At 38.7% G+C, this 113,206-nt stretch overlaps 1 protein-coding gene across 1 annotated transcript; it reads right to left on the bottom strand.

The window, feature by feature from the left end:
• Positions 1-6,138: 6,138 nt before the first annotated feature.
• efna5a (ephrin-A5a) lies at positions 6,139-56,103 on the bottom strand. Its single transcript, XM_067423836.1, has 5 exons — positions 55,301-56,103; positions 15,801-16,093; positions 9,164-9,229; positions 8,939-9,013; positions 6,139-8,837 (listed from the first exon to the last, which is right to left on the bottom strand). The coding sequence occupies exons 1-5, from the start codon at positions 55,423-55,425 to the stop codon at positions 8,713-8,715; spliced, it is 684 nt and encodes a 227-aa protein (XP_067279937.1). The 5' UTR covers positions 55,426-56,103; the 3' UTR covers positions 6,139-8,712.
• Between the last annotated feature and the right edge of the window lie 57,103 nt (positions 56,104-113,206).

Genomic DNA, 113,206 nt, shown 5'->3' with positions numbered 1-113,206 from the left:
CCCTAGGCCGAAGGTCGATGATCGACTTTGTGGTTGTCTCATCTGACCTCCGGCCGTATGTCTTGGACACTTGGGTGAAGAGAGGGGCAGAGCTGTCAACCGATCACTACCTGGTGGTGAGTTGGATCTGAAGCTGGACAGATTCGGCAGACCCAAACGTACTGTGAGGGTCTGTTGGGAACGTTTGGCTGAACACCCTGTCAGAAAGAACTTCAACTCCCACCTCCGGCAGAACTTCGACCAGTTCCCGAGGGAGTCTGGAGATATTGAATCCGAATGGACCATGTTCTTAACCTCCATTGTCGAGGCGGCCGCTCAGAGCTGTGGCCGTAAGGTCTCCAGTGCCTGTCGGGGTGGCAATCCCCGAACCCGGTGGTGGACACCGGAAGTAAGGAATGCCGTCAAGCTGAAGAAGAAGTCCTATCAGGCATGGCTGGCTTGTGGGGTTCCTGAGGCAGCTGACAGGTACCGGCAGGACAAGTGGACAGCAGCCCGGGTAGTTGTGGAGGCAAAAACTCGGGCCTGGGAGGAGTTTGGTGAGGCCATGGAGAAAGACTATCGGTTGGCCTCGAAGAGATTCTGGCAAACCGTTTGATGCCTCAGGAGGGGGAAGCAGTGCCCTACCAACACTGTCTACAGTGGAGATGGGCAGCTGCTGACCTCAACTGGGGATATTGTTGGACGGTGGAAGGAATACTTCGAGGATCTCCTCAATCCCACCGACACATCTTCCTTTGAGGAAGCAGTGGCTGAGGGCTTGGGGGGGGGGGGGGACTCGTCCATCACCCGGGCTGAAGTCATTGAGGTAGTTAATAAGCTCCTCGGTGGCAAGGCGCCGGGGGTGGATGAGATTAGCCCTGAGTATCTTAAGTCTCTGGATGTTGTGGGGCTGTCTTGGCTGACGCGGCTCTGCAGCATCGTGTGGCAGTTAGGGAGAGTGCCTATGGACTGGCAGACCTTTGTTCCTCGAGGCGCCCTGTGGGGGGGGTGCTCTGGGAGTATGGGGTCCGAGGCCCCTTGCTTAGGGCTGTACAGTCCCTTTACGACAAGAGCAGGAGCTTGGTTCGCATTGCCGGCAGTAAGTCAAATTTGTTCCTGGTGCATGACGGTCTCCGGCAGGGATGCCCTTTGTCACCGGTTCTGTTCATAATTTTTATGGACAGAATTTCTAGATGCAGCCAAGGGCCGGAGAGTGTCCGGTTTGGGGACCACGCGATTTCGTCACTGCTCTTTGCAGATGATGTTGTCATGTTGGCAACTTCAGACCAGGACCTTCAGCATGCACTGGGACGGTTTGCAGCTGAGTGTGAAGCGGCTGGGATGAGAATCAGCACCTCCAAGTCCGAGGCCATGGTTCTCAGTCGGAAAAGGGTAGCATGCTCACTTCAGGTTGGTGGAGAGTTCTTGCCTCAAGTGGAGGAGTTTAAGTATCTTGGGGTCTTGTTCACGAGTAAGGGAAGGATGGAACGGGAGATTGACAGACGGATCGGTGCAGCATCTGCAGTAATGTGGGCGATGTACTGATCTGTTGTGGTGAAGAAGGAGCTGAGCCGTAAGGCGAAGCTCTCGATTTACCGGTCAATCTACGTTCCAACTCTCACCCATGGTCATGAACTGTGGGTCATGAGCGAAAGGACAAGATCCCGGTATATATATATATATATATATATATATATATATATATATATATATATATATATATATATATATATATATATATATATATATTGTACATTTCTTTGTATATTTATTAATGTATTTATTTATTTTTAATATTCTCAGCTTTGACATTCCATACGTTCCCTTCCAGGTCAGTAAATTACTAAACAGGCAGCTTTTTTGTATGTGAAAGTACCTAGTTTGTAGCTATTTTTGACGCGTTTTCGAGCAAAACATGGCAACCTTTTGCAAACCTTGAACTTGGGAAAGGCGCTATCAATTACATGAAACATGTTTTGCGTTTTCGTGCGTCTCCTAAAATGTACTTGCCTCCGCAACTGAAGAGTCAGATTCCAACAAGTTGACATTTCAATCCCATCCCATTCGTAGGCTTGATACTTTAATCGCTGATTGTGAGGGAAGGGGCTGATCTGTATTTTGAGGCAACACAAAAATGCCTGCAACACTCCCTACGAATGATCTGGTTTCAGACAGATTTTCAAGGTACAATATAATGTAGCCTTTATTTTCTGATTTTAAATGAGAATTACAGATAACCAAGAACATGTTTATTGACTTAAATTCTTAATTCTTTTTAGAAATACAGTCATTTTCTTTTCTTAAAAGTGCATTTAAAGGGATAGTTCACCCAAAAAGAAAATGTCATTATATACTCACCCAGAAGTTGTTGTTGTTCCAAACCTGTATGAGTTTTTCTTTTAAAGAATGTTGGTAAAGAGTTGACAGTATTGACTTCTGTATACAGAACGTCAACTGTACCTTCAGCATTCTTTAACATATCGTCGTTTGTGTTCAGCAGAAGAAGAAAACTCATACAGGTTTGGAACAGCATTTGCTAGACTCAACTGCTTTATCAGACACCATTTTTGTCCACATCCAGAAACCAAACATTGGGTCCAGACGTGCCTCGTTGCCTTCCCATCTCTTTGTGCTACCTGCAAATAATTTCCCCAGTTTGCAGCCCTTTTTCCCCCCATGCAGGCTGTTTGTCTGTTCGTCAAGGAGGCTTGACTTCACATTAATACACGTTGGAAGTGTACAGTCACTTACAAGACCTTATTTTATGTTTGATCACTGGCCTTGGAAATATCACATTGCCCCAGGCTTTCCCTGTATGAAAGGAGAAATGAATCCTCTCAGCTGTAGTGTGCGGTTATTTTTAGATCGCTAAATGGAGTTGCAGATACTCCATATAAAGCGAGATACTGTTTCATTTTAGAATTAATTAGGAATTTGGTAACTAAAATTAGTTTTTTTTTTTGCCATAAATATCAGCAGACTGCATACCCAGCTTAGAATTTTTCACATGTTGATCTCTTTCCTCAGAGGATAATGCTTCATATGGCCTAAAGAACATGGGTCAAGTGTGCAAATACATGTTTTAGGATCTTAACTAGCTTTAATACATTATCCAGCCTCATTTCTCTTAGAGAATTTCAGTTAGTTGAGCAGAGTTCAGAGGTAAATTTCTCTTCTTTACAGTTCCTTAGCAACCAAGAACTTATTTGCATTTAATTGTAAAAGGATGAAAAACACTTACTTTTTGTCTTATAGCAATCGTTCACTTAAAAGGCCAATAAGGTCAATGCATTTTAAGATACTTTTTTTTTTTGCTTTATCACACACAATAACTATAGTTTTTTTTTAAATAAAACTTTGTATATATATACAGTAGATCGAACAAAAATCTATTTTATGTCTCATTAAAGGCACAATATGTATCCAAAAACCACTAGTTAAATGTTAAATATTTGGTTAACGTAACCATCCCAAATGTTTCCAAGACTGTTTAAATCCAGAGAAATAAGCAATTTTAACCAGAACACAGAGCGGGTCCATGCGTCGCCTATTAATGACATCATACATGCGTTACCCTCGATTTTGGTTTTATTTTGTAGAAACCATGGAAACAACAAAGACGCTTTAATATAAATTATCATGGGAACTATATCATGGGAACTTGAGCTGCGTTAACGCTTTGGGGACGCCTTTGCGTGATTGCGTCGTGAAGCACGTATGTCATCAGTCCAATAGGAAGACGGAACGTCATAGGCGGGTAACGTCACAGACCCAGAAACTATAAAGCACACCGGCAAACACATGCCGTTAGCTTCTGTTGTCTTCAACAAACGCTCTGTGTGGTGCTTTGAGGCTGAGACCTTCAGTAAGCACCAGGGTGCCAGCCTGGGATCTCTGTGGTCCTTCAGGGTCTTTCCGAGGCTCCCTTTGAGCCGCTCAAGGAAGTTTCAGAGAAGTTTCTTATTCTAAAGACTAGAATAAGAATCTTTCTAGATTCTTTCTTCACGCTTTTTCTCCCTAAGAGAAGGGAATAATCGAGTAGGGAATAGGGAACAAGACGCTGCGTCACCTTACCATACTCCCCGCAAGCTCCTTGTTTCATCCTTTTCAGAAATTAACGGCATGTGTTTGCCGGTGTGCTTTATAGTTTCCGGGTCCGTGACGTCACCCGCCGATGATGATCCATTTTCCTATTGGACTGATGACATACGTACTTCACGACGCAATCACGCAGGGGCGTTCCCAAAGCGGTGACGCAGCGTCTCGTTCCCTATTCAGGGAACTAAGGTTACAGACGTAACCGAGACGTTTTAAAACATGTTTTTTATATTTTTGAACACATTCATCAACAAAAAACCTAATTCTTGTTATATAGCTCAACACAGTTAGTCTTATTATTAAATCTTGTTTTCATGATTTACCTCGAGTACCATGTTTTACCATGCCTAATATCAATCTATCTTACTGCAGTGTGCAACAAGTGTCTCATAGTAGCCACCGGGCAAATGCACAGAGAAGCATTATAACAACTTTTAACACACTCACATAATCTGTCTAATATGATAAAACAGCGCTGCGTGCACATGACCAAAAAAAACAGAAGCAGTCATCTGCGGCATAATAAAAGCTCTGTGAATTTCAGGCGTCATAAAGCTACGCCTTTGTTTTGAATAAGCGACCTCTAGTGGTGAAAAATGACATATGGTGGCTTTTTTTTGTTCACTTTGAGATTCTTCAGAATGAAAAGTGCGTTATAAATAAAATCTGTTAAAATATTATTTTAAAGGTTTAGTTCACCCAAAAATGAAAATTCTGTAAATAATTACTTACCCTCATGTCGTTCGACACCCGTAAGACCTCCGTCCATCTTCGGAACACAAATGAAGATTTTTTTGTTAAAATCTGATCTCTGAGAAAGGCTTTCATTGACACCAATGTCATTTCCTCTCTCAAGAACCAGAAAAGGCACTAAAGATGTCATTACAAAGTCCATCTCACTACAGTGGCAGCGAGAATAGTTTTTGTGCGCAAAAAATAACGACTTATATAGTGATGGGCCGATTTCAAAACAAAGCTTCGAACCGTTATGAATCAGTGTATTGAATCAGTGGTTCGGATCGCCAGTGTCATGTGATTTCAGCAGTTTGACACGTGATCCGAGACATGAATCGATACACTGATTCATAACGGTTCAAAGCTTTGTTTTGAAATCGGCCCATCACTATATAAGACGTTATTTATTTTTGCGCACAAAAACTATTCTCATCGCGTCATAAAATAATTGTAGAACCACTGTAGTGAGATGGACTTTGTAACGACGTCTTTAGTGTCTTTTATGGGTCTAGAGAGAGGAAATGACATTGGTGTCAATGAAGGCCTTTCTGAGCCACATAAATATATTAATTTTTGTTCCAAAGATAAACAAAGGTATTGCAGGTGTCGAACGACATGTAAAACAAGTAATTAATGGAAAAATATTAATTTTGGGGTGAGCTAACCCTTTAAGGTAAAAGCCTAGAAATTGCTGAAAAGCATCATGTGAGTGTGGAATAGATTATAGTTGTCCTTTTTAACCACATTCTGTCTGTATTTTTCTAAAGGTCAGGGGGCAGAAATAAAACAAGGCTCTAAGATATTTAGAGGCAAATCAGCAAGAACACTAGACACCATGTCACCAAGGAATCCCCCTGAAGCCTATTCTTATTTAAACTGGCCAATGCCCAAGAGTGTGCACTCGCTCATTAATATTCATTGACACCTGAGTGTAATAATAATGATGGGTAAATGTTACCATTTCTATCCCTCACTCATAGAACAATCAGTTATCCGAAATCCCTGCCTTCGTATAATTAAGGATTTGAAAGGAAACGGAAGGAAAGGAAAAGAAAAGGTTTAAGGCTTAGCTAAATCATAAAACACTGGGATAGAACAAAGTGCTGGAATTTGCTCCCGAACAATGTTTGCACACTGTCAGTTCATTGGAAACCCTAAAACTCTGTGGAATAAATACAATCGGACACATTGGGCAATATTAATAATAATACCCTAAAATACAAAATATAAAAAAAGAGGAAGAAAAAAAAAAAGAGAAGAGGAAGAAAAAAAAAGAGAAGAGGAAGACGATTCTTACAACAATGACAAATTTATTTAATCATTTATTTGAGCTGCTCCAGCGTGTATTTACAAACAATGGCATTTGGAGATATAAAAACGTGTCATATCATAATGCAAGTCAGCACTGTACCGTCAAGAGACGTCACAGCAAATGTCTAATATTCAGGCAACACAGCCAAGAAGCCAAGAGAAACGGTGGTTTAGATATCACGGTCTTCACAGCTGTATGAAGAAGCAGGTGTGGAAAGAATTAGGAAATAATGTCTAACACTGAAGAAATATTTTCTGGGATAAAAACGATGAGAGAATACGGGAACATAATTGCCTTGTGGTGAATGAGATATACCTCAAATTCTCAATATAAAAAGAACAAACAGGACTTTAGCATATGGACAAAAACAGACACTGCAGTCGTTTTATAAAAATAATGTTTCCTGAATTAAACAGACTAAAAATGTCCTTCTAGGTTTGTTCCCATGACAATAAATGACAGCATTTCCTCTCAATCTGCATACTTTAAAATGTTCCACAGGGGATTATAAAAAAAAAATGTAAATGAGTTTTTAAGCATATGATTTAGTACAGTGGTGCTTTTGAGGATGGACCAGCACACATTCCTAGTTGTCTACATGAATGATGATCTGTTGCTCAAAATGAAAACAAACGTTTAAATTAAATAAAACTGATTGTGTGTTTGATATTATGCTTTTTTACTGGATTATTTCTAAATGTCTCATTTCATTTATCACATCACATGCCTATATGATATGATGTACGGATACATAGCATCCATAGGACCCATGTGCTCCTGTGTTACCAATGTAAAAGAACCATAGAAGCTAGCCTACTGAAAAACAGTACATTTCCTATAAAAAGCAAATGCTACCTTTATGCGGCTTCCCAACTGTCGATACATAGATGTGAATGAAAAACATGGAAACTATTTGAGCAAGGAGAACAGGGACTGGGGCAAATATTTACCCTGTTTTTTGTGTCTGTAAAGGCCATTACTATTGATCCCAGCAGGAGATCTCATCTTTCTCCATCTCTGGCCAAGTTCGCGAGAGTAACGCTAGCCTGCGGCTGAACTGGACACCGCGCTCCTCCCGTGCTGCTGTCGATTTTTTAATTCCAGAAATAACCCACATGAGGCCTCGCAGTATGTGGTCTGCGTGCCAGGCACTTTGGACAACATCAAAGAGCCTATTAAATCACGTTAGGGTGTCAGCTGCCACTGGGGTGGAAGCGACGCTCCGCTACTGTTTCAGTAGATTCCCAGATGAGCTTTTAGTGCGTAAAGCTCCCTATTGAAAAAGTAAATAAATATAAAAAAAGCATGGCTGAAATGCACTTTGATAAAAGAAAAGTCCACGTGAGGAGTCGTTAGGAGGATATAAGAAAATGACTGAATTACTTTCCCTTTACCCTTCGTAAAAAATCAGTTTTTACATAATTCAATAGGCAAAGGTATGAGCTCGTATTGTTGACCGAATTAAAATGTCAATGCTGTTCATTTTGGTTACTCTAGGGTTAAAAAGACAGGAAGCATTTACAAAACTAACGCAAAACATTTCCCCCTCCCGCCCATCCATAAGGAGTGCCGTGACCCCTGACGGACATGATATGGAGATGTGCTGCTGTTGAGATGTCCCCCGATAAATCCATTTCAGGGATCGACTTGCTAAAATATTAAACCGTAATCAGAAGTTACTGTAATGCGGTTGTTATTCACATAAATCAAGGTAAGTTGACTGAAGCTAGGCATTTTGTGTTCTCCTGAATTCTGGCTGATGACTAGCACGACAAAGTGTCAAGAGCACTAAGACTGAACAATAAATAAGAAAAGGATGATTCACCAAACAAATTAGTATATTCACTCAAACGATTGATCAGTGAGGCTCCGTACTCCTAACAAAACATCGATTTTGGCAGCTACACTTGCGCATTTTACTTCAAGAACACCACATCTGTGTTTCAGTCCCATGTACACCTGTACACAATGTACAAAATGAGTGCTTATCTTTTCCTTTTATCTACGAAAACTTTTCAAAAATCTCACCGTTCACCTGAGTCAACTCTGGTTTAGATATTAAAAAGCTCCATGCGCTCTCTTTTATAAGGGATGCTATCAGGCAACAATTTGCCATGATATCTAAGAGTCAGCAGTTGAGTCCATAGTGATGACGTTTACCCACAATGCAAGTGGAGAGATCCCTCGGATAGTCCTCTTGATCTGTTATAAGACTTCTTTTTTTTCTGGACGGCAACACTGAAAGAGGTCTTTGTGAAAAGGTCTTTTTTTCCCCCTCTGCCCCAATTACAGGGCCCTCTCCAACGTTACATAGGGCACCAAGAGGACACAGACCTATTTTTGTATATGTGTCATAGTTTAGTGGGTTTTATCCGTGTACAAGAGAGGTTTTTTTTTCATGGGATGGAGATTTTTTGTTCATTGAAATCCATCCAGTTATATCGCCAAAAGTTGAGAAGTACAAATCGCGTCTTCCTGCGCGAGGAACTACTTTTCAGTTGAGAGAAAGATCTCAAATGTTCCTTCAAAGTGCTCGGTCACGAGTCCTCCTGTATACCTCAGGTTTGTCACTGTGCACATACAGGATGCTATAAGTAGGACAGTGAAACCAAAAGAACCAACGCTGAGGCCAACAAGGGCCCTACAGTCTGAATGTGCCCGCCGCCATTGACATCACTCCGGGATGGTTCGGCAGATTCATGACTCGTTCCATCTAAATGGAGAAAAGAACGTAGTATTAAAAGAGGTTTATGATCACATTTGACAGTACTGATAGTTTTGAATATGGAAATGCCTTTGACACACAGTACGAACCATTATTATTTTCTATAGAGTTAATGCTTCCATCACTGATCCTGTCGACGCGGTCGTGACTTTTCTCGCAGTTGTCTGTGGGAGAAACACAAAACAGGGTGTTGTCAGGGTCATGACATCATCTTTGACTCGCTGAACTATTCCAGCAGTAATATACGATGTAAGTGCAACCACATTTTGTCAGAAGCCACGCCAGGATCTGGCTGAGGGGCTTGTAAAACTTACTCGAAGGTCTGACGAAAACTTTCAGCTTCAAGCAGCTCCGTCTCCCATTTTCACTGACTGTAGATGCTGTGGAAACATTTGAGATGGTCAATATTAGGCTCCATCGATCCATGCTGCACATTGTTTAATACATCAAGTCATTTTTTTAGCTTTAGATGCATTACCGGGTTCAACAATAAGGATTTTTTTCTACTGGCCTTGTTTTTTACACGCACTGCCAAAATTTTCATTTCAATTCTACATTTACATTTAGTCATTTAGCTAATGCTTTTTTCCAAAGCGACTAACAAATTAGGTACAACAAGTCATTTATCAGAAGAGACAATAATGTTCACAGTGCACAATGCTTCAAGTTCGAGCAGCCCACACAAGATAGACCAGAGTTTATATATATATATATATATATATATATATATATATATATATATATATATACAACATTTAAATATAAATTTTATATTTATTATATATATATATATATATATATATATATATATATATATATATATATATATATATATATATATATATATATATAATTTATATTTAAATGTTGTGTATTTTTATACTAAAATACAAAAATATACATTATTTATTAAAAATTATATATCTATATTATAATATTATAATATACCTATATTTTCATTAAAATAGCAAAATACAACTTTTCTTTTTGTTGAAAAACACAAAACAGTTTTGATTCGATTGATTACTCCTAAAACAAATGAATAAATCAAGACAAAACCTGAAAAATATAGCCAAAAGATTTCTTATTTTGACAAGCTTTCTAAACAGCTCCACTGGCTCAAGGCCACTAGGATCATTTGTTTCAGGTTTAGTCTATCAGTACATCCTCAGATGTTACCTGACTTAGCAGTTTGCGGCTTTCTACATGCAAAAGCCTCATTTGAATGCTTCCACCGGCCTCACAGGGACGCACAATCAGCATTCATTTGGGTTCTTACTGATAGATGCAGACGGCGCTACATTTGCTATGCTGTTCCCCTTGTCATCTCAACCATAAGCCATGTTTTTCAATTTGTCCTCTCCATAAAGAGGCTTATTAGCGCTTTAAGAAGAACAGGTAGACGGCCTCTCTCTCCACTGTCCTCTCTTTGTGCAGTACATAATGCAATCTGGCGTAGTCAGGGAGCGATGCAAATGAGGACCGGTGGGGTGAGGGGGAAAGAAGGTTTGGTATTTTTTCCCACAGATCACTCTGGACGTAAAGGTGACTAAGTAATGAGCAATGCGATGCACTTCAATAAATCCCCTCCTTCAAAGCCTCAATGTAATATGTGCGGACAGCACACACACACAAAAGGCAATTTCCTTATAGCAAACACAATATGTTCTTGATAATTAAATTGGTGAGGCTCGCTTTCACTGACATGGACATGTGCTCCACGGTGAATTGAGTTTTCTTATAGTGGAAAAAAAAACCTGGCCATGGATGTCTTGTTTTCCTGGTTGAATGCCTAAAATTTGGATTACTTGACAATTTACACAGCACATAAGGTCCATTAATGGCAGGATAAATATTTATTGGACACCATTATTTTGAACAGACATCACTATCAACAGGTTTAATTATTATTATTATTATTATTATTTTTACGGGACAGAGCATTTGTGGTAAACTTTTTCCGAGCTCCTTTTCCTAACCTCTGCTGGCTGTGACCTTTCCACAAGCCTCTTAGATGTTGATTGGTCACTACATACATCAACACCTGCTACTTAAAGCTGTACTGGCGGCTAGTAACATCAACAGCTGCAAATGACAAATCACAGGCCGAAAGAAACACCTGCCACTAAAAGCTCTGTAATCAGCTGTGATGATACAAATGACTTCTGTTCAGCCCATAGACCTTATCGCCAGTGACTCTGAACTGCTGAACCTTACATCGTCTCCTCCAGTCATCCTTCATGAAGCCACAGTACTGGATAATTGAGGGAAAATATGGGCAATGAGTATATAAGAGTATAGCTATGATAAAGTAAAACGGGAAATGTAGTTTAAAAATGCATGTGCTGAGATCTCAGTAATTTAAACAGAATATTGAAATGTGTTGTTACTTTATACTTGTGACATACACGAGTCATTAAACTGAAAATGTTATGGGAAATTATAAAAGTTAAGAGACATATTGACCTTGACAGTCATTATTTAAGTCCCTGTGAAAGCGAACTGTATTTTAATGTATTTTTGTTAATAAATTAAAAGATTAACAAAAAAAAAACAGTATGGACCATTGAACTATAGATCTGTTTAACACTTTAAACCCCCATGAAAGTGTCAAGAAGAAGCTATAACAGGATCTGTTGACTGTAGAGGCAAGAAAAAGAAACAAGAGAAAGACATGTCGGAAGAAAAGAATTATAACTCTTTTCCCCATTAGCTGACTGGCTCATCTCTGAGCTTGCAGACATTCCCATAATGCACCACGGCTCTTCTAGCCTTGACCCCCATGATTCCCTGCTGTGTGGGGTCTCCAGCTGCACTTAATCTGCTGTCTCTCTTCTCATCCCCACACCCTCATGACTGCAGGGAGAGGTTGGGTTAAATCAATGTGCTTATATGCTGTCTACACTGACATACTGGGGGCTTATAAACCCTTAATCATGTCCCCACAAGCATATTTCCTTTGAAATGGCTGAAATTGCTTTTGTCTCATTCCTCAAGTCTAGTCTAGTTTGGAGCGGGATCCCAGTGTTGATTGGAAACACCACTTTTGCGGTACAACCTTAAACTCAATGTCAGCTACTACCGCAATAAATAATGGCTGAGTGTGAGCGTGCAAACCAAGTATTGTCAGACGGTATTGTCAGAGTCCAGAATTAACTTTTTGCCCAGAGACGTTACTAGGATGCCATCCCGGGGTGGGCATTTGGATATGTGGGGCGGGAGACTGCGGATGAAAGATGTGTTGCTCTACAGGGATTCATGACTGATGACAACCAGAGCGAAACCGCAGAAAAACATTCAAAACGTTCTAGTTCAGAGGTATCGCCACACACAAAAGAAATCTGTATTTCTCCCTTTTTTAACAAAGAAAAGAATGCATGTGAACAAACAGTGAGTTTAATTTTGGCTAATTTTAAATGTATTCTAAGGGTCAGTTCACACAGAACACGTTTTGTTGTTAAAAACACAAGATGCAGGTCAGAAGAATGGGGAAAAAAGGGCAAGGTCTAGAGATGCAGTTTTTTTTAAGTTAAACTCAAGTTAACTTTACTGTCGTATTTTTAGAATGCGTCATACGTGAGACTCTACAAAAGACGCACAATGGTCAAAGACGTTCATCTAGCTCGTGTTTCAATTGAAAAACAGTATATATCAAAGGACACTACTAATAAAATATAGGATAACTGCAAAAAGAATAATAATATCTGAATATAATTAGACAGCTTTTCCTGCAGCAGCATCATATGCGAGGTCAGACTGTTATAGAAACGTGAAGACGACCCATCTTGACATTAAAGTATGAAATATTTCACGTTACCACATGAAATTCTGTAGAAAAAAAGACATCCTAGATACATTTCTGTCAATCAACTATGCAAGTTAAATATTTTTTTAAGTCATAACAAATGCTTTCTTTAGTAAACGGTTTGTACATGGTCAGAATGTTACAGTTCGACTTCAACAGAGTATTAAGATTAAGTTCCTTATATCAGTTACTGGCAAAGAAACTTCCTATTTACTCATCAAAGCAAATTTTTACTTGCAAATTGCAGTTGACAAGTGTTAATTTTGGACCAGAAGCACTGTGTTTGTGACTGCATGAATGCCGAGTGCCAACAAGAAAACAATTCTCTGATTTCAGGGCTCTCCCCAAATTTCTTTCAACATAAACTGTGGCAATAATCAACAGTCTCGGCCGTATTAGGATGATTTCATGGGTGGCATCTATGACAAACTCTCATTCTGACAGTCATCAGAAATCCCTCGCTGTCAGCATGTGGTGTGTAACTGACCTCTCATTGGCAGACATTAAGACTAGACTACTACACCAACTCTGCTTATTCAAAGACACTCTACACTGTCACGGCCCGAGCTGCTCATCCACGTCTCCTTTCCCACACGGCCGACACCAGATCCCTGTGTAGTTATCCACCCGAGCTGCAGACGACCAGGGGCAATAAACCTCCCAGACACCACTATTCCAGCTATGGGTTGGGAGATCAGATGTGATGTAACCGAGAAGTCTGATAAATGAGGGAAAGATGGATTGATGCTCCGTCTTTGAGATAAGACACACCTATCTCTTTTCTTGTGCATTCTTGAGTGCTATGAGAGCGCTTTGTTATGCGGGGAATAATTTTGGCTCAGGTAGCGACTACACCACTTACAAGTAAACTGCAAAGTACAGAATTCTTATCGAGGCTACAAATCAGATCTTACTTTAAGCACAAAGTGGGAATGTTTCTGGTTTACCTTACAGCATTATGAAGATGGAGGGACTAGACTACAAATAGCAGTCGTGGTCTTTTGAAGTGGGCTCATATCAGACAGCCTGCACTGCCGTTGGCCCCACTCGCGCAGGAGGGAGAGGCCAACTAAAAACCTTTCCTTGAAATTGGATTTCTATCCTCTGAGATTAAGATCAGACTTCCACATCGGCCATATTGGAAAAACATGCTGCCTTGAGCCGTTCAGGATTGTGAGTTCAACTGCAGTCATCAGAGCATGTTCACATTTGACCTGCAGGGCCGGGCCCTCTGATCCCCCCTGATCGCTTCCTGAGCGGGCCGGGTGTGCTGACTGACAGCACAGAGACCGCGCTTGTCACCCTCTGCTCTCCTGGAGCGACCCCTCACTCAGAATGATTAGCCACCACACCAGCTAACAAAGACATTCTGTCTAACCAAATCATGACAGGCAGACATCAAACTAATGAAGAGAATGATTTATGAAAACTTCTTTAAAATATTAAATAGACAAAAAAAAAAAAAAAAGTTTTTTGCTTCTTGCCATATTCTGTATTTAAAAAAACAAACATACACAGGATGTACTAAATAGTAAAAGCTGCAAAAATAAAACTATATAGTTTTATTTTTGCAGCTTTTACTATTACTTTGTGACAAATGTGTCATTGTAAAGTCATTTGTCAAGTTTGTGTTGTTTACTGTTATATCTTTGCATTGCTTACAGTGAAATTTGATATACTGTAATATATATATATATATATATATATATATATATATAAATTAATGTAAGTTTGTCTGCATGTTGCTATAAAACATTGTGTTTTTGTATATATATATATATATATATATACACACACAAAAACACTGTTTTATAGCAACATGCAGACAAACTTACATTTATTTATATTTTTACAGTATTTACAGTACAATGCAAAGATATAACAGCAAACAATACAAACTTGACAAATGACTTTACAATGACACATTTGTCACAAAAATGATTTGCATTTCTTTTTATTTAATTTACAATTTAAAATTATGTTTTTTATTAAGCAAACAAACCGCTCAAATAGGTTTTTATAGAACAACTCAGTTAAAAAATACTTCTGTTTCATATTTGTACTTTAATTTGTTTCTGATATAATTAAGATTACTGAAAGCCACTGTCTACTTGAAATTACACTGAGAAACCCGAAACCTGAAGCCCGTACCAGATGAATCATAACACTGAGTCACACAGGAGTGAGACGTGTGCTATGAAGTCTTGTTTTCCAAGCTGCATTTACAGTAAAAATCCTGACAGCTCCATCACTTCCGTTGATATGTTTCTCATTCTATTATTCTTATTCACAGGCCTTCAGGGGGAAAAGTCAATTTTACTATGTTGCAACGTCTCCGATAGACACCCACATTCATGCAAAACATCCATATCTCCTGCTGGGATCTAACCCCTAAATGCTATGTACCGTGCATTCCTATCTGCCTTTTCTCGCAGTCTACATGTACTTATCTCCAGCTTCTACCACTTCCCCCTCCCCATTCTCCTATTCCTTCCTTTCACATCTCATAAAAACATGTCCATCGTTTTATGCGCCCATGAGATCTGTCAGATCATCAGGTCGGATTCCGCCAAATCAAACGCTCCACATCTCCTGCGTGCGCCTGCATAAATGAACCCATCGCGGCCCTGAGCAGTCCGAGCAATCGGACCACTCCTGTGCCTTATTTTGTCTTCCCACTCCCGCCCTGTAGGGATCTGACTCCAGTTGTAAAAACATGGGTTTAGATGCTTGTTTTTAAGAGCCCTCTCACGAGCAAACGAAAGCTGAGACTAGGAGTTTGTAACAAAGACTCTTTAGAGGAAGACCAAGATGTTTTTCCCTGAGGTTCATGTTTTCCTTGTAGTCTGTTTGCCAAGACTCCTGAAAAACAAAGTCATACTTGGCAATGACTTCCTTTCCTTAATGCTCGTAATCAGATATCTGTCTTAAAAATATACTATTAAATCTAAGACTTGGTTGAGTTGCGTTATCCTCCACTAGGACGCTAATACAACATCCTTTTCAAAGCAATGCAGCGTTTTTTCCACTGAAAACCAACCTTACAAATCTGTTTAACATGCACAGTGTTGGGTTTTGGATACAAAGACCATAAAACATCATTGGGATACAAATCACTGCTGCACAAAAATCAACATGGTACTCACAGATATAGTAATATTCTCTGCCTGGCCGAAATTCGAAACCCAACGAGAAGGGTGTGAAGAGCTGAAACTTCTCAGAGAACTTCAGAGGCCCGTTGGGCGAGTGAGGCCGGTTGCACTCCCAGCGCTTGAAACCTTTCGCCATGTGGTCGCAAGAACTGTAGCCGTCGTAGTTGACCATGTAGAGGACGTAGCGCTCCGTCCTCTCCTCAGGGACCGAGTCCATGTAGTGGGGACAGTATACGTCCAAATAATCGTTAATGCATACGTCGATGTGGTAGTCTCCTCGGTAGAACCTGTAAAATAGAGAGAGGCCACAGTGAGTATATATGATATGAAATATTAGCAACGCAGTTATTCTCATTCGCATGTTTTACGAGCCATCGAGCCCTTACTTCACAGAAAGGCCACTTCTGGAGGAAGCCACTTATTTGAGGGCAATTACCGCAAATGTGAAAGCACGTAAATCATCCAATCTGAGTCTGCTAGGGCTCACTGAGAATCACAAGGAAAAATCATAATCCTGCCGTTGACGTGGATGCTTTAAATACGCCTGAAAGAATGAGTTTTCCATGGGCGAGAGATGACAGCTTGAAATATGGCACTCTGAGGAATGTTTTGGAAGAAAAAATGTGCATCTCTCGTGCCAAAACAGCCAACTATTCCAGATTTACATCTTGTTTATTATAAATCGAGACGACCTCGAGAGGATCTAACCAAATATGAATGTCAACGGAATGTGCACAAATTCATTTTGACAAGGAAGCAATTCCAAAACATGGGTTCCCATAGGCTGCATATAAGACTTTAGCGGATATGGATACGCTCAGGTCAGATTCATTTAGAGTCACTGCAAAAAATATTATTTTTCCACCAAGGCTGAGTAAGGTAATGCAGGCGAACTTGACTGTGGTCCGGTGACTCGACTTAAACATGAAGGATGCTCAGGATTTGGTGGGAATTTTCAGGGTGTAAGCCGGTGGACACCCAGCAGGAACCCTGGGGAGAGCCAGAAGAGTTTCCAGGCTAATGCGAGGTTAGTGTTGCGATCCTGATGTGGACAGAAGCACAGCTGGGCACGCTGACACAAAGATTTCCACTCATTACGGACAATAAAAGACTATTGAGAGCAGATGGAGCTCGGGACCTATCAGATTATCATTATGTGGATTTCAAACGCACTGCTGGAATTCTGAGTTTCCCTGTAGGTTTGGCTGGCTTGGCGGTGGTTTGTGTGTGTGTGTGTATGCATGTTTAGCAGTGAGTGTGTGTAGGGATGTGTTTCGATGCTACTCGAAGTCTGCAAGCACTTTAAGGCTATTTTGAACAACTATTGTTTACTACTTTTGGGAGCTACATCATTTAAATGGAAAGAAGTTTAAGCTGTGAAAAGCATACTTCCTGAGAGATCAGGCAGTCCAATGTTTCCAACTCAAAATCTGGCATTTGAAAGTGTGTAACATTTAAACAGGTCTTTTTATTTCCTCATTGGGCACTGGCAAAAACAAAGCTATTTCCTGATTAAATTTATTGGCTTTTCTTGTGTTTCCTGTCATCTTATAAAGTGGAATGATTCAGTCTAGCACTGACAAAAATCAATGTACACCTACAGATTTCCAAAACCAGAACATGGGATCATGGAAGATAAAACAAGGAACACACTTTTCAATAAGGTTCAATTTTTTAACATTATGTTAAAGCATAAGTTATCACGAACAAGCATTTATAAATGTTGGTTAATATTAATTTTATATATACCATTACCAATATATTTCTACCATTTCAGGTTATATATCGCGATTTAAACGTGTGGGGTCGGTAAGATAAAAAAATAAAATATATATAAAAAAGTATTTTATGCTTGCCAAGGCTGCATTTATTTTAATATTGTGAAATATTACAATTTAAAATAAATATTTTCATTTTAATATATATTTTTGTATTCCTTTGATGGCAAAGACGACTCATGGGCATTCATTCTGATTTCAGAAATCATAAGCTTGTTTGGTGCTCTAAAACATTTCTTATTATCAACATTAAAAACAACAAAGTTCAAAAGATCAGCATTAATTTAAATATAACAGATTTTTGCGTAACATTACGAAAGTATTTACATCAATTTAATGCATCCTTTCTAAATAAAAGTATTCATTTCTCTTTTCTTTTTTTAAAGAAAACTCTCAGTGACAAAATGTTTGAACAGCTGTGTAATTTTACATTAAAGTATGAATAAACATGAACTGACAATAAACAATAGTATATTTATAAAATAATATTAAACCAAATGATTGTTTGTTGTAAAGTTATTTGCTTATTGCTTGTTTATTGTGAAGTATTACCTTTTTTCATTCAATGTCTCAAACTAAGCTTTAAATTAGTGTTAAAACAGTAGCTGCGTGGTGTAAACAACTTTGGATAAAAGCATCCGCCAAATAAATAAATATACTGAAGCAAATGACGTTTCACCTGTCTATCATGGGAAATATCTTCGCTAGAGGATACTAAAAGACTATTTTTCCCTGGGTCACAAAGTTCGAAGACCAGACAACGACATATTAGCTCTCTGGATAACAACACCTAAAGGCATTAGAGTGCTTTTCTATGTCCTGTGTCTGAAAAATCAATGAGTGAGAGGACTGAGTCACATTGTGTAATTTTATAATATTCTTATGCAGACTCTAAATCAGATGCCACCTCAGCCATTCATTTTCAATGTGTATCAGATGAGCTCCAGTGGGTTATAAAGAGATTTGACCCCATTAAACCCAATAACAGACAAACAGCTCATCAATGTTGAGATTTCTTTCATGTGTTTGAAGAGCGATGGGCCAGCTGGTCAATAAACCACACAATGCTGTGCCAATTCATCATTAGGATTAAAAAAGAAGCTCATTAGCTGTATCTATCAGGGCTACTAACAGAAACATGGCACATTGCTGCATCAGAACAAGTCTTACAACAAAAACCTCCCATAATGATAATCCCCCTATTCAGTCAATTCTCTCCATCGCTCTTTCTCTACGTGTTCAAACAGAGGGTGATGGGTGATGACCGGGGCAGACCCGAGTCTAAAGAAAGGCAGGGCACCGAGAGGCAGTGGGCTCCAGGAGTTCATGATTAAACTTGGTTCATCTCAAGGTCAGGCTCCTCAGACTTAACAATGGAATGAAAAATGAAGGAGGCTCTTCACTTAAGAATTTCCAACGGAAGCCAATTAAATCAAAAGAATTCTGAGACGTTGAAGAAACGGGCAAAAATATCAAGCTAAGGCAAGCCTCAGAAAAAAAACAGCATGATAGTTCACCAGAATGATGTTCTGACATTCCAAACCTATATGGCTTTCTTTCTTCTATGCAACACAAAAGAAGATATTTTGAAACCTTTCAATAAAAGCCAGTGGGGTCCAGTGTTGTTTAGGACCTCATTCTATGGACAAAGCAATAAATATCTTGCTTGTGTACAGAAGATAGAAATTCATGCAGGTTTGGATTGGAACGACATGAGAGAAAGGCATTTTTGGGTGAACTATACCTGACACCTTCCTGTAGAGGGCGCTCTTAGGGCAATGACTGACGTGACTCCCAGGGGTGTCGGTCAGCTAAGCCTCGAGCCCTCCAGGCCTTTCACAATGGCACAGATGGAGGATCTCCTCCTCAGGTTACAGCTCTCGGGCCAGCCGTGGAGCAGTTGTCCCATCATTCAGTGGGGAGGCAACGGTACATCTCCCAACGCCTCAGATATCACTCATTCACCCCTTCCAAAAGAATGTCTGCCCAGAAGCATTAACATCACAGACAAACAATGGCCTGCCAGGACTTCAAGCTGTGCTGGCTTGGCAAACGCCTCAAAAGACGGATGAAGGTGAAGGAGGGGAGAAAAAGGCATATAAAAGCCGCCTTTCTGCAAGTTTCCCATGGAAAACACACTGTGTGAGATTTTCTTGAAGAGACAAGATATATGGCTCGCTACATTAAAAACATATTGGTGTTTGTGGGAGGCATGTCTATATTTCAGAAACATTGGCAAAGGATGTACAGCAGTGGATTAGAGAAAAAAGGCTTTGGTTAAGGTAGATATTTGAGGACAGTTGTGTGGATAGAAGCAAGCAAACATGAGTGAGTGAGAATGGGACTATCGGTCTTAGGTGAGATTGTTGCTTGTCTAACATGTATGCTGTTTGGAAAATATTCCCAGTGCTACAGGATTATCTTCCTGCTCTCGTGTCTTCGTGATTAGTGGAGTGCAGTACGGTAAATGTCACTCATCAAGCAACAGGACTATCATGTGGTTTACCCTATGGTGATAGACACACAAACACAAATGTATACAAAGGCTGACCTTCATACCTGACATTCACAAGCTCTTGATTCAATTTGATTCTGATTTTGATTCATTTCATTTTCAGGATACTTCAGAAATAATGGTCATTCGATCATGAAAAAGTGTTTCAGACTGCTTAAAAAGGTAGCTTTTCTTTTTAAACGACTCAATAAAAGAATCGGCTCATTAGAGTCATTTGTTTTTGCGAATCAGGCCACACTGGTAGGCCTTTGGAGAAGAATGTTTGAACTGTTTGTCCATATAATGAAGGTCAATGGGGTCCAAAACAAAACTAACTGCACGGACTTTCATGGTATGGACAAAAACAGAGTTTGTTCTTAAAACATTTTTTTTCTTCTGTTCTGCAAAAGTAAAAAGACATACAGATTTGGAATGACATGAGAATGTCTAAATAATCCTATAATTTTGATGTTTGGGTGAACTATCTCTTTATGAATCAGTATCACAATTGAGAAAATCAATATTTTTACCCAAACCTAGAACAGTCTGCATTAGGTTTGGCAAAAGGTTGTAAATGGGATACCCTGTGTCCTTGTGAACTTCACGGACGAGTGCAAGTAAACATACTTCTTATAAATAACATACTTGTTTAGATTGAAAACCTCATTATCTTAAGTGGATCCTCTTTACTGCTGCAACAGAATATTGAGTAGATGCTTTACAGATCTCAAATAACTAGATTGACATGAGTGCTTGGCACCATATATACTCTAGTGGCCCTAATGCAACATTGAGACCACATGAGGTCAGAACTAGGGTCAGAGATCATGGTTCGGCCATTATTAATGAAGGCCTCCATATTCAAGAGACCGAATATAATGACAGTACTGACCCTGGGGTCATTAATCTAGTGGGTGTGTATAACATGAAATTTAAGCAAACAGACAAATGTGAAGAAGAACAAATTATTTGTTGAGAAAAACAAACAAGCAACAGCTCCGCAGCACAAGCGCGCGAGAGAAAAGGGTAAGAGTCAGACTATGGACATCTAAGCAAACGTGAACCTGCCTCCCACAGCAGGCTGGAGATCTGACCTCTCCCAGAGGGGCCACTGCACGCCTCCAACTGCCTGGGTCGTTTTACAGTGCCTTGGGCAATGCCGCTCTGTACCCAATCAAGGCAACGTTGAATCAATTAAAAGTAGAGGAGCAGCAGTTAGCAAGCCTTGAAATCTGGCTTCAATCAGCAACCCTTGCTAATTGTCCACAATGCTCTCCCACTGATTTACGGGTGACTTAAAATAGTCTAGAGCACAACACGTTTTGTTTATGTCCTATTAAAGTCGTGTGTGGGAGTATTACCAGGGTGTTTTTCAAGCAAGTAAGACTTTAATGTATCATCAGGGTGGCATAGCGCTACGAGACCATAAGGCATGAGAGAAAAGAGTGGGCGACGAAGGTATGGTGACTGTCTAGCCTAAAAAGATAACTAATCGCTCGTAAAGAAACCCTGTATAATTTGGCTGGTTTTGTGATTCACCACGATTTTATATATATATATATATATATATATATATATATATATATATATATATATATATATATATATATATATATATATATATATATGCATACACACACACACACACACACACACACACACACACACACACACACACACACACACACACACACACACACACACACACACACACACACACACACACACAGCATTTATTTTCAATTGAACATTAAAGTAGAACACTTAAACATACTTTAGTAGCATAATGTAACATTACTAAAAATATTATTGACTGCACACATCTTAACAGCTTATAAAATATTACATTATATACAATATCATTTTTTTTAAATGTTCTTTTTTAAAATTGTTTTATAGAAAATATTTGTAATATTATGTTTTTCCAAATTTAAAGCAGGTTAACCAAAGAAACTATGTAAGCAGCCTGGTGAAGACAGAGCACATCAACATCCCATGTGGGGACCACCAGCATCTAAAACATAACATACAATGAACAACTATGCTGTTTTTATATTAGGATTGGAGGGGGAGAGAGAGAGAGTGAGGGTGGCCTAGAGGTTGGCATAGAAGCTCTTTTACCTTCAACAAACGCATCAGCGCCAGAAAAAACAGCACATGTAACGTAATGTAACATCTAAACATAGAGTCCCTTCAGAGTGCCAGGCATGCCGTGCTCAGGCCCCCCACACCTGGTGCTCTCAATCTCCCCCATCCAGCCCAGTTCATCAGAACCCTCAGCGGCCCTGTCAGAGCCTCGTCCATCAGACAGCCAGCCAACACACCCTGCAGGGCCGAGAGCCAACAAACAGCTACATACACTAAAAACTGTTAGTATAGCTGGAAAGCATGTAGCCATAATTTAGGAGAATGTTTTAAAAATCTTACACGACTTCAATAGAGAATGTGAATTTGAAATCCAATCCACCTAAAATCCATTTAAAGTACTGCTTTTAAAAGCTTTGTATATTCCAGGTCATCCCTAATGAAAAAGTACCATGGTATTACTATCTGATATCATCAGTGTGTCAGAATGTGGCCACAGAAATGGAAGTCTGCAAAAAAAAAAAAAAATAGGTTGCTGAATATGTATTAACTGGGGGTTGGGGGGAACTGTATGCCTGTACCGTATATGTCACATCAATGGTATTGACTAGATATGGTCTCAGCTTTGGACGAGAAACACCTCCAGACCTCATTTGAATTCGCCTCATACTGGTCTGGAAGGATTAGCTCACTGATGCACCACATATTGTGTTATATGGACAGCATAGCCAAATAGCATTCTGGGAAGGAACCCTTCTGGAAAGTTCATTTTCCCTCTACTGAGGCAGTGTGGGTATAGGGCAGCCCCAGCCCATATAATTACCAAGATTGATAATCTCCGTGTGATGACAGGTGATTAAAGTAGACTACAACACCTCTCCAGATCGGGGTATTCCTGCCTCAGTCCCGGTCAAAGATGAAGGGACAGAACCGGGACACAGATGTTTCTTATCTCCACGATCGAGCTAATAAACAGTGAGTTGAGTATATAACGCTCCGTGGCAAGACGTTTTTATGTATGACTGAGATATGTTTTTAGTGGAGGGAGAGCTTTCCTCTCATTCCGGGTGCTTCCTCTGCTATCTGCATTCAAGAGCCGAGGGCTCCAAGTTCAACAAGTCCTTGTGAGGAAAATATTTATTATGGGCTGTGGTTGTGTGATTGACATCATAACATAACATCCTGGATTATGGAGGGGAATATGATGGAATATGGAATGTTGCGGTACTCTTTGAAGTTATGGATTAAAGGCTGCCATGCAACTGTAAACGATCCATGGTGGAGATATTTTTGTTGAATGAATGATTTGGCGAAGGTGATATTGTCATGCTGAATTCACCGAATGTCTGTAGTTTGATTAGCCTTCTGAATTTTGAGGTCAAGTTAAATCAAAGTCAGGGTATGCCACATTCAATTTGACACGAATGGGAATATGGAGAGACAATGCAATACAATACAATATAATAATATTTTCGAAATGAAACCACTAATAGTGGGTAGAAAAAAAAATAAACAATACAATAATGTCTAATGTTTTACATATAATAATGTCTCTATATTTTAGGAATAGGATGATCATTAATGGGTCCTTTGCTTTAAGAAGTTAGTTTTGGGCTAACATTTTTTTTTATGTAAATGAAGACAAATGACTATAGCTCACAGCCTCGTTTGCATCCCTATCAAATTACATATGGCATCCATCCTGACTAACGCCCTCTGTCAATATCATAATCCATATTTGTATCTTCAGGGTCCTGTCTGGGCCTGCTAAAGTAATTAGCATCCCTGAACAGTGCCATATTTAATCTGTGGTCTCATGGTATGTGGTAGTTACCTTGCTATTGTTAGACAGCTAAGGCCTCCACTGTTGTCGCTTTAACAGATTGATAGAGTGGCCTTGGCCCTCAGACAGCATAAGAGAACCACAGAAAGGGGGCGGGAGGGCAGGTGGCAAGGCTAACACTTAGTGCGGTGTATTAATACACAACCTCTGTGAATGACAGGCATGTTCATCCCCACATGGAAATGGACAGATGACTATTACGGCTCTTTCCTGTAAGCAAGGCACCATTAACACAGTGTAATAAAGACATATTCTGCTACAATGAATAAAACAGATTCCGCAATCGCTCTATAATTAACGAAAAATGTTTTTTTTTAGCAAGCACGATCATATGCGGTGCAGGAGCTGTTTATAACGCGTTTCCCAGAAAAGCATGGGCATCACTTTTTGTGTTGGTTCAATGTCAGCTTGAGTTATTTAGTGATGTATGAGAAGATAGCAGCTTGGAAACCGCAGCATCCAGAGCACTGTTGGGAGCAGAAAACGGTGCGAACAGGCATCAGTCAACAAACATTACTGAGTTTTTTTAGTGCGCACTTAACACACATACGGCGGTTCTCAACAGGCTGGTCGCCAAGCGTCTATCAACACAGGAACTCAACACACAGATCCTTGTTTAGTTGTAGAATGACTTGGAGAGTAATTCCATTGGTGTGCTATGTTGGTTTTTAGGTTTTAAGCAAGCGCACTAAGGACTTTTGAACAACATTTGATGAATACGCATGGCCCTCAGCTGGTCTAATGGAAACATCCCTGTTTGTTCCGCAGGCTTCAGGTTTCTACTAAATCAAGGGTGAATATTCCTTTCAACAGGTATAGAAAGGAGTCTGTTGGGCTATTTCTGCAGACCTTGAGTTTACTAGACAAAGGCTCTCCCAGTTTATTTACCCTTCATAGGAATTACTTTCAGCCCCAGAAGGAGAAGAGATCACTCACAGTCAGCATATTGAAGGGAGGGTGTAGTTTACAGATAGGTGGTAAGTGGGATTTACCTGTGTGTGTTTGACTTGGAGCATGGCACGCACAAAGGCAAGTATGGGTTGCATTCTGAGTGAGTGTGAATGGGTAAAGGGGCTTATTTGAGAAACAGGTCTTGGCAAGCCGCCCTGTGCAGTATTGATGGACTCAGTGAAAGATCTTAAGCAGTGCTGTCACAGGCAGACCAATGATGTGGCTTTTTTCCTGCAGCAGGTAAAACAGAGCTAATCCTCTTTTCTCTCCAAACTAATTGAAAGCAGGTCACCATTAACAAGAGATTTGACACTATACTACACCTTCAGATGAAGGAAAGACATCAGGATTAATAAAAATAAAAAAGAAAGGTCAAAGAGGGACATGAAGCATGGGAAAATGAAGGGGATTCTACGGAACAGGTGGCATTTTGATCCCTCATCTATATTTAACACTTTAACGATGAATATCTGTTAATATAGATGAGTTTCTAAACACATGAAGATAAAAATCTATCCATCTATCTATCTATCTATCTATCTATCTATCTATCTATCTATCTATCTATCTATCTATCTATCTATCTATCTATCTATCTATCTATCTATCTATCTATCTATCTATCTATCTATCTATCTATCTATCTATCTATCTATCTATCTATCTATCTATCTATCTATCGAGCTTACACACCCACACGGAGGAAAGCACACAAAGACACACTCGTGAAGTTTCTCCTGCATTGAGCGCAAACTCCCAGCATTCCTCTGTGCCTGCTGGCTCTTGTCCCTCTACACTTGTCACACTGAAATTCACCCACTCGAATGTTTTAAAGTCTTCTGAAGAGTCTCTTGCAGGCCTGTTAGCACGGGGGAAGTGTCAGGTGACAAATCCAGGCTTAAGGACTCACTGGGGGCCTCCTGGCCCTCTCCACTTCACTCTGTCGTCCACACAATGGCTAATTGGAGAGATCTACGGGGTTCAAAGATCCAGGGTTTAATCAGTATTTAGCACCATCTGGCTGCACAAACTCCTCCTCCTCCTCCTCCATATCCCTGAATTTAAGACTTCCTGCTCAGGTTTTGGACCTTCAGGCCTTTCAAAATAAAGCTTGGCAACAAGACGAAGACACAGTTGTAAAACCTGCATGTTTTATTTATTCCTGAAGTGCATTTGGGGGAAAATTTTCTCTTAAGTCTCAAGTTTTAAATGCCAAACAGATGTAAGGCACATTACCGGACATGAAAATTTCTATTTTATTTTCAAGCTACAGTAAATTCCCATGCTGAAGGATCCAGTTACCCATGCCAATGACCAGACCCCATATTGCAAGCCTCTGACTCGCTTTCTCTTTATGTCTTTCTGAAGATGCCATTGCTTTTGAAGCAGTGGCAGTGCCTAATGAGCATCGGTGTGGTGTGCTGTGCTGTGCTGTGTGGTGTCATACATGTGGGTTGCCCAGGCTTTTCTTTTGTCAGTAACTCATTTAACACCATTTTGACCAAACATGTCAACCGAGAGACATACTGAGGACTAATGCTGCATGTTTAGCCATTTTCCTCAACAAATCCAAATGTAAACAGATTGAATGAAAAGAGATTTAGTGAATTCCAGTTCTGTGAAGGGTTTGGAAATGTCAACATATGTTCAAAATGACAGCAGCCTCAAAAGAAACACTGTAGCATGCATAGAAAGTGCTTATACTCTGTAGTGAACTCTTTCTTATGAGTCTATACTTGTCACTCAACTGGTACAGACAAATGCCTCTTTTCTATAGACATTTAAAGGCTTAAAACATAGTTTGCACTGTAAAGTCAAACCAAAAACAACATACCACCAGTAAAATGGATGAGTTCACCATGTGACGCTCCAAGCCACATTAAAATACGAGAGAATGGCGTAGACTCCTATCTTTAAAGGAAATCCCTGTGCATGTTGTTAGGCATTGTTTAGAGTAAACATAATCATCTTCATTTCACAGCACTATCATCTTCCTCATCTAAGAGGATTTGAAATACGAGATGGGGAAGTCTGCTCAGGCACCTCTAGACTGCCAATGTTTTTCACTGCCTCACAAATGAGTGTCAGGCAGCTTTCCAAACACAAACACATTCCCCAGCACATCCCTGCCTTCATTCACGCCTAATAAGCCGTGTTCCACACATACGCTCGTAAGTTAACAGGAATCGATGCCATGAAAAAGTCTTAACCGAGTCTGAGTTGTCAGACCCGGCCAGAGGGATGAGTTCAACTAATGTGAGCTGAGAGTTTATAGAGATAAAAGGCAGGCATTTATCAATGGCCTACACTGCGGCCTCATGGGACCAGACTCCAGACGGAGAGGAGGAAGCCTCTTTTTGCTTGCGGGCGTGGCAGAACAATACAGCACTGTTCCAGGTGTGAATGTTTCCTAAACCAACTGATCTGATGCCACGTTGCTGCGGGCAAAAAAACAGAAAACAAGGAAGCAAAGTGTGCCAAAGATGTTGGTGCTGAAATTTTGAAGGTGATATTTCAGTGTGATTCAGCGTTCACGCTTGTGACATGTACAGCTCTGAATTTCCCGTAATTTTAACTCTAGGAGTGACTTCGAACAAATGATCGAAGATGAATCAAGGTATGCGAGGGTGCGAAAGGTCAAAAGAATGAATAAGCACAATAGCGTTCATTTATCTGAATGAATCATGCACATGCAGTTTCGCTGTGGCACACTGTGAAAATCAAATGCTGTAGAGGCCTGAAAGGAACAAAAATGAAAATCACTTACCCAACCTCATGTAGTTACAAACCTGTATTTTTTTTTTTTACTGGAATACCACAGTAGATGTTAGGCATAATGCCCTATGGCTAATTGTGCAATGTTTGCTTGTTTGAACCAAACACAAACAAGTTTTAAAAGCTATGATGGTTTAGTAAATACTGACAAAGTGGGCATGAAATGGAAATTCATCTATTTTCAAAATGCTTCTAAATCTTTCATCACAGTCATTTTTTATCAAAATGTCATAACTCAATCTTCTGGTGAAACAATATTTGCTAGATTCCTCCGATCATTAAGTCAACCTAAACCCCACAATGTTGTAACCTGTACAAAAGCATATAAAAGAAGAACGTATTAATGATCGGCACTTCCTGAGGAGTGTAACGCCTTTTTTACGTCCACATTGGCAGGTTAACTTTTTCTGTGTAGTAGCTATATACTGTATCGTTGTTGTTGTTGTTGTTTTCATTTCATGACAGCAAGCTTTAAGGCGCAATACCGCCACCTACTGTATTGGAGTGTCAACCAGATAGTTACTGGAGCTGGATTTATAACAATATTATCATATAGTATGTAGAATGAACATGATATCAATAGTTGATATCTCAGTTATCAATACAGGTATACTGCAAAACTTGAAAAAAAAATACTTCATATGCACCACATTAGGAGCTTAACAGCTCAGTTTCATTACATTACATTACTTGGAGATCTTTTAAATAACATCTCTTGTATTCCATGGAAGAAAAACATTTAGAACAACATTAAAACTATAATAATTGAAACGATATCAACTGTGTAATTTTGGAAACAGCGCCCCCAAACACCCACTCCTCCATAAGAGGACTTCAAGTTGTCCAAGCCAGATGGACACAAACAGATATGGTCAATGACACATCAAAAGGAGACACTTATCTGCGCTTTAGCTAGGCTTTAACTAGCACGCCCTCGTTAGCAGATCTGCAAATGCGTAGGAGCATCCACAACATTGTGAGGACTGACCCCCACGTTTATCTTTGGAATGTGGGAATTTAATCTGCGGCCCAGGAGAGGACCCTCCGCGTTGACAGTTTGTCTCTTCAGAGGGACACCTCGGGCTGGTGGGAATGCAGGAGGCACCAATGAGCCCTGATTATGGTTCTGCTCAAAGTCTCGTCTCTCCACACCTCCTACCCTGACCTAAGCGGACAAGAACTCCTCATGGCCCCTCCATGGGCCTGAGGGAGGGCAGCTGGCCCAACAGTTGCTCTAATGCTGGTCCTTAGAGATCTATCGTCCAGTTCAGCAGTTTAATTCAAGTAAAAGTTACATGACATTCAAAAAATAAAAAATTAATCGGAGGGAAAAAAAGACCAATAAAAGTGCACAGAGGGTAAAATAACAGAGCAGATGAATCCACAAGCCGCGAAATAGCAAATAAGCTCCAATTTCTACAAGACACAAACCCAAATAAAATAACGATGTGCTTTCAAAGGGAGAGGACTGAATTTTTATAAGGAATTCCACAGAGCTATAAAAATGTATTGAATGAATCAATTCCGCATGAAACAAACAAGCACAAACAGTAAACAACTTCAGAGAGCAGCGTTAAAATGGGCACCTTTTATAACGCCACGCCAGACCTTTGGTTTCTGACAGATGGAGCATCAATCCTGAAGGACGGTGCATGCACTTCTTTCTTCAAACTCTATAATCCTGGAACAAAACCACTGACTATTGACATCAGGCACAGGCCCTCTTTCAGGAATATCTGTTTGGGACTTATCCCTTGAGAGGTGAGGACTGACAGACAGAGACTGTATGCCATGTACCCATGATTCTTATTCACACTCGCCCTCAGTCTGTCTAAAAATCATGTCCAGAGGGGAGTTCAGTGGACCTATTTGATGAATGAGTCCTGAAAGACTTGTTTTTTTTCTTTCTCCCACACACTCCCACATTTAACCTCCCACTGTTTCTTCTCTCTCTCTTCCTCTCTCACCGGTACCTCGCTAATGACCGCACCGCTTGCCGGCGCACGGTGGCTACCCATCAATAACTCCCACATCACGCAGGTTCAGAGAGGGAGCCAGATGAGCCTCCGGCAGGCGCACATCTGCTTCCCGCTTCTCTGCGGCCGGTTGGTGTCCCGACGCACGGCATTCTTTCAGAGAGAGCGTGGCATAGCTAATGCATGTTGTTGGGCTTGGGCTTGTTAGCGTGCGGCCATGGGCTGCTTATTTATTACAGGGCTTCCACATGTTTTTACGGAATGGAGCTAACACGGCGCAGATGTTTTCAAACGGCAAACGTGTTTTAGTGCTGCTTTGCTAAACAGGAAATTTTGACCTGTGAGGGATAAAATGGGCTAATCCATTATGAGTGACAGAGCATAAATGGAGGCTTTTTTTACCACAAAAAATGGTATTCTTAAGCCAGTTATTTTTTGCCATTGTCCAGTAAAAATGTACTTCAGACAAACTTACTTCAGCATCAGCATAGTTGTGTAAGGCATTAAGACTTGTTATTGTCACGATTATGCTTTTTGTTTGTTTGTATTTCAGTCACATGTTTCCTTTGTTCTAGGTTCCTGACAGTCATTTGTCACCATGGACATTCATTTCCGATCACACCTGTGTGTAATGAGTTCATCTCTGTGTCTATTTAAGTTCCTCTTTAGTTCTTAGTCATTGTCCGGTATTGTTTGTGTATCAAACACTGTAACGCTGCGTTTGCTTTCTTGCCTTATCATATTTTCTTTCTTTAACTGAACTGTCATTGTAAACTACCTTCGTAATCTTTGGACTAAATATGTAAATTAAGTTTGTCTAACCCAATTGGTAAAATGTTGTTTCTTGTTTTAAAAATAAACAATGTTACATTTATACTTAAAAACACAATATGTCAATGGAGTAGAAAAATAAACGTAATTTGAGATTTTCCTTTAGTAAATTTGTTTTACTAAAGATTTTCTTTTTTTTTTAAATGTTAAACATTGATTTACATTTAGCGTTAACCTATGTTAACATACTGTATATTTATGGAGAAATATGTAGAAAATAACATTTAACAAGATTCACAAATGCTGTAAAAAAATATGTTTGCCGTTAATGTAACTATTGCACTAATGTGAAATTGTAAACAGTTTGTTTTTGTTTTTTGCAGTGTGACATGACACATAAAACATACACAAGTGTTTTATCCTTGTGCTTCTATGGTGAATATTATTTACAAAGCAATTATATGACAAAAGAGTATATTAGCCATGAAGGAATGTTTTCTCTAACCTGAGCAGGAAATTCCACAAGTCACCCGAAACGAGGAAACATAGAGACAAAGAGAGAAACAAAAAAGCAAATAGTTAGTTTATCAGGTCATGCTTTTGCATTATATATACAATTACATTTCTAGCACAGGGAAATGCAGCTGATAAAAAGCTCTGTTGTTTCACCGAAATAATACAGCAAGCTCATTTATTCTATTGATATACGAATGTGGGCATCTGTATATCAGTCAGTTGCTTGACACCAAAATACCTAACAAAACACTGACCCAAATATTAACAACACTGCTGTGTACACTCTTGTTACATCAACGGCCCATTACAGTCAGAGCACCATTGAGAATGGCGTTAAATTGTAGGGAACCGGGAATTCACGCAGGAACGAACTTCTCGCTCAACCTCAATGCGTGGGTGAAAATCCCTTTCCTGTCTTGCACAAAGGATCGCTCTGTGACCTTATGGCACTTCATCCAGAGTGGATAGTTATGACTCTGTGTCCATTACTTAAATGGAGAGCACTTGAGCAGTATTGATCAGGGCCTCTTTTCACTCATCACACTATCCTGACATTGCACAGTTCTATGTAATAATCCGCTTGGTCAAAGGCTAATAAATCAGAATCATAAATGTTCTTTCTATGACAGGGATAACTAACCTGTCCGCAGACAATGGATGATGAACTTTTAGAGCCTCCCCTGAATTGTCTCTGCACACTTGAGGGTTAAATGTTAGCATGATGTCACAGCTGAGGGATGCCTCTGATGACCGGAGTACTGGAGCGGAGTGCTCACTTCGCTCCAAGACAAAATAGCCTTTTTTAAATTGTAATATAATAAAATGTTACAATGATAATATTTATTAATATTTAATTTAATTACAAATATTACTTTTATAATATATATATATAGTATATAATATTAATTTTATATATATATATATATATAATAAAATTAATATTATATACTATATATATATTATAAAAGTAATATTTGTAATTAAATTAAATATTAATAAATATTATATATATATAGTATATAATATTAATTTTATTGGTTTAAATATACAGTCAAACCAAAAACCTTCAACATTTTCTCACATTATCCCAGTTTATTCACTATAGTTTAGAAAATGGTAATAAAATATGACAAGAACTCAGAGTTAAACTGTGTCAGAACAAATTCATCTTGATAATGTCAGATTATTTTTGATAGAAAGGTATGTACACAATTAGATAATACCAATTTAGTTCAACCAGTTACCAAGCAATGCTAATGCTGTGTAAAACGTCTCATTAGAGAAATGCACTTAAGCAAAACATGTTCTGGTCAAAGTGTATGAATAATATTTTTTTTTTAGCAGTTTTACTAGTAGTCCACTGTATGAAGAATGTTTGGTTATAATATATCACAGTTTACTTTATTTTGCGGTCCTCACTTACAAAAATTAACTATAGTGTCCTGCACCAACTAGTAAAAAATGATATCTGGTGTCTGACTAATTTTTGGCTTGACTGTATATTTGCAAATATATATATAAATTTATAAATTTATAAATTTATATATATATATTACATAATGACAAAAATGTAATATTACAACATAGACATTTTATAGTATGTAATGTTTAAATTAATTTAAAGTAATATATATATATATATATATATATATATATATATATATATATATATATATATTATAAATTTTATATTTCTATGAAATATAATACATTATATTACAAATAGTATTATGTATTACAATTACTTTAAATTAATTTAAACATTACATACTATAAAATGTCTATGTTGTAATATTACATTTTTGTCATTATGTAATATATATGTCATTATAACAAATAATATATTAATATATATATAATAAAATGTATATGTATATATAAAATTGTGATGGATATTATAGTAATAATAATTGTAATCACATTTAAGCCAGAAATATCCAACTCCCGTTCCTTGCTTCTTTTCCAATCTGTACCGCTCACATATTTTGCTAATGACCAAAGCATTGTTTTCAGTGATTCACATAGCCTCAGAACAGTTTTCCATGATAAGCCCTTCAAATATGTAGACTAAGGTGGTGGAGGAGAGAATAACATGGTCATGTGTGTATGGTGAGGACGTGTTATAAGTTACAGTGCTGTTGGACAAGTAGCTCCAAGGCAGTTTTACATTGTAAGAGAGATCTACAACACTAATAAATCACACACTGCTGAATCTGCACCCACACTGACGTGCCTGAGCGAGGAAATCAAAACTTTTATAAAACTCAACGGTTTCACTGGTAAAAAAAAAACTCCCTCTCTTTTTTTCTCCCCATTGTGTAGAAGATCCTCTGTCCTTATTTGCCCTCATTCTGCCCAGATTTCTAAATGAAAAGTCTCACAGTCGAAATTCTCTTGCAATTTTCAAGGTTTTTAAAGCTTGTCTCTGTGATATACAACGTTATTTGTGCGTATTGCACGGATCTAAGATAACAAGCAGGCATCTGATCCAGGTGCTTTGCAGTAAAGGGAGGGGGAAGGATAAGAAAGGGGTCGTATTCTCCACCATTATGAGCAGATGACCGTACACAGCGCTTTCATCAAAAACATATGGGGCATCACAGAGGATATTGAGCTTTTTTCTCATCTAGACAACAATAGTTAAGCTACACAATGCATTTAAATCGTCTTTATGGGATTATTATGGATGTCTGAGTTGCAAAATGAGTGTGGGAGCACAGACACACACTCCGACACAAACAAAACACAAAGCCACAGTACTGATCCTATCGAGGCACGGCTCCCGCAGGCCTTTGCTGGAACTTAAATGACACCACATGACTCAAGAGAGCCAGAGAGCATCCTGGTTTATCCAGTTTTTCTGTGCATCAGCCGAGGAGGGTAGTGCAAACGGCGGTAGGCTCCGCCCCTTACCTAAGGCAATTCTGGCAAAGGCCTCAGCCATCTGATCCCGATGCCAACTCAGAGGGCTTTCAGAAGCAAATATAGCACGTAAATAAGATAAAGAGACATAAATGGACAGGAATGCCGATAATGACGGCGATACTATGGCTCTCCCAAAGTTCTCACACTGCGGACAATGGCGCAAAATAAAACTAAAAAGAGTCCTGGAATTTCTTGAAGAAACAAGCGATGTGCTGTACATACTAATTATCTACCCACAAGGCTGGCATGAGAACAACTGTCTGTTCAATAGGATCAAGGGAAGAATAAGTAGTCTGAACCACAACCATGTACCTGATCCTTTCTTTCTTTCTTTTTTTTATTGGGAGCAAAGGCTCAGTCTTTCTTCCCTCGACAGAATCACAAGCGGTAAGACGGTGTGTCTGACATTCACACCGTGAGCGCTGGAGGACGGTACTCTCAATTGTCATGTTATGATGAGTGACATTTGAGACCCGGTAGATTTCAATAGAAAAAAGGTCAAAGTGTCAGGCAGCCTGATTTCCTGTGACATCACTTCTCAAGCGATAATGAGAGCTGGACAGCTCGGCATGAAACTGCACCAGGTTCAGTTCAAAACTACTGAACTACTGATCCTTAAGGGATCTCTCTGATGCATAAAGACAGTGCTTGTGTTGCCAGCAAGGCACATGATTGTGATAACCCACATGTTTTACTTCAACACAAAACCATCCAGGTGTTTTGGATTATGTAGTATGGCTGTCATTTTCAGGGTTTCAGTACCCACAGGTGTACAAGACGATTTAAAAACAGGTGAATTCGCTTTTGGGGGATTATAATTTAGTTAAAGGGATAGTTCAACCAAAAATTAAAATTAGCCCATGATTAACTCACCCTCAAGTCATCCTAGGTGTATACGACATTCTTCTGTCAGACAAATATAATCAGAGTTATATTAAAAAAGTCCTGGCTAATCCAAGCTTTATAATAGCAGGGATGGTTGTTCTGTTTTTGAAGTCCATAAAAATGCATCTGTCCGTCAAATAACGTGCTCCACGCGGCTCTGGGGGGTTAATAAAGGCCTTCTGAAACAAATTGTTGCTTTTGTGTAAGAAAAATATCCATATTTAAAACTTTTTTTATTAAACTTCTGGACGATCGCCTTCCGTGGAAAAGTGTTGAAAGTGCCCACTCGAAGTTCAAGATGCATACACATGTCTGACGAGTGCAACTGGTCGTGTAAACCTTTGAACTGCAGAGGCACTTTCAACACTTTTTCCATAAACAGAATACGGAAGGCGATCGGCCGGAACTTTAATTAAAAAGTTTTAAATATGGATATTTTTCTTACACAAACGCATCAATTCACTTCTAAAGGAATTTATTAACCTCCAGGAGCCGTGTGGAGCATGTTATTTGACAGACAGATGCATTTTTATAGACTTCAAAAACAATCCCTGCCGTTATAAATCTTGGATTAGCCAGGACTTTTTTATAACTCTAATTGTATTCGTCTGAAAGAAGAATATCATACACACCTAGGATGGCTTGCGGGTGAGTAAATCATGGGATAATTTTCATTTTTGGGTAAACTAACTCTTTAAAGGGATAGTTCAGCCAAAAATGTAATTTCTCTCATCATTTACACACCCTCATGCCATTTCAAACCTGTATGTCTGCAAAAGAAGGTATTTTAACAAAAATATTTAAAAAAATGTTTGCGTGTTATTTTGTTCCCCGCTGACTTTCATTCTTTATTGGCATCTATGGTTCCATAAGGAACCTTTAAGGGCCGTTGACGGTCTGCCATCGGGCAATGTTGGGCCGTCGGTGAGTGTCTGTCAGGGTGGTTTTTGAGGTTTGTTCCACACGTCAGATCTAGTCGGGCACATTTCGGCATGTTGAATCGCTGTTGAGGCCGTCAGTGAAAGATCACTCTGATTGGCTGTTCAGTTTAGCGAATGAGTTTGTGCACGAAAATAAAAGAGAAAGTGATAAAAGCAAGCAAAGAAGTCACAACAGCACAGACAGAAGCTGTTCTAATTTCCCGTCATATTACCTGAGCATTCCAATATGCCAATTTTTTTATAAACAACATGAGCCAGCTGGAATGAAGAAAGTGATCAGCATGAATGATATTCAAAATGGTAAACAAGCGCTGCTTTGTTTACAGTTTGAATATCCAAGTTTCATTTTCCCTTTTTTAATGATGAATATAGACTATTGATACCTGCTGATATAACTGTTATTTCCTTACACACAGGTGCAGAACACACATGCTAGCTGGCACTCAGCTGTAGCCTTTGCGGTGTGTTCAAGTGCAGCTTTTTGATCCAGACGCAGCTGATGCAAGGAGACAACACAGTCGGCTTTCATCGTCGCTAATTCTTTGACGTTGGCTTGGTGTGTCACAGCCTTAACACCCATTGAACTTTTCAATTGCACAAACGGTTCTTTGGATTATTAAAATGTTCTTCACACTAAGAAAAAAAGTGTTCTTTTAAGAACTGTTCACTGAAAAATGTTCTTTGGGGAATCCAAAATGTTTCTACTTTGGCATCGCTTCAATTCCCCCTTTTGGAACCTTTTATTTTTTAGGCTGCATGTACAAAACAGTAAAAACATTCTTCAAAAGAGTGTTCCACAGAAGAAAGTCAGTCATACAGGTTTAGAAGTACATGAGGGTGAGTAAATGACAGATTTATGACATACTTTTTGGATGAACTATCCCTTTAATTCTTTAAATATCAAGGAAACACATTACCGTGACATCACTCAGTAAGCCACAAGCCATTTCATAGGCTCTAAAGAAGAGATAGATGGCCCTTATTTCTGTGTGGGAGAGAGATGGGGGTTTGATAGGACTGAGGTCTGCTCTGAACTCCACCTGCGCTGATGATGAGGTGAGGGTTGAGTTACCATGACCAGCTTATGCAGACTTCCTCTAAACGCTTTCAGTTCTGACAGATTTAAAGCTGAGGATGGACACACCTCATTCATCTGACCATTCAAGCACACAGACACGCCATAGCTGTACATATAGAAGAGAAAGAAATGTTTATTTTATTTACAACTTGTGGAAAAATAGGACCGTCTGAGTGCGAGGCGCAGGAGGTTATCTTCAGGCCAGCGTTAAGGGAAAGCACATGTTTGGCCTCACTTTAGAGGCTAATGTCAGTTGGATTGAATGGCTGGGAAAAATCCAGGCTGATTCCAGCACCATCCAGCCAATGGCAGAGCAGCAAGACATTAATAAACGGCATGCAATACTTTTAATGCCCCATCGAATTTTATTAAACACAGTAGCCATCAAACGCAAAAATAGATGTTTACATGCTGTATAAAATATTATAAAATCTTTTTAAGTCGATTTTTTTTCTGGTGGAGCCCCAATCCTGAGGTCATTCCGGAGCTTTATTTCCAGAAACAGGCAGGAGAGCACATCACCACGGAGACGTCTGCCCTGATGATCCTCACAGCTTCAAAGAGCTCAGTCCCACACATACAAAACCACAGAGGCGCAGACATATGAAAGGCGTCTGTGTGGATGTGAGCGCGGGTGCGCGTCTGCTTAGGTCAGTATTGCCGCGTTTCTGTGTGTGTGAAATCCTATCAATGTCACAAAGGTCACGCTCGCTCAAGATAACCCGGGGAGATTGGTGTGAGGTGCCAGGGTTTTTTCTTCTCTTTATTTTGTGATTAGGTGTCACAAGGATTTCTTTGGTGTCACAATGAGGCCTTTCATGTTGTGGGCACCTCAAGGTTTAATAGGCGATTCACTACATTCAGCATGAAATGTAAAGAAAGAAACCGGCCGGCTCACAATACCCACCAAGACCACAATGGCATGCGCACCAACCTATTTTTTTTTAGAGCGGGAGGAATTCTATCCTTTTTGTTGTAAAATGTTTGTGTAATTCCCACAGGAAATCTGGGATCGTATGCTCGCGCACAATGAACACAGAGGCGTCCATTTAGCGTGTCACTCAGCTTGTGGTAAAGCTTATTCGGGTGAGTTATGTTTAAGGGGAACTTTTAAAGGTTAAAGTCAGAGGCCAGGATCAGTAAAACGAATGGAACAGCCTAACGAAAAAGAGTCTGTCAAAACAGTGCCTCGCCACAGTTCAACAAATATGTTACCATGTTTACAGTGACCATGACAACAGCTCTGCGAATAGACATGTGTTCGGTGATCATGCTTATTTTGTGATTCACGCTTGCACTGAAGTCCCTTTTTCCACTGTGGGTCTAAGAATATTCCCTGTGCATTTGAACCAAGAGGATCCACAGACTGACTGACATTATTTCTATATATGAGGTCATGCATTTCTCTATTAAACACTCCCTTATTTAAGCGCAACTCAATGTATCAATATAGCATCGTTTTAAGGCCTGGAGTGAGGAGGAATCTGATTGGCTGTTGACCCAAATGTAGCGTACGCATTTAATAAACAACAACTAGGGCTGTCAATTGATTTAAATAAAATGTTTTTCGTATTTTTTATGTGTGTAACTCTAACAAAAGTATTACTCTAGAGTTAAATCAGCCTATTTGCAAGCTTGGAACTCAATGCAACTTAATGCAAATCTGCAATAATTCACTAATACAGTTTCTCACATAAAGAAAGCAAATTGCTTAACCTTTGTTACATATTCTAGGTTTTAACTATAAATAATTATAAATTAAATAAAAACTAATTTATTTAATCATTATATAATGATAAATGGTCTACTGGTATTATGTGTATCGTGTATGAGAGGTGCAGCTCCAGTCCGTTCCAATCAAATCTGAAGGCTACATGAAACAAAATTAATTTCAGAAATTACACCATTCAGCCTAACTACTTTGTGAGCCCTGATAGCAATAAATATTTCCTTGTGATTGGTCGCCCTCTACATCTGTCCTCCAATCATGCTCTTTTCAGTAGCAGAGCGTTTGTCTTAAGTAAAATAGACAGCATTTACCGGTAAACGCATGCGGCCAAGAGGGCAACATACATAAAAGAGAGTCTGCAAAGAGATCTGAGAGCAGGGCTCTTTAGCAGAGACAGTTTTATAACCTGATTCACTCAGCAAAATACAGCGCCATAAAAGAAGCTCTCTGTCCATGCAACGTCATGGCACCATGACAGGCCGTGTTAATCACTGCCGTTATATGCACATCCAGCAGACAATCTGCAGCCACAACTGAAGCCTGGGCTGCATAGCTCAATCAGCCTGAGCCCAGCAGACCAGAGCCTGTCAACCGCTCTCATTCCCAGAAAATTCTGCTGAGGGAAGGGGGTAATATCTTCTCTCGTCATAGCTGCGATGGTCTAGGTCTGGTTCTGATCAGAGATAAATGTCTTGGTGAGTGGACTGTGCTGTGCTAGACTGCTCTTTGTGATTTTTAGGGCCTGTAGGGGGTCAGTATGGATCATTTTGATGATCGAGGCCTGATGTGGGTAAATTACAGTGTCAAAAGTATTACTCTAAACGGTCACATCGGGTGCACTCTATGTACTTGCAAGCTGCCCACTGTTTTTTGTCACCAATTTTCTTTCAAGGCCCATACATGACTACGCAAATACACTTGTGGCTCTATTGTGTGATATTGAATTGCAGCAGCAAACAGGATGCAAAGTTGCAGTTTGAATTTAATTGTAGGAAGTCATGTATGCCCCTTGAAAGAAAATTGGCGTAAGATTTGGCCTAAAACAAAAAACTGTGGGCAGCTTGCAAGTACGAATGCACCCGATGTGACCGTTTAGACTTTTGAAACTGTAATTTATCCACATCAGGCCTCTATCAATCAATTTCCAGCTGAAGAAAATAATCCATTATTTATTATTTTTAATATCCGCTCTAAAAAATGCTGGATTGTTTTAACCCAATGTTGGGTCAAATATGGACTAACCCAGCAATTGGGATGTTTTAACTCTGCGGTTGGGTTCAATATTTGCTTAAGACAACCCAATTGCTGGGTTAGTCCATATTTGACCCAACATTGGGTTGTTTTTTACCCGGAATTTTTTAGAGTGTACTGGCCAAATGCATTTATCGGGCCGATAACGATAACATTAAAAATTAACCATATATCAGCCGATATCGATGCGTTTGCAGATATATCGTGCATCCCTAAATTCAACATCCTGTGGAATGTGGCCAATTCAATTCAAATTCACACTCATGAATTAAAAAGGGTCATTTCTTTAATTCAGACTTTTGCCCAAACTTGCCATGCAGTACAAAGATTGAAACTTTTAAGTCTTTTGCCTTGTTAGTCAAAACTGTAGATCAGTAGATAAACTGAACAAATAGATAGGACAGCATGATTAATGCTTACTGTGAATTTCAAAGAGGCAACTTTAAAAGACAGACTGCCAACTATCATGTGTCTACACCACCAGATAACCTTCGACTCAGCTTTCATGGGGCGTTTGATTCGCTCTGGCCCCCTCAGTGGCTAGGGTGAGAAGGAGCACACCAAGAAGAGAGGAAAAGTCCCTGTGATGGTGCTGATAGTCACACTCTCGGTGTGTAGTTTCCTCCATCTGTGAGAAACAGCCTGCGCTGCTTGCTCAGCGGGAAAAGACACACACACAAACACACACTAGGCGGAGCCGCCATTCTGGCCTGAGATTCCAATCACTTTGACTCACATTTGCGTTTATTTGTCCACACCAGACAATGCAAACGGTGCACTGCCATATTTATTTAAGCAACTAATGGATGAGAAGTATTACCAGCTGCTGACATCAATCCAAAACCGAATATGTATAGTATAGCAGCATCGAAAATATAAACTCAACGATAGGCTTCTCCAAGTCATGTGAGAGTTCGGCTCCCGCTAATATCCCGCTGATGTGCTGAAACCTCCTACTTGTGCCAATGAGAGAGGTGTCAGACACAATTAGACACCTTGCTCCGCACACCGCGTGGACCAACGAGCTACTTGTCTCTTCTCATTTACAAAGATTTTGTTCAACAGTTCTTTCATTTGCTTCCACAGACCATCTATTTCAATTGGAAACGAACGCACTCAGACATAACCAAACAGAATTTAGTAAGAAATAGTCCTCAGTTAAGAGCTAAACAAGGCGGGAACGATTATGGTCTCAGTCACTGAACCAAAACTCTCTAGACAAATTATTGCAGCTTTTGTGCTATAGCTAGAAAAATTCTGATACGTTAAACAACCAGTAAATGGTATTTTATAACTACCGGTATGCAAGTTAAAGGGTTAGTTCATCCAAAAATGAAAATTCTGTCATTATTTATTCACCCTCATGTTATTCGACACCTGTAAGACCTTTGTTCATCTTTGGAACACAAATTAAATAATTTTTGTTGAAATCCGATGGCTCAGAAAGACCTCCATTGGCCAAAATGTAATTTCCTTTCTCAAGACCCTTAAAAGGCACTAAAGACGTCGTCTACATTAATTTTATAAAGCGACGGGAATAGTTTTTATGTGCAAAAAAACAACTAAATAACAACTTGTATAGTGATGGCCGATTTCAAAACACTATTTTGTAAAGCCTCAGAACTTTGATTCAGTTAATGATTCAGTGTGTCTAATCAGTGGTTTGGATCGCCAAAGTCACGTGATTTCAGCAGTTTGAGTTGCGATCCAAATCATGAATCGAAACGCTGATTTATAAAGTCTGAGGCTTCAGAAAGCTGTGTTTTGAAATCGGCCATCTCTTTATAAGTCGTTTTTTAGATTTTTTTTGTACACAAAAAACGATTCCCGTCGCTACATAAAATTATTGTAGAACCACTGTAGTGAGATGGACTTTGTACTGACGTCTTTAGTGCCTTTTATGTGTCTTGAGAGAGGAAAGGACATTGATGTCAATGGAGGACTTTCTGAGCCATTGGATTTCAGCAAAAATATCTTCATTTGTGTTGCGAAGAGAACAAAGGTCTTACAGGTGTTGAATGACATTAGGGTAAGTAATTAATGTAAGAATGTTCATTTTGGGGTGAAATTACCCTTTAATGCAAATTGCCAAGTAAACTGATCCACCTGGCCTGTCAACTTTACACAGTTATTTTCGGTGAATATTTTTAATTTTTACACCATGTCTGCACTTGGCCTGCCATGATCATTGATTAATCATATGACCGTGTTCATTTCATTTAAACGCAATAATTTGAGATAACTGCAATAATTGCGCAGTTTAAATTTCAATTACATTTTACCATTTAAATAAGGGACATTTAAGCACTTAAAGAAATGACATCAACTATGGGAGGGAGAAGCAAGGCAATTATAAACTGGCAGGGAGTAAAAAAATACATAGAAAATACTGTTGTAAAGTACACAAAGAGAGTCAAAGGTTTAATACGAGGCTTGTGCGTTTAATCAGACTACATTATATTATATAATACTTAATTCATGACTGCGACAGAACTAGTCAGAACCAAAAACATCTCGGCGAGACAGCTAAAAGTACAATAACAAACATTAAAACAAGCTCTCAGTGCACTTTAAAAAGTACTTCATATTTCAAACTAATATTAGAAAGAAATACGAAAACTTTTCCAGTGAGACTTAAAAAAAAAGATTTAACTTTCTCAATAAACCCTTTCATTTTGCAATTAATTATAAAAATAAGAATAAAAAAGGTACCTAAATGATTTATGCCCCCTGACTCTTACATACTTTCTCTAAAAAGGAATTTTTCAACCATCTAAGCAATTAAGTACAACCTTTATGCATGATTTTGTCTATTCAAGCCTTTCATCTAATGACTATGAATGCTCTTTTGTATTTTTCATTCTCAGAAAAAATATATATTAGTGCTGGGGAAAAATTTATCGTGATTAATCGCAAATAAAAGTTTGTATTTACATAATATACTGTATGTTTGTGTATTGTGTATAATTATTATGTATATATAAATACACCTGCATCCATGTATATATGTAATAAAAATATTAGATAAATTATATATACAGAATATACATGCAAATATTTCTTAAATATATAAATACATGTGTGTATTTGTATATACAGAATAATTATACACAGTACACGCATACATTATGTTAACACAAACTTTTATTTTGGTTCCGATTAATCATGATGAATTTTTCCCAAGCACTAATACATGGCTTAACCATTAACATCAATTTACTGATGTACCCTTTCTGATTTAAGTGCAGTTAGCTGAGAAAAGCAATAGCGCAAGACCACACAGCCTTTAATCAAATCTCGTTTTCTTAAGTAATATTTATACCTAATGTTTGCGACAGGTCACAGGTTGCTCATCTGACGGGCCCTGGGAGAGCACAACATATGACTCAAATACCAGCACAGATACCAGAGCTTTCACATATTTTCTCTGAAAACACTGTCCTCACGCCCTGTAAAAACGCCTATGGGCTTAACGAAGGAATGTGTGCAAGCAGTTTCTCTTTCTCTCCACTAGAATGGGAGTCTTTTTTGGCAAACACACCAATTCAATTAGCACCTGAAAAAAAGTGGGCTCCTCAGTTTAATTATATCATCGGTCTAATTGGAGAATTCTGGGAAACCTTCTGTCGAACGCAGCCTTCTTCAGCTCCGGCCTGCTCTCTGTACTGCAGTTAATTTCCACTAGTTTGTTTTGAACACAAAACCACAGCGGTTGTTGCTGTGATTACACATTTGATTTGGAATTAAGATGACTCAGGGTGTTGGCTTGAACTTGATGTGCTTCAGGCCCATCAATCTTGGTGTAGATAACATTACCCAGGTACTATTCTGTTGGTTTCCCCCCTAACAGGCACTCTTTTCATTTAAAGCCACCATTCATTGTTTTTTACAGAATAGAAATTAAACTCCAAATGATTCCTATGTAGGTTTTCATTTAAATATTAATAATGATCTGTTTCGCCAAAATACCATATTTACCACAGTTATTTCAACTACATAAAAACTGCAGCACCTCCGACCATCAGTGGCATTAAGAAAATAAATAAAAATACCAAGATTTCTTGCTGTTAAAAATATACTATATAAAAAAATATGAAACAAAGATTATTGGAGTGTTTTACAGGCAAATACTATTTCTGTTTTATTGCTTCAAAATGTCTTACTTGTTGATTCTTTGTAATTGTTTGTTAAAATTTACTATTCCTTTCTGAGGGAAAAATTTTTCTGAACCAATTTTTTTTTCTGTCTACATAATATATATATATATATATATATATATATATATATATATATATATATATATATATATATATATATATATATATATATATATATATATATATATATACATACACATACAATACATTATGTGAACAAAAACTGCTAAGTTAGATGTGATTAATCATTATTAATCGATTTGACAGCACTAATATAAAGATAGATAGATGGATGGATACATATATTTATTTTATGTTAGTAAATCTGGTACTTGGGCTGAAAGATGTTATTGTCTTGAGGCATATATATATGTGACCTGTGCTGGGAAAATTAGTTTCAATGATCTAATTTTCAAAAATGAGTTATTTTATATATATTTAATATTATGTTCCTTTTTCTATTAAAAAACATTTACAATTATGTACAATTTGTTTGAATCTGAAAAAACGTGACTGAGCTACACCGGTTTGAAGTCACTAGAGACAACAAAGTCAGTTTTGAGAAAAATCGAGTTTCCAAAACAAAATCACCTTATCGTAACAGATAATGTTTGCATGAATACTCGCCATGACAGATATTTTGAAGTACTGCCAGTCTGTGTATGTGTATATCGGGTTTGGGCGCTGTGAGAGGCGTCTTTGTGCGCACGCGTCGGATCTGTCAGTTAGCACGAGTAAGAACATTTTCATGGACAAAGGAACAGTACACTTCTCTGAAAACATACAAAAAAAAGATATGTTTAGTTGTTTAATTGCTATTTTGAGCATTGGTATCGCTAGACAAGGACTCAATAAACAAATTTTTGTGAAAACCTACAAAATCAAATAAAATCGAAATCTTTCACTTGTTTTGCCTGCAGCTCGAAATTATCCTGTGCGCATTCCATCTCCTTTTGCCAACACAGGTCACATATACATTTTGTTTGGCCCTCAGTGAGCAGTAAACATACTGAACAGTAAACTTATTTATCCTTGACACAGCAAATCTCTGTGGCATCGAGGGTTATTTGAGTGCAGCCGCAACCCAACAGAGCTGAATAATGACCTAAATGACTGAACACAAACACATAAACACACTCGCAAAATGAAAACACTCTTTTACTTTTCTGACCAAAAGTGCAATTGCCAGATTTGAAGAGGACCTTTAGAGAACTGAATCCAAATTTCTCTTTTTTTCTGTAAATCATAATTTAGCAGATGTTTAAGAATGAAAAAAACTTGGAGGTGACTTTGATCTTTACAGCGGGACTTACTTCTAAAGCGTGAGAGTCTGTGAAATGGCCTGAGTGATTACCCTTGGCTGTCTTTTCAAACACTTATCAAACACTTTTATTTGAGAGATAAAACATCCTAAATGCATCATAAACATCTCAGAGCGGCGATTAGCTCGGGATGGAACCCCATTGGCTGGAGGTGCTAATGGACTGAAGTCAAGAAAACGTTGGAAGCCACAGCCATGTGGTTGTGACCCTTCTGGCTTTGACATCAAACTGCGTGCCATGAGGTCAGTATAAACCTTTTTATTTGGCCTCACAATCGCAATTTTCATTGTCTCAGTGAGAAAACCAGAAACAATTAAACCCACTGAACTCCCACACCGGCTTCAGCAATTCTGCCTTAATTGAATGCAATTCTGGACGACAACAAAAGGGCTGTGAAAAAGGAGAAGACGAATGTAACATTCTCGTTTTGCCTTTCAATGCGACGCGATAACATTATGGCCTGCCATTTTGTGTGAATTATCACATTTCAGCATCATTAAATAACGTTCACACCACGAGTACAAAACCCAGCGTCCAGGATGTCAGATTAAAAGGGTGCAAATGTGGCAGGACGTGCTGTTCCAGATAAGCAAAACCACATCAGGGTCTGTCTTCAACAGCACGTCTTCATCCTGCGCGCACCAAATGAAATTAGTGTGTCTGTCTGGGCGAGAGCGGAGATTCACAATAAAATCGCACGGTGCTCCACAATCATCTGAAAAGCATCTGGACTGAGATAGGCTCAGCCGCACCGGCTCCATAAGGCGAATTCAATGGCCACCATGCGATATCGCACCCGGCCAGGGAGTGGGGAGATAGGCAAAATAATCAAACGCAGAAAAGAGAAAACACAAAGTCATTATAAGACATAAGGGATGAGACAGAGGCAAACGGGGATTCATTCCCCAGTGGGAAAGCTAAAATTGAGAGTGTCTGTGTGCTCGTATCCTAACACCCATATAACACATATTCCTAGCTTTCAAAGGCTGGTATGCATATCGGGATTATTCTTACAAGGGACTTGCCGAGAAAAGATATTATCAGTTCGACAGGGTCGCCAGAGGGGATGGAAATGACATCAGAGTTAAGGCGGACAATAAAAAGGGGTGAGAACTCAGTTGAGCCCAGGCTACAGCCCAGCGTAAGCCGTTTCATCCCCATAGTATCTGATATCAGCCCTTAAGACAGAGGCTATGGACGTGGCAGACAACTGGCGACGGAGAAAGGGAAGGGAGAGGGGAGAAGCTAAGGGGGCCCATGCATCCCGTAACCTTCTCACTTTCACACCGGATCTCTCCTGGCTAACTTCAGGTGTCCCGAAGTGCATTTGAATTATACGAACGCTAATATGAGAACATAACTTACGAATCACTCTCTGCTGGCAGGGACCAGCGCCAGGCCAGCAATTAAATGTTGTAAATTTGACAGCAGCGGCCGCTCTGTCCACTTATGAAATAGAGTGACATGCTTTTAAGGGTTGATCGATCGTTAAGTGAACTTGCCATGCAAATCACCTGAACCAAAGAACTTAAGGCTGATAAAAACGAACATGTTCTGCATTCATTCAGGCCACCTCAAGTTACTCCACTACAATAATCTGCCCGAGACACACATCCCATCAAAATCTTATTGGTTTCCCCAGATCTGCAGAGCCCCCACTTATGTTTCAATTGGTGGGTTCTAGAAGCCACTCCCCTCTATTGCTTTGCTCCATGCCCCAGTTTTTCAATAGTAAACAGGCACATTATTATGTATATATTGTGCTGTAAATGATGTTTGCAAATTATAAAGAATCAAATTGACATAAAAAAGATAGTCAAAAGACAAATAGGTGTGTATTTTATGATATAATATAATGCATGTAATACAAGATACAAGCCATTTAGAAAATCTGTGACTGGCAATAGTACACATCCCATGTACACTGCGTGTCTAAACCTGACTAGCTGAACTCCCACATCACATCCACACCAATAGTCACAAAACACTGTGACTTTCTTTTAAAATCTAAATTGAAATGTTAAATTCTCATCTGGTCAACAAAACAACTAAATCTATCAGACTTTAATATTAATATTTTGAGTTAAAAAAATCCACAAAGAGGAAAAATCCTCTTTTTAATCATACAATATTAATCTGTTCATGAAAGGCTGGATTGAAGGTATCATACATTTTATCACACTTCTATTCATTTATTTTTTTTAAATCTATGAACAATACTGGATGCATAAAAACCCTCATCAAATCTGCAATATGTATAAAAAGTAAAACATTAAATATCAATAACATTGCACTTTGAGTCATTAATGTAATCATGTAATAATTGAAATAGTAAATTGCTGCAAATTACTGTGTGCAGGTTTGAGAACATTGGGAGGTGATGGTTTGAAGGATTTTCTTTGTGTCTTTTCAGGGAAGTAGAAATGCCCAGAGGGCCGCAGGTACAGCCATAAAAATGGTTTATTTGTTTCCTGAGCACATTTAGTGCTTATGTTTCCATCGGAAGCCTTTATGGCATCGCAATAATATTTATGTCCAAGACAGATGGTTTCCTCTGAGTTACAATGGGATCGTATTTCCGTACATGTCTTGTGGTTGCACAAAATTTGTCCTGAAAAATTTATTGTTTTTTTGGACATGATTTCTAATGATGCCTTTGAAGGCAAAGTTATTCATTTATGAATGATTGTGGAACATACAGTTTTAGTTCATTGTATATCGGCAACAATTATTTCAAACAATTGCTTCTGATAAAAAGACAGATAGTAAATGTTTAAAGAAACACTAAAAAACAAGGTGATTTAAGGCCACATTTAAATGCTAATTTTTTTTATTAAATATGCCTCATGTAAAAATAATTCATAAACATTTATCATGTAAAATTACAAGGAATTATTAAAAGTTTCATTTTTACTTATGTAGCCATACAAACAGCCATTCAAATTCATAATAAACAGCACAACAGCTCTAAACCCAACAAAAGCTCCCACCCTAATCCTAAAAAGAAAAGATTTATCAGTGCATTTACTCATGTTTTTAATCACATTTAGGATTATTCCCCCTGCTTCATGCTTCAAATTGTTGGCAAACTAAAAAAGGCAGCAAAGCTGACAGAGAAAAAAAAACAGCTTTTTTTGATCGCTGACCATATCCTAACTCCTGGTATACATGTTCCAGTACATACTGAAACAGGAATGTGATGTTTCCTATTCAGCCTATTAAAATGTGACACTTCCAGTTTTCACCTGTCCCAGTTTCAGTGTTTTGCTTTACGTCAGTGATCAAACTGGGAGGACCAATAATGATTCGTTTCAGTAACTAGTGCTTTACAGTGATTCAAAGAGAGCCTGAGGGGAAGACACCTTCATTTCCTGCAGATTCCCTGACCCTGAATGGTCGCGAGGCTGCTTTGAAACAGGATGATACTGGTTAGCGGCTCATTGTCTATTATACAAAGTAGGGCTGTTCACCCATTAGCACCTCTTTGTAGTGACTGCTCAAGGTGTGACATGCAACTTGTCACTGGAGCAGCATGAGTACGCCTGCAGTTTCACTGAATCACATGGGAGTTCAAAGGATTCAAAACAATGGCATACGCCCATATGCATATTCAAAATGGCATTTCGGTTGCACTACAGATCTAATGAACAAGCGGTCTATCGAGTATAACAAAAAGTCAGGTTTTTGGTCAACTGGGCGAATGGCTCCCAGTTTGACCGCCGTATATCTTTCGTGTGTTTGCTACCCAGAAGGTCACTCTCGGAATAGGAAGTACTTGATTGACTAGCGGCTGACACTTTGTCCTGCTTCTTTGTGATGACCTGTTACTCCAGCTGCCCTCTCATCCCCTGCAATGTTTGCTGCCCCACGCACGCGATCCCACTCCCGGCTGCCAGCAGTGCGCTTGTCCGCCTTGCCGCTTCGCTGCACCCTCTCATCGCATTACTTCTGCTATTCTAACTTTTCCATCAATTATGCACAAGAATAACTGAGGCCCGGCCGCAGCAGATATATAAAAGAGGAGTGGATGCCTCTATGACTCCACCGTCTGCCAGCATGTTCCCCCTACCAGTGATACTAGTGCCAGAGCACCAGCCTTACAGAGGACATGTTGCCGAGCCTGGTTTATTATGTCTGTGCTTCCGTGGTGTAAATCAAATGTGTAAATATAGTGTTGTGTTGTGCATCTCGAACGTTTTAGGAATACTTTACTTGCTTAGAATGGGATCGACACACTGAATCTCCTAAAAATCAATACACTATTCATTCTTTTGCATTGACTAACTGCAAGATTTAAATTAAACAGAGGTTGGAAGTAAATCAGTTGCAACACGTAAAAAAAAAGCGCAAAAGTGCTTAAAAAAAGGCAGCCAAAAAGGGAACCTATACTCCCAAATCTGCAGCTGTTCCGTTCAAAACACAAAATGGAAGCAAGTTTGAAAATGGCTGCGTGTACACTCCAACGTCTGCAAGACAAATACTAGACTACTCATACTGACAAAAAATGATAGACAACTAATTTATAGATGATTACAAACGTGATCAAAGTATAATTTAATGATTAAAACAGACAGAAAATTCTATTTAATGACAAGTAAAGTGAAAAGAATATTTTAATCTGCAAAAGGAAGTCATCCACCCTGATATAGCAAACCACTGACCTTAAGATTGAAATGATAGTCATATTGACCTCATTTTCTCAACATTGCGTGTGAAGGTTTGTTGGCCAGACTTGACTCTGAGATCGCAAACAGCGTTTAATATTTTATGGGTCCCAATGCTCGGAGCGTACTCAAATTTGTGACATGGAAATGCTTTACCGCTTACCACATACTGATAATCTACTATAAACGGTTCCGCAATCTCAAACCAAGAATGTGACTGGAACATCTAGCCCCCAAAAAGTTTTTATTAGTTTTTTTAATAGTTTTGTTTTTCTTTGAAAGAGGGACACATTTCTAAATATAAATTGATAAATGTGCCACATACAAAAACATCAGCAAAAATATTTTTTTTCTAACAATTAACAGCCTGATTAAAGCCTCCCCTGAATCGTTTATCCAGAAATAAACTATTTTCTAAAAAGATAATTAATTACTGCATTATCCTTAGACGTTTTCCTTTGCCATTTATTTTCGTTCATAAAAAGTTTGCTAAATTGAAAATGTCACATTGTATTTTTTTCTCTACGAAATCTGCTAGAGCACTACCTATAACTGCAATATGTTCACAATAATGTAGCCAAAGCAGTTTAATAGCACACAGTGAATTTGAATAGATTTATGTCCTTCACCACAGCACAAAAATATTCACCTAATTTTTCATGCTTCGAATGGGTGAAATATTTTATAGACGGCAGCTTCAAAGAATCCTTGTACTTTAGGTTCTGTCGGGATGAGAAATCAAGATTACGGTATTCTTCATCCAAAAGTCCCTCATTTGTGCAGGTGAAAGCAGTTTTAAGGTAACAGACCAAGTTCAAATCTGTGAGACAAGTTTTTCAAGCTAGAAAGTGTTTCCTCTCTCTGTTTCTTGTTCTTTCTTGTTTTCTTTTCATGCTAACTCCTGCCAAGTCAGTCCATTTTTATTAGCTTAGCCTGTCGAAGAAATGCTTCCTTCATTATTTCTCATTGCGATTAAATGTGCCGTAATGAAGGGCACAAAGAGCAAACCGGTCTGCGCTTTCGCTGCGAAAGAATGCGCAAAGTAGTCATTACCGCATGCTACGTTTTCCTCCAATTCTTATCAAGGGGGCTTAGTAAACTTTAGGGTCCTTTCAGGAGATTTATCAGGTCATTAAGGTCTGAAGCTGATTAATATGAATGGTTGTTGAGGTTGTGGCTCTCCGAGGGAGACATAGAAGGGTGAAGGGGTTCAGAGGAAGTGTTTTGTATCTTTACACAATGGGCTGATGACCTCTTAAGCCCTTTAGTGCCTCTCTGTTAATACCTTCAGCCAGGCCTTCAAAGCCCAGCAAAGACATTTCACCACTCACAGTTTAAAAGCTCACAGAGTATGAGGAGCTTACCTCAAGCAAACAGAGAGACCCGAAATGCATCAGTTATCATCAAAAAGTTCAGAGAGGATGAGCTATCGCTGTGATGACTCAAGCGTAAATTCGTAAAATGAAAAAAAAAGAATGGTTAACTTTAATTTAAAAAAAAGCGCCACTCCCAGAATTCTCCCAAGGACGCAATCATGACAGTTTATTAGCGTAACGCAAGAGCTGAGCGCAGAAGGAAGGGGGCCAGGCACTGCTCGGTGTGTTAGGGGTCATCAAACAGCAGGATGTTCTGGTTACCCTGCAGGAGAACTTTCTCTCTGCTGGAATGAGTCTTCTGATACCCCAAATCTTTTGAGAGCGTCAGCACACTGCCACACAGCCCTGGAGGGTTAATCGGGATGGGGCGCGATTGTGGGACTCAAACCAAGAGGCCTGCGGTTCCCATCTGTAACTCTTTTTCTATTCTTTAGTGGCTCTATATTTCCTTCTACAAGCCCTGCTGTATGCACTTCCTGCGTGTAAGAGCCTAAATACTTTAAACTCTGGCAAAGATCCACTAAGACAGGAACAATGCCCCCCTTTCACGTGAGCTGAGAGAAGACCGAGGTCTTGAGACCAGTCAATATTTGGACATGATTTTTCCCCCCACATTTAAAATCCAAGCAGAACCAAGCACCAGGAGGCCAGAAGTGCCAGCTAGGGAAAAGGAGGGTAAACACGCAGAACAATACAAACTGAACCTCACACAATACCACCGAACAGCTATCACAATATCAACTGGCCACAAACCGCAAACCATGGGCTTTGTTTTTAAAGTGGGGATTAAAATTGAGCCGTCACAAAAAGGAAACCATTTGAGGTCATATTGCGCAAGCTAGAGTTAAGAGGTGAAAAAGAGACGGCTTTACAAGTGGATCCATGACATTTCCCATTTCTGTAGTGAAGAAATGAGCAGGGAAAGACAACCTAGAAAGCGTTTAAGTGTGAAATGTTACAAAAAAGCCAAGTCTAAAGAGACAGAGCACACTACACCACCTGGCTGAGAAGGCTTCAAAAACTGTAGGAAATGTGCCACATCTGTTATTGAGAGATTTGAGAAGCATTATCAGTGATTAAAACAGGACTTGGTCAGAATGCTGAAATCCCTCTACCCAGCTGTTAGGTCCATTCGACAGACCTCTTTGATGGACAGCGGTATCGGCTTCCATGGCACCACATACACAAACAGCCAGAAGATTAAGGTAGGAATTCAATACTGATTCCTGACTGATCCTGCCTATCAACAACAAATAAACAGGTTTCGATTTCAACACAAGACCTATTTTAGCTTAAAATTCCAGGAACTAGCACAAAAAAATATATATATATTGACAAATTAATATATTTGTAATATTGACTGCTTATCTGGATTACATGAACAATACTTTCTCAGAAACGGAGGATAGGGAAGGAAACAATAAGCTCTCTATCTCCAGCATAGTCTCTATCCAGTAATGCCTGCGAAAAAACACGTCTCAAACTTAGAAATGACTAATCTGGGAATGAGCTGGGAAACTTCAGAGGAAATCTGCCAACTTGAATTGAATTTGTAATTGCAAACGGCGTGGATCGCATTGGAGGGGAAAAAAAAAGAGTCCCCGAAACCCAGTGAAGCTTGTAAGACCACCATATGTAGAGCACGACAGAGGCTTACATATGAATGGGTGCACTGCAAATCTCAGGCCAAAAACTAAAGGAGCCATTCCCCCCTAAATCCTCTAAAGAATCTCTATAGACTCCGCCGTACTCACTCGTGTGAAAATACTAGCAATCACTCAGTCTGTTCGCTGCCGCTTTAAAGTGCAACTCCTACGCTTGAAAAATAACGATTAAGAGATAAGCCTCCCTGCATGCTTTAAGAGGGGAAAAAATATAAACAGTTGTGTTTCTTGTTATTACAGAATGCCTTTGCCATTGAGCTATTAAGAACTTCAATTAAAGCTATAATGTAGACTATATTTCAAACTAATTAATATTTCATTGCATGGCTATCTAAGTCTTTGAGTTGGACGCTTGCACAGCTGTCTCTAATGTTCGTAATTTAGGCATGTTAATGAGTGACATTAAGACAGGAAGATGAGGCTATTTTAAAACAACACAATGAACTGATCAAACATCTTAAAAGCTGCTCGAGAACTGGTCTTTCGGGGGTCCGATAGATTAAATCAATGTTTAAAATGAGGAAGTCCAACATCAGGTAGATGTGAAGACACATTCTGACCAAGGGGTAACTTGTTTAGGGGGTTATGAGTGATATTCAGGGCCCCAAGGTCCTGCCAGAGAGTGCAGCAACATTATACAGCCCAGCCAGATTTGAATTAGGCCACTGGGTGAGTACATGAATGTGAATGAGAGATACTCATTTGAACTAACTCATTTATTTGCTAGAGGGGCCTCATTTTACTCGGACAAAACATAGGCAGGGAGCCTCCAACACACACACACACACACACACACACACACACACACACACACACACACACACACACACACACACACACACACACACACACACACACACACACACACAGATATTCACAATCGCACAAACATACACTGCTGCCAAGCTATAGAAACAAGGCTCGCCCTCAAATTCACCCTGACCAGAGCTCAATACTGTCCGATGATGGTTAACCGCAGCCTTGTGCTGTTATCACTGAACGTGTGACCCCTGCATGCGCTTCTCTCTCATGAGCATGCACCCAACTGGGCATCAGCCACTCCTGAAATGCCTCTCTGGGTTTGACCCATTGTGTGAAGCCAGCATGGGGCTGGGGTGCAGGGCAGAGAGAAAGCCCCATGGCAACTGAAAAGAGACAACCGAGAATGGGGATGAGCTGGAATCACAGCACTTTAAGGCAACTTGTGGCAAAGAGAAGGGGACAGTGAGCCTAATGTAATTTCAATATAAATATGTTTTAATCTGTTAAGCAAATTATTCCTCAAGTGAATAATATATTAAGAGATGAATACTTGCTTATTCAAATTACTGGCTGACATTTAACACTGCCAATCTATTAAAAGTAATCAAACCAACATATTCAAATATCTCCCATTCAGTCAGAATAGCACTTATTTTGACTCAACTCCTGATGCTATTTTTCATTTACACCTTTCACTGCAGGTTATATTACCTTATTAGAAAACCTTTGTTGAAAACCATTACTAGCTCATTTTCAGCCACACATTTTATAAATGCCTCAAAAGAAACATGAATTGATAGAATTGTGCCCTTTTAGAATTATGATAACAAGCAAAATCACATTTCAAAGAGGTAAATTGGATTTTAAAGAACAACTGACCAATGAGCCGTGATATTTATTTCTAATGATGTTTCTAGAGGGCAATGTCTAGGACAAGCTATAGTGGCAGAGCAAAATGACTTTTTACTTTGAAAGAGCAAAGAGCTTGCCTGTCAATCTCCCCAAAGCAGAGACAACTCTCATATAAATCCTGACCAAAGTTATTGCAGAATGAATTAACATTCCTTTAAAAAACAGGAATATATATATATATATATATATATATATATATATATATCCTACATACACATACACACACAATTTAGCGAGCACTTTTTGATAACTAAGTCACTAAAATCGGACAATGTCGAGGCCAACATAATTTGAATTAATCGCGCTTCATTTATTTTCTTAATTCCTAGCGCAGTTATTCTGGTTCTATCTCGTGATATTAGCCTTTATAGAGTTTTGCCAGTTTACTGTAAAATAACGCTGTCAAGTGTCGCAGTGTGCACGCGAGTATTTTTAAAGAAGTTTTGCGCTTTCAATGTGTGTTTGTTCTGACTGCTGTGTCATTAATGAAACTTATTCAAACGATCCAGGCGGCTTGACGAGCCTGCGTTCAGTTCGCAGCCGCAGTAAGCTACACTTCGCTCGGCATTCTGCGCGGACTTAGGCGCGTCCATGAAGTTAAACTGCGTTTTAGTATATCAGCGCAATTAATTAACTCACCTTGGGTTTGTTCGGTTCCAGTAGACTGCGTAGCGATCCGCCACAATCTTAGACGCCGGATCCAGGCCCAACACAGACATCCACAAGCTGATAAACGCGAAATAAAACATCTCCACCTGCGGCATTTCTGAAAGTTTCGGTCGCAGCCCCCTTCGATACAGCGTTCCGGTGATGACGAACTGTGCGACCCGTCAGCTTTTCCTTGAATATCCCACGTGCGGAATGTGTTCTCTTTAAATTAGGTTTCTTTTACTGTAGCCTATTATAGAAAAGATAATGACAGATGCCCAACACGGCCGTAGTTCAAGGAATGCCAGAGTCCGTCAAAGAGTCAGTTACATGCAAATGTTTAGAAGAAACACTAAAAGCCGGCTCGTTTTGTCAATAGTCCAGTATGAAAATGCGTTCATCTCAAGCACATCCTTTCATGCGATGTATCGAATTAGTTTTCCACAAGGAAAGAAAACAATTAGGCGAATTTCAGGTCCTTTAAATGTCCACTTCCCATCCCAAAGCGCGGTTGGTCACTGTAGTTAGTTGGAGTGAATGAAAACAGCGTAGCCTATGTCCACTGGCACCTCATTCTCCAACATGTGAATGAAGACCTGAGCTCTGTTTGTATGGTCAAACCTTGACGAACCTTGACCAACTGAATTTATATAGACGCTGACCAGAAGCGCTGTCTTCAGATTACGAAACCAACCTTCTGAACGAAATGTACAAAGGTTTAGCGTGTTCAAGACTCAGTGGTAAGATATAGTCCACAACAGTACCTTCCAGCAGCTGAGTTTGGTCAGGGTGCATAAGCCATGCTGTCTCAGAAAGAGAGAGAGAGAGAGAGACTGTACAGTTCCAGCGCTCGCTCTCTTTCCTATTGGTTTGCATTTTGAATGATGGGCGTCTCGGTTACAAAAACGACATGCCTCTGAAGGTGGCTGCTTACAGCAGTGTAATTTTCATTAATATATTTTTAGAGTAATATAATTTGAAAAGAAGTGTTTCCCCTTTTCTTTTCTTTTTGTGGCAGGTAGCCTCTCTGACAATAATATTAAAAAAATGTTTTTGTTGTAGGCTATTTGTAGCCTACCGAAAAAACATCCAGTATATAGTATATTTACTATATATTTAACCTATATAGCTAAATATACGTTTCATTTTCAAGGCAGCATAAATAGTCAGTTTTATGTTTTTAAGCGCCTTCTAAAAAGGACTATCGACGATATCTGCTATTTCTTGGATTTTTCTTTTCTTTTTTCTGAATAGCTCTCAACGGCCGTCATTAGAACCAGTAGCCTAGGTCATGAAACTGACGGAAAATATCATGCTGTGCTGCTCATGTTATTTCAAAAGGCTCCTACCGTTTTTGACAGATTCACTGAAGTCATTCCGGTGATTGTAGGATTCGAGCGATTCATTAAAAGAACCTGCTCAAGAATTCGTGAATTGGACAGGACTGCATACGGTTGTTTTTAAATTGAATCAGCTAGAACGACGCTTTGTATTACTTAGCCTACACGTTAATTTTTTACCTCATCCCGTTTAATTAGGACAGTATCGGGTAGCCATAGCTAAATCTCTTTCTCTAGCCTACATTTATTTTGCCGTGAGGAGGCCTATGCTATGATAATAAAAGCTTGCTTGAAAATATGCTACTTGAGTAGCCTACCTAAATGTATATCTGTAACATTTCTAGAACATTTCATGAACGCCTACTAGCCTACTTTTTTTTTTTTTTTTTTTTTTTACACTTGGCATATCTTTAAAACACGTAGTTTTGATCGTTATTATCGGTTTCATACCCATTTAGCCTACAATAAATAAATAAATAAAGTGAAATATAGGCCTATAATAAATTACCTCGAAAAATTGAGTAATGTTCAAATGAAGGCAAGCGTCTATGTAATATAGGCCTACTGTTCAAAAAGTGTGTTTGTTTACGTGGGTGGTTTGTGTGTTTTGCTTTTTGATATATTCAGGCACATTTTCTTAAAACCACAACAGTTCCCACTCGCTCTCATCTCAAGAAAATACATGGTTCAGCTGAACAGTTGACACTGCCCGCTCCCTCTGTAGACCTTAAAGCCCTAATACGCCCCATAGTGGAGCGACTGAAAACCGCCCAAGAGAACACGTGGGCATGCGTTCAGCATGTCAAGGTTGCAGGATGGTCTATTGTTACTTCACACCAGCCCCCAGCTTTCTTTCTCCATTTAATATCTGCGGTTACCTAGAATAAACTGCTTTGGACTTTGGACTTCACCAGTTCTAAGCATTGAGATGTAGGCTCTACAATCTCCATCAGTGCATTGTTGCATTTCTACATCAGCATATAATAAGCATTGTTGCTGATTTTAAGCAATAGTATGATATTACATGGTTCTTTGGTTTTATTTTTCGTGCAATAAAATATGTTTTCATCAAACTGCAAATGTTTACTCTCTTCCCCAATGCCTCATTCCAATAGTGTGGAATAACCCAAAACTACATTATATCATATTGTTAAGTCCAAAGTCCCATACTAGATTTCACATACACTGATCATCTTATTTCAGGTGATTTATGATCCCCGAAGCAATTTCTCTCTTATCAATTTTACTCGTACAACATGATGGATGAGCACAATAACATTTTACACCCATGTTTGTTTTTACTTTTCTTTAATGGAGTGTATGTAAAACTCTTTAACAATGCGATGTAATGAAATCTATCATAACAATTGACAATATAAAAGAATCATTTCCTCCTCTTCCATCCCAACCCATATTCCTATCCTCCATATGTTTCTCTCCTCATCCTACAATGCAGAACGAAATCCTGCAAGAATAAATGTTTATATCTTCCAGTCACACTTTATTTCTCTGTTTTTAGAGCCTGGTCTTGAGCAGTTAAAACTGACTCCAGCTGGACTGTCTAATCAATAGTCTTTCATGCAGAACAGCAACATAGAGCCTATACAGCAGACCCAAAACATTTCTGAACACTTAAATCACGGTATGAATTCCAAATTTTGAAAATTTTGAATTTCAAAAATACAACCAAGCAACTACAAACTTAATCTGCTTACTTTATTTTAAAAAAATGACTTTTAACTAACTGATCCTAAAATGCATGTCTATATGAACTATAAACATTCTCCTAAGAAACTTAACCCTACACTGTAAAAAATGTTGGTTGTTTTTTGTTGGTTTAACTTAAAAAAGTAAGTAACCTGGTTGCCTTAAAATTTTGAGTTCATTGAAATTAAAAATTTGAGTTGATACAATGAAGGAAATTTGTTTAATAAATAGAAACTCAAAATATTATTGTATCTGAACCACATAAAAAATGTGATAAATCATGAAAATAGCACTATTTGGCATGTTTCACTGCATCATCAGAAATAAAACACACACAATTACCCAATATACTTACAAAATCTTTTAATAATATTTTAATAAAGGTTGTCGAATCTCAAAAAATGTTCATTGTATTAACTCAAAATTTTAATTTCAACAAACTCAAATTTTTAAGGCAAGGTAACTTTTTTCTAAATATTTTTTTACAGTGTAGAGTATGTAGTATTGTTTTTGAGAAATATATATATTAGACTTTTCTTGTTTTATAAACGTGAAACCTAACAAACCTTTGTTGTGTGTTGTGCCTTTAAAGAATGCTTATGCTATTTGTCTTAAAATAAATGGCTTTTAGTTTGATATTTGACATTATTTATTATGAATAATGCAAAGACATCCATGAGTGTACACTTATTATGTGGGGCAGCACAAAAGCATTGCATACATACCCTCGAAATTGTTATTTACAAAATTCAAGATGATAATGAAAAAGTTTTTAATATAATAATCAAATACTCTAAATAATCACTAATAATGAAACTTAATGAACTGTTGTATGAAGGAAAAAACGTCTTTCAATAGTAAAAGTGCAAATATTGATTTAATTAAGTTATTAACCATGATAAATGCTTAAAAGATTGATCATTGTAAGTTTAGTAGCACTTGTGTGTTATATTGTAAATGGCCATCTAAAATAAAACATGAACTGAATCATCCAATTATTCTAAAACGAGAAGAAAAACATTATTTTTATCCGCACACTCAGTATATAATGAGATGATTAAGACCAATAATTAGTGGTTATTTTCAGATTCATGGAAATAATTCTGCCCTGTCTGGGGTGAGACTATGTCTCTAGGTACGTCTGAATGTTGAGCTTGTTTAAAGTCATGATTTATTTGAGTAACGTGCAAATGTGGTGAACCATCTGACCTCTCTTATCTCTACATGACCCCCGGTTCACACACATCATGCCTCTAATACCCTCCAACAGGACGGACGGCGTTCAGCACACGTTTTCCACTGACAGGCATGTCCTTGCTGCAAGGTACCAAATCCTAGTGACCTACAGAACCTTCCCTGTTCAAGCTCAACGTATGAAATGAGCGCTGCTGACATCGGAATGCCAGCTATTCCAACACGGGAAGTTCTCGCTGTAGTTTTACATTACTGTGGAGACTGACAGCATGTCTCTGATCACAGGCGTGACAGGCATGGGAGGAGAAGAGGAAGCTCTCGCTGCTGCGGGCGACTCACCGGATAGAGCCGAATCAGAACAAGACCCGGATTCATTCACTCGCCTGCAATCAGCTCACTTATCAGTTTCAGCTGACTTCATTCGTGTAATCTTTTTCCCCGAACAAATTTTGAGATGACAGTCTAACAGATAAAGAAGTGCATGTCAGGAGGTATTATAGGAATTTCTTTCAGCATATACTACATAAGTCCTAAGGGATTTTCTGATGTAGAGTAAAGTAGACTAGTAAGAAAAAAAATAAACAAAAATTTGATGTACCTCTGGGCAACTCTATAAAGCCAACCAAGTCAGGGAAAAATAAAAACGGAAGAATATTCAACTAAGTTTTTTGTTTTGTTTTTTACAAAAATGAAATAAAATTCTGGTCAACCAATACAGCAATTATTATTTTCAGGTTATAGCCAATAATAACTGAAAAATCAACAACATACGAACTCCAAAATCTTGTAAAAAAATAAACTCCAAAAACTACATTTTACAAGTAAATTTAGATCACAACACACACGACACACAAATGCACGCCGTCATAGTCACTGTGATTTTGCCAAGACAGACATGTTTCTGTTTTAAATCTTTGTCCTAAACATATCCCTTCTCTTACACCTAACCCTGTCTGTAACTAATCCCTAAAATCAGAGGGTAATGATTGGTTAAATGATTGGTGAGCTTAAACTTAACATAAAGTGTAAAATTGTCCCTCAAATCTGATTGGCTGATTGAAATGTTGTTCCAGGATCAACAAAGATGTTGACATGGTATGTACACCGATCAGACATTACATTATGACCACCTTCATAATATTATGTTGGTCCCCATTTTGCTGCCAAAAGAGCCCGGACCCATTGAGACATGGACTCCACTAGACCCCTGAAGGCGTGCTGTGGTATCTGCCACAAACATGTTAGCAGCAGATCCTTTAAGTCCTTAAGTTGCGAGAGTCAGTCAACACCTCAAACTCATTGTTGTGATCCTCAAATTCCTAAACCATTTTACCTTTGTGTCAGGGCACATTATCCTCCTGAAAGAGGCCACAGCAACCAGGGAATACCGTTTCCATGAAAGGGTGTACATGGTCTGCAACAATACAGTACTTAGGTGGGTGGAACATGTCAAAGTAACATTCAGATGAATGGAAGGACCCGAGGTTTCCCAGCAGAACAATGCCCAAAGTTGTCTCTGTCGGCTAGCCTTTTTCCCATAGTGCATCCTGGTGCCATGTGTTCCCCAGGCAAGTGGTGCACACGCACCCGACTATCCACATGATGTAAAAGAAAACGTGATTCGTCAGACCAGGCCACATTCTTCCATTGCTTCTTGGTCCAGTGGTCTAGCTTTTGCTGGTGGACAGAGGTCGCCATGGGCACCAGACTCAATTTGGCCCTTGTCAAACTCACTCAAATCCTTTATATGGCAATATGGTATACGTGCACGCCTACAACAATGTCTAGTCTTTCATTAGACCTTTGAGATCTACATATTGAGGTTTAAATGGTTTATTCCCATTAAAACAGCTGTGTATGAACACTACCCCATGAAAAAGCACTTGACACACTCACTCAACACTCTTTGATGGAAATGTGTTTCTGTTGAAAAAAGCTACTTGTTGAGGACAGGTCTTCAGGGACAAAGAAAGTCCAATCTAAGGACATGTGGAAGCATTAGCAGATGTAGCGCTGATCTAAAACATTGTGTGTGTGTGTGTGTGTGTGTGTGTGTGTGAGAGAGAGAGAGAGAGAGAGAGAGAGAGAGAGAGAGAGACAACAACCTCCTTATCAAATCAAACCAGCTGGGATTTCCCTAACACAGACAAGTGATGTGAACATTACAGTGTCTGTGCTTAAAGAAGTGGGAATACACACAAAAAAGGAATGTCTGGCATCATTTCCGAGGGATACCTGACCCTCCGGTGGGATCCGCAGAGCGTGAATGAAACAGGCAGATGTATTTCAATAAAGTCAGAGAGCCAGAGGTGGCCTTTTACTCAGTCTGAAAAGGTATAGCCTGCTAAAGTCATTCTTCGCATGTCCCACTGATGATGACTGACACATCGAAAGGGAAAGGGTCACTTCAGAGAGGAATTCTGAAAAGATAAAAGGTAATAGCAGTCGAGTCCTGCTTGCATTGTTTAGTGAATAGAAGGGGTAGGTGAAACTATTTTGAGAAATTGTGAGAAAATGTCACTCAAGTCTTAATAACTTGGCTTTTTCGTTCTTTTGCTGGAAAATGAGGGAGATTCCGTGAGATATTAGTAATTATTCTGAATAAAGATATTGTATTCATACTAAAAAAAGAAAAAAAAAAGAATTCTCACAACCTGGCAAGCTTCAGAAAACACCCAAAAATTAAAGTCATCATTTACTCGCCCATATGTTGTTCCAAACCCGCATAACTGACTTTTTTCTTGTCTGTACTGGTGACTCTTTTCCATCCAGTTACTATGAATGGATAATGGATAGATTTGTGTGCTGTGCTAATAATAGTTATTTACTGAAAATCTTCCACTCTTGTGTTGTACTTGAGAACTGGATCAGTCTGATTCATGAATGAATCATTCAGACCGGTTTCGTGAACTGGATCACCTGGATCACTCTTTCCCTTACACCCAGACAGGATTCAGTATTAAACTGTGCCTTTCTAGCCTGTCTTTGTTCATTAAAATAACTCACCATCCCTATGTGACTCGGCACCAAGGCACTCCGTAACATTTGAGCGAAGATATTATGACGTGCCGAACAGTAAGCAGCTGGTGTCTCTGTGTAGTCATGTCATGGGTGAGCGCCTGTGACCTTTTTATCCAATGCGGTAGAAAAGCACCACAAGGTGACCACGGCTCGTCCAGTGAGCATCAAAGACGACAGAGGCGAAAATTACCAGTGGCACAGAATCAGACCCTGTCATGCCATGAAAGCTGCTGTCATTTCTTTCTGACTTCTCTCATCTCATTACTAATCTACGAGCTAAACACTGCTGACACGAAGAAATGATTTATTGGTTGCTTGATGCGTTTAATAGCTTCCTTATTAAGATTTACAACAACTGTCAGGCCTATGATTCATTAGTTTGAACTGCTCTTCTAAGCACAACTTGGACTAACTCACAGATCTCAGAGAGCAAAGTGTATATCGAGACTTTTTTTGAGTTGGTCCAAACTTCGCATTTATGTTACACACTCTGATATCACAGGGTACATTTCTCTTTCTTTCTTCCAGTGCACTTTTGGCCATCTTGCTGGAAGTGAGCGAGCGAACGGTGAGGCTCATGTTCCGGAGGGTCTTTATGGAGTCAGGGGTCAGTGCCAGACTCCTGATGCGTGGCATAATAATGAGCTGCCTCTTCACTCACCCTGTCAGGATGCATTAGCACTGGAACGCCTCAAACTCTTTACTGCACTCTCAGCCTCACTCTCTCTGTTCGTTTGGCACCTACTTCCCATTCTATCCAGCCAAAGTCAGTCAGCTGGCTTGGTCCCATTTTGGTTAGTATCAAAGATTAATTGGCTGTTAAATCTGTGAATTATGACTAATCCCTGCTATACGATCTATGCGGCATTTCCCCCTAATCCCAGAAATGCACCAGTAATCCACAGTGCAGTAAACATGGGGAGGTGGATTAATCGTCCAGGCCTTTACTTGAGGGTGGCCTGGAGAGCCTGGACATTGTCAGGTCGCTACCATTCCGTGCAAGGGTCGTTTTACAGAGTTTTGCTCTCTCACGATAAGTACAGAGCAGGGTTATTGCCGTGAACTAAAAATAAGAAAATACTATTTAAAAATATTAAATGGGAATACAACAAAAATGTAAAAGTAACAAAAAAACTGTGGTATAAAACCACAAAATTAAAACAACCAAATACATTTAAAACCTAATATATTTAGTATAACAGTTTAATAATAATAATAATTATATATATATATATATATATATATATATATATATATATATATATATATATATATATATATATATATATATATAAGGATTCAATAAATTTATCAGCAGTGAACATAAAGACATAATTTATAAGATTTATGTTTAAAAAAAAATCTTATGAACTTTATATTCATTAAAGAATCATGGTCTCCACAAAAAAATATTAAGCATTGAATATTAAGTTTTCAAAATTTACATTTACATTTATTAATTTAGAAGACACTTATCCAAAGCGACTTACAACTGAGGAATACAGGAAGCGATCCATCATGAAGAGAGTGCCTGAAATACTTAGTTTAGGACATTGCTTAGAGTAGCATAAGCTAGAAAGAAGATTTTTTTTAAAGATGTTGTTAAGTACTCACGAAAACAATGAGTTTTTAGCTTTCTTTTAAATGTTGTAAGCGATTCTGCATTCCGGGTGGAAGAGGGGAGATCTTTTCACCAGCAAGGAACAGTGAACGAAGAAGTTCTGGAAAGGGATTTCATGCATCTCTTTGGTGGTACCATGAGCTGTTGCTCCTTTGCCGAGCTAAGGTGGGGACTCGTAGGAGTGAGTCGAAGTATGCGGTTGCTGAGCTTGTGGTGGATCTGTAAGCAAGCGTCAATGCCTTGAAATTTATAATATAAAAGGTTTCTTGAGCATCAAATCAACATATTAAAATTATTTCTGAAGGATCATGTAACACAGAAGACTAGAGTAATGCTAAAAGTTCTTAAAAATGTTAATACATTATTAACATATTTTAATACATATTTTAAAATAAAAAAATCGTTATTTAAATTGTAATAATATTTCACAAAATTACAGATTTTACTTAGCCTAGAAATCTAGACACACCCTAGCGGCAGCAAATCTACTTTGCCGTGAGTGTAGTCTAGCAACTCTGAATAGACTTCTGAGGCGTAAAAACCAAACTCTGGTCAGGCCAATCATATCGTGTATAGAGTCGGTGGGCAGAGTTACATGCTACTTGTAAACAGCTAAGCTTTTCTTTGAGAAAATAACAAAGAACGGCTCTGAAATCATTCTTAAGAAGGGAAGATGTGTTCGGAGTTTTCCTGACCGGATACTGCGAAAGTTTAATAATCAACTAGCTCCACTTCACGTTGCTCTGGGTGGTTGTAGCGCTATCCGATTGCGTGCAGAGGGAGTTTGAAAGACAACCGCCCCTCGGATTGAGCCCTGCCAATGGTGAGTTTCCAGACCAAACATCTTGATGTGGGTCTTGGCTTGTCAGGCTAGATTTTATCGTATTTTTAATCAAATAAACGCAGCCTTAGTGAGCATAAGGGACGTCTTTCAAAAATGTGTATATATATATATATATATATATATATATATATATATATATATATACATGCATTAGTCAAAGGTAGAAAAAGCAGTGTTCCCATGTAGGAAGGCAAGTAAAGTGAATGCTGACCTAATGCATCAAACACGCTCAGCTCAGTGGGGAGAAAAATCACCTTAGGTTGCACAGGTGACAGTTTAACTCACCCAAACCAAACAAAGCCTCCCAACTACCATATGTGCGCACCAAATATTCTATATACTTCTATACATATTACACATATGATCTAAAGCAAACACACATATACTTCCACAAACACACCTTGAGCTTGCTTTCATACTGTAAACCAGTTTACGAGCACAGGCCGCGCAGCAGTGGACTTTTAGTGGTGAAATGGTCATTCTCCATCTGTGCTCCCGCGAGACCTCCCCACAGAGCTGGAAAGAAGGTGTTTTTTTAAGTGCAGTGCTTTTCTTCTGCAGAAATGTGCTCTGTGGGATTATAGATACATTCTAATGAGACCAGGGGGCCGACACTGGATCACATCAAGGGCCCCTCTCACTTAACTATGCGATCCTTTTGTGGGAAAATGGCTCTGATATGGAAGCTAGGCATGTTGAATGTAGTGACTGAAAGGTAGAGGAAGAGAATGGGTTACTGTGATTAGTGCAGGAGATGAGATTTATGGTCTCCAGAGACCTGTCTGTAATGATATGTGAGAGGAAGAGCTCCTCATTACAATGCTACACACCACCAGCCTGGTCATGGGCCACCATCTTTCACAAATCCAATAACAGCCCAGAAGTGAAGGCAACACGTTTTACTGGCTCCATGAGAACATGAGTGGAGGAATAAAAATTCTGAATTGCATTGCACACACACATACACACACACAAAAAAAAGATTACAGGAGCTGAATTCAAAGAAATCTCTGGCGAATGAAAGCTGGGTATGATTAAAAATAAACTGGGTATGATTAAAATTCTTATAACAGAAAATAAGAATGCATTAAAAAACAGATGTTATCAGAGATTCAGGAGCGGTTCTTTGAATAGCTTGAGTTTCTTAGCCAAATGTAACAATCAGCTCTGATATTAGACCAAAAAACTGAGTGAGAAAGTAATCTAGAGCTAATCAAGGTAAACAGGTCTCTAAAACAGAGTGCACTTATGTTTTATGAAGGACCAAAGTACAGTAAATGTATATAAATTAATCAATAATTAAATCAATAGAAAATTAAATGTGCTCTATGTTGTATGTTTGCAGTAAAATATCCAAAAACCACTAGGCTAGTGTTATATATTTTGTTCAGTTGAGTTCTTACAATATCCCAAAATGTTTCCAACTATTTGTAAATTGTGAGAAAATTGCTATTTTAACCAAGGAGCCGGGACGTCTGAGGGAGTCGCCTGTCAATTGCGTCATATCTCCGTTACCCTCGGTTTCCAGTTTTAACGCTTTACTCTTAGCAGTGTGAACATGTCACAGCAGCGCCTAGCGAACGGACAGAGTGACGTCATAACATCATTTTAAACACACTTAAATGTTTCTAATATGATAAACAGAGCTGCGTTACCTCATACTCATGACCAGAAAAGCAGAAAGGGCAACTGTGTCCTTTCATAATAAAAGTCCCGCTGCTCACGAGCCGAGTGTTGCGTAACAATCGCTCGAGCGGACTTGCTCAGCTCCCACAACACTGTCCTCCTCTGCTTCATACTACAGTAACGTTAATAATCACATTCATGAACATGATTTCTGCCCGAGTCCTATTCCGATTCTGTTCCAATGGCTGTGAGGTGAAAACCACGTCCCAAGATTCTGATTGCTCTAACTTGGCGTCATCAAACTACACCTTTGTTTTGAATAGGCGCCCTCTAGCGGACAGAAAGATGGTAGTGCACAACACAACGAAATTTAAAAAGCAAACATAAGTTCACAACACAAAGAAATCAAGCCATAACACAACGGAAAATCCATAACACAATGGAAATGCTTCCGACCACTTTGGAGCTATCAGAAAAGTTAGTTTCCCTTGCCATTATTCTTTAGATTCTCCAGTATTACAAAGATATAAACACTTAACAATGGTTAAATGTGTAACCATTGTATAGCAATATGAAATATCAATTTAAAATCCCTTACATGCATTATAGCTGCATATTTATACTCATCAATGCTTTTACTCGCTATCACGGCGCTTGATGCCCAAGGGAACGTCTGTCCCACAACACTATTCCACAAACATTTTATTTCCAAAAATCATAGATTTCTTAAGTCGGATTTCCACAAATACGCTTTCATAATAATGGAACTGTCACAAATGTCAATCAACAGACAGTAGGCACTACTGACAGTACTTGCTGTTTATTGGCTAATCCTTTCCAAAAGTATATTGTGTATATCAATTGTTTTTAATAATAATTGTGATTTGTTCATTAGGTGTCATTTGGAAAATTATTATGTAAAAAAAATTATAATTTAAACATGAAAAATACAGCGAGTAGTGAGTGGGATGAGTGCAAATAGATAGTCAGAAGCTCTGATGAAATATTCACATTGTGAACAAGAATAACATTCAATGGAGTCTTTTGGCAATGCACAGTTTATGATTGTACTCAATCTACCCCATTTACCCTGTATGAATATGCTTTCCCCCATTGCAGATGTGGTCCAATGAATAAATTATAGCAAATTATGTAGATTGTTTGGCACAACAAGCTGACAAAAGGCTTACAGTTCCAACTGGCAATTGTATAAATTTGCCAAATATTAACAAAGCAACTACTAATGTGCTTGGATTGGTTCTCTCTTACTAAAAAAATGCCAGGAAAGGGTGAAGGGAGGTCATGGTGAAGTCAATTACATTTATTGTGTTAGAGTTGTTATTAACAGCAAAGGTTATCTCTTCTCTGCGTTATCATTGTTTTGTTAATAGCCCCAATTGCAAGCAGGGTAGACAGCAAACATGCAAAGACAAATATCTATCATCCTGAATAACAATGAACGGCAGAGTCTCATGTGGACGACCAAGTGTCTGAAGACCACTGATAATCGATTGTAAAAGACGAGTAACCAGCCAGATAACTAAAAGCATGCATTTCTGTGCTTCATAAAGACTGAGCCATCTTACGAAGCAATTTCACAGTTCAAATGTCTCACTGCCAGTCAGTATAAAAGGAACCCGTTGCCCTTTACCATGTGGCTGATCATTCAGAAATGACCCAGTACTATTTGCCCGCTTGGCACAGCGATGACCCCGGTGGCATTTACCCCCCATCCCAGGGAGAGCAGCGCCTGCCATTTAGCACCACCATAATGACTGTGGTATTTACCCAGGGTTGTAGGATTTTATAATGGCTGCAAGCTGTTTATTGGGCAAGGCGGATAAGAGACTGGCTCCAGCCCGCCGTGATGTCACGGCCTCCCCCAAGAGGAGAGACAATTATTTGTTAAGGGGACGTTGGCGTTGAGCTAAGCGTGTCAAGCCGGGGGGAAAAAATGCTCCGTGGCACCCTGGCTTTGAGTGATGGACAGTTTCCCCAGCCTCCCTGGAGGTCCCTGATGGATGTGAATTGGTTTAATGAGCCTTTACAGACGAATCGGATTCATGGGCGCATATTTTATTCACATATCCGGCGCTTTCGCTGATTCATTCGTCACAATCCACAGCGCACCTTGGCGTGCACGCATGTGCTTTGAGAGGGGGGGGCAGAAAAAAGGAATAATGCACCAAATAATGCATGCAAAATACATTTGAGTTCATAGAATTTTCTCATCTTCTCTTTGAGTTTCAGTGTCAGGGACACTCTCCGTTCAACTGCGCTCCTTTTTCTGAACCAGACTGGCAGATGAAACATCTCAATGATTACAATAATACGCGTCTTAGTCTGCAACAATGAGATTGGGCCTTGAGTAAAGACACTCTCCGTGATCAATATCGCCCCTCTGTTAAAAATGATTGTATTGATCTTGGCTACCTCAAGCTGTTTTACACATTGAGCCTGAACAAATCTTCAAGTTGCAAGTATTGAAGACCCCGTCTGAATACTAAAAACTTTTGTGCACTTTTTTCTAGCGTGCAACACATGGGCTCCTGTTGTTTTTGTCCATGTAAAAAAGTAGAATTTATTTGACATTTATTTGAAGTGTGGCGCACAGCCAAGCTGGTGGATATAACTGTTATATCACAAGCAGACAGGGGTTATAAAGCCATCCATTGAGTGACATGCTTGTTAAACATCCATTACTCATCTACTCAGGAGAGTAACATTTCATTTACCTACAGCCTGGTGGAGATGCAGCAATGGAAATTGAGTCTTACAGCAATTCAGACACTTGTTAGATAAAAATGTGTTTTTCTGACAGCCGAACCATGACGAACATTTGTAAAATGACTTTAAGGAGACAGAAAGCGCACATTTAGCAAGCTAAACAATAACACGTAGGAGTTAATTTGGTTAGTTGGATAGCAATAGGGCATTTAACACATATTTAGGATCTTTGAGTCGATCCGCGTGTCTGGGTTTAAATCTGTGAGAGGTCGTAACTGTGACAGCCGGCCGTTCTCCAGACTGACACATGAAACAAGGTGCAAAACAAAGAGCCGGCTCTCCCTTTCTCCCATAATTAGAGTGCGAGAGAGCAGTGAGCAGAAACAACGTGTCACAGGTATGCTTCATTTAGCAGGCTGTCCTCTAATTAACAGGCCATTGCAGCACTCCAGCCAGATCTCACCACAAGGCAATTAAACATTCCATCTGATAGTCTCTAGAGTTTAATCCCGAGATCTGTTTGTTACTTGTTGGTTTCACAGTGACCCAATTAGTTCAGGTATATATGTAGCATGACAGCAATATGCCACCAATAGCTTCTCTGTTTGCCTCACTGTAAAAACAAGTCAAATGTTTTGATAAGTAAAAACTTGCTATGCAGTTTATGCAAATACTATGCAACACTATATAGTCAAGATGGAAATCATATTAGTTCATTTGAGCAATTACAATTAATTAGAAATAGAAGCAAATGAAAACTGGCAATTTCTATAAGAAATATTAGAAAACTTTCTTCCCAAAACATGTTTTGTTGGGAATAAATGTAAAGTAATGTTAAGAAATCAGTATGATAATATAAAAAAAAAACATCAAAATCACTCTCAATCTTTCACTGAGCAACGAATGTAACTCTTTGTTTCCATCCTGATAAGGATCCTGTAAATTTATGAATGCACCGATATTAAAATTCTGTCCAATGCTAATAAGATGATTTTTTTTGTTTTTTTTGTTATGGCTGATATAACATACACTGTAAAAAAAAAAAAACATAAGGTCTCCAATTGAAAATTTTCAAGTGACTGATCACATCTAAATGTTTCAGTTGGCTGAAAAGAATTTCTGTGAATTAAATTGCATCAATTTACAAAATTTAAATTTCAAAATTCAATTTCAATCCAATTTACTTGAATTTTCAATTGGAGCCATTTTTTTTACAGTGTATAGGCTAAGTATTGTATCATATTTTACCTCAATACATTTAAAACAAAATACTAAAAACTAAAATCAATTATTTTAAATGCCACATATAGCAAAATTATAACGTTCAGTATGAAAAATATATATTTTAAGATTTGCTGAAGATTACAATGAATAGTGTTATTAACTATATAAGATATGAAATATATTATAAGATATTAAATATATTATAGTTTTTTTTTATATAAAAGATTAATGAGAATTAGATAATGGAAAAACTAATCTAAATACAACAGGGAATTAAGTGTGCACAGTGAAAAATCCAATATCAACCAAAAAAATATAGTTTCCATAGTTATAATGATTACATTTTTGGTTGGTTTGAGTTAGGGCATATTTCTGATGAGTTTATACGCTAATTTATAGAAGTACTTACAACACAAGCATTTTTTTTTTTTCTCAATCAAAATCTTTTTAAGCAATTTTTTTTTATAAAATAGTTTTTTTAGTAAAAAAAAAAAAAAAAATTATATATATAATATATATATATATATATATATATATATATATATATATATATATATATATATATATATATATATATATATATATATATATATATACCATTTAAGTAATTTGGTTGAAGCCAAATTCACACTTGGTATAGATGCACTATCTGTTCTCATGAAAAGTTATTAGAAAGTTCCACTGACCATATGTGTGTGTGCATGACTAAGCAGTGCATTAGCTCACATCTGACCCGAATCTCATGTTCTGGATGTGACGGCAGGAGCCAGGCTGTTATTTCATAATCTCTGTGTGAAGCAAGTACAGATCTCTTAAAAGAAAAAAAGGGCTTCTTATCCTAAAATGTCTTCTTTCTCTCCTGTCATTTGCTTCGGGAGCTTCCAGACTGTACAAATAGCACAATGATTAGATTTGCATGATCTTTAATTTAATGATAAGGTCTGATGACCTGCATCGCTATTACCAGACGTCATTTGGAATTGAAGTATGCCAGTCAATGACTACATCTGCCCTGGTCACTGTGTTCAGTCAAATGAAACACATTCCCATAAGACAATTCATCTTGCACAGAGGTGGCGATATAAATAAAGCTGTCATGTCGGAGAGAAATATAGGAGAATATTCTTGGTGATAAAACATGCAGCTCCCTAATCTGTGAATGGTCCGAGTTCATCCGTCTGAGCCGCCTGCTCTTTGCCCTGCTGTCTGGCCTGTGTAGATGCTCTGACTGATAACATTCACACCGAGGAGGGTCGCATTAAACAAATTCACCTCATTCGCTCACCAACCTGAGGTGTGAGGGTACAAGGGTCACAGCTGAATCCACAGATTAGTTCGCTGCTCTCCGTTAGGCAAATCTGATCATTCTTAACCCTCGAAGAGGGAGGCAATTCATCATAGGCGCCTATAAATCACACAGGCTTGACCCACTGAACACATTCCACAGCCTCAGGTCCCCAAACCTGTTTATCTTACAACCTAAACAATCCATAATGCTCCAGGAGGGCAGATTTAAGGCAGTACATCGGGCAGGGAGTGATTTTGTGTGTAGTAAAACAATTATTGTGGAGCAAATTGCAGGAACAAAAAAGGAAGAGATCCATAAATGGGGGCTATAAATGAGTAAGAATGTCCACCCCCACCGAAGGGCAACAGAGGCTATTGGTCACTGTGGGTTTTCTCAAAGTGTGGCTAATTTAGATAAGCTAAGCTAACATACTTGAGGCAATGGTGCTTTACTGCCTCAGACAGGGAAAAAATGTAAACAAAGAGCTCAAACTGAGGCCTCTGTTCAAAGCGGAGACCCGCCGACTCTGAGCACCTGCGTGACTGCAGGAGACTCTCTGTTCATGCTAAGCATTAAATGACTGACTTTAATTGGACTATACTGACCACAGAAGGGCTGACAGATAGCGGAGTTACTATCCATGATCTTATTTCATTAGTTGGATTCTCAATGACATACAACTTCCTGTAGAGTAGTAAAAAGAGGAGGGAGAGAAAATGACAGTGCTAGGGAAAGATTCATGATTTAAAAACGGATAAATATGGGTAAGTAGCTTAGGATAAATAAACAAATTTGTGCAAAACTAAAATAAAATGTCAATCCTTGATTAACATATGAAGTTGACTTGTCTAATACAACAAATTAAATACTACATCTATTTAAAAAAAATGTAAGTAGCAATGATCTTGCATAATCTTGTCAAAGTGCCTGCAGTTGTATTATTGTTATTTTTTAAAATTATTATACTTTTAATTCCTTTTAAGCTTTCTTACTATGAATCATCTTAAGAAAAAGAAAATCACATTCTTAAGAAGTCTTTTATTTGGAAAACAAATAATTGTTAACTTTTATGCGGGAAGATAAGAAAAGTTATTAAGAATTTTATCCATAAAGGGTTACTTCACTCAAAAACGAAAAAAAAAAAAGTCTTCAGTTACTCACCCTCATGTCGTTCCAAACCCATTAGATTTTTCTTCATCTTCAAAACACAAAATCACTTTTTAAATGTATTCTGAGAAATTTCTTTCCCTCCATTTAAAGTTCAACTACTACTACTACTACTACTTTGCTTTAAAAGGTTCATATAAAGACAAATCCATATAAATTTAGTGGTTTAGTCCAAATATTCAATCAAGATTCAATCACTTTATATATAACATATTGAATTTATGCTTTTATTCACATATAGACATATTGATCAGCGAACATAAAAAGAAGTTGAGCCGTAACACTAGAATGAAGCTCATTGGTTCTCGCACATCAAGTGATCATGCTTGAGCTTCTGTTTACCATATCTGATGTGTGTTTATGTGAATAAAAGCCTAAATGAAATCTGTTTATCATATAAAACGATTGTCTCTACACAAAATTCTTCATTTGTGTTTTGAATATGAACGAAAGTCTTTCAGGTTTGGAATAAAATGAAGGTGAGTAACTGATGACTGATGTGTAAACTAACCCTTAAGAATGTTTTGTGAATCCAGGCCCTTGAGAAAAAAAGTCCAGTCCCTCCTCTCCTTGTCATCCTCAGTGTAATTTACGTTTATGGACTGCTGTATGTGTTTACAACGGAGCCTGTTCTCGCAGCATTTAAGATGTAGTTGAGTCACATGGTACAGATGGATGTTTCCAGCATTTCCTGCTCTGATTTTGAGATGAAAATCTGTTGATCTGTGGAATAAATATAAGCATGATAAAATGTGTTGTAATACTGTATTATTGGTAGCTAAAGCATAATCTAAATAGCCAAACATTTAATGAATGAATAGGAAAGGGCTTGTGATTGATGGGATTTTTAAATCTGTTTTTTTGTGGGTGGCAGGCGCATTCCGCGTGAGCCTGGTTAGTGGGACAGTTAAAGGTGGGGCAGGGAAGGAAAAGCAGGATCCAGGGATTGTGAAAGAATCCTGCTTCGTTTCAGCCTGTCCTGTTTGTATACAGCTCTGTTCAGGATGTCCTGTGTCACTGTGTACTGAGTTAATGCTAATGTGCCTACAATGCATGGGAAAAGGTTACAGACACCAGACACATGACATCATACATACCATGCTGTTTTGACAGCAGCTAATACAGAACAGAGCGTCCCCTTGTGGAGAACAGGGACTGTATAGGTCAAGAATTTCGGATATATGTAAACTTTTGAGTAAAAGGAATGTAAAACCCAAGGCTATAAGTTATTCTATTAATATTTGGATTATTGGTCAACCAATATGTGTTGATTCTCAAAGTCGGTATGAAACATGTAACATATAAGTGAAATGGCTTTTCAAACAAGAAGAAAATGTAGGGCGAGACCTGATTTCATCGATCATGAATCGATTGGATAGTTGTTTACTATTGCTGTAAAAAAAAAAAAAGTAATAATAATAATTTTTTAAAAGTAAGTAACCTGGTTGCCTTAAAATTGTGATTTTATTGAACTTAAAAATGTTAGTTGATACAATGAAGGAAATTGGTAAAATAAATAGAAACTCGAAATATTATTGTATCTGAACCACATACAAAATGTGATAAATTATGAAAATAACACAATTTGGCATGTTTTACTGCTTCATCACAAATAAAATGACCCAAATATTCTTACAGATTTGAATAAAATTTGAGTAAAGGTTGTCAATTCTCAAAAATGCTCATTGTATTAACTCACATATTTAATTTCAATGAACTCAAAATTTTAAGGCAACCAGGTAACTTATTTTTTCAATTCTTTTTTACAGTGTGTGATCTCATGTGAGTGACAGGTCATCCTGCCCTCGCACCGAAAAATGGAAAATATTTTGGTTAACGATAACCAGGGCACATTAATTAAAAATAATAATAATAATGTGTACAAATTAATAATTTAATAAATACTACAATAATTGGTGAATGAAGCCCATTTCTTCCTCAGAGTAAAAAACTCTAAATAAAACAGGACATTGTGAGATATTAAGTTGCAATTACAAGAAATAAAATTGTAATTTGAGAAATATTGTCATGATTATGAGACTGTAATGTTAGATACACACAAACAAATATGAATGCAAAATTCTTCTTTATTAAGCAAAGAGAAACACTAGAAGATGTGGTCAGGGATGGAACAGGAAATGCTGGCAGGAGAAACCAGGGCGGAGTAGATGGAGGGAAGAGAAGCGAGCAGGAGGAGTCAAACCCAGACCACAGGGAGGGAGGAGCCATGGTGGCGAATTGGCTGGCAAAACCAGGGGTACGACAGATGGAAATGAAGCCAATGGAGGTGAAGACCCAGGCAGAGCCACAGCGACGAGCATCCAAGGTGGAGCCAGGGTGCCAAAGGACTGAGTCGAAGCTGGTGGGACTGAGGACTAAGGAGGAGCTGGAGGGAAGACGGAGTCCCACTGAGATGAAGAGAAAGCGGTGGAGGTATGAAACACAGCTGAAGGCCTGGAGGGATGAGGGAGCCCAGTAAAACCGTAAGGACAATGGTCCCAGGTGGAGCCAAAGGATGGAAGAAGTTATGGTAGAGCCGACAGGTCGGTGAGCTGAGATGGGGTGAAGGGCTCGGCCAACCTGGTCTCACAGAATTCTGTGAAATGAACACGGACCCTTAACTCAAATATCCGTGGTAGTTTCACGGAATCGCCGAAGATTCTGTAATGGGTTCACGGAAGTGATGCCTATGTAAGTCAATGACAGTCAGCATCCGTGGTCCACACAAGGATTCCCAACACACATTTAATTATTTGCATTGGTAAAAGTAGACATGATTTTAGGAATATTTATAGCCTACTTTTATATTTCAGAGCAACTAACTCCACTCCTACCCTAATCCTACCCACTTTTCAACAATATAAAACACATAACAGGCAAATAAATGTAGTCACAATTATTTATTGCAAAAACGGACCAAAAACAGTATAAAAGTGTTAACTGATATTGCATTCCAAGTCTTCTGAAGTCATACGATATCTTAATGTGAAGAACAGAGTTGATCTTAATGTTTTCATCATTGAAATGATGATCGTGCTCCACACACGCACTCGTTCATATTTCTGATTCAAATGATACAAACAACTCTTCAGCATGACGAGATCGGTCACGAGACACACGAGAGCCAATGGCATTTTACAATCAAAGCTGACGCAATGACGCAATTGGTCACGAGACACATGACAGCTAATGCTGTCAAAGCTGACGTGACGTTTCTTCCGGCGGCAATATTTGAAATGTATTAATATTCGCCAAAAGGACTCAACATTTCTGATCGTTTTGGGGGATTTTCTTCACACAAATCAATCGTTTGGCCTCGGAACACTTGGAATATTTGTAGTTTCTGAATAAATTGTGCCTGCAGTATCTGTGTATCTGCCTGTTATATCCTGTTTTTTTATAATACACAAATGGGTAGGTTTAGGGAAGAGATTGAGTTACGTGTTCAAAACGTGTCTGAATAAAAAGAAAATAAATGTAAATAAATTATGCTGACTGAATCAAACTGACGAATATAAGGTGTTGGAACAGGGAATCCTTGTGTGGACCACGGATGCTGACTGTCATTGACTTACATAGGCATCACTTCCGTGAACCATCATGGAATTTTCGGCGATTCCGTGAAACTACCACAGATTTTTAAGTTAAGGGTCCGTGTTGATTTCACGGAAATCTGTGAGATCAGGTTGGCTCGGTGGCTGGAGGTGAGACCAGGGTATCCTCTTGAAAAGGCAGAGCTGGAGCCTGGAAGACCTGAGGCAGCTCCACAAAGCAGAGGGGAGTCAGAGGAGGAGCCATGGGTCTGAAGGGAACTCAGCAAGAGCAGAGGAATCTGCTGTTATGGGCTGCAGATTCCTCTGGGGATGGGATACGGAGGCTGGGAGGGATCCTTGGAGCTAGCGGGTCAAGCAGAGGCACAGGAGACTAGGTGGGACCAGCAGGGGTGGGAGACACTGGGAAATACCCTCTTCCATTTCCTCATAGTTAAAAAGAGGCTGCAGCTCATCCTCACGATGGGAGTGTGAGTATGGCCCCATTCCACGCCCTCGAACTTCACTAAAACACCCACAGTGACAGATGGTGTAGCTGGCTCATGCACCTGGTTAGACAACACGTTGGTGTCCAATTGTCAATAAAAATATATTGGTACAAAGAAACTGTTCAAGATTTGGATTTCGTTAGATCATTAGACCCTGCATTAAACTTTATACAGGTGCATGGTGGAGAAATTTCAACATGACTCAACTCTAACTCAACATGACTCTCAACTCAACTCTAATTCAAATCTTTATTTGAACATGCAGTGCAGTAGAAATCATCAATGTAAGTAAAATAAATAAAATATCTGTTGTGTTGTGACTTGATTCCATTGTGCCGGTTTGTTTCCATTGTGCTGTGGCTTATTTCCATTGTGTTGCAGCTTGTTTCCATTTGACTGTGGCTTGTTTCCATTGTGTAGTGGCTTTTCCGTTGTGCGACTTGATTCTGTTGTGTTAACTTATTTTTGCTTAACTGGGCCACCGTATATATATTATAATAAATGCATTGCATAATGATGCATTTCAAAGTTAATGAACGTATCTTCATAAAAGTTCACAATGTTGTTACAGATGAAATATAATGTGTTAACTACTCAACTCTACTTAACCATGGGTCGCACATCTGCCATGTTTGCAGTTTTTTAATACTTTATATGTATTTGTAGTTCAAATCAAATCTTTGTCTAACGTGCAATGGGTTGTGGGCAATCTTAGCTAGAGTGTGTGCGGATCTGCACTTCAAATTCTAACAGGAAATAGACCATCAGGGTATCTCTGGGACACTAATTTCAACATATTATGATATGGAACACACTTATTCTAATTATAACTTAATTATAACTATTTAGGACGGATAGTATTTGATTTTGGACACACCAATATAGTATAAAATATAGAATTAAATGTATAATTGTTTCAGAAAACAAGGCTTAATATATGAAGTAATTTTGCTCCTCATGTAAATGTATCTTGGTTGAAGAACATTTATATATGGTGACCAAACATCATGTTTTCCCAGGACATGTCCTGTTTTCAAGTCCTGTCCTGGTCCTAATATAACAATGTATTTCCATACAGAGTTGCATACTTCAAATTAATAAGGAATCTTTGAGAAAGTTCCGAGTATCATTTGAGTATTTTATTGCCGGGCCTTGGTGTCCTGTTTGGACAACCTTTTTTAGATATTTGTATTGGAAAACATGACAAAAATACTAAGTAAGAAAATTATTTTTGCAGTGTACATATACAAACACACTTTCTACTACAGATTCTCCATGTAAATCTCAAAGCAGGTTCCTAAATTTGCAAACCGTGTGCACTGAAGTGATAAAAACAGGCATAATTATCCTCTCTGAACAAAGCAACGATAAAATAGCACATTCCTCATTGTGGGAGCCCTATGGCAAAACCAAATGGGGGTCTTATTAGCAGCAAGCCTCTTACTAACAGCTCTTAATTCTCAAAGAGACAGCATGGCCCCTTGAATCACAGGGCCAAAGGTCTGAACCTCCATCTTTTTAGCAATGTGTGGAGACACTGTCTCTCTATGAGCTTCCAGTGATTTAGCCCCTGCCAAGCTTTCCTCCCTCAAAAGACTTCTTTTAATCCTCTGCTCTAGTTCAGTTTATCCAACCCTGACACCCCACTCCTCTCACCCTGACAGGGAATGACGTTGCCGTCTGCATCCGCCGTCCAGGGTTTAGACCACCGCTTGCCGTTTCAGCTTGAATGATCACCATTAAACTCATTTCAGAGTAGACAGCAGATGTGCAGGTGGAGCCGCGCACAGGAGGACTTTGTGTTACGAGATGGAAGACGTGGAAGGGAGGTGCCAACAAGAACAGAGGCAAAGCCAAAAAACATCTGTAAGCGAATGCTAAAATAGTGACGATTGCGGGGTATATTAGTCATATTAAGCTCATATACATATATTAAAAAGTTCCCTGTTGTTATATAAATATAGAGGAAAGAAACGGAGAGGGAGCAGTTGAAAAAGAGAGCGACTATTCAGCAAATAATAAATGCATGATTTTATATAATTGATGTCAATATTCTTTGAGCATTTTGTTTTTGTCTCCACAGCTTGAGAGTAATGGACTAATGTTGTTTAAAATGCAGAGTGCTGCAGTTATTAAATATGGGCAAATACAGAATGCTTATGTTCACTCAGATAGGCGAATGCAATTAAAATGGTTAAGTGGGGAATGTAACACACGCAAGTGGTTTAAAGACAAAATTCCTTTATCTTTCCATTGATATCATAATCACAGTTCTTCCTTGTCATATATGCTTCTGTTTTCTAAATTTGATTTACAAGTGCTCTGCATCACAATTTTGCCACAGGCGGGCTTCTGACCCTAAGCAGGATTCCTTTATGGCAATGTGAGCCAATTATATTTTGTATTTTATATTCAGAGCAAAAATTACACTGAATAGAAGCTGCATCTAATGAACACAATGTATTGTGTTTAATGCTTATGGGACACCATAGAGCTTTTCACACTGCACTTATCTGTGGGTTATCGTCATTCTAAACCCCACTTTTAACTTTTTAAAAAATTTAACATTTGTATTTAGATGCAGGGTTAGTGACAATTTTTATTCAGGGTTATGAAACCCTGCTCCAGTGAAACAGTGTTAACTCCGCATTACAGTGCCAAACGTGCACTGTGAAGAAATGATGCAGTCTTAGGCCGCGATCAGACAGAACACATTTTTCAGGTTTGAACGCGAGGCGCATTGTCTTTTTTTTAGTTGGCATTTAGTTAAGCAGCACGATTTGTTTTTTTCATGTTGCTAGGCAACCCCCTAATCAGCTGTACTGTCAGTCTAATCAAGATAACATCACCACAATTGAAGGCTCGAAAAAATTAGATTTTTAGAGTTGAGTTGATTTTTTTTTCAACGTCAAGCGCTTGGAGTGCAACAAGAAAAATGCGAGGCACAGCAGGCAATTAAAATGTGGGGCAAAAAAAGTAGGGTTTCATAACCCTGGATTAAAATTGGCACAAACTCCGCATCTAAATACAAATGTGAAACGTTCCAACACGCTCTGTCTCAACGGGCCCTTATGTTACAGCTAGATGCTTAGCAACCAACAACAAATCACATGCCTTACATTCACATGCTTTAAACAGTCACAGAATGTAGCACGAGCAGTTGTTTAAAGGGATCCCATGGTGTTGAGACTTGTATGGCTTAATATAACATAAATGATGTCTCTTACTGAATTATGTAGTAGAAAACCCATGAAAGATCTACGTTATTTTAAAAATCGATTTTATATTTGGACCATGGGCGGCGCCATTTTGTTTGCGTTCTAGGTTGATGACGTAGAGTGGTTGAACTCCTCAATCAGCTGGCATTACCCGTAGCTATTTTTACCACAACGCAACTCGAAAATTGTTTCAGAGTTAAACAAAACCAATGAATTCCTTTGTAATTATACTTAAAACACACTCAAACATACATGTGCACACAAACTCACCTACACAAGTCACAAACAGATCAGCGGGCGCGCACACGACAGGCTCTGTCTCAATCGAGATGTTGGGCTGCTCAGTCTCCACGACAGGGGCTGCATCCGAAATCGACCCTATACCCTTAAATAGGGCATTATTTGAAGGGACGGCCATTTGTAGTGTTGTCCGACACCATAGTGGACATGTTCGAGTGCAGTCATTCAGTCTCACGTTCCACCGCAATAATGAGTAAAGCCGATTTACAAACAGCTGTCCGACTTCACGCACTCAAACATACGTGTGCACACAAACTCTCTCTCTCTCACACAGACTCACACACACCCCAACAGATCGGCGCGAACACACACACACACACACACACACACACACACACACACACACCCCAACAGATCGGCGCGAACACACACACACACACGCACGCACTGCGCGCGCATACATAACCCTCAATCTATTCCCTGTGTTGATATCCTGTTCAACACATCCTGTTCCCTAGATAGACTGTTGATAGTAGATTAACTATAATGCCTAATGTGACCAGCAGAGGGAAATATCTAGGTAGGACGATGGGATAAAGTAACGTGAGGAAGAGAGGCAGGATGTTTTGGTGATGATGCATGCGATTGAGACAGAGCAGTCAGGTGTGTGTGTGCGCGTCCGCCGATCTGTTTGTGACTTGTGTAGGTGAGTTTGTGTGCACATGTATGTTTGAGTGTGTTTTAAGTACAATTACAAAGCAATTCAATTGTTTTGTTTAACTCTGAAACAATTTTCGAGTTGCGTTGTGGTAAAAATAGCAACGGGTAATGCCAGCTGATTGAGGAGTTCAACCACTCTACGTCATCAACCTAGAACGCAAACAAAATGGCGCCGCCCATGGTCCAAATATAAAATCGATTTTTTAAATAACGTAGATCTTTCATGGGTTTTCTACCACATAATTCAGTAAGATACATCATTTATGTTATATTAAGCCATACAAGTCTCAACACCATGGGATCCCTTTAAGTCCTTGTCAAATCGCAATGGAAAAAGCATCAACTGGATTGAAGAAGAGACTTTTTCATTCTTACTTTATAGTCTGAAAAGTCCTTTCAGAAAAAAAAGAACAATTGTACGATATGACAACAGAAAGATAACCCAGGATTCCATTTACCAGGGTTTAGAATGACCCAGGATTATCTATTTCAAGTGTGAAAAGCCTTCCTGCATGTCATGGACGGACACATGGGTCAGACGGACAAACTGAATTTCTGATCAAAACTCACATTATGCCACTGAATTTTCCATAAATAGCCTATAACCCCAAAATGTACAACACTACACTAGAGGTTACCAAGCATTTGCCTCATCAAAGTTTATTTTAAAGCTTCTCATAAATTTTCTGCTCTAAAAGCACCTGAAAGATACAGCTGTGTAAGCTGAAGCTCGGTGGAGTGGTGACAGAAAAAAAAGTATCATTCTGTCAGCCTTTTAAAGCAGAGCTTACCATTAAAGATCACCAGCAGTGGATCAAAGCATGGGTCAAAGCCTCTGAAACCAGCCCAAGCTCCACAGAATCCACAGCGGCCCACTTAGGTCTGCCAAGCCTCAGTGTGCAATAGCATGATAAAAGAGCACACTGGAACAGTTTGGTGGCGGGTACAATCACACTGAATTTACACAGAAACAGAGCAGAGGTATGAAAGATTAAAAGGAAATAGCCAGATCTGAAGAATATTGCTACTCAGAGGCATTAAAAGTTCATGAATAGAGAGCATATGTGACTAACATCTCTGAATGTGAGACAAAAGAATATTGGTTGACAGGCACTAACTTTTTGAGGGGGCACCAATGGCAGTAGATTACTTAGTAGTTCACTGCATACTATTGAGCTAATGTTTCATTATGGCATGCAAGGGTTCACATCTTAAACTTTTTGAATATAAATCTCTCAGAGTATGAAAAAAAGTAAAATAAATGAAACAGGACTTTATTTGAATGTTTTCATTTAATTATTCAGTTTTTAAATTCTGATTATAAATCCAGTGATAAACATACATTTATGATAATCATTCTGAATTTTTTTAATAATTATTTATTTTTTATTTTTTAGTTTATTTGAATAGGGACAAGTATGTCACATAAACACGTTACATACTACAACATTTTAGCCAAAGCTAATTCTCAATGTCCGTCCCTAGTGAGCCTTTATAAAATTAAACAATACACAGTCAAATTAAACAAAATAATACAATATAAAACAATATCAACAAAGCTGACAATCAGTGGTCACATATTTGACTTTTGATTAAATTAATTTTAATCGTTACTATAAAGTGCAAGATACGAACAAACAATAAATGAAGAGTTCAAAATCTGAGGAGGCGTTTGAGCATTTGAATGGGAATGACCCACTGGTAGATGTTATTGAAGTTAACCAGACAGACATGGCCTACTGAGGGCATTATTTCTCTGGGGCAGGAAACAAAGCTAAATATTCACATGATGTAAATGTCAGGGCGAGTCCAGAGGTTAAAGGTCAGCATGGTCCAATGACTGCAGAACAGGTCAGTGGGTTAACATGTCAGCAGCTTCACAGGGGTTGTACATCATCTCAAAACTAGCCCTCATTAGTGTCAAGGGAACTATAAATACAACACAATCCATTGTCCTAATGAAGTAAAGAATAACAGACTGAACCACACTAGAAAGAGCCCTTTTAAAATGTGGACAGGATGCTACAAATGCTACATACATACATGCCAAAGACACACCAAAATACTGTAGGAATGAGACAGGACGAACAGGAAACAAGTTAACAGGATGAATGCAGAAACAAAAGAGGAAGCTCTCAAAGGGGCTCCCCTCATGCACATTAACTACTGGTGGATCCACCATGAAATCGCAGCAGTCTGTCATTTTTCTACAAAAGCAGAGCTTCCAAACCACTCAAGTCCTCCCCTTCATCCTTCACTCTTCACTCTGCTCTTTCTCTATCACCCTCAGTCTAATCCAAACATCTCCCCAATGAATGGCGGCCAAGAGTCTGAGGAAAGTCATTTTTTACCCTTGCGCTCCTCTTTTGAGTTGCTCTTGAAAGCTCATGCTCTGCTCTTTGTACTGCTGACTGAGTATCACCAATGTACTCCTTCCCAAGGTTCCCGCACTCTTACATTCCAGGCTCCAGTCACGGCTTGGGGGACATTCACATAAGCAGGCCGTGCAATTCTCAATTTGCTAGAAGGAAATTCCACCATAATCAATTCAGACGGATGAAGCTGAAGGACATTGTATACTAGGGCTGGGCGATATGGCCCCAAAAAAAAATCCCCGATTTTTTCACTAAAAATTCGATTTACGATTTAAAACGATTTTTTCCCCCTCCTACTTAAAATCAATCTGCAGATGACAAAGAAATTGTTCAAAACAAGTTTTAACTTTATTTTGTTTAGGTAAAATTAAATATTTGCGGCTTGGTAGAAGTGCCTACCTGGGGTGCCAAACTTTCCGCATGTGAATAACCCCCGACTATTCCACAGTATAAATGGGCACCATTTATTTATCTTTTGCAATATACAGTATACATATCAAAGGTTTATGAATTGATATGCAGATAAAATTAACTTTTATTAACAACAGTAATGTGCAAAAAAAAGTATAGGGAAAATTTTAATGTTATGCTCTTATTAAATATAGATTAGCATTGTTCTTCAATAGTCTCACACTGAACTGATCGACAGCTTCAGTGATTATTAAAGGAGCTCTTTACTTTACTGTAATTTAGTCACAATTTGAAGAAAAGTTTAGTTTTTCCTGAGACTGTGACTTCGTACTTTTCTCCATACATTAGGGAGTGGAAATCGCTAATAAATCAATAAGTGCTCTTCTGCTGGTTATAGTGGTGGGCATTTCATATCTTTTTTAAAATAAAAATGCTACAAAATGGATTACACATTTTAAAAAAATAAACTAAAAAAAACATTCCACTATTTCTTTCACAAGACCCCCTTTAAACTTTTAGTTTTACAAACCATCACATTAAAAATAACATTACAATCTTTACAATATTTAGAGCTTTGAAGTGCTGGAAATAAGTGTGAAGCTCTTGAAAACCATTGGAAAGTGCTTGAATTTCGATCTCAAAAGGTTGTACGAATCCTGAGATAAATAATGACAACAACAACATTAAATCCATGTGGTTTTACAGTAAATCATGGTGAATGTTGGTGATTTGTGACTGAAACCCCTGACCTTCGCTCAGCTCTGTTTGATCTGATATCTGTGGTTTATAACAGAATTGTGCGCCGACCGCTTCCACTAGATCACAGTAGCGATGGTGTGTTGATTTAAACGGTCTCTCACTGGATCACCAGCGCTGTGTATCGTGTCTGTCACGAGATTGGCCCGTGTGTGAGCTCGCGCTGCGTTCGTGTCAGCGCAGCTTTAAATGAGTATAGCGCCTAGCGCGGTTCCGTTCAGACTTCAAACACACTTTGCAGCGGGTATTGTTAACTGTTCTGTGAAAAACTGAACCAATTACGAATGACACTGTATGTTGACGCTATCCTTGTTGTTTGTGTACCTCTGTGACAAACGCGCGCGGGGAGTGCTGAGCCATTACGGGAGCCCAGAGGGGAGCGTCGGCGGATTTTAAAGAGAAAACCGATTTTCATTCACAAAAATCGTCGTAAACTAAAAACTCGAATTAATTCATAAAATCGATTTATCGCCCAGCCCTATTGTATACCCACTGCTGGTTGAGTGTACCAGAGAATCATTTCATGAGAGTTGTGGTTGGCTTTCTGGAGTATCTCAATTGCTGGAGGCACAGAAAATGTCAGGTGGGAGATAAGCAGCTTGATCATTGAAGAATGACTGTTTGTTCTCCATTGATGACTGTAAAGTACTGACAGGGGGAGCTTGCGTAATCATTGAAAACAAACAGTGAAGTTTTTGTAAAGCTATATCAAAATATGATGAAGGGGCATATTTCAGTGCTGTTGTGCTTACTGTGGTCCTATATAATATAATATATACAGTGCCTTGCAAAAGTATTCGTACCCCTTTATTTTTTTTTCCACATTTATACTGTATGTTGCTACCTTGTTAAACTACTTTTTCACAGACTTTTTTCACATCAGTCTACACTCCATACACCATAATAACATTGCATGAGTATTTGTACCCTGCTTAGGAGTATTCCAATTTCGCTTGTAGATGTTACTACACTTCGAGTGGGGTTAACCTGCACTGTAAAAAAAAAAAAAAAAAAATCCCTACAAAAGATTGTTTGCAAAGAATGATGCAATTTAATGAAACCTGAGATTTTTTTTTTTTTTACAGTGTGGCAAATTCAATTGAATAAATACGATTTTGAAAGGCGCACACCTCTCAACAAACAGCTGAAAATGCACATCATAGCAAAAACCAAGCCATGAGGTAAGAAGAGCTGCCCATAGAGCTCAGAGACAGAACTGAGTCCAGACACAGAACTGGGAAGACTGCAGAAAAAACCTGCTATATTGAAGGTTCACAGAAGCATGTAGCCTCTATAATCCTTAATGGAAGAAGTTTGAAAAAAAACAGGACTCTTCCTAGAGCTGGCCAACTGGCCGAATTTGATGGAGCAATTGATGGAGAAAGGTTTTGATTAGAGTGGTGAATCTCACTATTGTAGAGCTCCATCATCATACACGGCAGTGGTCGGCAACAGGCGGCCCGCTGGCCAAAATGGGCTTTCGTGCCTCTGTTTGAAGTGGAAAGGCCACTTTGAAGGTGCCATGCTGCGTCTCGTGGTGCCGTCTGATATACTATTCTTTACAAACAGCGACAACTTCATTGCAGATGAGAAACACCGGCTTTTCATTCACAAAATCATATAGGATGAACGATGAACAGATATGATGTCTTTCCAATCTTCTTTGTATTCCCTATTTTTTTCTGCCGACTTTCTCTTTAGACTCTTTGATAGTGCCCTTTTTTCTCAAAGGCTAGCTTAAATGTTAACATCACTCTGCATGCGACATAATCACATACCTCCAACACAAAAACAATTTTAAAAAAATATGCCAAGGAGTAATAAGTCAAATAAGTATTACAATAAGTTAGGCTTCATTGTGTAACAAGACAACATATTTACAATATGGAAAGAGGAAATAAAACAGTTTGTTAAGAGCTAACTCAAACATGACATTAATGGGCTTATGCAAGTTTTTTAAAAAGTTTTTTTATATATTCTCCATCTCCCACATACAGCTCTGGAAAAAATTAAGAGACCACTTAAGATTCAAAAATAAATGTTAAGTGGTTTCTTCATTTTTTCCAGAGCTGTATGTTTCTTTTAGCAAGACCTGTATTGTAAGTTGGTGAATGAAGATACTCACCAGTTCTGACCAGTGTTGGGTAAGTTACTTTAAAAAAGTAATGAATTACTAGTTACTAATTACATCTTCAATAGTGTAATTAGATTACTGTACAAATTACTCTCTGCAAAAAGCATTTAATCACTTATTACTAATTACTTTTTAATTACTTTCTAAATCCTATATCAACCTCGAGTTGTCCACAATAAGTCCACTATTGAATTATGTATAATTATATTAAATTTAATGTTATATGGTATATGGAGTGTAGATTTATGTGAAAAAAAGGTAATTTAAAGTAATTAAATAAGTGAGTAAAGATAAGGCATAAGGCATAAGGCATAAGGCAGCGCAGCAACATTAGAAAATGTGAAGAAAAAAACCCGAAGGGCTACAAATACTTTCACACGGCACTGTATAAAAACTCCTTGACCTTTTTCACATGGAACACAAAAGTAGTTATTTTATAATCAAAATGTCAAAGCTGTTCACTGGATGTTTACAATTTAAAAAAATAAAAATAATTAAACATTTATTTAAAACAAACAGTTAAAAGTATTAAACAAATATATAATTTTGTAATTTTGTGTAATTTGATCTCATCCAGTGGAAGTGATGGCGCCCTTGCGGCTGTTGGACATAATGTTGTATTTGAGGTAAAAAAAAAAAAAATAAAAAAAAAAAAAATACTGTTTGGTTTCTTACACAAACCGATAGTTTTGAGTCTTAAGACATCAATGTGTCGTCACGAGCCGCAGGGTTTAATTTAAAGTTGTTTATGCATGTTTTTTTTTACTCTCATAGAATTACACACCATTGACATGCATTATATCAATCACTCAATCAATCAATCAACTTTATTTAATTTATTTAGCGCTTTTACAAAGATGATTGTTTCAAAGCAGCTTCACAGTGTTAAACAGGACAATGCTGCAACAAAATTTGATTTGGCTGTACAGTCGTTCTGGAGAAAACAGTGATGTTATCAACTTATATTAATTTATCATATAGTGACAATGTTGGCAGATCAGTATTATAGTTTATAGAATTAAATAAGACGTAATTAATTCATTTTATTTGTATATTTTGTTAAATAACTTAGATCATATTTTGAGTGTCCCCAACTGAGCAAGCCAAGCCAAAGGCGACAGTGGCAAGGAACCAAAACTCCATCAGGGCATGACGGAGAAAAATAAACCTTGGGAGAAACCAGACTCAGTCGGGGTGCCAGTTCTCCTCTGGGCTATTAACACACTGTTTATGATTATTATTCTGGCAACCTTACAGGTCAGAAATCATATTAGATCGGAATTTTTTTAATTTCTGGGTATCGCGCAAGAGACAAGTTTATTTAGGATGGCGCGTCGATTACACAAGAGTGTGAATATTTGAAAGATCGGAGTCATCGCGCCGGAGATGGGTTTATTGAGGACGACGTGCCAGTGAGGCAAATTCAGCAGAGAAAAGTCACCTACATCTTGGATGCCCTGAGGGTAAGCAGATAAATATCACATTTTAATTTTTGGGTGAAGTATCACTTTAAAAATGTTTATTTTGTAAATTATTGGGGCCATGAAATTCATGATAATATTAATAAAACTAAGGTTTTCATTTAAAGAACACTTTGTTTTGCAGTGCTGTTATAGGGCACCACTTGATGTTGAATGTAAAATCTTGGTCTTAAAGCAAAATGAATTGAGAACCTTTGCTCAGTGGCAGGTTTTAGAGTTTCAATGGTATTTCAGAGCTGCGTGACAGATTATACGTCTGTTTTCTGCTCTTCAACGTCTCTCTCTTTTTTTCTCACTCTGTCTCGCTCTCAGGTGCGTGATGGAGAGTCCTCTCGTTGAGTGTTTACTCTCATTTGAAACACTAACAGGGAATGAATGTGTCCCATTTGCACAGTGTCAGGACTGATGCGGTCATGGCGCCTGCACCCACGACACATGATAGAGCACCTGCCGTCCGTATCTATCATGCACGCACAGCGCATGCACTCCCTCAGTGTCACTTAGTTAATGAATATGAGCCATAACTGCAAAAACACCCTCTCAACCAAGCGCTAGTGAGTGGGCTTCTTTGCCCGTGACCTCACACTAACAGGCACGCCGCATAACACATTGAACAAATAATACAACCAGGGCCTCACTTGCTGCATATGTGATTCAATTATAAACAAATATACAGAATGCCGCATCACCAAATGATCATTATGAATTCCGATGACCCCATCTACGCCAGGGCACAGACTTCATAATGTGTTTACCTCGGTTATAACGAATGTTCATCTCTACCTCGTCTGTCATCCCAGGAGGATCATGGGAAGAGTGATGGGGAGCAGCAGTGGTGAATGTTTTTCTGCACAATGGGTCACATTTAGAGTCACTCCACCCAAACATTTAATGGCCATGACTGACACAACTTTGTGCCACACAACATTTCATTGAGAGTTGAGGGTGTAAAGCTCCAAAATGAGCAAAGCAACATTTTAACACCTCCGTAATGAGTCAAAATGTATACAATAGATTTCTAAAAAAAGCAAACCACCTCTTTCTGAACGCAAAGCACCTTTTTTGAATTCTAAATGAGTACTTTAATTCAGCAAAGAGGCATTAAATTGATCAAAAATGACTGCAAAATTATAAATAATACTATTTCAAATAAATGCTGTTCTATTCATCAAAGAACCTTGAAAATGTATCATGGCAACTAAATAAGATATGTAATAATAATAATAATAATAATAAATGTTTCTTAAGCAGCAAATCGGCATTATAGTATGATTTCTAAAGGACCATACTGAAGACTGGAGTAATGATGCTGAAAATTCACTTTTGCCATAACATTGATAAATCACATCTTAAAATATATTAGAAAAGTACAATATAATTGTAATAGTATTTCATAATATTGTTGTTTTACAGCATTTTTTGATTAAATAAATGCAGCCTTGATGAGCATTGGATACTTGTAAAAAATATTTCTTTAAATCTTGCTGACCCCAATGGTAGTGTAAATTCAGTTTGAGACATATATAAAACATATATCACCCATCTATGTTAGAAGCCCCTTTCACACTGCACGTCGGACCCGCAATATTCCCGGAACATTGCCGGATCGCCTTCTGTGTGAAAGCAACCACGTCCCGGAATTGATTACCGAATTGAACCCGGGCCGGGGAACTAGTAACATTGCAGTATTCGACCCGGGACGAGCGCTGTGTGAACAGAAGCCAAAACTAATGCCGCAACGTGGAGTTATCGTGCGACTCCTAGAGCTTGTTTTTTCAATAATACAACCCTGCAGTGCCAGAAGAGCTAGTCGGTGTTTTAAACGCAGAGAGTGTTCGTATACAAAAGAAACTAAAATTAAACAAGCAGAAATGTGCGCAAACTGGACACAATTCGAGACCACGGAGCTCCTTACTATCCGCGCTGAAGCTGAGATCGCTCGCCGTTATACGTCACATTCGGATGTCACGTGTCAACTCGACCCGGGACCGTTACGGGTTGTGTGTGAAAGCGCACATATTACGGTACTTCGCTGGCATTGTGAATGGACCAAATCTAGCGGCCCGGGAACAAATGCCGGGTCGCATTATCCGTGTATTTGCCGGAATCGCAGTGTGAAAGGGGCTATACAGTGCTTTTTTGAGACCCCCCCCTTTTTTTTTCTCTCTATGAAAAAGTAGTTGTATGGCAAGACTCTATAAAAAAATATTTTAACAAATCTTTACAAAAAAACTGGTATTGGAGCAGCATGAGACAACTTTAAGGTTTAGTTTTATAGTATAAATAATATCATGTACAAATGATTAATATAAAAATAATAATAATAATTCACCACAATGAAGAGCTCAAAATGGCTGCGGATTTAAAAAGATCTGAAGTTCGCCCCATATTTAGAGCAGATGGTTTAAGGTGAACGTAATGACGGGTTCGGTCAGCTTCATATTCTCTCATATAAAAGCTTCTCCCATTTAGCTCTCTCCCTCGGTCTGCCTTGTCTCATTTCTCCCTCTCTCTCTCTCTCTGCTCTGTTAATCACTGTGAGCAGGAGACAATCAAACACAGCACAGGAAACCAGGCAGCCTGTTATTACTGGCAGCTAATGCAACACCAGTGTTTTAATATTTATTCACTAAGCCCCTCATAGCACGTAAATCATAAACGGAGGTGCAGTACCAACTTTTATTCTCCATTTCATAGACTCTAAAAGCCTTTGACTGTTTCAAGAGGTAAATACCTTAAACTGAGCTGCGGGGTTGATGCTATCTGTGCTGCCAGGAAAATCTGGTCAGCAAATCAGGGGTAAGTGAAGAAATGAGCAGCCTCTGAGGAAAGGAAAAATGTTTTGGCTTACTTATAGCATTTCTAAATGACACAAAATAGAGAGCTGACAGTCTGAATAGCTTATTTCAAATGCCTGCCCTTGCGTACAAGCTCTAATAGATTTTTCTAAAACACGAAACTGAATATCCTCTCAAAATCTTTCTAGGCACAAAGTAAATGGCAGACTATTATTTGTAATATACATTGTATTGTATTGAAATAATATAAGGTCAGCAGCCATTACTTACGTCCTTGAGTGCCATTTTAAATGTACCGTATTTCAGAGGAATGAGGTGTGGTGAGAGGGTGAAATTTTACCCGCTGTGTGAGAACTAACAGCTCACATCTCTCTCCCCGTCTCCAAAAAATGCATGCAATGTAAGATCATGCATAAAGGGATAATTCACTTCATTCTTCTGTTGAACACAAAAGGAGAAATTTTGAAAACTGGTCGCTCTATTCTATTCAGTACAAAGAATGAAGACTGATGCATTGAAGCTTCCGAAAAGGACACAAAGGCACAATTAAAAGCATTGTAAAAATGGTCCATATGACTTGTGTATTATATTTACAGTTCTGAAGCAATATGGTAGATTTGTGTTAGTTAAAGACTGAAATTATCCACGATAATCCACTATAGGAGCTGGTAATTGAGTCAGTGAGTTTAACTTGATAACGGAATTAGTCTAAGGGTGCTTTCACATCTCTAGTTCGGTTCATTTGGTCCGAACCAAGGGCAAACAATTATACATTGTTGCATTTTTCAGCTTTTTTGGTTCCTTTTCACACCACACTGATTGCTTTGGTCCGAACCAGTTGAAACGAACCAAAACGCAGGCACGTGACAACATCCACATCACTCATTGGCCATGGCGTATTTCCTAAACTGCTTTTCGATTGGTCAGAATTTACGTGTGAGAAAATTCCAATAGAAGAGGTAAAGCCAGCAAACTATAATAACACTATGGAGAGACGACTGCGCGGGCTGGTTTTGTCCCTGGCCATAATCTACTACACTGTGTGTATTTACCACAGTATGCAAACAATATGTTTCTATAATGAAGCACGGATGCGACGTGAAAACAACGTTTTAATGCACTGCAAACGGCGAGCGTGCAACGCTCTTCACTTCAAGTGGAGGCGTGCATTTATTATTCTTAACTCTGACATGCCCCTCTTCCGAAAATATTTCCAACGATCTAACAGGTAATGCACTATGGCAGCTGGTTTAGTCCAAAAATGATCAGTACTTTTGCAGTTGGTTCTGTTCGAGGTCGGATCACGTTCTCACCACAAACAAACTGCTCCAGAGTGCGTTTGAAAGCGTACCGAGATCACCTCTTCAAGGAGGTCTTGTGTTTGGTCCGCTTTTGGTGCGCACCCGAGTGCGATTGCTGCTTTCAGACCTGACCAAACGAACCGCACCAAAGAGGAAAACGAACTCTAGTACGATTCAACCAAACTAAGGGTGCTTTCACACCTGCCTCATTTAGTTCGGTTGAATCGTACTAGAGTTCGTTTCCCTCTTTGGTGCGGTTCGTTTGGTCAGGTCTGAAAGCAGCAATCGCACTCGGGTGCGCACCAAAAGCGGACCAAACAAGCGTACCGAGACCTCCTTGAAGAGGTGGTCTCGGTACGCTTTCAAACAAACTCTGGGCCGGTTCGTTTGTGGTGAGAACGTGATCGTGATCCGACCCCGATTTTTGGACTAAACCAGCTGCCGTAGTGAGCTGCGCTGACATTGTGTGCATGACATTATTACCTGATAGATCGTTGGAAATATTTTCGGGAAGATGAGCATATCAGTTAAGAATAATTCATGCACGCCTCCGCTTGAAGTGACGAGTGATGCACGCTCGCCGTCTGCAGTGCATTAGAATGTTGTTTTCACGTCGCATCCGTGCTTCATTATAGAAACATATTGTTTGCATACTGTGGTAAATACACACAGTGTAGTAGATTATGGCCAGGGACAAAACCAGCCCGCGCAGTCGTCTCTCCATAGTGTTATTATAGTTTGCTGGCTTTGCCTCTTCTGTTGGAATTTTTCCACACGTAAATTCTGACCAATCGAAAAGCAGTTTAGGAAATACGCCCTGGCCAATGAGTGATGTGGATGTTGTCACGTGCCTGCGTTTTGGTTCGTTTCAACTGGTTCGGACCAAAGCAATCAGTGTGGTGTGAAAAGGAACCAAAAAAGCTGAAAAATGCAACAATGTATAATTGTTTGCCCTTGGTTCGGACCAAATGAACCGAACTAGAGATGTGAAAGCACCCTAAATGAGGCAGGTGTGAAAGCACCCTAATTTGTGAATGAATCATTCAGACTGTTTTGATTAAATGATTCATTTAAATGGTTTGATTAAAATTCAACACATAGCTGTAGAAGACTTGGAATTGTAGTATTTACCAAAAGAATTTCATTTTTGCGACTTTAAGGTTGTTTAATTCACATTAGATGACTATTTAAAGTTTTGGTTCACCAATGTTTAAAAAATTTAACTATGTCGTAGTTTGGTTTATATTGATTATGCAGCAGGTAACTTTTGAGGTGCAACAACAACAACAAAAATTCTGAAAGTAGATTGTTTCTGCATTTTATTTATTTATTGTTTTACTGGCATTAGATATGTGATCTCAAGGCATCAAATTTTGTACTGAAAGAAAGAGAATATACCAACCAAGACCAAACAAGTGTGTATCACTGGTAATGTCATTGCAACATTAAAAAATGTGTAAATAATGAATGATGTTTTGCATCGCCCTGTGGAACATCCCCAGTCTTGATAAGTGTTAACAGAGGCCACATATGTGTGGCAGATGGGAGCTGTAAATCATTTATATCCTGTAATGTTTGGTTTTGTTACATCAGCTTGAGCCTCCTTTATCAAAGCGCCGGGCATAACCTCAGCGTATGCGGCTCAATGCTTCAACAGCGTGTGAGAGGGTGTGAACATTTTTGATGTAGTGAAGAGGACAGCCTACAGAGATGTATTACTGTAAATCTCAGGCCACACTATTTCACCTCCGTTATTCAGCTAAAGAAATGGACACATACGCAGAATTCACCATCTGGAGCAGATAAGGTATTATGAAAAGTGAACAAGAAATAAGAAAATTAGATGTTTCTATTATATGATGGCAAGATGTAATCCTCTTAAAACCGGGAACAACAGCTCCAGAGAAATGAGGTAAACACTTAAATCCACTGTTCATGACCTGCACATAAAAGAAGGACAATGCAGCCACAGAGGACTGTCTTCACAATCACACCCATTACATGCAGAGAGCGCAAGGCTTTTGTGTGGAGGAAATGGACATGCTGTGTTATTGTCACAGCATAATCAACATGTTCAATTTGGCTATATAATAGTTTGAAAAATATACTTAACATTTACCTTTTCTACGGTGATTACAAACAAAATTTTAAACTTCCCCTATATTACATAAAATATAAAATAAAATATTACATTATTTTATTTTTGGTGGTCAAACTAGGTTCACTAGAATTAATACCAGGCACACTTTTGAAAAATGTATGTCTACTTTTTGGTAAAATAGAAGGCTAAAGCAACAATAATATTTGCCTGCTGGTTTTGATTATGTCAGATAAACTTATTAAAAGAATATGCTTGGAAAATAGCTTGTTTAAAGGAACACTCCACTTTTTTGAAAATAGGCTTTTTTTCCTTAGAGTTTCCTCTTTTCCTCTTAGTCCCTTAGAGTTAAACAGTTGAGTTTTACTGTTTTTGAATCCATTTAGACGATCTTTGTATCTGGCGGTAGCACTTTTAGCATAGCTTAGCATACATCATTGAATCGGATTAGACCATTAGCATTGGGCTAAAAAATTATGACCAAAGACTTTCAATATTTTTCCTATTTAAAACTTGACTCTTCTATAGTCACATTATGTACTTAGACCAACGGAAAAAGAAAAGCTGCGATTTTTTGTGACCGATATGACTAGGAACTATTTTCTCATTCCTGCGTAATAATCACAGAACTTTGTCCTCAGTAGTCAGTAGTAGTGAAAGTAGTCCTCAGATGAGTAACTTACAATGTGACCAGCACTACGTTTGTGTCATTGCAGATAATGCAGAGTGGCTGCCAGAAAGGTAGTTAATTTACCTGTGCGATTAGCCATGGTTCTGTGTGTTGTAAAGGGCTGTGATAGTGAGTCGAAGGTGTATTTTGCCATCATGTTTCACTTTTCATATTCCGCTGGTCTAAGTACACGATGTAACTATAGAAGAGTCAAGTATTCAAAATATTGAAAGTCTTTGGTCATCATTTTTGAGCGCATTTAGCCTGACGTGGTCATACTCAATTCTAGTCAGAATATGAGTCTGAAACTGCTCCATTGGGCTGTGATTGTGGGGCAATTGGATAGACCTACAACCAATCAGAGCAACGAAGCGACGCATCGTCAAATGTACACACAGAGCTCAAATGCACTGTGTTGCCAAGTCCGCGTTTTTCCCCACTGGTTTAAGCGACTATTATGTGATATATAGACCCATGAGTGCGAATTTTAGCAGGCAATCTTGCCAAAATAACACACGTTTTACCCCCCAAACACCATTTTTCCCGGAGAAGTAGTTGGCGGGTTTTGTTGTAAAAACTTGGCAACCCTGTCTGCACGCGCTGGAATAAATGATCTTTGCTGGTGTTGTAAAAAAATAAAATAATTAAATGATACACAGAGTACTTACCCAACATGATCATCATTTCTGAGAGAAATTGTAAAGGTGAATGCAGATACAAACAAGCTCTCCGTTTTGGATTCGATCAATATAATCCAAGCCCCTTTGATGACGTGCATGATTACGTTACTGTTTATCATCTATCCGTCATCGTCTAAAGCCCGCCCTGATGATTTCATTGGTCCGAACAGTTTTTGTTCAAGGATAATTACTCCTCTGGATCGAGGCCAGACCGAACTGCTCGACTTAAAAAATTTGGGCAGGGCTAAGTTCGGCTGGAATCCAGGCAAGAGCGCATTGCTAATGATCTAATTTGATTCAATGATGTATGCTACTAAACTATGCTAAAAGTGCTACCACCAACACAGAGATCAGCTGAATGGATTAAAAAACTGTAAAACTCAACTGTTTAACTCTAAGGGAATTGGAAAATAAGCCTATTTTCAAAAAAGAGGAGTGTTCCTTTAACATTATACACAGCTTATTCAACAACATATTGGTAGTTGTTTGGTTTAAAGGGTTAGTTTACCCAAACCATTTAATTCTGTCATTAATTATTTACCGATTTCAAAACACTGCTTCATGAAGCTTCGGAGCATTATGATTACGTCTATTTGGTGCCGCCAAACTGCTGAAATCATGTGACTTTAGTGATTTGAACCGTTAATTCGATACAGTGATTCATAACTCTCTGAAGCTTCATGAAGCAGTGTTTTAAAATCTGCCATTTTTTGTTTGTTTTTTGCACAAAAACTATTCTTGTCACTTCATAAAATTATTGTAGAACCACTGTAGTGAGATGGGCTTTTTAACAACATCTTTAGTGCCTTTTATGGGTCTTGAGAGAGGAAATGTCATTGCTGCCAATAGAGGCCTTTCTGAGCCATCGGATTTCAACAAAAATATCTTCATTTGTGTTCTGAAGATGAACAAAGGTCTTACGGGTGCCAAACAACATGAGGGTGAGAAATTATGACAGAATTTTCATTTTTGGGTAAACTAACTCTATAATATTGATTGTCAAACCTAAATCAAATGTCCTTCAAAACTACAAATTGTATGCTTTGAATCAACCTGTAGCCAATGGAATTATGAGCAATTCTTCTGTATAAATGCATTTTAGAGTCTTGCAGAAGACCAGATGTGCGTCATAGATTTCATATGAACTCACACATCCCGCTACACATGGGCACACATGTACAAGGACGAACGCTCTGACAGGCAGCCAAAGTTTGGATGGATGAAAAAAGGACAGTAGAGGGGGGAGGACAGCAGAGAGGAGGGAAACACCAGAGACAGACGGTGTCAATAAAAAACGGATCACTCATGGGTGGTCAAGGTAGACACATACAAGTCACAGGCACAATGATGGTAGAAGAGACACCATTCAGATTCACTGACAGCACTAGTTCAGTCTAAACATGCTGAAGATGAAGGATATGTGGGTCTAAAAGAGAGGCCAGCATTAAGAAAAAGCTAAAACTTTTTCGAATGTAGCTACATTCTTAGAAATGTAATCTTTAATGGTTTCATAAAGTTTTGAAAAACATTTACCATATTCAAGAATTTGAATAACTTCAAAAATGTCATGAATGAAGTGCATTTTGAATACACATATCTATGAATTTCTTACAATCATAGATCTATGAATGTGTTTCTGAAAAAAAAAAAAAAAACGGGTTATACAATTTTTCTTTTGTAGACAAATGTTGCAGTGCAAAATTATCCAAATACTTTCAAAACAGCAAAGAAAAACCGTGCTTTGCATGAAGGCCTTTTATAGTTCTTCAAATGCAGCTCTTCAAATTCGAAAGCAGGGATTCCACTAGTTCTTTGAGCTTGTCGGGGGAACAAATATAATCCAAAGTGAAATCATTAAAACACACTGAGCCTGGTCAATTTTGTGTCTAAAGAATATCCAAGCTACAGACCTCCCATTTACAGAGTACATTGACACAATATGCCGTATTGATCTGTTCTCTCTCATATCTCTCTTGCTGCTGTCCACAGGAAACTCTAATGAAATAATGCTTTGGGAAGGGTTGAAGGACAGCCAAGATCTAACTGTGACAATATCTCTGTAATGGGTGCTATAGAGAGAAACATTCTCAGTATATAGACTCGCATCAGTTAAAAGAGAGAAGGAAAAAAATGGAAGAGATGGGATTGTGTTCTTGTGGGCAGCCCAAATAATTCATAACATTTGTTTGATAGTTTGCTGTCGGAAGATTGAAGACAATGCATTAGAGAAGTCACAATAGGTATATCAGCGCTCAATCTTATTGCAGTAAGAGTCACCATCACACTTGGTGTGATCTTCCCCCCATTACGACGCTGGCAGAGATGACAAACATTATGAAGACAATGGCTAGTCATCTGAACTATTGTGCTCATCTTTTCTCTGTGAATGGTGCTGTCACTATCCGTCGTAAAACCAAAACTGAGTGGTTGGGCTTCAGGCAATCTGCCTCCATCTTTTTGTGCCCTATAATGGGACTCTGAAACGGTTCCCATGCCAACAAAAATACTCTAAAAGCTACTGTGGGGATTGGGTGCCATTGCAGATAAAGACGAATGAAGGCTCTCAATGTTAGAGAAACTACCTACTATGGACTACGTGAAAGTATAAAAAATAAAAAGCACACATTAAAATATTGTACTGTTTTCTGCACCATATTTCTGTGGTGATTTCTCTGCACAATGTACCCATGCCTATTCTCATCAGTGCTTGAAGTAATAAAATCTCAAAACTCACATGTCCGTTTTGTTCATGACAATGCAATAATTTTCAATTAGTGTCTGAAAAAAAGACTCACAATAGTAGGTCAAGGGAAATGAAACGTGGTTAGAACACAAAGCAATAAATTGAGACAGTATGCCGCCTTGAAACTCACAACCAGCTGCAAGGGCAGCCTTTTCTACGTCTTGCATAGGGTACTAAAAATGTAAAATTCCAGGTCTGAAGAACAATACTACATAAAGGCTTAAAGGAACTGTACGTAAGAAATGTATTTCAAATAATACTAAAATGGCCCTGATATGTCACTAGAAATCTGGGAAATCATGTTAATTTCAAATACTTATATAACTGACAACAGTAGTCCGGCCAGCATATTGTCATATAAAAGTTGTTGCTGCAGCCCTCAACTGATGTTGATGTTGACATGTTGTGTTTTGGCCTGAAGCTCCTCCCTCCACCTATCAACCAATCATGAAGTCAGTAGTGTTTCAGCATCCGGGTTGCCAGATCTGCTCTAGTTACCACAGCTGAACCTACAAACGTTCCTGCTGATCCTGCTTTGGCCACAATCTTACATACACTTCATTGAATGTGGAGATACAGTCAAAGACTGAGCACCACAAAGAGATTTGAAAGAGCTGTACATGTTAATTGTGAACTGAAAACAGGTGAACTATGTATTTGTATAAACAGCCATTAAAGAGATGGTTCACACAACAATTTTAAATGTAATCATCAACCAATGTATAGAGGACTAGGAGTAACACTTAAAAAAAAAATGAAGGAATCAAGTATCAATTTAATAATTCAAACATAAAAATGGAATTTTTAAATGGGCTTAAATGGGCACATTAATAAACATCTAATAAACGGTTTATTATTAAACGCTACATGACATTTCTTATTAGTGAGGTAATAACAGTGCGGTTCTTGAAGCAGATAAACATACAGTTTCGTTATCAGTAGAGACGCTGCTGCCAAACACTTTAGAGAGACACACAGGATCCGGTAATACACACTTAATCTCTCTCTTTTTTTCTTTAATAACTGCATTAATCTGCAATGAATGGTAGATGCAGTTATACTAGCTCTAAAATTATGTTTTGGAATTAGCAAGAGGCATGGGCTGAAATGCAAAAATAATTAATTAATCCTAGATACAAAGGCCTTTTTTTTTTTTTGAAGAAATGTCTTTAAATACAATATCAATGTGAGTTGTGGTAAACATAATATAAGAGGAATAATTGACTCCGGACCAGTGTATTACTTAAATATATAAATATAGAGCACAAAATACTGAAAACACCCAATGTGGACACATTACCACCATGGGTGTGCATTATTCTCTAATAATTCAAGGGCCTGTCGTCAACAATTCTTTACTTGATCCAGATCCAATCAATCTTAAATGAATATGAAATATGAAAGCTGAATATAATAAAAGTCATAATATAATGTTGATCTAAACAACAAGGATAATAATCATAAACCACAATAATTACATTTTATTTTAAAAAGAAAGAAATATGACAGTTATTGTACTTCAAAATTCTTCATGTATTTCACAAAGCATATTTCAGTATTCTTTACCATAGCAAAGTTTAAAGAGTTCAAAATATTTTGCAAGCTGACGCAGTTTCTCAAGAGAACGCAAAAGCATTGACTTATTTTTCCTCCCATGGCATATTTAGTTTCCACCACCATGTCCCTCCAGGGGCTCCGTAACTCCATGCTATGACAAAAAGTATTTTTTCCCACAGAATGCCATTAAACACAATAAATTGTCTTTTTTCTTCCTCTTTTTTATGACAAAAATGACAGTTTTTGTTTGTATGATTTCTGTTGGATATTGTTCATAGATATATTAAATAAAACATATTTAATTGTGAAACACTAACCATCCGTAATACCGCTGTATTCCTCCCAGATTTGGTCTTGCTGGCATTTTCCACAAATTCTCAGCAGCTCAGCCTGGAAAAACTGACAGCCAGTCATTAGTTTCAAATTTCAAATAAAAGATTGAGTCTTTTTTTTCCGCAGGTGAGACCTGGTCTGTGATGAGAATTTTGAACAATCTCTTCTGCATCTAGATTTAGTGACATTGTTTGGTGGTTGAAGATATGAACTACCGGAGTGACAGCATCAATAAACCGAAGACAGAATTTGTAGCACAGGAGAATAGAGAGAGTATAGTCTCTTATACAAGGACAAGCTTTGTGACATGTCCAGAATAACTATTACATGAGGCGGTGTGGCTGCACTACTCCTGCGAGCAATTAATTGTTGAATATTTCCTTTTTGGATGCTGCGATTTTCTCCAGCCATTTCACAGCCCATGCAGGGCCCTTAATGGAGTCTGCTATTTACTATCATTGTGTTTCTCTCTGCAGTCAAGCGATCATTTGCTCACTTGCACCCCCCAAGGCCTCGTATGGAGCTAATCCAATCTCCTCCACCACAGCTGTGAGAGGGAGTGGACCAGCAGATGATGGCGAAGCCACTGAGCATCCACCAGACTAACACCTGCGTTCACCATGCCGCAGTGCACATCGGATCCTTGTGCGGAGAGCCGCTCCAGCAAAAGAACCTCTGCACATCACTGGTGACATACAAATAATTACAAAGGGAGTGATTCATGGAACAGAGTGACTCTTCTACCTTGTGCAACCCAAGAAACGGGTAAAGCCATTATGGAAAGAACAGAAAAGTGTAGGATTGAGTATCAGATAGTGTGAGATATTGATATTGCCGGGCTTCTCCTGAGAGTTTCCTCAATGAGCCTGCAGCAGCAACCAATTGTACAAACATGAAAATTCTTGAAAAATGAGGGCTGCTGGTGAACAGATGCGGGCAATAAAACCGTGTCGCAAGACTCCTGTGGCCCTCTTTAGACTTGATATGTTGACCGTCTGCAGTTTCTGGAAGAGCTCATAAGTTGTTGCTGCTCAATGACTCTTTGACTCAGCTCCATTGAGACTTAAATAGAGAAGTTGGGATCACATTATTTGTCTGTTTACTTCAGAATGTGTCAGCTTCTTAGGGAGACATGCTCAAATGAGTTATACAGACCTAATTTAAGCAGAAAATAAACTTAAGAGATATGTCTTATAGACACGCATCCTCATTATGGTTTCAGGGCAGATTCCTATAGAGCTTAGTCAGGGTAGACACTAGGGAAATTGTAACTTCAACTATTGTATTATGTTTCATTTTGTATCATACTGTATCTAATTTTGTTATAGTTATAGTTGTTTAGTAGTGGTTTAATTGTTTTGATACATTTGTTATTCAATACATTAATTTTGTATTTAATCATAATTGTTATAATTGTTAAAGAATGCTGGAAGTGAAAAACGCTGGTCTGCATAATTACTAAGCAGGGTTTCTTTTACTGTTAAAATTGGCTGAAAAAGAGTTTTAACTGGCACTGAAAAGTCAACAATTATTCAATGCTTATGAGAAGGATGCAATACTAATGCAATACTAGAAATTGCAAAACTAAGGCATGGCTAAAATGTCTGAAGGCTTTATAGACAGATAAGTTTATAGTGACTCTTGAGCAGGGATGTCCAATCCTGCTCCTGGAGGACCTCTGTCCTGCAGAGTTTAGCTAAGTTTAGCGACTTTGGACACCCCTGCTCTTGAGGGAACAGCACCAGTTCAAGTCAGACAACAGCAGCGGTGGCAAGGGAGCCAATGAGAAAGATAGAACTTTTAGGGTAGGAGATGAAGTTAAAATCAACTTCTAAAACTTATGGTCAGATTCTAGAAGATTCATTTTTCAAACAGTGGTATGAGAGGATGTAGTGCTGGTCTTTCAAGACTGGGTCACTCCCAACCTATTGCTTTATAAAGCCTATAAGAAACAGTCTCCATGTATTTCACAATATTTCAGCTTGTGATAATTTTTAAGTGTTATTTTTCAGGATTCTTTACCTTAGCAAAGTCTCTGATAATCTGATACCTTGTACTTCTGGAGACTCCAAGTAGGTTGCAGTTCTTGGGAGACTAAAGTTTCCTGATGGTTTCACACTAGTTAACATGTTTTCTTGGCCTGTTTTTGACCTTGGCCTTGTCCCTGGTGAACCAATAAGCGTTTTGCTGTCTATTCTGCTACTCTGCTCTGATTGGTCAGATGACCCAGTCTTTTGTGATTGGTCTACCACATACAACGTGTATTTCGGGAACCCATTACCATAAACTGATCTTCAGCTCTGTTCACAGGCTTCCCAAAGCTCAGTGATTGTACACACTGTAAAGACTTTTTACATAGGCCGATTTTACACCAATCTCAGCACGAGTCAGAATCGATGATGAAACATCAGAGGCCGAAACTTGAGCAGGATGTTTTTCAGTAATGCTACTTAGTTTGAGGTAAATTAAGATGTTCCAACTGTAATTCCTCCCCATCAGCATTAACAAGTGTGCGACTGTGCGTACATCACCAAACCTGTGTGTGTTTCTAATTTATTGCCATGCACATACAATAACTGTATCAATAACAGCGCATACGTTAGCCGAGTCATTCACACTAGCGTAAATGATTGATGGAACATTAATGTTTGTAAAAAAAAAACATGCTCCATCCTTTATCTTTACTCAAAAATAGTAAGAAGGGAAGAAAATCTGCATTAATAGACACATTTTTAGGTAATAGTGGCCCACAGCTGATTTACAGTAGTATTTCAGTAAGACAGTAATAACGTTAGCTATCCAGTATCCACAGGAATCAGCTGCAGTGTTTGAGGTGATTCAAGTTCTCCCTCGTATCGTATTATGCTAATGTTTCTTCTTGATGTCACAACGAAATGAATTACGATTCATTTAAAAAACAATTTGCTTAAATTGACTCAGAGTTACTTAAGTAGTTTTTCTTACTTTTGAGAGACAATAACTTTATATATGGTGCATTTTCAGATTTAAAACTTTGCAGGATGTTTTCATTCACTTCTGTTACTATATTTACTGTTACACACTACATGAATGGGTCATTTTCAAAAATCCATATTGGAGCATTTTAATGTGGTTTGGAACTATAAAAAATTCCTAAGTAAGATACATGTATGTATAGCACTATATATATATATATATATATATATATATATATATATATATATATATATATATATATATATATTAGGGCCGGGACTTTAACCCGTTAATTAAGATTAATTCATTACATGACTTTAACGCGTTAATTAATTACACACACAAAAAAAAAATTAACCACACTTATTTTTGCACCGCGGAACGTTTTTCAATGAATGAGTTTCGACGGACCAATTATACTGGAACACCAACTAGCGCTCGCTCCGAAGTCACGACAACAACAAACCATGGGTGCGTCTCAATCAGCTCCCTAGTTCAGTAGTCAGGGCACTGATCAGGGAGTCAGCCCATTGACCTATGTCCTGATCAGTGCCCTGACTACTGAACTAGGGAGCTGATTGAGACGCAGGGCATGAGTGAACATGAACGAAGAAGCTGATGAGACTGCTTTGCTTGGCCCCGTGGATGGGAAATTTTGTTTTAAAAAACGAAAGAATGGAAGCGTTGTCAAGAGCATGGTTGTGTGCAAGCTATACAACAAGGAATTTGCGTATCACCGCAGCACATCGAGCCTCAAATATCACAAATATGCTTTTGCTACACTTAATGGCAAACATTGCGCTGGTCTGCTGGACTGAAATAAATAAACAATATTTTGTTGATTAAGCTTATGTATTCAGTCATTATTCAATGGTATACTAAAAATACATGTGAAAAATTACTTCTCATTGTTCTCAGGTCAAATATTTATATGCAATTAAAATGCGATTAATTTCGATTCATTAATTACAAAGCCTCTAATTAATTAGATTATTTTTTTTAATCGAGTCCCGGCCCTAATATATATATATATATATATATATATATATATATATATATATATATATATATATATATATATATATATATATATATATATATATATATATTGTGGCAAGGCGGGGCGAGGGACTGTGAGAGCGGGCCGGTGACGAGTGCTAATGAGTGCCAGGTGCACGACACACCGGTCTCATCTCGCGGCCGAGTGACGGGAGCATAAAAGGAGTAGCGAAGGCAGCGAAAGGTTAGAGAGGAACAGGCCAGGATTTTATGTTATGTTTTGTTTACGTTTTGTTGTGTGTGTGCGGGCAGTCGTCCGTGAGGGGCTGCCTACATTTTATTATGTGTGTGTGTGCGGGCAGACGTCCGCGAGGGGCCGCCCCTGTTACTTTTGTTTTGTTTGTTTATTTTGAATTAAAAGTCTTGGTTGAACGTTCGCCAGTTCCCGCCTCCTTCCTTCCCATCCACGAACTTCGTTATATATATTTACCCTTAAAGGATTATTAGGAACACCATACTAATACTGTGTTTGACCCCCTTTCACCTTTAGAACTGCCTTAATTCTACATGGCATTGATACAAGGTGCTGAAAGCATTCTTTAGAAATGTTGGCCCATATTAATAGGATAGCATCTTGCAGTTGATGGAGATTTGTGGGATGAAAATCCAGGGCACAAAACTCCCGTTCCACCACATCCCAAAGATGCTCTATTGGGTCGAGATCTGGTGACTGCGGAGGCCATTTTAGTACAGTGAACTAGGGCTGGGACAACGCGTCGACGTCATCGATGACGTAGACGCAAAAAATACGTCGACGCAAAATATGCGCGTTGATTCGTCAGACTCAAAATAAAGATGGCAGCGCCGGAGAGTAGTAGCAACCATAGATGTACATAATAAAGTATATTATGTAATTAAGTATATTATTTATTATGTATATCTATGGTAGCAACACGAGTGGCTCCTCAGACTTTCAGAAGTGCAAGGCTTGCGGGTTGGCCACAGTCTATGGGGTTGGCGCGCGGTGCGCACGGAGCATCACAGGCATGCGGGCACGCGTTTTGTTGTCACGGCTACATAAACCAATTTCTGCACACAGGAAGACAGATGTTTTGGTAATATTTGATGTATTTTAATCACAAAAACAAACGTTTGCATCAAGTGAAAGCATCGGACACATTCGCTACGTTACCTACATAATAAGCTGTTTTAAATTTAAAATGTTCAATGTCTATCGCGCTGATGTGACTGAGGGTATCCATCCTCTAAGTGAGCAGTTTCATCCCAGGACTATTCCGGTTTTAAACGGAATATTGGCGCCCATAATGCACTCTACATGTAACTTTTTTCACTGTCATGCCGCGGATGCGCGTGGCGTTTCTGTTGCGGGTCAGCCACGGGGCTGCGTGGCGTTTTCTCTGCCTTTGCACACTAGAAGCGTGTCTGACGCGGCGCTGCTGCTGCTATTGATGCGGAGGGAAGCCCTATTCCCAATGTTAAACATAAATAGCCTACTGATACAGCAAAGAAAACGTCGGGAGTAGCCACATATCTATGGTATTGACGGCAAAATGGCTACAGAATATTTCGTTCTGTATTGACAGTTGCCATATTTCAAAATCGATAATTGACGTTTTTTATTATTACAATTAGGCCTATATCTGCATTTATGTAAACCTACAGACTTTCAAACATGAAAATGTAATTTAATAATATGTATTCCTGTCAAAATGATATATAAACACCTTTTCCTATTCTATTTTGCCTGGAGACGCTCCCAACACACGTGAAAAATAGGCGTGCAATTTCCAGCATGCACGCGTTTTCCGCGCGTCACAGGCAGTGTGCAAACTCCGACCTGTTAACATGTGAGCCGAAACAAAAACGGACACGTCACGCAGCCGAGACTCTCACGCTTGCAGTGTGTCCCCGGATTTGATTAACCAACTTGTTGATATTTAATCGATGGGCATAGCCTGTAGGCTGAGTTGCATACATAGAAAAATCGTATAATATGTTTCTTTGTTGTAGGTTAATACTTATTTATTTGTGTGTGTGTGTGTGTGTGTGTGTGTGTGTGTGTGTGTGTGTGTGTGTGTGTGTGTGTGTGTGTGTGTGTGTGTGTGTGTGTGTGTGTGTGTGTGTGTGTGTGTAGCCTACTTTATGTTTTCAAGGTTTTATTGAATGCATTGCTCTTGTATAGTCTTACTTTGGAATTTTAAGAGCAATAAACATATATTGCAATGTTAAGGAATTCGTTTTTTCATTCAGATAATTAAATCAACATGTATAAATCGCTATTAGGCAATTAATGGGGAGATAATCGGTAATCGAATCGTAACCGAATCGGGCAGGGAAAATTAATCCTTAGATTAATCGATGCATCGAAAAAATAATCGCTAGATTAATCGTTTAAAAAATAATCGTTTATCCCAGCCCTACAGTGAACTCATTGTCATATTCAAGAAACCAATTTGAAATTATTCGAGCTTTGTGACATGGTGCATTCTTGCTGGAAGTAGCCATCAGAGGATGGGTACATGGCGGTCATAAAGGGATGGACATGGTCAGAAACAATGCTCAGGTAGGCCGTGGAATTTAAACAATGCCCAATTGCCACTAAGGGGCCTAAAGTGTGCCAAGAAAACATCCCCCACACCATTACACCACCACTACCAGCCTGCAGTGGTAACAAAGCATGATGGATACATGTTCTCATTCTGCTTAGGCCAAATTCTGACTCTACTACCTGAATGTCTCAACAGAAATCGAGAATCATCAGACAAGGTAACATTTTTTCCAGTCTTCAACTGTCCAATTTTGGTGAGCTTGTGCAAATTGTAGCCTCTTTTTCCTATGTGTAGTGGAGATGAGTGGTACCCAGTGAGGTCTTCTGCTTTTGTAGCCCATCCGCCACAAGGTTGTGCGTGTTGTGGCTTCACAAATGCTTTGCTGCTTATACTATAACAAACTATATATAACGAGTTATATATTTTTGTTGTTGTATCATCGATTTCAGATTTAAACTTTTAAAAAATTCAAAAAATACACTTGACCTCCAAAAAAAGAATCATTAAAACTTGTATGACCTTCATTTTTCTATGAAACTTTTTCTGTGAAACGTAACAAATGTTGGGCCACGTTGACCCCAAAGTCTTCAAAGCATTTTATTTTGTGTTCCACAGAAAGTTTTATAATGAAACATTTAACAGACTATACAAGCCTTGCTTCCTTAGAATCTACATTGACTAAGATCTATTTGAGGCAAGACAAACATAAATCTAACAGAGTGCTTGCACCAAGCATGTTCACAAACAACAATTTATATTCTTGTACTTAAATGTACAGTTACTATTTTTGAATCCGCAGCATCTCAGCTGTTTGAAATAATCTCAGTAATGACCTTCTCGCTGATATTTCTTTCTGACAGTTATTTTTCTCTTGGCACATTGTTTTTATGTGCTGCCAGGGTACCCAGGTGTGGCGTCTGAAGAGCCCAGCTGTGAGTGCTCAAGCTTCAGTGTTTTTAATCAGAGAAAAACCTCCCACTGTCACAGTCTGTCACAGCCCACAGGAACTTCAGCAAGGCGTGCAAGAGAAGCGCTCTCCTTGGCATGCACCGCTGCTGCAGTTTAGGATATGAACGCTGAGCCTCTCACCTGAAAAAGTTTCTAGGCTCCTACAGCCCACTTCGGTTGAAGTCACACTCTGTATAAACCATAGTGGACAGAATGGCGTTAGATCTGTACCACTAGAATTTGCTTTCAGCAGAGGGATGTAAACTATGACGGTTGATTCTGCTGTACACTTCATAGGCCGTGTGCCACAGAGGCCCTCTACATTTTTACCATGGCTCTTAATAATGAATCCAGTGACCGGAACAATGATGGTTCTGTGTGGTCCCCCACTCAGCCTTTTAAACTCATATGGCCCTACAGTATATATCTCCTCTTTCCCATTCTCTCTCGCTCTATCTCTCCCCAGCTCTCATCCTCCATGTGCTCAGCATTCATAGAGCTCAGTGGTGCGAAACTGGAAATCCATTTGAAATTCAGCCTCCGCACTCCATGTTGTGTTGGAATGACCCATTATTTCACACTAGGGCAAACTGTGCGAATTCATAAATATAAATAAGCAGCTTCACACCCCTGCCTCTCAAAGCAGCACGCCGCACACAAAGCAGGCCTGATGAATTCAATCACGGAGGGAAAAATACTAGGGCAATTATACGGAGAGGGCGGGTGATGGGCTCAGGGCGACTGTAACTCACTTCACCCGCCAGACCTGTGGGGTGAAAGTTAGAACCGGATATTTTATTTAGATTTATTCATCCCCAAATTGCATCAGGTGTGGGTTTCTTCTTATTAGTGAGAGTTTGAAGTAAATTAGGGGGGTATGATGTCTCCTAGTGTTAAGCTTTGTCTTTGTTGTGGTGTGGAAGAATACAATCAGAAAAAGGATGAAAAAAACTCCCTCTGCACATGATTGGATAGAGCTACAACCATCCAAAGCAATGTGAAGTGGAGCTAGTTGACAGATTAAACTTTCACTGTATCCGGTCGGCAAAACTCCGACCAAATCTTCCCTTGACTTCAGGGGAAGAATGACTGCAGTGCCGTTCTTTTTTTATTTTCTCAGAGAAAAGCTCAACTCCAAGTCTTCCAGAGTCGCGGCCAAAGCTGATTCGAAAGACCGCCGTTCCCCAGCTTCTGTGTCTACTAGTAGCACCCAAACGCAACTCTGCCGTCATCATGTTAAGCCCCGCCCACCGACTCTATACAGGATGTGATTGGCCTGACAAGAGTTTGGTTTTTACACCTCAGAACTGTATTGAGAGTTGCTAGACGATATTCGTGGCAGATTAGATTTGCTGCCACTAGGGTGCGTCTAGATTTCTAGGCTAGAGATATTGCGCTGTGCCTGGTTGCAAAAGAACACCGTCGCTGCATAAGCTTCCTTCGGATTCTAATATTAGGAATGTGTGCATAGTTAAACTTTATTATAAATGAATATCCAGCTCACGTGGGGAAGACATTGCATGTTTGTTCCTTCATTTCAACATGGATTTGTTTGTAAACAAGAGACTGGATTTGCAGACAGGATGAGATTACACGAATGAATGGTGCAGCAAACTTATGTGAGTAAAAAGTCTTTTATATGTGATAATATTGCATTGTTACAGATCGTTTGATATTTATTGATTATGTGTAAGTGTCTAACTGATGACAAACAAGCTTCCATAATGATGTCTCCTACTGTTAAACTTTATATTTGTTCCGTTGTGTAAAAAAAAGCTGTTTTTTAAGCTCCACAAGCTGTTTAATATCACACCTTGTCACTGAGGGCACCGAGACAATTAGTCAGAGTAATTTCAGAAGTGATTGTGACATCAAATTATTCATTCGATCAGGCTTTGACAACATCAGAATTTTAAATAGACCCATACGTCCAAAATTCATCACTCCCCCTGATGGCAGAAGTATGGTCATTTGATTTGTCACTCAGGGCATTTGAATAAACTACAATCAGTAATTATGGAGGGGAAAATCCATTAGTGAAATGTGCCAATCTAATTATGTGCCGGGATGGCAAATTAGCGGGTTGTCCTGGAAGCAGATTGCTGCGTGTGGAGACGCAGCTTGACTCATCATATTGCACATTAAATCTGAAGTGATGTAACTTACAAAGGTCAAGCTGTTTTGCCTGATAACACTCATATTCTGCACATCAATTATGCTGCTCAGTGGCCAAAACAATTATGTCTTATTCTTTCAGCCCTTCTGTAGTTAATGTGTGTGTGGGTGTGTGTTCACAGTGGCCGAGCACAGATCACACAATGTGTTAAAACAGTGTGAAGCACCAACACTTTTAAGTACTGGTTAGTTCAGAGTTAAACACACCCACAGTCGATCGAATGCTGGCACTTATGACATTTGAATATTATTACTAAAGTGCTAATGCTGTGTTTACCAACTTTTCTGTCACATGTATCCCCACAGCATCCTCAAATAGGTTGAAGCTTCCCTTTATTTAAAACAAATGTAAAACGTGTTGACAGCAAACATCAGATACATACAGCTCTGAAAAAAATTAAGAGACCACTTAACATTGATTTCTGAACTTGATGTAGTCTCTTAACTTCTTCCAGGTATGTAATTTTACGTCTACAGACATAAATCTAGAGACATAGCATATTATGTAATAAATATACTATATTGTCAAAAGTTTAGGGAAGCCTGTCTTTACATGCGTATATTTTAATGACATCCCATTCTTAATCCATAGGGTTCAATATTGAGTTTGCATCTATAATAGCTTCAACTCTCCTGGGAAGGCTTTCCACAAGGTTTAGGAGTGTGTTGAGAATTTTTTACCATTCTTCTGGAAACGCATTTGTGGGGTCAGGCACTGATATTGGATGAGAAGGCCTGGCTCGCAGTCTCCGCTCTAATTCACCCTAAAGGTGTTCTATTGGGTTGAAGTCAGGACTCTACTCACCCCAAACTCGCTCCTCCATGTTTTTATGGACCTTGCTTTGTGCACTGGTGCACAGTCATGCTGGAACAGGAAGGGGTCATCCCTAAACTGTTCCCACAAAGTTGGGAGCATGAAATTGTCTGAAATGACTAGACATGCTAAACCATTAAGAGTTCTTTTTAACTGGAAATAAAGAGTCAAGCCCAACCCCTGAAAAACAACACTGCATAAACATATTAAGTATTCTGGCCATTTAATAATGAAATTCTAATGATAAACAGCATTTTGATGCTCTGTAATGTGGCATGAGAGATCACTTTATAGATGTGGCTGAACACGATCATCTCTTCCAAGTCCCGTCAAGTCAAGTTACTTATTTATATAGTGCTTTTTAAAAGTCCATTTGTTTCAAAGCAGCTTCACAGTGTTAACAGGAAAATAATGCAACAGAATTTGATTCGGCTGTACAGCCGCTCTGGAGGAAACGGAGATGTTATCCTTTTGGGCTACAGAGAAGCAGCACTGGACTGTTGCTCAGTGGTCCAAAGTACTTTTTTCGGATGAAAGTAAATTTTGCATGTCATTCGTAAATCAAGTCTGGCCAGAGTCTGGAGGAAGACTGGGGAGAAGGAAATGCCAAAATGCCTGATGTCCAGTGTCAAGTACCCACAGTCAGTGATGGTCTGGGGTGCCATGTCAGCTGCTGGTGTTGGTCCACTGTGTTTTATCAAGGGCAGGGTCAATGCAGCTAGCTATCAGGAGATTTTGGAGCACTTCATGCTTCCATCTGCTGAAAAGCTTTATGGAGATGAAGATTTCGTTTTTCAGCACAACCTGGCACCTGCTCACAGTGCCAAAACCACTGGTAAATGGTTTACTGACCATGGTATTACTGTGCTCAATTGGCCTGCCAACTCTCCTGACCTGAACCCCATAGAGAATCTGTGAAGAGAAAGTTAAGAGACGCAAGACCCAACACTCTGGATGAGCTTAAGGCCGCTATCGAAGCATCCTGGGCCTCCATAACACCTCAGCAGTGCCACAGGCTGATTGCCTCCATGCCACGCCGCATTGAAGCAGTCATTTCTGCAAAAGGATTCCCGACCAAGTATTGAGTGCATAACTGAACATAATTATTTGAAGGTTGACTTTTTTTTGTATTAAAAACATTTTTCTTTTATTGGTCGGATGAAATATACTAATTTTTTGAGATTTTCATGAGAATTTGGGGTTTTCATGAGCTGTATGCCAAAATCATCAGTATTAAAACAATAAAAATATTTCAGTTGGTGTGCAATGAATCTAAAATATATGAAAGTTTAATTTTTATCATTACATTATGGAAAATAATGAACTTTTATCACATATGCAAATTTTTTGATATAGTTGAAATTTAAGTGTCCCCAAGTTAGTCAAAGTGAAATAACATCTGAAGATATGTTAAGGATACATTACAACTTGTTGTTATGTTGTGTAATTGCTCAAGCACTGTTTCAACGGTGGAAAGACGTCAATAAAACACTGTAAACAATGTCACGTTGCATTACATTTACCTCAGGGAAGTCCTTCAGTTTGCACAGCTGGTTAGTTCACTCGAGAAATTAACCCTATATATTCTTTATATTCTACTTAAAGGGTTAGTTCACCCAAAAATGAAATTTCTTTCATTAATGACTCACCCCAATGTCGTTCCATGCCCGTAAGACTTGTCATCCTTGGAACACAGTTTAAGATATTTTACATTTATCTCCGAGGCCTTTCTGTCCTTTGAATGTAAGTGTATGCCCACTTGCTGTCCACGTCCAGAAGGTAATGAAAACATCATCAAAGTAGTCCATATGTGACATCAGTTGGTTAGTTAGACTCTTTTGAAGCAACGACAATACATTTTGGTCCAAAAAAAAAAAAAACGACTTTATTCATCATTGTCTTCTCTTCCGCGTTTGTTTTCAAACCTCAAATAAAGAACCAAACGGTCACGAATCAGCAGATTGATTCGTGATTCATATCGCCAATGTCACGTGATTTCAGCAGTTTGCCAGTTTGACACGCAATCCGAATCTTGAATCATGATTGTTTGATTCTTTATTTGAAGAACACGGAAGAGAAGACAATGCTGAATAATGTCGTATTTTTTGTTATTGATGCAAAAA

The sequence above is a fragment of the Pseudorasbora parva genome, chromosome 18, assembly GCF_024679245.1.
Source record: "Pseudorasbora parva isolate DD20220531a chromosome 18, ASM2467924v1, whole genome shotgun sequence".
NCBI lineage: Eukaryota > Metazoa > Chordata > Actinopteri > Cypriniformes > Gobionidae > Pseudorasbora > Pseudorasbora parva.
Note: the sequence above shows the minus strand (reverse complement) of the source record. Positions and strands in the feature narration are given on the sequence as shown.

Coding starts and splice junctions, on each gene's coding strand:
- efna5a (XM_067423836.1), bottom strand. CDS start 55,425: ATGCCGCAGGTGGAGATGTTTTATTTCGCGTTTATCAGCTTGTGGATG. Junction 9,230..15,800: donor CAGAGAATATTACTATATCT/GTGAGTACCATG, acceptor ATGTTTCCACAG/CATCTACAGTCAGTGAAAAT. Junction 9,014..9,163: donor AGTTTTCGTCAGACCTTCGA/GTAAGTTTTACA, acceptor TTTCTCCCACAG/ACAACTGCGAGAAAAGTCAC.